Here is a 103,896-nt window from a genome sequence, read left to right on the forward strand (position 1 = left end):
GTGTGTGTGTGTGTGTGTGTGTGTGTGTGTGTGTGTGTGTGTGTGTGAGAGAGAGACAGAGACAGAGACAGAGAGGCAGGGAGAGAAACAGAGAGACAGAAACAGAGAGAGACAGAAACAGAGATGGTCAGACTAATGCTTTAGGAAGATCACTTTGGCAGCTGTATGGAGCATGGATTGTAATGGACAGGGAGATTAGTCAGGAGGCTGTTGCAATAGTCCAGGCAAGAGGTTATATGTGCCTGAATCAGGGTGGTGACAGCATGAGTGGAGAGAAGCAGACATATACAAGAAACATCGTAAAAATAGAAATGACAAGTTTTGACTACTGATTGAATAGTATAGAGTGAGTGAGAGTAAGAAGTTAAGAATGATACTAAGGTTGTGAGTCTTGGTAAATGGAAGAATAGGGATGCTTTTGACAGTAACAGGGAAGTTTGGAAGAGGGCTGGGTTTGCGGGAAAAGAGAATGAATTCTATTTTGGACATGTTGAGTTTGAGATGCTCACAGGATATCTGGATGAAGATGTCAAGCAGGTAGTTGGAAGTGACCTCAGGAGAGAGATTAGGGCTGGATATATAGATCTTGGAATCATTATAAAAATGATTAATGAATCCTTGGGAGGTGATGAGGTCACCAAATACAATAGTATAGAGAGAAAAGAGGAGCCAGGAAAAACCCCTTGGGGGATACTCACTATCAGTGTTAGCAAAGAACACTTGAGAAGGAATTGTCAGACAGGGATGAGGAGAACCTAAAGAGAGAGGAGAGAAAGGGAGAAACAGAGACAAAGACAGAGAAACTGAGAGACAGACAGACAGACACAGACACAGACACACACACACACACACAAACACAGAGATCTCAAAAACCCTAAGAGGGAAGACCATCTAGGAGGAGAAGGTAGTCAATACTGGCAAATGACACAGAGACGTCAAAAAAGATGTGGACTGAGACAAAGCTATTATTAAATTTGTCTTTTAAGAGATCACTGGTAACTTTGGAGAGGGAAGTTTCAGTTGAATGATGAGGTTGGGAGCTAGACTGCAGAAGGTTTAGAAAAGAAAGTGAACTCTTACTGTGGTCCTACCTCTGCCGCCTCCCATGCACCATCTGTAATGAGGTCTCAGCTCTGTTTGTTTTTCCTGCTTTTGTTTGTAGGGAGATACACCCAATGACCTATTCTCTGATGGCTTGCCAAGAGAAGCATGTGGAATGGCATGACTTCTCTGCAGAAGGAAGTTCCCTTCAAAGTCAACAACTCTGGAAACCTAGAGAACTCTGGGTAATATGTATACCTGGTGTCTACATACTCTCTCTCTCTCTCTCTCTTTCTCTACCCCACTATATCTCCATGGCTATGCTGCTGAAAGAGGAGATCCCAACCAAAGTAATAATTACTTTACTCTTCTCTTTCTCACCCCAGATAGTCCATCAGTTACCAACTCTCCCTCTTCAGTGACCCTTAAGTCTATCCTCTTCTCTATCTTCACTGACCATTGACATCACTTTTACCGCATTATCACCTCAACTAGATTATTGTAATAAACTCTTTTATTTTTTTTTTTTGGCTAGGCAATGGGGTTAATTGACTTGTCCAGGGTCACACAGCTAGTAAGTGTTATGTGTCTGAGGCTGGATTTGAACTCAGGTCTTTCTGAATCCAGGGCCGGTGCTCTATCCACTGAGCTACCTAGCTGCCCCATGTAACAAATTTTTAACAAGCCTTTCCGCCCCCACTCTCTTCCTACTACAAACCATCCATTTTCTTTATGCATACCAAAATTCCTCAGTAGTCTGTCTAGCAACTATGGTTCCAATTCCTAAGCTTAGCAATCAGGCCATGCTACAATGTGACACCACCTTGCTTTTCCAGTCTTGTCTCCTATTATTTTCTTCGAAGTGTTATATTCTAGCCAAATTGACTACTCCCTCATCCCCATTGTGTCCCTCATCCCCATTTTCATACCTCCATGACCTTGTTCATATTTGGTCTTATGTCTGTAATACCCTCTTTCTTCCTGATGTCTGCTATATTCCTACCCATTCTTTAAACCCGACTCAAATGTCCTCTCTTCCAGAAACCTTCATAGGTTTCCTCTGCCCTGGTTGGCAAAGATCTTTTTCCCTTCAGATCTCACATAATACTACATGTGTAATTTTGTAATACATTTATCATGTCTTTGCTTTATCTTATTTGTACATATCATGCCTTCCTATTAAATTGTAAGTTCCATTAGGGGAGAGACTGTCTTATCTAAGCCCTATGATTCCCTTAGTATCTAGCACAATGTTCTGCATACAGTAGACAATTAATAAATATTTGACTTGAATTATTGTAAGTACATCAAAGATATTGCTTAGTGGATTGAACCCAGTTCTTTAGAATCTCAAATTCAGCAGGAGGTTTACTAAATAAAGGAAAAACTCAAAAACAAAACAATTTTCATAAGGAAAATTGCCTCACCAAAAACAAAAAAGATTGGTTAAAAAATAAGTAAGCAAAAAGAAAAGTTGCAGCACAATGAAGAAATATTATGGCTTAAAAGAAACAGAAGAGAAGATACCAGAAAGATAAAATAAAATGAAATTATATTAGCAAGAGCTCTAGAAATGAAACCTACTCTATCACAAAACATTTTAGCATGAATAAGTTCACAAAGAATGCCAAAATGTCAGTGACAGAGAAGAAACATATCATATACTAAAAACCCTCACTCCAAATTGTAAAAGATTTCTCACTCAGTAAAATAAATGAAAGAAAAAAATGGAATATGATATATGGGAAAATAAAGGAAATTGTACAGATTTTTTTTAATTCATCTGATTAATTCTTGGTATTTCTATAGAAGAAACCAAAGCTGAGGAGGGCCTGGGATAGTGTGGTGTGGTGGTAAGTACACTGGATTTGAAGCTAGAGGGCCCATGTGACTAAGGCCATCACTTCTCATCACAGGGCCTCAGGTACCTCATCTGTAAAATGAGGGAGTAGGTGTAGATGTTCTCTAGCATCCCTTCAAGCCCTAAATCTATGATACAATATCTTTAATATTCATACCATCTAAGAAACTAAGAAGTTTTATCTTTAAAGTTTTGTTATCTTTATTGTTTATCTTTACCAAGATAAAGCATCTTTAAAACAATGGAGGAGTAATTTGACTATGTAATTTATTTTTTTTAGCACAGGCTGTTTCCTCGATCTCTCATTTTACAAGAGGAAGATCAAATAAACAGTTGCAAAATGATTTTCAAAGACAAAATAAACAAATTTGGACTTGTGGTCAAATTGGAGTTTGGAGTTTGGGTATCAAAGATGAAGAGTGAGTTAGGGGAGGTGAATAAAGATATAAACAGCATTTTCAAAATTCCCTATCTAGAGCAGGGGAAGGAGTGATGAAAATTCCATATCAGTAATATTGGGTACTGCATTTCATATTGGGAGGGAGGCGTGTGTGCGTATATGTGTGTGTGTATAAAGATTAAGATTGGATTGATTCTAGTGAAATCAAGTGGATTGTATTTACACAAATAAAACAATGAAATAGGTGATGGTAGAGGGAGAAAAATGAATAATTATAATCCTAAATATGAGAGGCAATGTGATGTAGCTGGTAAAGAGTTGCCAATGGAGATAGGACAATATGGGTTCAGTCCCTATCTGTGACAGATACTTGCTGTGTCACCTGTTCAGGTCATTCAACCTGTCAGTACTTCAGGCAACTCTATAGAACTATAAATTGCCAAAGTGTGGATCTGCATTGATAGAGGGCTCTTTCTTAATGGGAATTCCCTATAAGAATGAAATTATAGGTTTCGTCTAAAAAAGCAAACAACTCCTAAAGGAAAAAAGATTGAATTCTCCTACAAAAAGGAGTATACTACTGATGGAATTGTTTAGTTATTTTTTGTTTTTGTTAGTACTTTCCCTCTTTTAAAATTGTTTATATATGTGAATGTTCATAATGGTGAGTAGAAGTTAAAATTTATGAATAGTTGGTTGTTGGCCTTCGTTCTCAAAGAGGACCGAAATGACATCATTATATTAAAGTGAGTTCAACTGTGGCTGATGAGACTGATGAGAGCTCAGAATATAAGTGTCAAGTGTTTGGTCTGAGGCCAGATTTGAACTCAGGTCCTCCTGGCCAGTGCTCTATCCACCGCACCACCTAGCTGCCCCTCACATAAGCATTTGGGGTAGAGTCTCTAAATCTGCACATCTCGAGTTTTCGTTGAGCTACTTCATTTCTGCTTTGCTCACAGAACACCACACCTTCTCTGATGAGGGCATGCCATGCTGAGCAGTCCTGTGCCAGTGTCTCCCATATCACACAATCAATTCCAAAGTTTTGAGAGCACCCTTGTATCACTTTTTCTGACTACCATATGAGAGCTTGCCTTGTGTGAGTTATCCATAAAATGGTCTTCTTACCAACGTGGCCAGCCCATCAGAGTTGCACTCTCTGCAGTAGAGTTTGAGTACTTGGCAGTTTAGTTTGAGAAAGGACCTCAGTGTCTGGTACCTTATCCTGCCAGGTGATCTTCAAAGTCTTCCTAAGACAATTCAAATGGAAGCGATTCAGTTTCCTGGCATGGTGCTGGTAGACTGTCCAGATTTCACAGGCATACAACTATAAGGTCAGCACAACTCTCTTTTTAAATTGTTTATATATGTGAATGTTCATAATGGTGGGTAGAAGTTAAAATTTATTAATAAAAATTTATTTTAAAGAAAAACCTAAACTTTTTCCTCAAGTTATTGTTCTATTTTCAACTTAGTTAACGTAACTACTACATTCCTAAGGGTAAAACAGTAATATCAACACTTTATTATTGAATAATAACAGCTAGCATTTTTTAAGTACTTTAAGGTTTGAAGAGCACTTTCCATATAGTAATACTAATAAGATCCAGCATCTGTTTAGTGCTTTAAAATTTGCAGATCATTTTACATATAATCATAAAAATAATAAGAGCTAGCATTTATATAAACACTTTAAGGTTTGCAGAATACCTCCCATATAGTAGTAATAATTTTGTTGTGTCTAACTCTTTGTGACCCCATTTGGGGTTTTCTTGGCAAAGATACTAGAGCAGTTTGCCATTTCCTTCTCCAGCTCATTTTTACAGATGAGGAAACTGAGACAGACAGTAAATGTCTGAGGTTAGATTTGAACTCAGGGGGCAGCTAGGTGGCACAGTGGATAGGGCACTACCCCTGGATTCAGGAGGACCTGAGTTCAAATCCAGCCTCAGATACATAACACTTACTAGCTGTGTGACCCTGGGCAAGTCACTTTACCCCATTGCCTAATCAAATAAAAAAAAAAAGATTTGAACTTAGGTCTTCCTGATTTTAAGCCTGGCACTCCATCCACTGCAACACCTGGCTGCCCCAGTAGTAACAATGGTAGCTAGTAGTAATAATAGCTAACATTTATATAAGCACTTCAAGGTTTGCAGAGCACTTTAGATATAGTAATAATAGCATTTATTTAGTACTATTATTTATAGTATTATTTATTTAGAAGGATATAGAAGTTGTGTGTCCAGGGAAATTCAGAGAGCATTGAAGATGGACTTTCCCATCAGTTAGGTTCCCAGAAGAAGGTGTTTGGGGGGACAGAGTGAGGCTGTGGCTACTCATTAGCTTAAGTGATATTAAATGGTAGCTGAGTCTGAGATGGGGCATGTGAGGATACTTGACAGAACCCTAGTGATGTAACACTGGAATAATTCAGCAATGAATATTTGATCCTTTCCATCAAAAATTCAATTTAACAAACATTTATTATAGCACATGCTGGGTGCAGCATGCTGGTCTAGAATTGGCAGAGATTTAAAGATTAAATCAGACACAGTTTGATGGCTTTCTGAGAGGAGAGGGGAAAGGGACAGATTAGGAAACGTAGGAGATGTAAAAACAAAAGAACTCAACAACACATGTAGCTAATAAAGAAATTTGACACAGCCCTGCTTTCAGTCTATTGAGGGAGACCACTCCTGTCCCCTCAGAGCAGCCTCAGAAATGTAACAAAATAACTTCATTCATTCAACAATCGTCTCCTAGATTGAGTCTGACCTTCCAAGCTCAGCCAGGTTTTGTTCCTTCCAGGAAGCCTTTCCATATTCCACCTTCCTCCCTACTCCTGAATCAAAGGAAGTTGATCCCTCCCCAATCTGAATCCATAATGTTTGTACCTATCCCAGTATAATTGTCTCCAGTGTGTTTCTGGTTGTTAACAGTAAACAATAGCTAGCATTGTCTAAAGCTTGTTAAGGTTTGCAGAATGCTTTACGAATATTATGTCATTTTACCCTCACAAGAACCAACCCTGAGAAATAGGAGTTATCATTATCCTCTTTTTACAGAGGAGGAAATGGAGGTCTACAGATTAAGTGACTTGCCCAGGGTCACACAGCTAGTAAGAGTCTGAAGGCGAATCTGAACTCTGATCTCCCTGACTCAAGTTCATCGCTCTGGCCATTGTGCCACCTACCTGCCTCTTAAGTACGAGAGCAAAAGGCCTCTGGGAAGTTGGCAGATTCTGCTTTTTGAAAGGTTATGTTGTTATACTACATATTGTTATTAATAATCATGTCTTACCTGTGGACACAGAGAATCATGGAATTAGAGATGGAAAGGACCTCAGAAGCCCTCAATTCCAACTCTTATCCCTTATAATTTACAGATAAGGAAATGCTTGGCATAAACTTAAGTAAAGTCACACTAGAATAATAAAGCAACAAATGTTGTGTGTTAAATTTATATGGCTGGTAAGTGCTCTTGACTGCCAATCCAGTACCCTATCCACGACCCCTTGTGGGAGCCTGACCCCTAAAAGTTAAGTCAAGTCAACAAGTATTTATCAAATACCTACCAAGGCACTGTGCTGAGCACTGGGAATACAAAGAGAGGCAAAAACAGCACAACTTAGGTGTGACTCATGTTTAGGGTCCCCCGGAAAGGAATTAACAGTGTTCTTTCTAGAAAAAGTATACAATGTATGAACCAAATATCAGGCATAGGATAGCTATTTATTCCTTCTGCCACAAAAGAACTGATAAAAATACAAATTACTCATAAGTGTACATTAATAAATAAAACCTAAAACAATAACCCATCATACCTATTCTACTCTCTGAATAGGTAAGAACAATTTTGTGGAACTGCTGAATAGATATCTCATAACAGATATATCTCATGTCTATAATCTTATATCATAATAGATATCTCATATCTCACCTAGGATCTGTTCTGTCCAAACGGCTCACAAAGTCTAGATCTTCTGGCCAGAAAGGACTATGGTTTGGGCTTCCTTAGTTCTTTTAGCTGTTGAGCCCTCTTGTAGGTAATTGTCATCTTATCCAGGAAGTGGTCCTTTTGTAGATATTACAATGGGAACCAGTGTTAAGAACTCTGAACCTCTCAAAATCATGGAGTTAGTCACCAAGGCTAGAAATAGCTCTCTCTTGGGATTGCTATTTGGTGACCCCTGTGCTAAGGGCAAAATATATAAAGAAAATACTGCAAGGGACTTGAAGTACAGTCTCCGGATTATCTAGGCATACACATGTTCTCTTTGCTATATACTAATAGCCATTATGGAGCCTGGAAGGCCAGAGAGGAAGTTCCCACTTTTCCAGATGTCCAAGGGAGGAAGAGTTTGGTTGGGCCTTTCTTCTCTTCTTAGCCTATTAAATGGGCAGCTCTTTATGGCTTAGTTGCTAATTAACTTTGACAGAATTCCCCAATGGACTAATAAGTGATTGTTGTACCATTCCCAAATATAATCAATCAATCAACAAGCATTTATGAAGTACTTACTGTGTGTTAGATAAACTAAACACTGAGGATAAAAAAGAAAGGAAAACAGACACAGACACACACACACACATACACACACACACTAAAATAGCTCTAATCCTCAAGGAGCCTACATACTAATGGGGGAGACAAGAAATACATAAATAGCAATATACATAAGAAATATAATGTAAAATGAATGCAAGTCTTTCAGTGCTGAGACTGACCACATGTCCATCTTCACAGAAATAGAGTATGCATGGCCAGTTCCATGGGAGGTGCCCTAGAGCAACAGATCAGGGGGTTCCTATGATCATCCTTGATAATGCCTTGATAAAGCATCACGTTGAAAGAAATCTCTGAAAGACTGCATAGCACAGAAAACAAAAATGAAGCCAAACTGGGCTTAGTGCCTACAGCAACCTATATGACATTATCACTGGGTCAGGAGGTTCCTTAAAGAGGAAGGTCAGCTCCCAAAGGAATGGTTGTTACTGCACCAAGCCATGATAAAAAGTCTCACTCTCTCTACTGCGGAGGATTCATGTGGAATTGGATACTGTGGGGCCTAGAGCAAGAACTCTCTTCTTGGCTCCGATACTAATTCACTGGGTGACCTGGGGGCAAATCAATTCTCTGACCTGGGTACTCTGTTTTCTCTTTTATAATGCAAGAGGGTGGGCTAGGGGATGACTCGATTCCTTCCAGCTCTAACATTCTATGGGTTTTTGATATTTTTGGCCATTAATCTGAGGATAATTTGGCTCTGGTCCCATAATAGAGCAGTATTGAGTGATTTTCTGTCTTGGGCAGATATTCCCTCCCGTTCCCCCAAGGAGTAGGAGTCATTTAGTGGGGAAATATATATGGAGGTAGCATGAATAACCCTCTCTTGGTTCTCCTCCTACCTCTCTGATTGCTTTTTTTTTTTAGGCAATTGGGGTTAAGTGACTTGCCTAGGGTCACACAGCTAGTAAATGTCAAATATTTGGTCTGAGGCTGGATTTGAACTCAGGTCCTCCAGACTTCCAGGCTGGTACTCTATCCATTGCACCACCTAGCTGACCCTTGATTGCTTCTTTTCTATTTCTGCCCAAGCTACAACCATTCTTCTAGTCTCTTGGGTTCATGATCATAGCATTGTCCTCTACCATTCCCTTTCACTCATCCAACGTATCCCCAAAGTTACCATATTGTTTCTTCCTCCTCACTATCTTTCCAATCTGACCTCTTTCCCCAACAAACATAGCCACCACTTTAGGTTAACCCCATATCACCTCTTGCCTAAATTATTGCAACAGCCTCCTAATTGGTCTCCTCACCTGGCCTCAAGTCTCTCCAGTCTATCCTTACATTTTTCCTTTTAGGCTGGATCTGATCATGTCATTACTCAATAGGCATACCTCAGAGATATTGTGGGTTTGGTTCCAGACCATCACAATAAAGTGAATGTTACAATAAAGTGAGTCACATGAATTTTTTTGGTTTCCTGGTGCAGGTAAAAGTTGTGTTTACACTATACTGTAGTCTATTAAGTGTATAATAGTATTATGTTAAAAAAATGTACATACCTTACTTTAAAAATACTTTATTGTTCAAAAATGCTAACCATCACCCGAGCTTTCAGCAAGTCATAATCTTTTTAATGGTGGAGGGTCTTGATGTTGATGGCTACTGACTGATCAGAGTGTTGGTTGCTGATGATTGGGGTGACTGTGGCAATTTCTTAAAATAAGACAACAATGAAGTTTGTCCCATTGGTTGACTCTTCCTTTCACTCAAATATTTAGAGACCATTGTAGGGTTATTAATTGGCCCAATTTCAATATTGTTGTGTCTTAGGGAATAGAGAGGCTGAAAGAGAAAGAGACAAGAATGATTGGTCAGAGAAGCAGTAAGAACACAGACATTTATTGATTAAGTATACTGTCTTATGTGGGCATATCTGTGTCTCCCCAAAACGATTACAATGGTAGTATCAAAACTCACTGATTAAAGATCAGCATAACATATAATAATTATGAAAAAGTTTGAAATATTACAAGAATTACCAAAATGTGACACAGAGACATGATGTGAGCACATGCTGTTGGAAAAACAGTGCCAATCAATTTGCTTGAAGCAGAATTGCCACAAACCTTCAATTTGTAAAAAATGCATTATCTGCAATGCACAATAAAACAAGGTATGCCTGAATAAAATAAATTCCAATGGCTCCCTATTGACTAGGATAAAATATAAAACCCATTGTTTAGTTTTTAAAGCCCTTAATAATCTGGCCCTAACTCACCTCCAGTCTCATTGTACATTACTCCCCTTCCAATATTCTGAGATCCAGTCAAACTGGCCCTCTCTTTTCTTACGTGTGATACTTCATCTCCTACTCTACGTCTTTGCCTTCCTTCACTATTCCCCAAGCTTGGAATATACCCCTTCCTCTGCTCTGCCTAACAGAATTTTTATCTTTAAGACAGCTCAAGCACCACCTTCTACACAAAGGATTTCTTGATCCCCTACCCCCACTCCCACACCTGCAGAGTTGCCAGTGCCTTCCTTCTCCAACTACCTTGTAGTTATTTGTATTTCTTCTCTTTATTGTGCATATACACATATATACATATATATATATATATATGTATATGTGCTTGTTTCCCCATGAGTATATAAACTTCTTGCAAGTAGGGATTGTTTTATTCTTTGTGTTTGTGTCCCCAGTGCTTTGTATAGTGCCAGGCATGTAGGAGGTCCTGAATGAATGGTTGTTGATTGATTGATTCTCAGTCTCTTCTGCTAACTCAAACCCCTCCAGTTCACTAAATGTAGGATTCCCCAAAGGTTCTGTACTGGTTCCTTTTCTTTCTTTATACTCTCTCTCTCTTTGAGATCTCATCAATTCCCATAGGCTCAATGATCATCTCTAGTAAGATAACCATCAGATTTATATATGAAGTCTTCATCCCTCTCATGAACTCCAGTCCCCCATCTCCAACCACCTGCTTGACATATCCACTTGGATGTTCCACAGGCATCTCAAACTCACTATGTCCAAAACAGAACTTATTATCTTTTCCCTGAAATCCATTCTTCCCCCAAACTTCTCTACTTCTGTTGGAGACACCACCATCCTCTCATCATGGTTCTCAACCTCAAAGTCATCCTTGGTTCTTCCCTCCCATTCAATCAGTTAAGTCTTATTGATTCTACCTCCACAATAGCTCTTCTATCAATCCTTCTCTTTCCACTCACAAAACCTCTGACTTAGCTTAGCCCCTTATCACCTCTTACCTGGATTCTTTAACTAGCCTTCTAATTGCTTTCCCTGGTTCTCTTCTTTGCTCTCTCCAATGCATCCTCCACAAAGCATCCTATCATATTTCTTTTTTTCTTTCTTGGCTTAAATCGGGGTTAAGTGACTTGCCCAGGGTCACACAGCTAGTAAATATCAAGTGTCTGAGCTCGGATTTGAACTCAGGTCCTCCTGACTCCAAGGCTGGAGCTCTATCCACTGTGCCACCTAGCTGCCCCTATCATATTTCTGAAACACAAATCTGACCATGTCACTCACTCTCTTACTCAAAAATCTTCAATAATTCCTTGTTGTCTCCTGAATAAGATATAACTCTTCAACCTGACATTTAGTCCTCCATAATATGGTTCCTACCTATGTTCTAGCTTATTTCACATTGCTCTCCTTTCCAACCAAACTGACCTTAGAGATGTTCCTTATTCACAACTTTCCATTTACCCCATCCTCTGCCTTGTGGCTCCAGACAAAACAACTTCTGAAGAGGCCAGTGGGTGAGATCATAAGCAGGCAGATCTTCACTTTATACTAGAAGGAAGAACTTGAATTAGAATTCAATGCACAAATTAAATTAACAAACAGGACTGTTTATCAATGAATGGGCTGTATCTTAAGGTGGTGTTCAAGCATTTTGGATGACCACTGATTCACCTCTAACATTCAATAATTGGATGAGAGTGAGAGACATTGCTTAGGACAACAAATTCCAAGGTAGCTTTTAACTGAAATGTCAGTCTGGGGCAGGCAAACTGCCCAAAAATTAACTGAAAGGAAAAACTATATTACTAACTTATGAAGGAAATGCATCCTCACAATGAGCAATGACCAAGAATCTAACCATTTAAAATAGTACCAACTTAAGAGAGCATAGCTTGACCATTCAAAACTAGTGAGTGTAAGAGATGAATGATAGTTCTTGAGCTATGAAGTTCAAAAGACATATTTGGGGGGCAGCTAGGTGGTGCAATGGATAGAGCACTGGCCCTGAAGTCAGGAGGACCTGAGTTCAAATCCGGCCTCAGACCAAACACTTGACACGTACTAGCTGTGTGACCTTGGTCAAGTCACTTAACTCCGATTGCCTCACAAAGAACAAAAAACAAAAAACAAAAAACAAAAAAAAACCAAACAATAAAAAGACATATTTGGACTTCTTCGAATTTCAGATGATGAAGTTCAATTCCATGGCTATATTCTACAGGGAACCTAGTTTGAGAGGGAAAATGAAGGGCAAGGGGGTGGGATAAGGCAAGCTGGAGGGGGAGAGATCTACTGCAACCCTGCCAGTGACTTTGCTGATGAAAGCACATTACGGCTTCATAGGATAGGTCAATCCACAAAGTGATCCTTGCACAAAAGATATCCAGAATGTGCCATTCTGTGCTTGCAGAGTCCCATTCTCCTATCTACAATGGATTCCCCTCCCCTATAGCAGGTTGAGGTCTCTTCATAGCAATGTAGATCTTTCTATCCTTTGACATCATCTCAGCAGGCCTTAGGGATCTGGAACAATGTAGGGGAAGGGACAGCCTCTGAACTGTGGGATGTATTCAGCATGAGTTGTCCAAATGAGGCATGCTAAAGAGGGATAGGGGCTTGCTTAAATTTTTTAATTCATACACCTTACACATTTGTGCTACTTGTGATATAATTTGTTTAAAAATACTTATTGAGTATCCATTATGTATAAGATGCTGTGAAAGATAGAAATATGCATCAGAAACTGGCCTTGCTGTTAAGACAGTTAAAATCTAGCAGGGGAGGTAGGAGGTAAGAGGTGGTGTGGTATGGTGGAAAAATCAAATCCTACCTCTGCCATTGACTACTTGTGTAAACTTGAGAAAATCACTTACCTTTCTTGGACCTCAGTTTCTTCAGCTGTAAAATGAGGGTTAGATGGCTTCTGGTATCCCTTCTATGTCCCATTTTATGATTTTATCATTCTATTCATACACACAATTAAAGTACAAGCAATACATGGTAAAAAACATATAAGTCACAAAAAAATTTATAGGCATATAGGGATCACTTCCATGTGACATGATAAAAAACCAAAGATTTCATGGGAAGGTGAAATATGTTAAGATGCCATCCTAGTTCAGGTCCCTATAACCTCTCTCCTGGACTATTGCTCCAGTTTTCTTATTGAATTGCCAGCTCCCATTCTGTTGTCTCCCTAATCCATCCTCTATGCAACTGCCAAAATAATCTTCCTAAAGCATTAATCTAAGCATGTTATTACCCTCCTCAAGAACCATAAGTCATTCCCTATTGCCTCTAAGATAAAATACAAACCTCTCTGCTTGGCACTTAAAGCCCTTTGTAATCTGGCTCCATCCAGCCTTTTTAGTCCAATCCAGCAGTGGAGCAACCCTCTTGACCCAACCCAGCAGTAGATTGAACCATCTGACTGAGATGCTGTAAGTCCAGGTGAGCTGCCCTCCCGCTGGAGACAATGTGCCCTGTGAAGAGCCAACCCAGCCTAGCAGTGGAGCAATTTATCCATCACCAACACCAATGTTTCACCCCATGGTGAATTCTGTAAAGCCTCTCCAGAGAAAGGACACTGAGACCTAGCTGTTTCAGAGTTGTGAGTTGCCTTGGCCACATGTATTCCCTATGTATATGCCTTACTACCATCATTGAATTTTAAGCGTGGACCCACACTTTCCCCTCATAGATTCTGTATCTTTCTATGTCATTTAAATAATGCCTTTTATAAAAGCCAACAGAATCTATTGGCTGAATGTTAAGTAGAAATATAATGGTGGGGCTCCACGAGCTACCCTGTTAGAAGAAAAACCTCCTAGAACCATCCCTGGCAGGAGCCCTTCTAGGAACCTAACCTGCCAGTGCCAGTTGGAGAAAGCCTATAGAGGATGCTACATGTAAAACATGGGGGGCTGTACATATTGATCTCTAATGTCTCTTCCAAGACCAACATTTTGGGATTGTATAAAATAGAGAATCAGCTAATTTTGGGAAGAAGATAAGTTTAGTTTTAGACATCTTAAGTTTGAGGTGATGGAGAGATATCTGGGTAGAGATATACAGCAGGGAGATTAGAAATGGGGAATCAGAACTAAGCTGTATAATGGACAAGATTTAGGAATCATCTTCATAAAGGTAAGGATTGCATGTGTAGGAATGGATGAAATGTCCTAGGGAGAGGGTGGTATGATAGGAACTACTCCTCTTGCCTCTCCTTCTACTGCCTGACCCTGTCAATGAAGAGGTCCCACGGATGTCTACGAACCCTAATCATCGGCATCCTGCTGCAAGAGACAAACACTCATTGACCAGAAATGGGAGCTAACTCGGTTAACCCTGATACAGTTTCAACCCTTGGATAGTGTTTCTCCTAGACTTTGGGGTGTACGCCCTTGACTTAAAGGACTTGTTTGATTTTAGGATGTGTAGGACCACAAGCAACTCAATCTCTTCTGCTTCAGCAGTGATGCCAAGGAGAAATAGTATCATGCTGATATAATGCCACAGAAACACAATGATAAGATTGTGCCCTGGGAGTATAACTTTGCTAAATTGTTTTCTTTTCTTCTTCCTCCTTCTTTCTTCCTTTATCCAGAATGCTGTCATCCTTTTAGTTGTATTGTTCAAGCATAAAGTACTTATTTAATAGCCAAGATGTTGGCATACTATAGCATCTGTTCCTCTTCCCCTTTACTGAAACCTACAGATTTTTAAAGAGTAGAATGTGTTATTTTTATGTCAGGAAAAGGTGGGATCCTAATGTGGAAAAATGGCCAATAACACTGAATTGACACTATCAAAATCACTTTCTGATGCTAGCTGCCTGCCTACTAGATGGTGAATAATGAGAAATGGTAAGGAATAAGATACTCTGGATGGGATAAAGCCAGAAGACATATTTTTTCTCTTTTCTCTCTTCTTTTGTCTATCTCAATTTGGCTTTATTTTAGAACTTTTACACATGATGCACACACATTCAGATTTTATTACCTCTACAAGTAGAAGGAAATACAATTTGTGCGAGGCTGTATATATCTAGTATATTTAGGATAAACTGGTATTTGGTCCTGATTCTACTCACTGTGTGGAACTCTATTTCTTCATCTGTAAACTTAATTTCCCCCACTAAAGTCCTCCAGTGCCTCCTCCTGATGTAAAGGTGAACCTGGGTTCTCCAAGTTGAAGCCAGACCTTAAAACTTTGGGGGGGAAGACTTGGCATCAGTGTGTTAGTTATTCAAGGACCAGAGTAAAGTTTAGTTAGTAGGTGGCAATTATTTTTGGCCATAGCAATCCCTGAAATTCCACTAAGGCAAGTAGGAAGTTGTGATCTGGGTGAATTGAGAGATTTAGGAAGTGCTTGCTTAACTGAATTGAGGGAGTACCCACATTGATCAAATCATGAATCTGTTGAAATATTTGTAGACTAAACTGAGGAAGGAAGTTTGTGTCCTTTCCCAAATGATTAAGAGGTCTGACAAGAGCCCCAGGCTAAGAATGCATCCCTCCAGAACAATACTTGGAATCATGGGATTTCAGAACTTCTAGTGTCTTTAGAAAGCATCTAGTCTAAATCTCTCATTTTATTTATTAATTAGTTAATTAAATTTGTTTTAGTTTTCAACATTCACTGTTTTAGATTTTGAGTTCTAAATTTTCCCCTCCTTTCTCTCCCCAGGATGGCATGCAATCTGATATAGGCTATATATGTATAATCATATTGAACATATTTCCACATTAGTCATATTGTGAAAGAAGAATCAGAACAAAAGGGGAAAACCATGTAACTCTCCCATTTTAAAGGGAAGGAAATTCTAGGCCTGGAAAGTGAAGTGACTTGACTTGCCCAAGCTCAGGTAGTGAGAGATGATAGAATTTAGAACTGGAAGGGCCCTTAGAGGTTCAACTTTGTAATTTTAATATAAGAAAATCTAGGCCCAGAGATTAAGAAGTTTAGTTATAGTCATACACTGTTAGTTAGTGGCAGAGCCAGGGAAACTCATGCCTTTTGCCTCGAAGTCCAATTCAGGTTTCCTTCTATTTTGGGAAGATGGCTTGGTTTCTCCTGGTTCTTTAACAAAAATTTTTTTTAAAAAGTATACCATATGCTCAGAAGCAGCTGAGTTCAATGGCAGGCAACATGTGACAACTTCTTTTGAGATATAGCCATCACATCCTCTACCTCTAAGGTAAAGGTGCTTTATGAGATCAGTTCTCCTTGTCCTCTCTTTTGAGATATACTCATTCTTTTTTGGGGGGGGGGGCTAGGCAATGGGGTTAAGTGACTTGCCCAGGGTCACACTGCTAGTAACTGTTATGCGTCTGAGGCCGTATTTGCACTCAGGTCCTCCTGACTCCATGGCCGGTGCTCTATCCACGGGGCTGTTTTCTGCTCTTGATTCACGATTTTTTATTACTTCGTTTACTTTATTACTTGTAAATACACACTAATCGTGTTGTCCTTCCCTCACAGTCAGCGACTCTATTCGGGGCTCAGTATTGCGCCCCTTCAGGGAAGAAGGTACACTGCACAGCTCTTTTAGGAAGAGCTCTATTCCTTTAAAGCCCAATCTTGGAAAGGAGAGGCCTGGACCATACCATTCCGCAGAAACAGCGAGGAGAAGAGTTTTGGGGCGTAGGGAAGGGATAGACCGTGATCTCCCAGAGCTGGCCTCGAGGACTGGGCTGGGCTGCACTGGCGGGAGTTTGATCTCCGTGTGTCCTGAAAGTTGAGACTTGTCTGCTCTTACCTATCCTCCGGCACCTCCCTACGTCTTCATCACCCCCCATCTCAAGCATTCCGTCGTCCCGTCCCAGGGAGGAAGTAGTTGCAAAATCATTCCAACTCAATCCCATCCTCTATCCCGATGAGCCGCATCTATCACGACAGCGCCCTCCGGAACAAGGCGGTGCACAGCACTCGGCTGCCCGGCTCTTGGCACCCGGCTGCGTACCAGCGGTAGGGCTCCCGTCTGGGCTCCGTCCTGCGCTTGGGGCTCGGGCGGCTGTTCTCCGGGATCTCTGCACCCCGAGTCTTTCCCTGGCCCAGAGACGGGGACGGGGCGGGACCTCTGCTGCCCCTCTCTATCCTTTTGGCTTTCGGCCCCTTTCCTCCCAGCTGAATGAGGGTGGGGAAGAAGGGGGCTTGGGAGGAGTGGTCAAGGTCATTGCATTGGGACAGAGGGTGCCTCAGCTTTGCTGTACTGCTTTCCTTCTTTGGAAAAAAAAATGATTTTTAGTGGTTAAAGCGCCCAAGCAATGTTAAATCCATCCTGGCTAAGGACCGGACTCCCAAGCGTGCTGTAATCTACCTGGGTTAACTGAAATGTGCGCAAGATCTGGAGTCTGGGATGCCACTGCTCGGATCCCGTGCATCTCCTTTCTCCTGAGTGGTAGCCCCCTTCGAGGGCTCTGGTTCCCCCTAATATTCACATTTACACAATCCTTTAAGGTACAGAGGCTGTCCTCACCTCAGTCCGTTTCGGTGGAGTGGTGCAGGTATCCCCAAGTTACGAATGAGAAATTTGGCTCTTATTTTATTTTATTTTATTTTTGGAGGCAATCGGGATTAAGTGACTTGCCCAAGTTCACACTGCTAGTGAGATTTGACCTCAGGTCCTCCTGATTCCAGGGCCATCAAACTGCCCCAAAACTGACTCTTGGAGGGCAGTGGAAGTCTGGGGACTCATGCCAAATATCTAGAGACCAAGTCCCAAATTCTTTCCCTTTCCAGGCTCAATAATGCCCCATCGTTCACAGCACTCTCCTTTCAGGATATTTAATGGGACCATTCTTATACCAGTACAATCTTGAGGAGCAGAAAAGGCACAATAAATGGGCCAGGGTCACAGGGAACAGTGGCAAGGCTGCCATGGACAGCAACCTTATTTTGTTTCTATGTTTAGCATTCATTTTGAAAGCATTTATTAAGTACCTACTGTGCCTAAGGTCTGAGGAGCTCTGGCTTCAGCAATAGAAAACAGGCCAGTCTTAGAGTTGGGAAGCTCTGGGGTCAAATCCTACAGCTTAATAATCATATGACCATAGAATGGGCATCCCAAACTCAGCGTGTCCAAAACCAAATTCTTTATTTGCTTGCCAAAACCTACCCCTCTTCCAAACTTCTTCCCTGTTAGTTGGAGGGTTCCACTTTCTTCCCATTTTCCAGATTGGAAACCTTAGTCCAGGCCCTCATCTCCTCTCACCTGGTCTTTTGTAATAGCCTCCTGACGTGTGTCCCTGCTTCACATCACTCTGCACACATCTTTTTCCATAGAGTTGCCAACTGATTTTCCTAAAGTGTAGGTCTGACCATGTCACTGCTCTACTCAATAAACCCCAGTGGCTCCCTATTATTTCTTGTTTGGTATTTCCAAAGTTCTTTATAACCTGGCCTCCAGGCTGCACGTTATTCTTCTTCAATCTTATCATACTGGCCTACTTCCTCTTCCTCAGGAAGGAAACTCATCGGCTCTCTTGTGCCTTTGAATTGCCTACAATCCTCAGGAGACCACCTTTACTTCTGCCTTAGACTCCCTCACTCTGTCCAAGACTCAGTTCAACCCCCAGCTACTAACTTTCTAAGGCTACCTTCCATCCACACTGTATATACCTATCTGTACACCTGTCTCTCCAATTGGAGTGTAAGTACCTGGAGGACAGAGACTGCTTTTCCTTTTTCTTTGTATTCTTTGGCTCCAACTGGGTGGCCAGTTTATTTATTAAGGTTAAATGCTTGTTGATTGACTGATTGGTCTCTCAGTGCCTCAGACAATTACCTAAAACTAAATCAAATCATTACACTGGGTATAATTACACTAGTGTAATGGGTATCCCGGACAATAGGAAAAATAATTCCTGACTTCAAAGCTTACATTCTATTTAAGCTTAGCATTTTGCTAGCACCCATAGAGTAACTATATTAGGAAAATTTATTAATTCATGATAGATTTGAGTTTTCTGATCTTCCCATGTGACTGCCCCTTTAATGGTGATAATAGCTCTGGTAGCCCAGATAATGTCTCTGGTATGATTTGAACACAGTTCTTCCAACTACACTACATTAAATTGCTCTTATTTTGACATTAAGTAGATTTCTAGCTCTTGGTCACTAACAGTTCAGGTTGTTTTTTTTTTTAAAGCACTTGAAATTTAACTTGCATCACTTGTAGGCCTTTCCCCGGCGCCCGCCCCCTCCCCCTCCCCATGCAAGGTCAAATTTAGGCAAAATTTGACCTTTTGTGAATATTTTATGCAGAACAAGCCTTCTTTCCCCACTGTGCTCCCTTCCCGCTTCTAACTAGACTTTGTGAGAAGGAGGGGAGATTTATGGAAAGATTGGCACCCCAGAGGAATTATTTAAAATTTAATGGAAACAAAATACCTCTGGCATCATCTGTTTTGGGTGATTCCCCTGCCTTGATCAAAGGGCACTAGTTCATACCCACTGCAGTGGTATGAGCTCTAGTCAAACTGTGTTTGTTCTGCTTTGCATCACTCTGGCACTGAGGAGGCTGATTTAAGTATTTTAAAGAACAAAACAATCCAGCACTCCCGGGTAAGCTGGGTCTGAATTATTTTTTGCTTTGACAGATGGGGAAGCCAAATTACAGAGAAGCAAAATAACTTTCAGTACATCTCTCAGCAAGAATTTGGAGGGGAGCTCCAAAAAGGCACCTGACTGTCAGTCTAACACCCTATTAATTGCTTAATATTTCCCCAGTGCAGACCATACCTCCTCTGGCGACTTGTGCTGGCTTCCCACTGGGATAGTGAATGTCCTGTTAATCGCTGCCAAGATACAAAGTATTGTAACAGTATTAACATTGTACTCTCTTGATTTTGTACAGAGTGCTGAGTTTGTGCAATTTGGTCCTAGATGTTAACCTGGTTAAACTAGAGAACGGGTCTGTTTCTCAAGAAGTTTTAGTCTTAGAGGGGATGTAGACAATGTAGTCATTGACTAAACCAGGGCTTGACAAATTTTTCATGGGTCTAGGAGCCAGCCCTAAAACTTGGGAATGTATTGTTTTTCAGCTTTTAAGGAAAAAAAATAAAAGGAGTGGTGGTGGTTGTGGAGAAAGGCAGTGAGCTTTTGCCATAATCCACTGCTTCTCAGCTTGAGAAGGCATAACATCAGGAGATAAAGGAAAAGCAAAGACTTGTAGAGAGTGTGACCAGGAAGGGAAAAGTCAATTTAAAACAGAGGAAAGACTTGGGGGTTAAGTGACTTGCCAGGAATCACACAGCTAGTAAGTATCTGAGTCTGGATTTGAACTCAGGTCCTCCTGATTCTAGGGCTGGTGCACTATCCACTATACCACCTAGCTGCCCCTGTGGAAGCTCATTTGACTTATTTGGGGCATCTTCCTAATGGAGTGTGTTACAACCCTTCGCCTGTGTACAAGTTGACACCACAGTTAGGACAGATAGTAGATTGAATAATAGCTATTGTAGAGGCTAGGCCACCTTCTACAGACTCAGTTTGGGGGAGATTCACAGTATCTGATTAGATTATTTCCTGGGTAACTGGGAGAGTGCCCAAACCCTGGTAGCCAATAACCTCTTTGCCATATATCTCCTTTCCTCGAAGTACGGGACTTAATGGAAACCCACACTGGAGCTACTGTAGGTGAAGTCAGGGCTGAGCTCACGTTGCTCCGGGCATCCATCCAGCAGCACAGCCTTTTCATGTTACATCATTAGTATAATTTAAATATGCATGACTGAGAAGAAATGTAAGTGGGAAGAATGAAGTACAATCCTGTAGTTTGAGGAAAACATTTTCCTCAAAATGCCAGGCACTGCTCTGGTGACCAGGCAATCAAGATTGGTTGAGCCCTGGAAAAAGCTTTTCTCTATCTTAAAAGCCTAAGAATTAGGGCTTTCTGCCTTCTCCTTTGGGGCACTGAGGTGACACAGTGGGTAGAGCACTGGGAAGATTCATCTTTCTGAGTTCGAATCTGGCCTCAGACACTTATTAGCTGTGTGATCCTGGGCGTGTCACCTAACCATATTTGCCTCAGTTTCCTCCTCTAAAATGAGCTGGAAAAGGAAATGGCAAACCACTCCAGTATCTTTGCCAAGAAAACCCCAAATGGGGTCATGAAAGTTGGACCTGACTAAACAGTCAACAATAACCCTCTGCTCTGCCACCATTCTGCCCCTTATGTGTGTGTTTATGTGATCCACATGAAGATGATTCCCAGATCTTCATGAGCCCTCTTCCCTCTCCTCAGCTCTAGTCCCCATCACCAGCTGCCTGTTGGAGATTTACAAATGGACAAGTGGTTACAAGTGGTTAACTGGGCTGTGTCTACCTTTTTTTTTTGCTCCTTCCTTATGGTCTAATGGCTTAATGCATATCAAATCTTTTTCAAGCTTTAAAGCAAAATACACATCTCAGCTATTGATATCATTTGCCTCTGAAATCTTTGGAAGAGTGAACGCATTGTAAATAGAAGAGGCATTTTTCATTCTGTATAGTTTTTCTTTGGTCCTGGGTAACAAGGGTAGACATGGATGACATAGGTTACAGCTCTGTGTCAGTATGGCTTGTGACTTAGAGTTTTCATCTTATGGCTCCATCTTAAGGACTTACAGCTAGGCTGATCTCACCTTGTCTTCTCTTTACCAGGGGAAATGGTATCCTTCTGGAGGGAAACCTGGTTGATGTCTCTCGTCATAACATCTCAGATGCCAATGGCAAAAAGGTGAGCATGTAGTACTCTTGAGCAGGGGGAGTCTGTGCAACATGAACTGGAAAAGCCTTTGGGAGATTCAGGCCATGTGGAGAGGGAGGCACATATGAGCACATAATATGCCACTTGGGGGCAGCAGCTGATTGGGCCAACATTTATATTGAGATATTTAGGGAAGGGGGAATAAGCAGTTATTAAGCACCTACTATATGTCAGGCATTGTGCTAAATGCTTTACAAATATCATCTTGTTTTACTCTCACAACAACTCTGTGAGGTAGGTGCTATTACTATCCTCATTTTATAGTTGAGGAAACTGAGGTAGATAAAAGTTAAGATACTTGCCCAGGGTTACACAACTAGCAAGTGTCTGAGACTGGATCTCAAATCATTTAAAAATCCATTTGAACTCAACACTTCCTGACTCCAGGTGCTATATACATGCATTCACACGCACACATGTACACATATATGTGTATATATATGTTTATGTGTGTATATGTATGTATATGAAAATATGTCCAAGGCAGGATTTGAACCCAGGTGTTTCCACGGCCAGAACACAGCCAGATCAGATTTTTTTCATTCTTTATTATAAAGGACAGCTCTCTAGGAGGGATGCAGTTAGAAAGAGATGATGTAAAAACAGAAGATATCAATAAAAATGTGTTCCAAAAAAATACACTTTGGAGCAGCTAGGTGGCGCAGTGAATAGAGCTTCAGCCTTATAGTCAGGAGGACCTGGGTTCAAATCCGGCCTCAGACATTTGACATTAGCCGTGTGACCCTGGGCAAGTCACTTAACTCTGATTGCCTCACCAAAAAAAAAGCAAAAACAAAAAAAAAATCTACTTTAGGGCCCTAGTAATTGATAAGGAGCCAACTGTCTCTACATGTAGTAATTATATTATTACTTCTAGCAGTATGAAACCCCAGGACATTATAAAGGAGATTCCAAGCCCAAATGAAGCATAGAACACCTTAAAGCGCCCACACAGAGCATGAGACCCAGGACAGACATTCAGTTTGTCCCTTTTCATACTAACCTGTTTTTCCTACTTTTCCTAACATGGACAAATCTGTATTTTCCATGGAGACTTTTAAGTAATTGCAAGGGAGAAATAAAAGGAATACTATCATCAGCAACACACACCAAAGAAAAGTCCACAGCAAATCCCCAAAGGAACTAATAAGCGTAGTATACAAAAATTATAACTGATTCTCTCTCTGTAGAATTACATATTACAATATGATCATATATAATTATGGTTAATGATGTGTTTATATATAATATATTATATATCACATACTATAAAATTTCATATATGTGTGTGTGTGTATACACATACACACATATACACACACACACCCATACATACACACACACATATGTCAATTTATCCTGGAATATGTAAGGTTATTTAAACTAAGTAACTTAAGTAACCATAAATATCTCAGTATAAATGTTAAATTAAATACTTAATAAATAAAAACTAAATATAAATAAAGATACTAGGAAGTCGATGATCCCTGGTTTATAAGTTGTTTGGGATGCATCAATAGGCCATTTTTTTTGTGATACAGGCCAGGTGTAACAGAGATTACTTGGCTCTGATAGACTATTTGGTGAGGCAATTGATTGAGTGCTTGTAAAGAGTTCATTTGAGACTAAGTGGCCCAGTGTGGCTTTAAGGCCATCATTCCTTCTCTTTTTGGCTTTGGGATTTCTTCTCTTTTGTTGTTATTGTAGTCTGTAGTATTTTAATTGGTTTGGGATAGCTAGTGAGCCCATATACACCAAGTACTGGTCTGAGGGGCAAGTGATGATGAAACCAAAGTCAGATTAGATCAGAGCAGTAACTAGGAATTTTGACACCTGAGGCAAGTTCATTTAAGCAGTGGTAGGGTTACCTCCACCTACATCAGAGTAGTACATCTTTACTGTAGCTATATAGATCTGTTGTCTGAGGACCAACAAAGTTCAGAGAAACTTATTTGCACCTTGATAGCAGGTTTCTTAGTTTTGGGGTCACACTAATTCTTAAAGACTATAGTATGCTGCAGAAAGGTTATGATCAAAGTTGGTGGAAAAAATTAATCGCAGATCCTTTTGGCATTATAGTAAACATCCCTTCTAATAAGTCTGTCATCATTTCCTGTTATCCATTGACAGATGTAGTTTTCTGTTCCCATGTCTCAGGGCCTTAGTGATGAACACATTAGTAATAAAAAAGAAGGGATCAGAGTTTGATAAAAGGAGACTCTGACCAGCCCTAAACTTGAAAGAGAACGTGCTTTCTCCTGCCCATTTCTGTAATGAACTTGTATTCTGATGATTTGCCAACTCTCCATAAGGAGTTTCTTATTCTCTACTCTTTCACAGTGAGTGCTTAGTACTAGTCACTTCTCTGTTAAATTCCTTAGACAACAGTGGGTTAAGATTCTTTATTTCAGAGTCTTTACAAGCATTGTAAGAAATAACTATGGCTACCTAACTTGATAGTTTTTCAGTTTTCATTCATTTAAAAAAAAAAGTTTATTGTCTGATATGTGTCAGGCTTACAGTTCAATAGCACAGAGGATGCAGAAATGATCAAAAGGGAAGGCAGCCTGTGATAGGTGCCTCCCAAGGTATGATAGGTGTGATAGGTGCCTCTTCAGCTTGGGGCTAGCATCATTATGAGTGGCAGCTCCAGGGGTAGCACCTAGGTGTCCTAACTAGCCGTGTGATGTTAGGCAAATCAGGTCACCACTCTGGTCTTCAATTTCCGAATTTCTCAAATGAATGAAGGTAAATTAGATAATATCTAAGGTTCATCTATAAACTACAGGGACGTTTATTGTCATTGATGAATTTGGTAAGCCGTTTTCTGGAAACCCACACATGTCGTATATCTTTTTTCCTTGTCCTATTCCCTGTATCTGTAATGGTACTTTGGGAGCCAGCCAAGGGTATGACACATTAACCCTGCATTCTGTAATGTTTTTCAATTTGCAAAGCTCTTTCCTCCCAACCACTCTTTGAGGTAGGTAGTATAAGTATGATTACTTTCATTTTTTTCCTTTTTTTAATTTTAATTAATTTATTTTGATTTATCAACAATCACTTCCATAAGCTTTTGAGTTTTAAATTTTTCTCCCTCTCCTTCCCCACTTCCCTCCCCAACACGGTGTGCAATCTGATATAGGCTATATGTATACATTCCTATTAAATATATTTTCACTTTAGTGATGTTGTAAGTAAGAATTAGAAGCAATAGGAGGAACCACCAGAAAGAGGAAACAAAGCACAACAGAAGAAAAAAAAATAACAAATAGCATGCTTCGATCTGCATTCAAACTCCATAGTTCTTTCTTTAGATGTGGATAACATTTTCCATCATGAGACCTTTGGAGATGTCTTAGATCCTTATATTGCTGAGAAGGGCTAAGTCTATCAACACTAGTCATTGCACAATGTGGCAGTTACTGTGTATAACATTCTCCCGGTTCTGCTCACTTCACTCAGCATCAGACCATACAAGTCTTTCCAGGTTTTGCTGAAGTCTGCCTGTTCATCATTTCTTATAGCACAATAGTATTCCATTACATTCATATATCACATTCACAGTTATGATTACTATCTGTGTCTTTCTCTCTATCATTTTCCCTGCCTGTTTATGTTTTTCTTTTTCCTTTCTCCTTTTCCCTCCTCACTAGTATTTTGCTTTTGACCACTGCCTCCCTCAGTCTCGCCTCCCTTCTGTTAGCTCCCTCTCTTTTACCCTTTCTCCTTCTTCCCTCCCTTCTATCCCCTCTCCCTTTTCTTTCCTCTTTTCCCTCCTTCTGCCTATATGGCAAGTTAGATTTCTATACCTAACTGATTATGTCATTCCCTTCTTGAGCCAAATCTAATGAAAGTAAGGTTCAAACAATGCTCATCTCCCTCTCTTCTTTCCCTCTGCTGTAATAGGTTTTTATGCCTTTTCCTGTAATGTAATTTACCCTTGTCTGTCTCCTCCTTTCCTTTTTTCTCAGTACATTTTCTTAGTTACATCAGATTAATCCACCTACTTGGGTCCATTTAACCCACTTGATTAGATTTTTTTTATCATTACATCAAAGTCAATTTATACCCACCCCCTTTATGTATACCCCTTTAACATGGAGTAATAATAATACAGTTCTCAAGAGTTACAAGTGTCATCTTCCCTACAAGGGAAGATGACACTTGTAATTCTCTTATTAATAACATGTTGTTTCTTTCTATCTCATTTACCTTTTTATGTCTCTCTTGAGTCTTGTATTTGAAGATCAAATTTTCTGTTGAGCTCTGGCCTTTTTATCAGGAATGTTTGGAAGTCCACTATTTCGTTGAATATCAATCTCCTTCCCTGAAAGATCATGCTCATTTTCACTGAGTAGTTGTAATCCAAGATCCTTGGTTGTAATTCAAGCTCCTTTGCCTTTCGGAATATCATATTCCTTGCCCTACGGTCTTTTAATGTGGAAGCTGCAAGGTCCTGTGTAATCCTGACTGTGGTTCCGTGATATTTAAATTGTTTCTTTCTGGCTGCTTGCAGTATTTTCTCTTTGACCTGGTAATTTTTTTTTGTAACTGTTTCTGAAAATAGATGTCCCATTCCACACCTCCAGTCTATCACCTGGTACAGTGAGTAGAGCACAGAGCCTGGAGTCAAAAAGACCTGAGTTCAAATCTAGCCTCAGACACTAACTAACTGTATGACCCTAGGCAAGTCACTTAACCTCATTCACCTGTAAAATAGAGATAATAATAGCAGCTACCTCACAGGGTTGTTGTGAGGATTAAATGTGATAGTAATTATAAAGCACTTAGCACAGTGCCTGGCAAGTAGTAAGTGCTATATAAATGTTAGCTATTATTATTAAGAGGAGACAAGCATGCTTTATCATCAATTTTCTGGAATCATGATTGGTCGTGGCTTTAATCGGAGTTCTGAAATCTTTCAAAGTTGTTTTCCTTTACATTGTTCTAGTCATTGTCAAAATTGTTCTTCTGATTCTGTTCACTTTACTCTGTATCAGTTCATAAGAGTTTTCAGGTTTTCTGTGAATCTGTCTCTGGTGCAATAATATTCTGTTACATTTGTATATTATCATTTTCCAGCCATTCCTCAATAGATAAGCATCCGTTTTGTTTCCAATTCTTTGTTCCAGCAACAATAAAAAAGTTTTTTTTTTTTGTTTTTTTTTTTTTTGCATTACTGTCATTTTACCAAAGAGTAATAGTTTACCATGGGTCCTGGGGTGGGGGGAGCATAACATTAGCCAAGCTGTCACTCAGTGAATTAGCATCTGTTAAGCACATGCTATGTGCCAGGTACCAGTTTTTTTCTGATTCTCAATTCAACGATCCCTCTCCTCTCTGATGCTGTGCTGGTATTCAGTGGTCTAGTGACTGGGAATAGGGTGCGGCCAGGCAGCACAAAAACCTCAGGAGGCAGTCCTAGGAGAAGGTGTGTGAAAGTCATGAAATCTTGAGGTGGGGTATGGCATCCTGGGCCAGGCAAGGGAGTGACACCTGTTCATAGCAGGTATTGCACAGGTGGGAGGAAACAGTCCCTCTTCCTTTGTCACCATTTGGGGCATTGCCCTGGTCATCCCAGATTAGTTCCAGCTCTGGTTCATATACAGTCTAACCCTGCTTATCAGAATTATAGCAGCAGGAGGATCAGAGTTTATAGGGTCAGAGTTCCAGAGCCATGATGGACTGTTTCCTCCTGGCTCTGATCGTTAGAACTGGGTACTAGATGTGGCACACAACAATGGGTGGGCAGTTGTGATAGACTGATTGGACAGAGAGAAGGCGGAAAATGTTGATGGGGCAAGCCATTCCCCAGAAGCAGGTAGGACAAAGAAGGGAAACCTGTTTTAATTTTTCTCTGCTTGACTTTAGGAGCGTTACTATGTGCTGTACATCAGACCCAGTCGCATCCATCGCCGCAAATTTGACTCCAAGGGGAATGAGATAGAACCAAACTTCAGCAACACCAGGAAAGTGAACACGGGCTTCCTCATGTCCTCATATAGTAGGTATCTCATACAATTCCAGGCTGTCAGAGCATCCACATCTGTTCTATCTTATTCTCTGTAGCTCTCTTTCCTTTCACACTCCACCTCCCCTAGGCTTTCCTTATCATTGTCCCTTCTGCCAGCCTTGTCTTTCTTTTCCCTTGCTTCCAGATTTCTTCACACCTTGGAAGTTTCATCTTAGGATTAAATCAGTCTTGAAAAACTGGAGCTCAGTGGATAGAGCTTCAGGCCTCTAGTCAGGAAAATTCATCTTTGTCAGTTCAAATCTAACCTCAGACACTTACTAGCTGTGTGGCCTTGGGCAAGTCACTTAATCTTGTTTGTCTCAGTTTCCTCAACTATAAAATGAATTGGAGAAAGAAATGGCTAATTGCTCCATTATCTTTGCCAAGAAGACCCAAATCGTGTCTTGAAAAGTCAGACATGACTAAACACACCATCTGAAAGCTTTTGCAGCCTAAGCTATAACTTGGTTGGGGGTCCCTGCAGGGTTGGGGGCACATTGGTTAACCTGCCAGTCTTATCCTCCAAGTCCAAATAAATAAGAGAAGCAGATAGATGGGTGGCATAGAGGAGAAAATACTGACTACCTATCCTCTTTTTCTATTCTAGACACTATCAAGCAGGCTGACTGATTCTGTAATATTGCCCTTTATCCATGTTGGCAGGGGAAAAATGAGTTCCATTTGGAGAAAAGTCTTCAGTCAGTACTCTTCACAGGGGAAAAGAGGGGAGACACAAAATTAAGTGGGAGAAACATGTTTGGTTTTTTTTCCTTTCCATTTTCTTCTCAAAATATGAGGCATTAGGGGGCAGCTAAGTGGTGCAGTGGATAGAGCACTGGCCCTGGAGTCAGGAGGACCTGAGTTCAAATCCAGCCTCAGACATATAACACTTACTAGGTGTGTGACTCTGGGCAAGTCACTTAACCCCATTGCCTAGCCCCCCCCAAAAAAATATATGAGGTAGCCACCAATGTGTGGGGAAGTAATGTTCTTTCTTACAAACAAATCAAAAACAAGTGGGGAAAAAACAAAAAAAGAAAATTACCAGAGGTTGTTGGCCCATGGCATAGAAATTGCAAATTGAAAAAACAAAAACAAAAAATATTTAAAGGAAAAAACAAAACAAAACAAAAAACTACCTCAGGTGTTTTTGTACCTCAGCACTTTGATCTCGTGTTTGCCTTTTAGAGATTTTGTATGCCTTGTAAACTGAGAGTTGGAGCATTTTTTTTTATTTTTTTAATAAAATCAAGTTGGAAAAAAAAAATAGATGCCATCTAGGAGGTGACATCCAGGTGTGCGCCAACCATTCTCAACTGTCCTTGTCTAGCTGAGAGCCAGTGGCCTTCTTTAGGGCAGACCTTGAAAATGTTTATTGAAAAAAAATGATTAAAAGAAAAAAACCAGGGAAAGAAAGGCTTAGCAATGTCCTGAGTGTGTTAATAGAGTATGTGCCATTAGGGTTTTGTGCACTAAAGGATGAACATGTTACTGGTCTGTGTGAAATTGCCAGTGTGCCCACAGACTGCAATGCCAGTTTCCTCTACGGCAAACAGTGTTCCGTGAAAAAACAAAAACACACAAAAAAAATAATGAAAAAAAAACAAGAAAAAAAAAAGAAATATATTCGGCTAACAAGAAAAAAAAACATATGAGGCACTGTAGTCAATAAATAACAAGCCTCAGAGTCAGGTCTTCAGGACTTGGGTTCAAGACTCTCTCAAACATAGACTGGTTGTGTGTAACCCTGAGGCAATCATTTCACCTCTAAGAAGCCCAAGCGACTCTCAAAGATTCAATGCTGACTAGCAATGGGTATGGAAAGTTTTCTGGGAATCTCATGCAGTGATGAAATCACAGATATCTCCCCCAGAACGTTTGTGTGAGTGTGTGTGTGTGTGTAAGTGTATGAGTTATTTGAGGAAGGGGAAATACAATTGTAAGGGGAGGGGGTGATTATATTAATCCAATTAATATGGGTGGCTAGGTGGCGCCGTAGTGCACAGAGTGCCATGCCTGAAGTCAGGAAGACTCATCTTTCTGAGTTTAAATCTGGCCTCAGACATTTAACAGCTGTGTGACTCAGGGCTCGTCATTTAAGCCTGCTTGCCTCAGTTTCCTCATCTGTAAAATGAGCTGGAGAAGGAATGGCAAACCATTGCAGTATCTTTGCTAAGAAAACCCCAAATGGGGTGAAGAAGACTCAGACAGGACCAAACAACAACAAAAGAAATCTGAGGCAATCTAACTGAATCAATTAAAAGTGTTAACTTTTAATTGCTTAATCAGTTTGAGCAGAGTAAAGTGCTTTGATCATTGGGTTAAAAATAGATGATGCCACACAGGAAATAATTGTGACTGGCTGAGAGAATCAGAAACACCTCTAGGTCTATGAATAAAAGAGCAAGCCGATTCTGTCAGGTGGCGAACCAGTCTAGTTTGTGAAGGGGTCCCAGCCAAGCCCCTGAGAGACAATCACTTGAAAGGAGGGGGATTCATCTCCTTTCGCTGCCCCGTATCCTTTCTTTTCCCTCAGGATATCTAGAGCTTCCATCTCTGAGGCAGGGATAACCTGCCAATACAAGAGACATCTAATGCGATGTTAGGCATGATGGGTGCGGTCTGACCGTATGACAACTGGTCTACTTATTTTCCTCTCACCTTTTTTGCTATCCTTACTCCGCTACAAAGATGAAGCTGAATGGGGTAGGTCATCCAATCAATCTTTAGTTCTCCTGACCCTGATCTCCCATGGGATTTGCATAGATGAGAAAAATATAGACCCATTTAGATTAATTTTACTGCCTAACAGATATAAGAATAGGGGAATAGGGAGTGTGGCTCATTGGATTAGCCATAGGTTTGGGCAGCAAGAAACTAGGCTTCATTCCAGAGTTAGTCCCTGACTCATGGAGTATCCTAGTAATAATAGTAATAATGATGATGACCTACTATGTGCCAGGCACTATGCTAACCGCTTTGCAATTATCTCATTTGCTCCTAGGATAGATTACCACTCTGTAAAGGCTAAGATATGGTCACAATCCTATATTAGGGTTAAAATTTACTAATAAATGTAAATAACAAATGGAGAGAGATGTCAAGGTTGCTTTGAAAAAAAGATAAAAATGAAACATGTCCCTGCCCTTCCAATCCAACTTTACGATGTTTCCAAGTATTTTTAGCTTCCACTGTCAGCTTTAGTGAGGCTGGCCTCTCACAGACACACCGTGCTTATTGCTGTTTCCATGATTTCATTCATATTATCCATCCTTGCCTTGGATACCATTCTTGCTCCCATTCCCCTAGTGAAATCTTGTCCATCCTTCAGGGCCTACATCCAGTCCTGTCTCATCCAGGAAACCTTTCCTGACTACTCCAGGTCTTCCTTGATGCCACCTTTGTCTAAACTATGGCAGGCATAGTGTACAACAGACAGTTTAGCACTTACTTAGACTTTTGATGGCTCTGCAAGCTCGACAGTATGATTACTCCCACCATTGCGCACATTGTGGCCCAACCGCACCATCTTATCCTGTGGGATTCTTGCCCACGTCTTTCTGTAAATTTCCATGGAGGACCTACCCAATGCACTGGAGACCCTCCTCTGACTCTTTAGCTATTTCAGAGTTATCTGTATAGCACATACGCCCTCTCTTATCCCTCACTTTTGCTATGTGACTAAACCATCTCTTTTTTAAAAAAATTTTTTAATTTATTTTTCAATTTTTTTTTTGGCTAGGCAATGGGGTTAAGTGACTTGCCCAGTCACACAGCTAGTGAGTGTTATGTGTCTGAGGTCGGATTTGAACTCAGGTCCTCCTGAATCCAGGGCCGGTGCTCGATCCACTGTGCCACCTAGCTGCCCCTAAACCATCTCTTTTACTACTCCCCTGAGAATACGTTTATGCTACTCTTCACTTGAAAGTCATCATTGATACCATTCTTCAGCCTACTTGTGTGTCTGTCCACTGGCCTTTGGGATAGGTGAAAAAAAAAATTAGTTGATAAATTTTGTTTTAATCCGAAAGACAAATAAACCAAAAACAAAGTATAACCCCCATCAAAAATTCAGCTGAGGAGCACAAAAGAGGAATTGTTACTCTAAATGGTGTAAATTACCATTTGCTTTTGTAATGACCATTTGTTAAAAGAGAAAAATGCTTGTGCCCTTTAATTCATACAAAGTACTACAACACTGAGCATTGTTGTAGCCTGAATTCTGTTGCTGTTTGAGTTCGTCTTCATTTATGTAGTTGCAGTCCATATGAAGTGTCCTTTGCATCTACTTTCTGTATCATTTCATAGAAGTGTTCCCACATTTCTCTGAATCCTTCATATTTGTCATTCCAAGAATACTCCATTTCATTCATACGCCACAATTTATTCATTTACTCTCTAGGCACTGGGTGCACAGTTTGTCCCCAGCTTTTTGCTCTTATGAATAGTGCTTCTTTGGAAACTTGTATAAAGATAATGTCTTTCTTGTTGTCATTTGACCTCCCTGGAGTAGAAACCTCTTAATGAATAACTGGGTTGAAAGATATGAACAATTGTGTAACTTTTATTATGTGATTTCATAATGCTTTTGGAAATAGACTAATTCATGCCTCCACTGTGAATTAGCACGCCTATTTTTCCATAGCCCTATCCATCTTGCATATTTCAGCCTTTGCCAATTTGTTGGGTTTAAGGGTCACCTGCAGTTTTTGACTCTTCTGAGATCATGGTATGCCATAATTCACTGCCATATTGACATCATTGTCATCATCACTATCATTTATATAGCACCTACTGTGTACTAGACACTGTGCTAAGTAAGCACTTTACAAATATCTCATTTGATCCTCACAACAACCCTGGGAGGTCGGTGCTATTATTATCCCCATTTTTCAGGTAAGGAAAGTAAGGCAAACAGAGGTTAAGTGACTTGCCCAGGGTCTTACTGGTACATATACATAGCTAGGAAGTGTCTTGAAGTTGGATTTGAACTTGGGTCTTCTTGACTCCAGTCCTGTTACTCTATCCATTAGATTATCTATATATATATATCTCATCATCATCGTCTGCCCCATCACCAGAAGAATTATGATGTTGACTAAATGGATGGGCTTTTGTGTCAGTGAGGCATTTGGAATAATTGAAAGTACAATCTAATTTCCCAAATTCATTCCAGCCCCATGTTCTCCTCCTCCTGTTCGGTTGTGGGCCCAGCTCATTGTCTAACTGTAGTGGTTGTCCAAGATACACATACCCATGGGACTGGAGACCCAACAGTGTGCTACCAGTCCAGCTGAAAGTCGTATATCTGGGCAATCTGTATTTTTCCTCTACTTTATTTGTGGTACAAATGGCTAAGCTATGTTTGTTTTTGTTTTTTAAAGCAGCTATGGTCCTCATTTAGAAAATTTAGGTGTTGTTGCAGATCAGTGCAATATTTTATACAAAAAGGAACATCTGAAGAACTTTGCCTTAAATAGTGACTTCATCTTTTATCTTCCTTTATGACAATAATAACTGACCTTTATATAGTGCTTGAAAGGACGTGATCTTCACAAAATCCCTCCAAGTTACTATGGATCTTAATACCCCCATTTTGTAGATGAGGAAACTAAGGTTTGCCCATACTAACACAGCTAGTTAGTGTTAGAAGCAGGGTTTGAACTCGTATTTTCCTGACTTAGTATAGTGCTTTTTCCAATACACCATGAGGACTATCTAATTCCATGACCTTGGCTAATACTTTTATTGGACAAATGTCTGTTTTATGTCTCACTTCATGGTGAACCTCAGCAGATCACTGAAAGTTCTATCCATCATAGAATCTGTGTGATACTAACACATGTGGAAGACACCTCCTTTTAAGAGAGCATTTGAGGCTCTGTTTTGTTCTACTCGTTCAAATGGTTTTTTTGTAACAAAAAATGGACAGAGTAGGCATATTCCCTACACCTCTCAGTATGACTTCGAACATGTTTGTGCATTAGAAAGTCATCTGCAAAAACTTACCTATTTCCTTCTCATGTTTTCATGAAGGATGCCATCAGTATGCGTGTAGGTGCCTCTGAAAGCTTTTTTTTTCCTTTTTTGGTGAGGCAGTCAAGGTTAAGTGAGTTGCCCAGGGTCACACAGCTAGTGAGTATCAAGTGTCTGAGGTCAAATTTGAACTCAGATCCTCCTGACTCCAAAGCCAGAGCTCTATCCACTGTACTACCTAGCTGGCCCTATCTAAAAGCTTTTATAAAGCACATATGGGTCAGGAGTCATGGATTTCTTCCTAGTCACCTTTTTGTTGGGTCATGGTACTAAATGTGATCTTTTCAACTCTTTTGGAATCTTTCCCTCTTTAGAATATCTTGACAATTGACCTTTGACTGTTTTTAAAGTTGTGCCCCCTCCAGCATGGATTTCTTTTGTACATATTTGATTAGGTCTAGTTCTTATGGATTTTACTTATGGACTGAACCAGATAGCCACTGAGGTCCCTTCCAATTCTCAATGTGTGTAATTTTGAGATTTCATCTGCTTAAGGGAGCTGTTACATATGTATGTGTGTGTGTACACACATATGTATATGTGCATGTGTGCATATATGTAAATAGGTATATGTATAGTTATCTATCTATATTACTACCACCACCAACACTACTGCTGCTGCTACTACTATTACTATTGTGGTAGTTTCCTTTTGTCTATTTTATTGGGGGGGGGTGTGTAGACATATATACGTTTGTCTTTTATATTAGGTATATGTATACATACATACCTATATACATACACACACATCCCACCTCCCTATGGCATTTCATTGGTCCACATATTAGTAGTTTTATTTCACTAAATAGATTATAAGCTTCTTGAGAGCAAAGATTTTGTCATATGCTGTTTCCACAGTTCCATTGTCTTTAGCATAACAATGGGTACGTAATTGGTATTCAGTGAGCACTTGTGGGTGGGCTAGAACGTGGGATCTTCTCTACTTCACCCTCTTAAATATATACCTTACCTACATTTTCTTTCCATTTGCACTCTAGGTTTTTATCACATCAAACCTGGATTAGTGTAGCAGCGGCTTCGCTGGCCCTCCTAGACCCCAGTATCTTCCCTCTCTAATACATACTGCTTGCTGCTACTGCTGCTGCTCCTAGTACTGCCTCTACTGTTGTTGTTCAGTCATTTTTCAGTCTTGTTCTACTCTTTGTGACCCTTTTGGGTTTTTCTTAGATACTTAGATGTTTTGCCATTTCTTTCTCCAGCTCATTTTACAGATGAGGAAGCTGTGGCAAGCAGGAGTTATATAGTTATATAGTTAGTAAGTGTCTGAGGCTGTATTTGAACTCAGGAAGATGAGTCTTCCTGATTTTAGGCCCGGCACTCTATCTACTGCGGCACCTAGCTGCTGCCTCCTCCTCCTCCTCCTCACATTTATATAATGCTTTAAGGTTTGCAAAGTACTTTATAAATATTATTTCATTTGATCCTTACAACAGCCTTGGGAGGTGGGTTCTATTATTATATCCATTATACAGATGAGAAAACTAAGGTAGGCAGAAATTAAGTGCCTGGCCAGGTCACACAGCTAGGAAGTGTCTGAGGCTGGGTTCCTGACTCCAAATCATCACTCTAACCGTTATACCACACTCCTGCATACTATTGGGGTCCAGCTGCCTCATAAAAATACATTCAATATCAGAATAAGTCTTTTCTCCTTAAATATCTGAGAGTTTCTGATAAAACAGATAAAATGTAATCCCTGGGATTTGAGGGTTTTAAGATCCTAACAATAAGAAGAAGCTGTCAGATTACTCCTGGAAAGACCTCCGAACAGAAAGCAGAATCAGGCTAGATCATTAGGTGAGGAAGAAGGGCTTCTGTTTGCTCCTGGATTCCACAGGGATCTTGTTCTTGCTTTGTCTGGAAGTTCCAGGCCTCTAACAGAATCTTGTTTGTTCTGGTGGTCAGAGGTGGAAGCCAAAGGTGACACAGACAGACTCTCGCCCATGGAGTTGAGGGAGCTCGTGGAAAAGCCAGAGCTGCTTGAGATGACAGGAAGCCACACTCCAGACCAGACACTGGCATTTTGGATTCCAGAGGTTGAGATGGAGAAGATTGAGCTGGAGCTGGGTGCAGAAATTCGTCTAAAAACCCAGGGCGATAGTCCTTTCATAGGTGAGTGGTAATTTCTTTTCTCAAAGCCCCCTTGGCTTACCAGTTTTCTCACTGCTCGTCTCCCCTCACATCTTGGTTACGTGAATGGAGGGGTTCTCATGGTCCTCACCTCTAGGCCACTCCATCCTTCCTCAGTACTCACGGAAGCCCAGCAGATATTTTTCTGTGGACATTTCATGGGACATTTTTAAATTTCATGACAAATCCTTTGGGAGCCCTTAGTCCCCAGAGGGTTCTCACAAACTCTTTTGGGTGACATGTCATGGTATTATGAGATTTGTGTAATGGATCTAAGAATTACCATCTAGTACCCAAGTTGGTATTTACACACTGAACGTATCCATGGTAGGAAGTTGTGGGCTTGGGGGCTTACTCAACCCTAATTTGATTGACTTTTTGAGAATGGAACCAGCTCTCATCAATGGAAAAGAATCTTTTTTTTTTCCTCCCCATTGATAGTACTTATTCTAACCCTTTCTTTTTTTAGGCTCGCTAGCAAAACTTGAGGCTGGAACAGTGACCAAGTGTAATTTTGCTGGTGATGGACAGACAGGTGCATCCTGGACTGACAATATCATGGCACAGAAATCTTCAGAAGCAGCAGGATCAGAGATGCGAGGCCAAGGGGATGGGGCAGAGGATGACGAATGGGTAAGTTGGGAATGCTTCTTGACCCCTTGTGGTGAGTCTTCAAGTTGAGGGTGAGAGATGGGGGTGGAGACAAGGAAGAGTGTTTTCCATTTAAATCCCAGCTTGTTAGTTCTTCTGTGCCGTTTTGGAGAGAGTTAGCAGCTGACAGAATCCAAATTGAATTTAACAAACATTGATATATTAATCACATCATAATGTACAAAGCACCTCTGATTTCTTCAAGGTATAGTGAGGTTGGTGAGGAGGGACTTTCCTATTTTTTAGTTTGAACTGTGGTTATAGCATACAGTGGAATTAATCACTTTGTGGTGATCCATCTCTAGAAGAGGCAGTATTGAGGAGTGGATAGAGGGAAGTCCTTGGAGTCAGAATGACCTGGGCTTAGGCTTTGTGATCCTGGACAGATCCCTTAACTTCTTAGTACCCTGAACAATTCTTTTGGGCTATGAGTTTCAGAACAGTAGTTGATCTTTAATGGTGGAGGGACTTTCCTCATTGTTTAAACACACACACACACACACACACACACACACAGGCTTGCTACTATATGAAACTCATTGAATAATGTGATGAATGACACTGCATAAGTTTTTTATAAAGCGAACCCAAACGGTTAACCTTAAGCATCAGGTGCTACCCTAAGCCCCCTGGTTTGTCTCCTTTCCTCCCTCTCCCCTTCCTACCTCAACTCCACAGCTTACCCAAAGTCTGCAGAGTTGCAAGTGGAACCAGGGTCTGCAAAGTTTTCAGCTTTAAGTCTGTCAACAAAAATAATTCCTTATTCTTGAAAGCATTTTTGTTGCATGTTGTTTAATCAGTTAGTCAGCATGCATTTATTAGGCACCAACTCAAAGTCAGGCAGTCAGCTAGGTGCTGGGGTGTAGATGAGTATCAATAATAAAAAAATTTTTTTTGACTAAAATATTTCACAGAATCATAGATGCTCAGATTTGGAAGGGACATGAAAGATTGTTCTTTAAGTCTCAACTAAAATCCCACCTCCTACAGGAAATCTTTCCCAACCCTCCTTAATTCTAGTGCCTTCCCTCTATTAATTAACTCCTATTTATCCTGTATGTAGCTTGCTTTGATATATTTGTTTGCATGTTGTCTTCCCTGTTAGATTATAAACTCCTTGAAGGCAGGGACTGTCTTATACCTCTTTTTGTATCTCTAGTGCTTAGCACAGTGCCTGGCACATAATAGGTGCTTAAAATATGTTTATTGAATTGAATTGAATCTAGTTGATTTCAGGGAGGTAACATTGGACGTGTTACAGTTTTCTGTTGGGCTTTTTGGACAGTCTTGAATCTGGTTTTCCTTGCCTCCTGATGCAAATTCTGTCATCAGCTGTTCCAGGCGCACCATTAGGATATTAATGGAAAGACAAGAAGAAGTTCATAAAGTCCCTTGGTGGAAAGGGAGAAAGCAGATAGAGACTGAGGCTGTAAAGCTCTCCTCCTCCCCTCCAACTGATTCCTTCTGGAGGGTTTAGATGGAAGACTCTCTTCTTTATGTTCCAACTATTAGGGTTCTCAGTTAGATCCCTGGTTTTATATAAACCCCAGGGGGCATTACCAAGTTTCCTCAGCTAATCAGAAAACAGTTCTGTGCAACCTAGTTGACCAGTTTTGAAAGCACCATAACATTTCCCAAATTCAATCCAGTCTCATCTCCTATTACCACTAAATTCTTTTTTTTTCTTTTTATTTTTTTTAGGCAATTGAGGTTAAGTGACTTGCCCAGCGTCACACAGAGGCCAGATTTGAACTCAGGTCCTCCTGACTTCAGGGCTGGTGCTCTATCCACTGGGCCACCTGGCTGCCCCTTACCACTAAATTCTTTATAAATTCTAAGATCCTTGTCTTAATGAAGTATTTTGGTATAATGTGAATATGCATATTATACATTAGAGGCAGCTAGATAGTGTATTAGGTAGAGTGTTGGGTTTAGTGTTAGGAAAGCCTGAGTTTAAATCATCCCTTAGAAACTTAGTCGCTGTGTGACTCTGAACAAGTCATTTTATCTCTCAGCCTCAATTTCTTCATCTGGAAAATAAAGATAATTAAAAAAAACACAACTAGTTGCTTAAGGAATTTTTTTCTTTTTTTAGTCTAAAGCTTATGATTATTTGTTTTTGATGTGTTCTTATCTGGCTGAGGTAATAGGACATTTTATCATTTATTTTAAATGGGGTATGATAATTTTATTTATTTATTGTTTTTTTTTTTAATTTTTTATTTTTAGGCATTTGGTGTTGAGTGACTTGCCCAGAGTCACACAGTTAGTAAGTGTCAAGTGTTTGGTCTGAGGCCAGATTTGAACTCAGGTCCTCCTGACTTCAGGGCTGGTGCTTTATCCACTGCGCCACCTAGCTGCCCCTAATTTTATTTACCCTAATTTTATTTACTTATTCAGTCAACCTCCCTCCAACTCCTTCCATCTTTCTTTGAATTCCTCATATTCATTGAAAATATCAGTTTTAATTGGTCTGCAGGACATATTCACAGATTTTCCTTTTTTTATGTGTATTTTTCACTGAAGATTTGAGTTTACATTTTTTTCAAATTCTCAATTGAATATTTAATGAAAAGTAACCACAACAGTGGATTATTTTTCCAGGCAGATGAATCACAAAATTATTATTTATTTTTGTAGTGGCAGTCAGGTTATATGGTATTTGCTGTATTTTGTCCTAGTGAATTGGTTTAGAAGAGTAAACCCTGGAATCAGATCTGTTTCCAGGGCTTGCTTCTGAGGCATAATGGCTATGTGACCTTGGGCAAGTCATTTCTCACCTTTCTAAGGTGGTATGTTACAGTTGATGGAGAGAGTTTCTATACTGAGAATTTCCCAGCTGATAAAACTATTAAAAAATAAGCAAATTACAGATTTTAAAGAGGTGAGAACCACTGGGCCACTTCCTAGGGCCAGATGTTCCATGGCATGAATGGATAAACAGCGTTTATGAGGCTATTACTATGTGCAAAGCATTATTTTAATATAGAAAAGTCTCTGCTGTCATGAAGCCCCCATTCTAATAGGAGAAGACTGTATATCTAGGAGGTTTCAGCTTCAAGTCAGATGGAAAGGCACCGTGGTCCATAGGGAGCAGCAGCAGGGCAGGTGGTAATGCCATGCCCTTTGGTGGCGAGAACTTTTTCTTCTGGGTTTTTGGCAACTGTGATTGCGAGTAGGCAGGGAATGCAGTCACCTACAGAGATGGTTTCTAGTTTGCATCTCCTCCAGGGTTATTCCCTTGGATGATGACTATTGAGGGTTGGCTAGAACCAAAGCCAGTGGGGTCAGGGTGGCTCTGGTATCCTGGGGTTCTTGGGTTTCCCTGCCCACCAACACTTGGTGGCCGTAGGAGTCAGGCTGAAAGCAGGGCCAGTGACCTTGGGAAAGGGATGCTCCAGTTCCTGGAGTTCTTGGACTTCTCCCCCTGGGCCTGAGGGGAGGTGGTGGGTGAGATTGTGGCAGTAGTTTGACCCGCCTAATACTCCGCTTGTCCCAAGAGTCTTGAATAATTCTCACCAATGACTTCTGAGTCTTTTTGCTGGTCTTCTGAGATGATGGGCTGCGGTCTAATCCTTGACCAGTCTGAGCATTTCAGATAATGCTCTCTGTTAATAACTTACCTACTTTTTTTTTAATATTTCTCCAGGATGACTGAGAGTTGCAGGAAGTAGAACATCTCTTTGGTGGCCACTAGCTATCAGCATGAAACATCTTTTGAATCCCTTCACCCTAATTTCATCTTTGATGCTTCTAACGGAACAGTGGCAGTAGGAGGGGAAGATGTCATCTCGTCATCTTAGCAGGTGGTTGGAATACACTTCAGGCTGGCCCACCTCTGCTACAGTGCTGTTGAGGCTGGGCATGTGCATTCACTGGGGCTCCTGGAGGACCTGGGCTCAAGGCCCGTTCTTCTTAGAGTTTTCCCATGTTTAGTTCTTGTGCAAGGAAGGGTCACCATTTCCTCATTCAGGCAGCTTGAGAGTCTTCTTGGGGAGTGACCAGATACCTCCAAGATGAATTGGAATTATTTTTAACTACACTTGGAGGAAACAAAAGTGATTCACTCAGCTGGGAACAAGTTGGTGAATTCCCTGTTGGTCATTTTGGCTTTAACTTCCTGCATGAACCCCTGAAAAACTGAAGCTGGGTGTCAGTTTCTGTCTCCTTCCTCTGTGTGCCTCTTCCCTATGGCCTTGCACAGATTCATATACTCTCTCCCACAGCCCCATACCCCTCTTACCTCAATTGGCAATGCAGCCGTATTTCCATTTATACTGTAGCTTTCATCCCCAATTTCACCTTATCCCTCCGCTAATTGTCCCCTCACAGGGGTTGGTAATTTTCATCTCCATCTTCTGATTCCAAGATGCCTTGAATTTGGCCAGGACTAATTGGGTGATTGATAGGGAAGAGCCAAAGGGGTGCAGTTATCCACCTCCACTAGTGTGCCTAACTGTTCCATAGCTCTAGAACTAACCCTCCCAGTCTAGAATGTTTTGATTTTTTTATATAATTTATGCCTCTTTTATACCATGAGCTAATTTTGTCAGCAGTTTTTGTTAATTAGTAAATTCTAGGGGTAAAAGAACACAAAACAACTCACTGATTTCAGTGTGTGATTCTTAGTTTGAGTCAGGTCAACAAGCATTTATTAAGTGCTTGCTATGTGCCAGTAACTATACTAATCTTCCTTAGTTTCAGGATTCTGTTCGTTGAAAGTGATTTCTAAGTGTTGGTGCTGCTGACTAGCCAGTTAATATGCTACAAAAAACAGAATCTGAACTAGGTTGAAATCCACTCTTCCTGAAAAAGGAGCAGGGCCCAGGTGGGGTCTTGGGCATCTCCATAACTTAACCTTTATCCAGAACATTCTGAGAGTATCAGTCAGTCAGCACACATTTAAGTATCTACTCTGTGCCAGGTATTACACTAGGTCAGAGAGATATAAAGGCAAACTTTGGAATTGGAAGTGACCCTATTGCCCTTCCCTAGACTAGACTGAACATAAAGTTGGGTAGTAACTGGCCCTTTGCTTCACAGCTCAGTTCTGTCAGTCGGTAAGCATTTATTAAGTGCCTACTACATGCCAGGTGCTATGTTATGAGCTAGGGTTACAAAGAAAGGCAAGTCCTGAAGGAAAAGAAAGTTCTGAAAAATAATGTATTTGTCTGCAGATTTCCTGGTTAGTATCATTCATCAGATGGGCAAGTAGAAAATATCTAATTGTCCAGGATGGAACCCCATTTTTCCACATTTAAGGTCCTTGAAATAGTGCCACTGATAGATTAAACTCTTTCATATAATTTTTGGCCAAAGGGGAAGGAAATAAGCATTATAAAGCTCCTACTATATGCCGGACAGTGTGCTAAGTTTTTCACAATTATTATCTCATTTGATCCTCACAACAACCCTGCAAGGTTGGTGCTGTTAATATCCTCATTTAACAGTTGAGGGAACTGAAGCAAACAGAGATTAAGTGACTTGCCCAGTGTCACAGAGATAGTAAATGTCTGAGGCTAGATTTGAACTTGGGTCTTCTTTCTGATTCCAGGCCCACCCTGGGCCCTGTCCACTACCTAAAAGGCATGTTTCTTCACATGTATTTAAAATTTTTTATTTTGTTTTTTATTGATAGGTGATGGATACCTTTTGTTTTTATGTCACCTTACCTTCTGAATATATCCCTCCCAGGGAGCTATCCTTTCTAACAAATATTAGGAAAGAAAACAGAAACAGACAAACAAAACCAAGTTTTCTGTGTCCCACAGTATATGCGGTGTTCCATATCAAAAGCAGGAAGATGCATTTTCTCAATTCTTATGAAACTTGTGCACAATAGATGAAAAAAAATTATAAAAACCTATACGGTTAGGGTTAGGGTTAAAGGACAGTTAGAAACTGTCCTCATATTATGAAAGTTACATATTCCCACCTGTCTTTGAGGAGGGCTTGATTCTGGGGCTTATGGCTTCGAGTATAAATAAACTCTGTGTCTTACTGAGGCTCTGACCTTAATGCCAAGTCAGTCTAGTCTGGTAGAATTGAGCATGCATGAAGATCAGAGGGCCATAGACCTGTCAACCCTCTCCTTTTACACATGAGGAAACTGAGGCCCAGAGAGCTTAACTGATTTGTCCAAGGTCATACAGCTAGCTACTAGTTGAGGTGAGATTTGAACATAAGTCTTATGTACTCTTAAGTCCAGTGTTGTATATACACCACCCTGGCTTTGTTACTGATTAAATAGTCGTTTCGCTGTCTGCTACACTTACAAGATTATTTTGTGGATAAACTAATGGGAGCAAAGAATACATAATAGCATTTATGTAATATTTACTATGTGCCAGGCACTCTGTAGTTATTATCTCATGTTATCCTCACATCCTGGATGGTGCTATTATTATCCCCATTTTATGGCTAAGGAAACTGAGGTAAATAGGGTTAAGTGATTTTTCCCAGGATCACATAACTAGTGAGTATCTGAGGCTGGCTTTAAACTCAGGCCCTCTTGAATCCCACCCCTGCACTCTATCTACTCCAATGAAAACAGGATATGTTATTTATCCCCCATAATAATGATGATAATGATAGCTAACATTTAGATAGCACCTACTGTGTGCCAGATACCATGCTGAGCACAAGTGGATCCTCACAACAACCCTGTGAGGTAGGTGCTATTATTATCCCCATTTTAAAGATGAGGAACCTGAGGCAAACAGAGATGAAGTCACTTGCCCGCAGTCACACATCTAGTGAAGGTCTGAGGCTAGATTTGAACTCAGGTACCCCTGACTCCAGGCCCTGCACAAAGCCAGGGTCTATTATTTATTCAACAAATCCAACCATCTTGTTTATATGGAGCAGGGCAGGGATATGGGTCTTTGAACACTGGACTAGGAAGAAAAATGCCCCCAGACCCTGGGCATCAGCATGAGGGGCCCTATTTATTTGGTGCTGTAAAAGTCAGTGATGGGTTCCCAGCGATTATGAAAAAGCTGGTAGGAAAATTGAGACCCAGCCAAGGAAAACTCCACGCTAAGAGAGGAACGGGAGAAGGGGGCGGGCCTTAAAGCCACCTCTATATTTTCTGGGGCGGGGGACGCTATTGGCAGAGGGACGGGCCGGAAGTAAGCGTCAATCCTGGCGGAAGGAGCCGGAAGAGTGCCTGAGAATCGGTGGCGGCGTCGGCCGGGAAAGATGATTCAGGCGATTCTGGTGTTTAACAACCATGGGAAGCCACGGCTGGTTCGCTTCTACCAGCGCTTCGTGAGTGCAGCCCTCTTCGCGCTGCGTCAGGACCTCCTCCTCCTCCTTGCCACTCGACCCTCGACCCTTGACCCCTCCCTCCCCTGGCGTCTATAGCTGCCTCGCGAGTCCTCCCGTGACGGGAAGCGGCGGGTGTGGTGGAAAAAGGGTTTGGTTTCGAGTTTTATAATCCCGGAATAATGAGATTACATGGACCTCTGTCCTCATTTTATGGAGGCGGAGACTGAGGCCCTGAGAGGGCAAGCGACTTGCTCAGGGACGCACTGGTAGGCATTAGCAGGGCTGGGATTCGAACCCCGGGCCCTTGATTGCCGGCGTTCAGGTCCTCCCCCCGACACCACCAGTGCACCCTTGGACCGGCGACTTCGCCTTTCGGATCCTCAGTTTCCTTACGTGTGAAATAGGCGTGAGTGGGAGGGGATTGGACGAGATAAATTAGGATAAAATCGTTTCAGGTTTTCAGTGGTCATCCCACTGCCATGTACCATGACCAACAATGTTACGGAATTGCAAGTGCCTTTTCTCTGCCAGTCATTCCCTGTTTATCCTGTGCATAACTTGCTCTGCCTATGTTTGTTGGCACGTAGCCTTCCGCGCTACCTCCCCCATTAGATTATAGGCTTCTTGAGGGCAGGGACTGACTTTTGCCTTTTTGTATCTCCAGTTTAGCACTACCTTGCCTGGCACTTAGTAGGTGCTTGGTAAATGTTGATTGAATTGCATTGAAGTCCCCTATCCTAAAGGCACGGCAGGCTGGAGATAGTAGTTCCTTATTTTATGTCCCCTTCCAGGCCTCTAAGCCTCCCTGGCTTTGACCTTCTTAGGTCAGTGGCCCTCTGCCCTGGCTTGCTGTATGCCCATCCACATTTAAACCCTTATCCCAAGTTACCCCAATTCAGCCACTGTTGGAGAGAAATAATGAATGGATATGAAGGTGCTATTGTCATCTGTTGGTGGTCTAGACCCTTTCCCTGTCCCTGGAAATTGATTATCTTGCCCCCTGTATGTACCTTTCACAGGTGTCCTAATCTAGTGGAAAGAACACAGAATTTGGAGTCAGAGAACTTAGCTTCCAGGGCTGGCTCAGCCACTTAATCCTGACCTTGGACAAGTCCAGCCTCCCTTTTTTGAAAAAAGAGGGGATTAGGGTAAATGATCCCTTAGGTATTTGCCAGCTCTAAATCAATGAGCCTGTAATTTACTACCAAGAAAGACCCTTAGGACTGGATCCTTTTCCTTGCAAAGCATGGTGGACAAAAAAAAAAAGGAAAAAGAGCAAAGAGGCAGCTAGGTGGCGCAGTGGATAGAGCACTGGCCCTGGAGTCAGGAGCACCTGAGTTCAAATGTGGCCTCAGACACATAACATTTACTAGCAGTGTGACACTGGACAAGTCACTTAACCCCGATTGCTTCACCCCCCCCAAAAAAAAGAGAGTAAGAAAGAAAGAAAGAAAAGCATTGTGGACAATGCTGCATTGGCATACTGCCCACAATGCTGGACTTGGGAGTCAGGAGACCTGGATTCAAGTCCTGTCTAATACCATTTACTAGTTATGTTCAAGTCATTTAACTAATATGAGTCTCAGTTTCCTCATCTGTAAAGTTGGACTAGTACTTGTAGTACCTATCTGTCAGGGTTGTTGTGAGGCATGGAAGAGATAATGAATGTAAAGTGATTTGCAAACTTGTATGCCATAAAAATGTCAGTAATTGTTCTTTTCTTTTTATTGATTTGAGATGTTTTCTCACTCTTCTGCCATTACCATGTCATTACCAAATTCCTGTTCTTAGATCTCAGCCCTTTTCCTTGGTTCTTCATAATACTTTTCATTTCCTCTACTCACACTTAGGCCTGTGTCCTGGAATCCTGTCTTCCAGAGAGACAGAGAGCATCTTTTGATTTGATTTGTCCATTTAATTCCACAAATATTGAGTATTTACCAAGTGTAAGGCAATGGATGTACAAGAAGATAAGTAAGACAGCTCTCTGGCTCCAAGCAGTTGACATTTGAATGGAGGATATAAGAGATGCAGAAATAACTAATAGAAAATAGAATATTTTGTGTATGAAATGTCTACAAAAGAGTTATCAACAAAGTTGATAAGAGAACCACTTAGAGCAAGATTAGATATGGCTGCATAGAAAAGGTAGTATTTCAGGTGAGCTTGTAAAAGAGAGGTAGGATTCAACATGACTTAGATTTTTTAGTATAATTTTTAAACTCCAAACACCACCTTTTAAAATACCGTAGCCATATGGAAATGTGTTTTGCATGACTTCATATGTAAAATGGGTATCTTATGATGGAAGACTGGCCAGAGAGAGAGACATAATTTGAATTTCAAAATTTAAAAAAAAGTTAAAAAGTTAAAATAAAAATACCTTAGCTAGTGAGACTTGACAGGTTCTGCTATTTAAATTATTTGTGGCTAAATGTCAATTCGGGGCAGCCGGGTGGGGAAGTGGATAGAGTGCCAGATGTAGAGTCAGGAATACCTGAGTTCCAATATGGCCTCAGACGTGTACTAGCTGGTTGACCCTGGGCAAGTCATTGAACCCTGTTTGCCTCAGTTTCCTCATCTGTAAAATGAGCTGGAATAGGGTGTGGCAAACCACTTTAGTATCTTTGCCAAGAAAACCCCAAATGGGGTCACAAAGAGCCGGATGTGACAAAAACAACTGAAGGAATGACAAACAATGTCAATTCTGATAGTCCTGGCACATTGCCTAGGGTCACACAGCTGTTAAGTGTCTGAGGGCAGACTTGAACTTAGGAAGAGGAGTCTTCCTCTATCTACTTCATCACCTAGCTGCCTGGTATATTAAGGATATTCACCCAATGGATTGATTTCCAAAATGCTTTACAACAGTTAACATCTGAAAAATATAGCAAACTAGCATTTATTATTTTCGGTTTCTAAGCTACTAGGTTTCAGGGACCAAGTGGGAAGCCAATGTAGTCACAAAGGGCTTCTTAAACTTTTTCCACTCGGGACCCCTTCAGAGCTTCTTAAACTGTGGGTCTAGACCCCATGGGGTTTAAGAAGCTCTGTAAGACCCTTAAACAATGAAGAGGGAAGGAGGCAACATTCATTCCTTTTAAGTTCTCCAGATAGCTGAGTTGAACATTCTCCTAGTCTCATAAAGTTTAGATGATTGAGAGCATATAAACAATTGGTATTTGGTTTTTCTTGGTCAGGAATTTAGATATCTATCTCCCCACCTCTATCCTCTTATAAAACAGACTTTAATTTGGGAGAGGTTTTAGCCACTTTAAAAAAAAAAGAATTTGTTATTAACATACTATATATGTTTTGTCAAGGGGTTAGTGCTTATAGTTAATACTGGTATCAATTTTATATTAAAATTGAGTGGCAGTTGTTGAAAAAAAAAATCCTCATTCAGTGATAGTTAACCTATGCCAAGCTTTTCTTTTAAGTTCTTTTTCACAGCCTTATTAGTTAGATATGAATAAGCAGTCCACTACCTACTGTACTCTCTTCCTGTTGTATAAATCTACCCTATCCAGTTGGGATCTTTCTTTCTTCCCTCTGTCCATTCTTATCCCTTCCTCTCATCATTTTTGGTGTGAAGGGCATTATCCCTAGCTCCTTTTCTCCAAACTCTTTTGAGAACAGGTTTAAGGTACTTGATCCGGGTCAAAATTTTTCAAGTTTATAGCAAGTAGGCCAAAAGGAAGAAATTTTTTAGTGCTTTGAGTAGTTCCACAGATGAATTCAAGAATTTTAACCTGAGAGAACTTTCCTAATTCTTTTAAATCTCAGTGATAGATAGTAATTGACAATTCCTAGCACTTAGATCATAGATCAAGATCTGGAAGGGAACTCTGAGACCATTTTGTCTAATTCCTTCACTTTATAATTGAGGAAACAGAGGTCAAGAGATTGATTCCAGAATTTTAGTGTCTTTAATAATAATAATAATAATAATATCCATCACTTATATAGCACATACTATGTGGCAAACATAATGTTAAGTCCTTTATAAGCATTGTCTGGTTTGATCCTCACAACAACTCTGGGAGATAGGTGCTAGTATTATCTTCATTTTTATAATTGAGGAAACTGAGGCAAACAGGTGAAACTGAGACATGCAGCTAGTATGTGTCCAAGGCTGGATTTGACTCCAGGACCTGTCTATTCACTTTGTCATCTATCTTCCTATCAGCGTAATTTGGGTCAGTAATATTTCAGAATGCTAACTTAAAAGCTGATTAAAGCAAATTGAACATAGTATCTTAACGGTAGTTTAAATTAGTGTTGCAATGGTGTTTTGGGACTTAAAAAATGACATGGGGCCATATCTTGATTTTTCTTAGGTCCTACACTTGTCCTGCTATGGGTATTTTGTTTTTCATATGAAGTCCTTAAATCTGTGTTTCAGTGCTAGGTTTTCTGTTGACTCTCTGACCTTATGTAAGAATTTAGCAAATTTTCTCTACCTATGAAGAAACCCTCCCCCCCACCTCACCGCCCAGCTTTTTCTGTTAGCTTATCTTTGAGAGGGGTGAGTCTTAAGCTTTTCTCTGTGGGTCAGGGCTGTGCATATTAGCAGAACTGAAAGGAATCCTAGAGAACAGCCTGTTTACAGGTTGAGACTCAGAGATATGAAGTGATTTGCCCGAGGTCATCTCTCTTTTGTGACTGAGCTATAGATAGAACCTAACACTTCTCCCTACCTTTGTAATAAGACCAGGTTTTCATCCAGCATCAGAGAAGGGTGAAGTGGCTCAAGAGAAGGTTCCAAGAATGCTGAAAATGGTGGTTTGGCAAAGAGTTAAACTGATGCACTTCCCCTGGAGCTGGGAATGGGCCTCTGGGCAGGGCTGAAGAAGGAGGAGAGAAATTTCATTTCCCCCTCCCCTCTTTTACTGTAAGCCCAAGGAAGGATTGGTCCAGCACCCTCTAGAGAGGGAGGGAAAGGGAGCTTTTCTACACACCTTATACCCTCCTAAGGGGTTAGCTCTCACCGATCTTCATTGTTGTTTTTTTAAAAAACTTTTCTTAAAAATTGACAAACATAAAAAAATATTAACAAACATTTTATTTTATTTTCTTCCTATTTTCCCCTAACCTTAACTGGTAAAAGAGAACATAGTAAAGAGAAAAGGAAAATCCTTATGACAAATATGCAAAATTGAGCAAATGAAATTTTCATATTGGCCATGTCCACAATTTTTTTTTTGCATATTTAAATATTCATTCTACATATTTAGTCCATGACCTCTTTTTCAGGAGTTTGGCAGCATTCTCATCATCAGTACTATATGGACTATAGGTTAAGAATCCTTGCTCTAGGTCAGACCTGCCCAACCTGCCTGAGGATGTTTTCCTCTACATTTTTCGTGGGCCACCCAAAATCCTTTGGCGTGCCCATGGGCCATAAGCAGGCTGTAGGTTGTGTAGGCCTGTTCTAGATAGTAGTGTGAGAAATAATACATTTGGACCCCTCCTCTATTCCAGTCAGTATTAATCAGTTTGATACACTATATAAATCATATAGGGATAGATAGGTTCTTATAGTGGGCCTCAAACTTAATGTTCACTACTTGTTTACCAGGTTATGAGGCTTACTTGTGCAGCCACGAGAATGCTGACAAAGATATCTCCATGCTGTTTTTACTCAGATTCCATGTCCAAGCCCAGCATGAGTGGAATGCCTTGATGCTTTGGAAAGTCTCCCAATTTATTTTTGTATTTCCAGACCATTCTCTCTTGTCATATGTGAGCAGATGACCATCTTATGACCACTTAGTCAGTGTAGATGCCCTATGCTTCAGCCAACCTGTGATATCCCCCCCTCTCTCCCTCCTGCCCTGTTGTCATTTTTGGCCTTCAAGAGCAAGGTTTATCAACCAAAAAGATTCTGTATTTCATCATGTCTTTTTTGCATATCTGGAAACCCTATAAAAACAAGGTCCTGGAAGAAGGGGCATCTCAGATTGTGAGGAAGATCTGAGGTCTCCTTCATTAAGAGGGGATCATGGACCCTTTAATAAAGTGCCATTGGCTCAGAGCTCTGCCTCAGTCTCTTTTATTGTAGATTGGACAGTTTTAATCCCCACAGTAGCAACATCATGAAAGGAATCTTCACTGGTATAAATATTCTGTTATCTTCAGGGTTTAGATCATGGATAGTCCAAAATACTGAGAAACTGATTATAGGTTTAAGTTTATACTACTGTACTAGATAAGTAGGCATATTCCTGAGGCAGAACCCTATGGACTTAGTTCTGGATATATCCACTCATGAGAGAGGTGGAAAAAAAGAGTCTGGTTTTACTAGTAGCAATCATGAGCTATCCTGATTTTCCTCATACCTCTCCTGATCCTAGGAAGATAGAATTTAGTCCTGAGGAGTTTGGGTCATTTGATGACATTAAACATTAGAATGTCTTAATGTTGCTCTCTTGAATCTACCTTAGAAGCTTTAGAAGTAAGTTGGTTTCCAGTGGATAGAGCTCCAGCCTTGGAGTCAGGAGGACCTGAGTACAAATCTAGCCTCAAATACTTGACACTTACTAGCTGTGTGACCCTGGGCAAGTCATTTAACCCCGATTGCCTCAGTGAGTTGGTTTCATTAGACTAAACCCCACAGGATTTAGCTTAAAATGGATTGGCATCTGAAGATAAAGTGATAACATGGTAGATGAGAGATTTATAGCATTAGACTTCCTGTCCTGCTGCCAAGCCAGGGTCAGAGCCTGAATTTAGACCCCACCTTTAGAGCATTTCCCAAATCTAGCTAACTTCTGGGATGTTTTGTGTGCCAGGTGAAAAGCTATTTACGTCGATAACATCAATTCATTGGTGGTCCACAAAAAAATAAAAAGATAAAAGTGTGTGTATAGCCTTTATGGAAATACATAAATTATATCTGTTGCCTATAGGCTCAAAACCAGTGTGTGTGTCTCCACTGACCTCTGATAATCATTTTTTAATTCTTCAGAGACTACAGGGTTCCATGCCTCATGTCTTAAAATAACTCCATACAAGAACACTGGTAGAATATTGGTATTTAAAAGATGTACTTTTATTTTTGGGAGAAACTTAGAGTTGTTAGAGTGACTTTGCAGTTTCCTTAAGGTAGAGGTAAGTGGTGAAGTATATGGTGCATGTGAGCAGGTTGCAACTATAAGCAATGAATAACTTCAAAGAATAACAGTAGGAAAAGATGTTATTGAGGTTAAAGATAACAGGAAGATGGGCCAGTTATATGGTTTAGTCAAGGAATAACAGATGGACAGACTGGATGCTACCCTGGATTTTGGATGTATCAGAGTTTCAGGAAGGTCTCTGACATTTTGAATGGGACTTCTATTGCAGATTATGGGAGGCTGTTGAAAAGAATTGCACAGAATTGACAGATATAGATGGTTCACAATATGCAGCTTTGGAGAAACATCCAATCCATGAGATCACTGATCCATTTGAGTATTTGTAAGTTAGACAAGATTCAAGTTAAAATTGTATTATTTTCTTCCATAATTTATTTTTCTCATACTCCTCCTCTACTCATCATCACTAACTTAGGTCCCTTATTATCCCCATATGCTAGTATAGAATAAAAGCCATCCAGAATCAATGAAAAGGTGGTGGTAAGTAAAGGGGAGTACCCTTGTGGTAGAAGTAAAGATCCCCAGAAAACAATACCGTTGGGCTGCAAGTGTGGGTCCTTGTGCATTGAAAGTGTAGGATATTTACTTTTCTAACCAAAACCATCCAAGAGCAGCTAGGTGTACTTGGAGTCGGGAGGGCCTGGGTTCAGATCCCAAGTCTGACACTTCCTAGTTATGTGAACTTAGACAATTCTCTTAACCTCTGTGAGCCTTAGTTTCCCCAACTGCAAAATGAAGATAATAATATTTGATATACCTATGTCACACATTTAAATGCCTTTAAGGTGCTACATAAATGTGAACTGTTATATAAAAAAAAGAAATACACACCTAAGTAGAGTATATCTTCATGGTAAATTCAGAACAAATCAGAGTTCCTGGAAAAAAACAAAAAATTTATATCTTCTGACACGTAGGTCAGTTCCCATGGTGATAGCTCTGCAGATTGAGATTTAACTATCTCAGATTTAACTTAGCTCTTACTGGAAGTGAATGCCACCTGCCACCTTGAGGTTTGCTTATTAGGTCTCAAGGTTTCATTCATTGCTGCAGCTATTCAGCTAGGAAGAGGGATAGAGAACCAAAAGACTTCACTTGTACGGAAGGGATTGTTACTGGGAGTTCAAAGACATAGACTTGTCTCCACAGAAAAGTCTTAAAAGGTTAAATCAGAACTTGAATTCAATGTAGCTTATCAAGGAGTACACATTGTTCTCAAAGACAGCAAAGCTTAACCTTTCTGTATAGAGCAGAGAGACATTGTGAGTTTGGAAGGGACAGTTGCTTCCTAATGCTGAAATGGCTAATTGGATTTCTCAAAAATATCCTATAGAAATGTGTATTTTTGACAATAGATAGAAGATGGGGACAGGGTGACAAGAGCAAGTATATTTTTGCTTAGCAGACTTCTTCTAAAGAAGTATTTGGGGAATTAGGTCTCTGATTCTATACTTGCCGTAAAGTTGTTGGTTATGAGCATTGTAGAAAAATAGTCTGCAGACTAAGGAAATGTATTTTGGGGAGGTCAAAGTGTACTTAAATGTTCTCAGAATTACATTTTTGGAATATTGGTAAATGTCCATGTTTATCCTAACCAGTGATTGCAAATTTTGATTAAGGAAAGAGTGACGTGATCTAATAAATTACTTTTAACCAGAAGCGATGGCCATGTTTAAAGAGGTTTTTCCTGAATCCCTAGTAGAATGTTATGTCCTCAACTTTCTCTTTGGATTAATGGTTTTACTTTGAGATTATCCTTACTGCTGTTACGTGACCTGTAACAATATGTGGGAGGGTACTGTTCAAAGTCTCAAAAAAGATTAATCAAGAGATAGAGCTGGGACTAGTTGTGTTGCAAGACCTGTGTCTCATTGTGTTCATGGAACCATTTATTTTATAGTTCATGATAATGCTAGAAGTGGAGGCTTGACCAATAACCACTTGATGGTAGCTGACCAATAACCACTTGATGGTAGCTGACCATCAACTACTTGATGTTTTAGGGCAGTAGCTCTCAGAATGATTGTCAGACTCTTGGAGGTCCCCAAGATCCTTTAAGGTCAAAACTATTTTCATAATAACATTACCAATACATTATTTGCCTATTAAAATATTCCTCCCTCTTCCAACTACACATCTGTGTGAGGTCAGATTTTCTTCATACACATCAACCAAAACATCTCACAGATCATTTATATGAGAATCCAGCTATCTTGTTAAGCTAGACATTAAAAAGATTTGTAAAAATTTGCAAAATAATGCCACTCTTCTCACTAAATTTTTTTTGTTTAGAAAAATATAATTATTTTTCATTAAAAAATTTATGTCAACATGTAATTATTTTAAATGAAGTAATAGCTAAATATTTAAAAATTTATTAGCTATAATTTCTAAAAAAGTTAAATACCAACAGATATAACCTAAATAGACAAAAGTTCTTTGGGATCCTCAGTTTTTAAGAATGTAAATGGGCCCTGATACCAAGAAGTTTGAGAACTGCTGGTCTAGGGCAAGTCATGTGAGTCCCTGATGATATTAGAAAGGAGGGGAAAAGAACATGGTAGGGAAGGTGTTTGGTGAAGACTGGAAACTTCCCATTTCCAGTGTTATGGAATAGCAGAGTGGTGTGCTTTACAGATTTTGGTAGTGCTTCATTCTCCCCATAACTATGGCCCCTTTGGGTCTCAAACCCACTGATTTGTCTGACTCTTCTTTTTTCCTGTAGCCGGAAGAGATTCAACAGCAGATTGTCCGGGAGACTTTCCACCTTGTCCTCAAGCGAGATGACAACATCTGTAATTTCCTAGAGGGGGGCAGGTAAGCCAGCAGCTTACTTTTTCTCCATTTACTTCAAGGTCTGGTCAGCTGATGGGTCCTGTGACTTCAGGCTGGTGTTCTTTAAGTGTCAGGCTGTATTCAGGATATACCTTGGCTTTAGCCTCGACAGAGATGTTCATGAAGAGGCCCTGTTTAATTTTTCCAGGGCTTATCTGTGCTTGTAAATTCAGTTTTCTTGTCTGGTGCCCTTTTTTCTCACTGTAAGGAGGGGTACATGTCACTTGCCTGATTTGAATGCAGGTCTGGTGAATTGTGCTGTGCGTTTTTAGGCAGTGTGGTATAGTGAAAATCACATTTACTCTAGCACAGCATTTCAGCTATCTCTGGGGGTTGTCTTTTGTTCCTGCAGTTTGATTGGCGGTTCTGACTACAAGTTGATTTACCGACACTATGCCACTTTGTATTTTGTGTTTTGTGTGGATTCTTCAGAAAGTGAACTGGGGATCTTGGACCTCATTCAGGTATGTCTGATGGACTTGTTGAGAAGCAGAATAGGTACTTAACTTCATGGGCCTTAATTTTCTTATTGGTAAACCAATGACTGATGGGCTTGATGGGCTAGATGGGCTAGATGGTCTCCTGAGCTCCCTCCTAGCTCTAGAGGTCTCATTCTGGGATCCTGGGGTGAGGTGATAGTAAAATGGCTCCAAGCTTTGGACAGTGGTGATTAATCTTGTAAGCTGCCTGCCCCACACTATCACTGCTCATCTCCTTTGTCCCTTTGTGCTTCTGGGGACTCTGTGGAAAGCTCCACAGATGGTTTCCCTTGGAGTCAGTGGTCTGGTGGGTCCTTTTACTGGTCTTAGGTTGGTACCTGAGACAGAATTATCAGATGACCAGCAGGTGGTGCTAGAATTAAGTCCTTCTGAACAACCCACTGGGTAAAATTTGGGAAGCAGGCAAACAAAAGTTTAGATTAAGGAACCGGTGATCAAATAGAGAGGAAACCCCTTGTTATTTGAAAACTTTTGGGCACCCTGTGAAAGGAAAAAGTATGCTACCTGAGCCTGTAAATAACGGGGCCATATTAAAATATGAAATTTTTCCCCGGAAACTTTTTGCATTCCCATGTTTAGTTAATACTGTATTAAAGGCCTGGTACATAAGATCATTTGCTGGAATTCCTTTGAGAGGAAGGGATAGGCTTAAGTTACAGTTGCCCCATTCCCCAACAAGTTTACATTCAAGAATACATGAACTTCTTCCAATTTGATGTAAATCTGTTTCTCTTCTTTCTCTAGGTTTTTGTGGAGACACTGGACAAGTGTTTTGAAAATGTGTGTGAGTTGGACTTGATCTTCCACATGGATAAGGTACATCCTGTCCCAGAACAAGGTTCCCAGTAAGTTAGGAACTCCAGGCTATTTCCACCCCTCTCTACCCATTCTTCTTTTGTCCATCTCCTACTTTAGGAATGCTCCCAGAGATGGCTTTAATATATTTAGTTTGTGTTTTATTTTTAAACTCTGTGTAGCCTCTACTCATCTGTGCAGAGAGAATTGGACATTCAGTGAACTCAGAATAATTGGATACTAGGGTGAGATTTAGGCAGATTATAAAGTGTTATTCTTTGCTTTGGCCAGAGACAAATTGAAGGTTACTATAACCACGGGGACTTTTTCTGTAGTTTTCAAAGTATGAATTTGTCATAGAGAATGTAGTTACTAAAATGACAGTGATATAATTCAAGGTTGTGCTGTATAAGAGAATAGACTGCTAAGATCAGGTTTTGAATGGGAAGAAGGTAGGAGTGGGCCAGAGAATTTGTTCTTAGATCCGTCTTACAACTACAACTGTGGGACGTGGTTTACCTATCCCTTCCCTGTTGCAAAGGCAGGCCACCTGATGTAATGAAATGTTTAAAGGTGGAACCTACAAGACAGTATGAAACTTTGAGCCTATATTATATTACCAGATCAAACACACATACATGTTGTTATCTCAACTGTGAGCTTGCTCTTTTGGAGATCTGCTTACATAAGACTACTCTTGTTTTGTCTTTGAGATAAGTTAGAGTTCACTAAAAGACTTTTCTTGTGATGAGATTAAATATTCCCAGGCAAATCATTGATAGTATTGTTTTTGGAGAAATTTTCTTCAATTCTGAATAAGTTCCTTTGTCTCAGCATTATTGCCCTGGATTTGTCATTAAACTCAGTGAAAAACTCTGTAGTGGAATTAAGTATTCTTAAGTGGCTTTGTTCTTGGACCCTATGAAATATATGATTCCTGTAGTTCCAGAAGACAGCCTAGAACATGTGCAGAAAAATCATGGCTTCTGCTCCCTTTTTCTTTGCTTTACTTTGGACTCTTGGACTGTCATACCAGCTTTCAGAGCCTTTATCGGGAAGCTTTTGAGCAGCCACTCTCTCCTTTCCTTATGGGAAAGGATCCTAAAAGTCTCAAAGGGCTATTAGTATAATATTTGCAGTCCTTTGTATTATATGCTGAATAAGCTAGTTGTTAAATCTTCTTTTCTCCTATCATATATCTAGCAGGGAGACCTAAAGTGAAAATTTGCTTTGCTGTCACATTACTGACAAAGCCAAGAATAGATGGTTTTGAGAATGTCACAGAACATAATGGTTCCTTCCCTCTGTGATTACTGGCCTTATTACTCTAGTATAATTTTTTGAACGTTTATAAAAATTCTCATAAAGTAATAAGGCAATTCAAATACTTTGGCATATTATAAGACTTGTCTTTGAAGAGAAGTAAATAGCCACAAACTAGCTGTTGTGGCTCTTCCTTACAGTGCTTATCTTCATGTAAGGCTCCATTAGGGATATTGTTGGTGTCACAAGTTCTTTTTACAACTTACTAGATGATTTACTATATTTTACTCATGTGTCATCAGAAAGGATTGTCATCCCTGAGACTGTTGAGCAACAAATAATGCAGAAAGTAAATCAGAAACCACAGCCCTCTCTGAGTGTCAGAAAGGCACCTCGCCTGAGATGGTTTTTGTCCAACTCATCTTTGATTTCATCTCTCTTTTTCTGAGACAGACTTAATCTCTTCAAATACAGAAGATAAAGGAAAAAAATAAGACTCTAGAAATGTCACCCTTGTTCTTGATTTAAGTATTTTATTGCTTTAAACTTAGAAACGGGGTAATGGCTCCATTCTCTCCATTCCGGTTTTTACTGGAATGCTATACTTCAGTCTCTGGAATAACCCTGGTTCTAAACTAGCTAGATATTTTATAAATGACCCCAACGTATGACCAAGTTTCCTCAACCAATCCAAACGTGATTGCTGGGCAACATCGTTGTCATTTCCATTACCAAGAAATTTTCTACTTAGTCTCAAGTCTTGTGTTTGCTTGAAATGAAAGCTTATGACTGAGATTGATTAATTGAGACTTGTTTTCTCCTTGTTAAAGTATTAAGGCATTTTATCACTTTAAGTGGAGTGGGCGCAATCAGTTCTACCCTTATACTCTCTCCCCAGTTTTGGTATGTGCTGTTCCCAGAAAATCTACTAGAGTATGTTTGGCAAAGCTTTTTTAGTGCTTGGGGCTGTTCTTCATTTCCTTTTTGAATGCCTTCCCCAGTGCCTCTGGAAAAATCTGCATAGTACAGTTCATAATCAGAGCTGGTAATTAACATTCCTCCCTACTTCCAAATACATTATAATACAGTTTAAAGTTATAATAGGTTGATTCTTGTAGCAACACTGGTTCATTGACTCCAGTGGGACCAGGTCCTCACCCTTTCTCTCCTATGGAGAGGCCTCTGTACTCTGAGCTAAGTCAATTACCAATGCTAAAACAGAACCAAAACTGGGTCTAAGAGGCCTCTCCCCACAGAGATTAGGGACCTGGGTTGACTAGAATTCTTCCCTGCAGAATTAGGTGAGAAACCAAACTGTTCTAGGTAAAACTCTTCCATGATTCTCTCAGCCCATAAGGATGTCTGACTGAGGTCAAGGCAAAATTTCTAGGTGTTCCTTTCTACACAGGACACACTAGATTTCTTCAGGGACCAGGAAAATTTCCTGAGTCCCTGTACCAAAGGACACCAAGTATTGTCATTTCTATTATACTGATCCGGCCTATCCATATTAGTAGCTTTCCATTTGCTTAGGTTCATCTTTATTTCTGTAGAAAAGTGTTTTATAGTTGTATTTATATAGTTCCTATATGTATCTTGGTAGGTGAACCGCTATATATTTATAGATTCTCTAGTTATTTAGAATGGAATTTCTCTTCCTATCTTTTTCTGCCAGATTTTATTAATAATACATAGAAATGTTGCTGATTTGAGGGGGTTTATTTTATATTCTACTATGTTGCCAATGTTATGTTTCAATTAATTTTTAGTTTATCTCCCTGGGGTTCTCTATATAAACTATGATATCTTCTGCAAAAGCTAGTAATTTTGTTTTTTCTTTGCCTATGCTTATTCCCTCAATTTCATTTTCTTATTGTTATAACTAGCATTTTAGCACTATGTCAGATAATAGTAGTGATACCAAACATTCTTGTTTTACTCCTGATCTTATGGGAAAGGTTTTTTAAATATTTTGATTTTGTTTGATTATTTCTTTTTCTTTTATGGAATCACTGAGTCCTCTATGCTGCTTTCTGGTTTTTAGAGTCTGTTATTTAGGTAGAATTTTCTACCTTCTATTGAAGTTATTTTTTTTTCCCTTATGATTCTGTCTACCAGAACTCTTAATTCACCTATAATTTCTCTTTTATCTCTTGCTTCATTTCTTCTATGTACTTTCATTGTCCTTGTGACCAAGCTGTTTTTTCTCTGAGGTTTAGATTATAGTTATTGTGGAATTATTCACTTCCTCTGGGTTTAAATCTTGAGCATATTTTAACCCATAATATTTCTTTATAATGTTCAGTATCTTCTCTTTAGTCATCTTTCCTGCCTCAGTTCCTTATTTGTGATTTAGTGCCAGTTAGACTTCTTCCTCTTCCCTTTCCACACTCTTAATTAAGTCACATTTGATCCTGACCCTCAATTTCTTGATCTCCTGCCACTAACTTCCACTTCCTCTTATATGTCTACATGCATAATACCGGCAAGATCCCCTGGATCCTTCAGGGTACGAGTTCTGCGGTCTACAGGGTCCTTAGGAACAAATCCAGTCAGAGGAGTACAGATGTCTGGTCTTTTTTCTACAAAGCACTGTGAGTTTTCATCAACTCAGCAACTTCCCCTTCCAAACGTTGCAAGTCCTCTCCTCCAGCACTGAAGGCTTCAGGGCCTCCCAGGAGTTTCTCTGGTCAGAACACTGGCAGGTTTCTGGCTTGCTTATCTTTGTGGAGGCTAGCTAGGACCCTTTTTCAAAAGCTCACAGGCTTCAGACCATTTGATTGATTGATTGATTGATTTTTAATTTTTAGTCCTGAGTTGTATGAAGAAATTTACTTTTTGTTTCTTTTTGGATTTCTTGATCATTATTTGATCTGATGTCCGTTTTGGTTCTTTGCCAGAGTATATGTGGGAAAACTGGGATCTTATATGACTTATTTTAAACAAAAGTCCCTGTTTTCAGGATACAAGTTTTCTAACGGGGATACAAATGATAAAATAGTTCTATACAGTAACCTGGCATGTAAAATTCTCCTTAATTTTCTTTAAACGGTTCCTAGGAAAGTATAGGGTAGAATTGGAGCACCAACTTTAGACAGTCTTCTCAAGGAGAAGGCTGCTATGAGAGGAAGCAGAAATAAAGCACTATGGCTATCAGACAGATCAATCGAGGGTTTTTTGAGGATGGAGGAGCATGAATGTTTTTGTCAACAGGGAAGCAGCCAGCAGACCGAGAGTTTGAAGAGTAAGACAGTGGGGATAAGGGGAGTTGAGGGGAATCTGTTGGAGAACATGGGATGAAATGGAATCACTTGTGCATGTAGAGGGGTTTGCCTTCGCAAGGAGAAGGGACACCTTCTTGTGTGAGACTGGAGTAACAGAGGAGATAATAGGGGAAGGCATTTAAATAATATGACATGAGGAGGGGAGAAGGAGCTCTCAGTGAATGGCTTCAGTTTTTCCAGTGAAATATGAGAAAGGTTCTCAGCTGAGAGGGTGGGGAAAAGGTTAGCCATGGAAGGTTTGAAGAGAGATGAAAAAGTCTAGGAAAACCACAGTGGTAAGTAGGATAGTAAATCAATTAGGGACATATAAAAGGATTGTGTAGCAGCAATGAGGGGGTTGAATTTATGTAGCATGAGAGAGAGTTAGTTTGGGACCAACTTCTGGAGGGCCTTAAGTGCCAAGAATTTGGATTTTCTTTATATTGTAGCAGTTAGGTATATCCTGTGAAGGATGTGGCCTCAGACTCCAGAATACTATAGAGCCTCTTGGAAGCAATTTGTAAATTCTGACCATCCACATGGGAAACATCAAGTAGATGAAGAGTATTTTGTCCAGAATATAACATTCATTTGGATGGAAAACCTACAGAGCTTGTCCATCATTTTGTGTGTCTGGAACAGATGGTACAAGTGGACAAAGTTGGGCCCAGAATTAAACAGGAGGAGGACAGCAAGATCAATTGGCTTCAGGAATTGCAAGTCTCCTTTAATGATGCTAAGTTTCTCCCAGGAACAAAGACCCATATTTTTAATACTAACATTCTGCCAGTGCTATTGTAGGGCTGTGAGACATAGGACATAGCAGTCTCTGAAGGACTGGAAAAGAATGTCACACAGAGGGCAGTAGATAATTGCATGGTAGGTATGAGCAGCTTACAATGTAAAACCAGTCAGATATTTTGAAGAACAGAAAACAAAGATGTCATCAAGACAATGTGTGATAGGAAGAAAAGGTCGCCTAGTTATGTGGTAAGGGTGAAGGATGACAGGGAGACAGCCTGATTTCTCCACTGGTAACCTCAAGACATCAGGAGGAATGGTGGAATCCTCTAGCATGTTGAGAAGACTGTGTTAAAATTATGAAAAGACATTGACAAGAATCTCCCAGGGCAAATGTGAATGGATTGCAACTTGGGTTAGTAGAGGAAACATCCATATCTATGACATGTTAGATCCATTTGAGTATATGAGAGCACATAGAGAGTCAATGAACATAGGAAAATGATATATGTAAAACAGCATTTAAAAGTTTTTTATTGATTGTTTTTATTTTTTATGCCACTTTTATTCTCTTCCCCCACCTTGTAACAGTGAGTTACAATTAAACAAGTTTAGCAGAATTGACCAAAAAAATGATTATGACTAATAGTGCATAGACTGTTCCTTTTTCATAGTTCTCTATTTCTCTATCAAGTAAGAGGAAGTATTTCATTATCTGTCCTTTTTGACCAAAATTGCTAATTTGAAGCAGTATTTTGAGGAAATTATCTTCTGTCATTTATGTCCTGTTAATCTTTAACCATGGGTAACTTCCACCATCTGATTTCCTTTCTATGCCCTGAAGCTACTCAGGATTGCTAAAGAAAGTGCAAATATTTAATTCTGTCCATTATAAATTTATGCTGCAAACTTCAGATAGGCTGTCATTGCTGTTTCCAGGTACTTTATTCACCACAGTTCCTGAGTTCCTTATCACATTCTCCACAGCAACCATTTGAACCATTTTTATCTCTGTAAACCCCAACTCTGATTCTGACCTTATACTCAAAGAAGTATATAGATGATCACCTATGCCCACTTCATCGCCTGTCTCTCTGTACTGAAGACTTCTAAATTTATGTCCCTGAACATTAGCCATCTGTTGCCAGTTGTCTTCTGGACACCTCTGTCTAGATGTCTCACTGTCATCTCAAATTCAGTATGTTCAAAACTGAATTTCTGCTCTATCTTTCCCCCATAACTTGTTATTCCTTTGATTTCCTTTTTTCTGTTAACTAATCGCCTTAGTCACCTAAACTTGGAAACCTGGTATCATCTGACTTCTTCCTTTCCTGTATCATCCACGTTTATTCAGTTCTACCTCTGTGCTACCATATCTTCATTTTCATTCCTGCTAGCACTACTTTAGTACATTTTCTCATCATCTCCTGATTGGGCTGTTGCAGTAGCCTAACCAGCCTCCCCATTTCCAGGCTCCATCCTTCCAGCACATTATTCATATCACTTTCAGATTACTTGTCCTTAGGGACAAATCTGATCGTGTCATTCTTTTGCCTAATGTAGTGCATGTCACATATCTGGTACTTAATAAATGCTTGTTGATTGGTTGCTCAGAATCATGTCGTGGCTTCTCATTTCCTAAAGGAAAAAGAACTAATTTTTCTGGCATTCATGGTTCTCTATAATCTCATGCTAATTTATATTTATAACGTAATATCACACTGCTTCCCCAAAAAAACCCTTGTTGAAGTTCTGTTCGGTTTTCAAACCCAGCTCAAATGCCACCTCCTCCATGAAGCCTTTCTTTATTCCTTCTCTTGGAAATGTTTCCTTCCTCAGCACTTTTTAACTCAATTATGTTCTATTTTTAATTGTAATTTTTGTGTGTGTCTTATCATGCCAGACTATGCCCTTCAAGAACAAGAACCATGTCTAAAACTCATCTTGGTGTCTCCTCCATTGTCTGGCATAAGGAGTTATATATAGCTGGTGCTTACATTTATTAAATTTGTTGTTGCATTTGGATTAGAGGGAGGGGAGGCTGGCGTCAAGAAAACTTAGGGCTCTATTGAAGTAGTCCCAGTTTGAAGTGATAAAGGTCTGGTCTAATGTGTTTAACAATGGCAATAAAAAGAAATGGGAGGATAGGAGAGACATTAAAAAAAAAAGTAGAAAGAACTTGAGTGCTGAATGGGTATGGAGAAGAAGATGGAAGGAGGGAAAAGAATTACAATATTTTGAGCTTAGGTGCTTGGAAGAATAATTGTACTATTGATAAAAATGGAGATGTCCAAAGGATGAGGTGGTTCTGGGGAAAAGATGACAGGAGAACTTGAGTCTACTCTCAGCACCACCACTTACTAGCTGTGTAAATTTGGACAAGCTCCTTCATTTCAGGTGTTAGTTTTCTCATCTGTAAAGTGAATCAAAGACTAGGTGACTTCCATTGTTGTCAGTTGAAGGAACCAGAAATGTTTAGTCTGTAGATGAGAAGATTCAGTGGGAACATGATAACTGCCTTCAAGTATTTAAAGGATTGTCATGTGAAGGACAGACTAGATTTGTTGAGTGTAGCCCCAGAGGGCAGAGCCTAGAACAAATGGTGAAAGTTGGGAAGAAGCAAATTTAGGTTCAATGTCAAGAAAAATTTCCTAACAATTAGAGCGGCCCAAAGTGGCTTTACAGGGAAAGGTGGGTGTCGCAGTAGATAGAGCACCAGCCCTGGAGTCAGAAGGACCTGAGTTCAAATCTGGCCTCAGACACTTGACACTTACTAACAGTGTGACCCTGGGCAAGTCACTTAACCCCATTGCCTAGCCAAAAACAAATAAACAAACAAAGTGGCTTTACTCTTTCCAAGGAGGTCTTCAAGCAGAGATTGGATAATCGTTTATTAGGTATGTTATAGTGGGTATTTGTTGTTTGTGTATGGATCTGACTAAATAACTGCTGAGGTCGCTTCTGACGCCCAAAATGTGTGATTCTGTGAAGGCCCCTTCCAGCTGGGGTTGTAGTGCTCTTAGTTTTTGATGTGTTTGATTCTAGACATGTTGAACTTGAGATGAAGATAAGACATCCAGTTGGAAAAGTTAGAGATGCTGGTTGGGAACTCAGAAAATAGGCTTAGATAGCAGATACATGTTTGGGAATATTTTTATAAATGTGATAGTTAATTATATGAGTAAATTAGTTCTTGGAGAGCTTTGTATTGAGAGAAAAGAATTTGGGGCAAGGCTTTAACCTTGGATCATATCTACTGTGGGGTTGAAAGTCTTGCCAAGCTAGAAGGGCTTCAGATATAGACCTAGTAATGGACTTTGTCATCTGAGAAACATCTTAAGTAAGTTAGGAAAAACTTATCACCAGGTTGACTACAGTGATGAATTATTTTGCCCCAGCAATTCCCAGAGACCATCAGCTAAGACATCTGAGGATTTGAATTGATAGAGGAGAATACCTACATCAATGAAATCACAGATTGTTGAAGCATTGAAATGACTTACAGTCTTTTTCTCCACCTCAACCCCTGCCTTTATTGCAGTGGGATTTTAAGTATACATATTGATGCTCTCCCAAATAGCCTAATTTCCCAGTTCCTCATTTTACTCAATTCCTCTGAATTCCCACTCCCCTGTTCCACCTCCTCTACACATAAAAATATACACGATCTTGATCTTATTACCAACAAGTGTTCCACTTAATGAAATTCAAAACTGCTTTATTTGATTGTAATCTTTTATCATTCTGTTTTGGTTAGCATCCCACCTCAGACATTTACTGGAAGTATGGTCATGGGCAAGACAATGAACATCTCTGAGCTTTAGTTTCCTGAATTGTAAAATGGAGATGATAATATCTATAGTACCTACATCACAGAATTGTTCTGAGGATCAGATGAGATACAGTTAAGTTCTGCTGCCTGCTGCTCTGAGGCTAAAGGTCTGAACTGTGGGCTATGATGGTGAAGTAAGGGGGAAAAAAAGAATGAGAGCACAGGACAGAACAGAAGGAGGTCTAGAGGGAAACAGACTAGTGGGATAGCCTTGGAACTAACATGCTGAATGCATTATCTATACTTTAAAAAACCAAGCTGTATATAAGGGAGATTCATGATTTTTTATACAGTACTCCTTCAGTTTTTTGAATACTGAGATGCTAATATTTATTAGTTTGTTAAGTTCAGAATAACAAAAAAGAAAATATTTACTTTTTAAAAAGTAAACTGGTATATGAGTTGCTTATTTGCCGTAGTATAGGATATAGAGAACCTTGGTTAACTGATTGCGGTTTCGTGGGTTGTTTGCAATGGGGAATATATATATCAATGCTCACAGAGCCAATTTAAAAAGATTAATCATTTTATGAACCTGAGAACACATAGTTTACATAATTGGCAGAATTGGGATCAAATAATGATACTTCATTTGCATCTTAGATAGGAAAATGAGTACTCATAAAACTTGGTGGGGCCTTATCTCTGTTGAATTGATAAAGACACTTTGCATAGTAGTTGGTTGACTCTAAAAGACTCAGTGAAAATGGTAGGAAGGCTCTGATTTCCATTGGTTCCGAATACTTGGGGGTTTAAGTATTTCGGTTTTTGGGCTGATGTATCAAAAGTTCTCTTATCCCTCATTCCTGTTTTACCTGCTCCCTTTACCCGCCTTGTGACCCTTCTCTTGTTTATTTGCTTCAGGGTTTATAATGAATAGTTTCTGAAGCATCACTTCTCAACATGGATCTTCATTTGTTGTTGTTGTTGAGTCATTTCAGTTGTGTCTGATTCTCTGTGACCCCATTTACGATTTTTTTTTTTGGCAGAGATACTGGAGTGGTTTCCTGTCTCCTTCTCCAGCTCATTTTACAGATGAAGAACTGAGGCAAACAGGGTTGTGTAACTTGCCCAGGATCACACAGCTAGGAAGTCTCTAAGTCTGGATTTGAACTCAGGTCCTCCTGACTCCAGGGTCAGACTTTTATCCACTGTACAATCTAGCTGCCCTGTGGATCTTCATAGTATTTCATATTTCCACAGCATATTCTACTCATCAGTAGTTTTACAATCATTTTTATTTTAAGTAGTCCTTTAAAACTTTCAGAGGTGAAATGGGAATACTAGTCCTTTTTATAGCTAGGGAAATTGAAGAAAAGATGAAGTAACTTGTCCTGAAAAACCAGTGGTAGAATCAGTTATTTAGCATGGCTGATAAACCTTCCCCACTCCTGTCTTCCAGATATTCGCTCTTCCTCATATTTCTGTAACTTTCAGTGATGTGCTTTTTCCCAGGTAGAAACCCTGGAATGATGATCTTTGACTCTTCCTGCATCTCCTTTCTTCAGATTCACCAGATTGTACTGATATCTTTTTTCACTCATTCTTCTCCTATCACATTAACTGTAATTTAGATGCTAATAACTTTGTTTGTGGATTACTGCAGCATATTTCCAGCTCTCTTCTCTCTAAACTGCTTTGAACACTGTTGTCAGACTAGTTTCCTTTTAGTTGTATTGTTCCTCTGCTGAAGACTTGAGTGGCTCCTAATACCTCTCGTGTCAAGATTCAACTCTGAGTGTAGAATCCTCCATAGACTGGCCCCAACTTAACCATTTCACTTTATCATTTATTATTCTCAAACACAAACTCTTTGTGCTAATCGGGCCAGTTACCTCCACATTTTCCATGCATGCCATGTAAATGCTACATCGTTTCCAGCCAAACTAACTCTTCATATTTTTAACACATGCTCCATTTCCCATCTCTGTACCTTTGCACTGTCTGCTCCCTTGTATTCTCGCCGCATCACTGCCTCTGATTTTTTCCCTTCGAAAACTCTGCTCAAGCTACACTTTTTTTTTTTTTTTAAAGTATGCTTCAATCCGTATTTCAGACACCAACAGTTCTTTCTCTAGGGATGGATAGCATTTTTCATCATAAGTCCTTCAGAGTTGTCTTGGATCATTGTATTGCTGAGAATAACTAAGTCATTTATGGCTGATCGTCTTACAGTATTGCTGTTACGTTGTACACAGTACATTTCTTTTTTTAAATTTAAAAAAAATTTTTTTTTTATTTTTAGGCAATTGGGGTTAAGTGACTTGCCCAGAGTCACACAGCTAGTGAGTGTTATGTGTCTAAGGCTGGATTTGAACTCGGGTCCTCCTGACTTCAGGGCCAGTGCTCTATCCACTGTGCCACCTAGCTGCCCCTTACACAGTACATTTCAATTTACATCAGCTCATGCAAGTCTTTCCAGGTTTTTCTGAGAGCATCCTGCTCATCATTTCTTGTAGTACAATAGTATTCCATCATAATCATATACCACAACTTGTTTAGTCATTCCCCAATTGATGGGCATCCCCTCAACTGCTAATTCTTTTTTTTTTTAATTAATTAATTAATTAATTTTTAGTTTTCAAAAATCACTTCCATATACTTTTGAGTTTTAAATTTTTCTCCCCCTCCCTCTGCGTGCAATCTGATAAAGGCTCTACATATACATTCCTATTAAACGTATTTTCACATTAGTCATGGTTTGAGGAAAAATTAGTCAACTTCTAATTCTTTACCCCCAGAAAAGAGGTGTTATAAATATTTTTGTATATATATAGGACCTTTTCCTTTTTGTTTTTTATCTCTTTTGGGATACAGACCTACTAGTAGTATTGCTAGGTCAAAGATATGCGTGGTTTTGTAGCCCTTTGAGCATAGTTCCAAATTGCTCTACAGAAAGGTTGAATCAGTTCACAACTCCACTAACAGTCAAGCTATACCTATAGAAGTCTTTCTTGCCACCCTTTCCTCCTAACTACTTGTGACATCCCCCTTCCCACTCCCCAGCTCTGTTGCATTTATTTTGTTGTTGTTGATGTTGATATTCATATTGTCTTGATAATAAATTATAAACTTCTTGGGAACAGGAACTGTTACTTTTGTCTTTGTACTGCCAGTGCCTAACATAGTCCCTAACACTTAGTAGAAGTTTAATAAATGCTTGTCGATTAATTGATCTGTGCTGTTGCTACTCTAGGCTGCTCTTCCTTCCTATTTCCACTTAAACAAATGCTACCTACTTTTTTCAAAGTCCAACTCAAATAACACTTCTTTCATAAATTTCCCTACTTATTCTGACCTCTAGTCAACTCTTCCTTATCTTTCCTGCTCATTCACTTGATTGTATGTATAGTCCATAGCCCAGAATTAAAACATAACATTTACGCAAACCATTTTGAGTCTTTGGGACTTCTCACTAAAATATCTTTATGACTTGTGCCTCTATCCAGGATTTCCCTTGGGAAGATCAGAATATGCCTCTTGTCTAGGTCTCTACAGAAAAGGCAAAGATATTGCCTTCAACAACCTACAAGCCCTCTGGCTAACAACACATTGACCATAGGACAAGCTTTATTTCACTTGATTGAAAATTCAAGGCATAAAGAACTTCTTGGGCCTTTAAATAACTAAGATAACTGTACTTCTCTCCCTAGACACAACACTAGATTTTATTGTTGTTCATTTGTTTCAGTCATGGCTGACTTTTCAAGACCCTATCTGGAGTTTTTTTGGCAAAGATACTGGAATGGTTTTCAGTTTCCTTCTCCAGCTCATTGTAAAGATCAGGAACTGAGGGAAACAGGGTTAAGTAGCTTGCCCAAGGTCATGTAGCTAGTGAGTGTCTGAGGCCAGATTTGAACTCAGGAAGAGGAGCCCAGCACTCTGTGCTCTTTGCTGCCTTCCACTAGGTTTTAGGTTCCCTCAAAAAGATAAAACATTCAAGATTGCTAGAGATTTGACTCCTCTCCCTCTGGTGGGAATGATCCTTACTTTTCCAAGTAATAACAGCAGGAACAAAGAGAGAAAAGTATAAAACACTCTATAAAAGAAGTAATTCTTGGTTGGATAGATAATAGAGGAGGAAGGTAATCAAGGGGCTCTGGGAGGATCATATAATATTTCTGGATTCTTTTCTCTTTTTTCACTGCATATTAAAAATGTGTAATTAGACATCCGTTGAAATATGAGAACTAGAGATTATGTTTAACTGGCTCTGTGAGCCTTCCTCCTGATTTCTGCTTTGAGTACCCTCTAAGGCTTTTCCCAGAATAGCTAAGCTTCCCAGAGGAACTGAAATTTAACACATTCTCAAGCATAGAACATTTACTGTTCTTCTCTTAGAAGGCAATTACTTTCCTCTTAAAAGAGGAAAGAGGAAGGGAAGAGAACAAGCATTTATTAAATACCTACTTTGTGCCAGGCACTGTGCTAAGTATCTCGTTTGACCATTAAAACGTACTAAACCATGAAGGAGTCAAGAGAACAGGCCCCTTGAAAAGGCTCTTTTGTATAAATATAAAATGCTTTATATTTTAGGGTTTTTTTTTTTGTCATAAATCACTGGAGTTCTTGCTGAGTGACAGAAAGGAACCCACAGTTATCTTTTATCTCTGGCTTTTTTGGCAAGTTTATATGCTGTAATATTGTAACTGTCTTGATTTAATAAGAATAGTTAATTAGCACTTTACACTTTACTATTTAATAGGTATTACAGACAGTTTCTAACATTTATTTTATTAGATAATATCAGTATAATTCTTTGTTATACTTAAGGTCACTCTATCAGGAATTGAGCTTTCTGGCAATTTATCTAGAACAGTGGTGTCAAACTCAAATAGAAACAGATTGCTTTAGACTGCATTTTGGCTTAGAAAACCACTAATTAACATTATCTATGTTTGTATTATATTATTATTTATTTTGTTAAACATTTCTCAATTACATTTTAATCTGATGGGCCACTTGGCTCCCCACCAGCAAGTTTGACATCTCTGATCTAGAACGCTGTGATATGTGAAATATTATCTATTACTTTGCAACTCCTGGAAGAAGACTATACTTGATAAATATCCATATTTAAGAATTAGTGGCAGGGGAGGTCATAGCCCATTCTCCCTACTCCTCTTCTATATGAAAACAGCTGCCCTTTGTTCCCTAATTAAGAGCATTCTGGAATTATTGACATAGTGGTACTTTATGGTATCTTCTGTTTCTCCCTTCAACCTTATTCCCTAGCTTGGGAGTCCTTACTGCTGCGAGGCAGATGTTTGGGATGTGTTTCTGATTGTCTCAAGCTGAAACTTGAAATTTCCCATAGTTATAAAATGATTGTTAAGTATATGTGAAATAAATACCATCAATGCTATATTTAAGCTATGTTATGAGTTAAATAGATTTGTAGACTGACCTAGAGATCTAACCACTATTTTAAACATGATTTTGTAAGGGAAAATATATTCAGATTTCTAAACCATTGAGTTACATATGAACTTCCAGAACACAATCTATTCTTAAATTGGGCAGATTTGAATTTTGGGATTAGGAGGTCATTGTGACCATGGAGAGGGTAGTTTCAGTGGAGTGATGATGGCAAATGACTGTTGGTAAGAGGTTGTTGGAGAGGGTAGGTAGTGAGGAAGTAGAGGTGTCAAAGACATCTTTTAAAAATATTTCATTGGTGCTCTTTTTGGGGGATAGGTGAGGCAGTCGGGATTAAGTGACTTGACCAGGGTCATACAGCTAGTGTCTCACTGATGCTTTTTAAAAAACATTGCTGTCACTACCCAGTCTCTCTCTCACACACACACACACACACACACACACACACAGAGAATAACCCTCCGTTCTAATATAGAGATATAGTTAAATAAAACAAATGGATATACCCTTTGATCCAGCAATACCACTACTAGGTCTGTATCCCAAAGAAATAACAAAAAATGGAAAAGGACCGACATATACAAAAATATTTATAGCAGCTCTTTTTGTGGTGGCAAAGAATTAGAAATTGAGGGGATGCCCATCAATTGGGGAATGGATGAACAAATTGTGTTATATGAATGTAATGAAATACTATTGTGCTATAAGAAATGATGAGGAAAAAAAAAAGAAATGATGAGCAGGCAGATTTCAGAAAAACATGGAAAAACTTACATGAACTGATGCAGAGTGAACTGAGCAGAACCAAGAGAACATTGTACATAATAACAGTAACATTGTGCAATGATCAACTATGGTAGACTTGGCTTTCCTCAGCAATACAATGATCTAAGACAATTCCAAAAGACTCATGATGGAAAATGCTATTCACATTCAGAGAAAGAACTATAGAGTCTGAATGTAGTCCAAAGCATTCTGTTTTCACTTTTTTTTTCTTTCTCATTTTTCCCTTTTGTTGTGATTCTACTTTCACAACATGACTATGTTTAATATGATTGTACATGTATAGCCTATACCAGATTGCTGGCTGTCCTGGGGAGAGAGGAAGGGAGGGAAGGAGAGAGGAGGGGAGGGAGGGAAGGAGAAAAAAATTTCAAACTCAAAATCTTAAAAAAGTGAATGTTGAAAATTATCTTTACATGTAATTGGAAAAAATAAAATGCTTCTAAGTGTGTATGGGGGTAAATTTCCCACATCCCCTCAAAAAAAAAGAAAAAGAAAAAGAAAACAAATGTATCCACTGACAATGTCTAACCATACATGTGCCATTCCGCACCCCATTGTGTACCACCTTTATGCTGGAAGGAGCCAGTCAACAAACTTACTAAGGCTTGCTGTGTTCTAGGCATTGTTTCTACTGCTTAGAATCCCTGTCTGTCCTCCAGAAAAACCAAGGTTCTGGGGCAGCTAGGTGGCGTAGTGAGTAGAGCACTAGCCTTGGATTCAGGAGGACCTGAGTTCAAATCCGGCTTCAGACACATAACACTTACTAGCTGTGTCACCCTGGGCAAATCACTTAACCCCAATTGCCTCACCAAAAAAAAAAAAGAAAAGGAAAGAATATAGGTAGAAATAGGGCAGCTAGGTAGCACAGTGGATAGAGCACCAGCTCTGGAGTCAGGAGGACCTGAGTTCAAATCCGGCTTCAAACATGTAACACTTACTAGCTATGTGACCCTGGGCAAGTCACTTAGCCCTGATTGCCTTGCCAGAAAAAAAAAACAACAACCCTAAAAAGAATATAGGTAGAATAGGTAGAATATACTTCTTTGTGAGGAGTATGAATACCTCTTGGTATTTGTGTCCAGAGAGGGAAGGAGTTAATGGTAATGATGATAAATTTTGAGCTAGATGTGCCTCAAAAGAAGAGAGATCACTGAGGGATGGTGATACTTGGGTGGTTTAAAAGCAGCAATGGAGAGTAGTGACTGTGCTCAGCCCTCCTTCTGACCAAAGACACAGATAGGCATTATCGCTCCTAGGGCAAGTTGAGTTGGAGTGGGAGAGATGCTTATCCAAGGTATGAAGAGACCTCAGAATCCTATCTGGCTCATTGCATGCCCATTACTGCTGACCTCAGGTATCCTAAGTGAAAGGCATAGACCTCCAGGCCCTGTGTCAGCACAATATAGACATCCCCAGAGAGGAGTGATATGTCGTCCAGAGACTCTGGTGTACCGCTCCTCCATGGCACAGCAATGACTCCTAATCCTTGACCTCTCTAATCCCTAAAAGACTGAGGAAAAGGTGGTAGATTGAGGAGAGTACAGAAGTAGAGGAGGACAAGTTCCAGGAGGGGGTAGCTGACATTGACAGATTCTTGGGGAGAATGGCGTGGGGCCACGTGTTAGGGCCAAGGGAAGAGAGACAGCCACCTAGTCATTTTATATCATTGCTTCAGGGAGCAAGGCATAGGAAATGACCTGTGTAAATGCTTGGAGAGGTGAGAAGGCAGGTAGAGTTCAGTTGAATCATAAATTTTAGTGCAGATTACGACTCCTTTACACAGTGTTTTTTGTATGATTCTTGTGTGTGTATGTGTGATTCTGTAAATCTGCCATAAAGAATCTCCCCAGTATGTCTACTCGCAGTGGATATATAGTTCACCAGTTTTTCTGATTATATATGATTTGGTGTTCCATGATATATAGCCATATAAGATGACCAGGAGAATATTGGTCATAAAGATAGACATTTGCTGCAGCAAGTAACCTGCTACATATGTGTATGCCACACACGTAACAGAGCTAGGTGGTGCAGTGGATAGAGCACTATGCCTCAAGTCAGGAAAACTTGAGTTCAAATTCAGCTTCAGGACATTACTAGCTGTGTAATCCTGGTCAAGTCACTTAACTACTCTCTGCCTCATTTTCTTCATCTGTAAAATGGCAAAATGATAGCATCTGCCTCCCAAGGTTGTAATGAGGATAAAATGAAATAGTATTTGTAAAGCTCTTTGCAACCTTAAGGTGTTATATAAATGCTAGCTATTGTTATTATTATTATTTACACATATATGTATATATGAAGTTACAGATTAGAATCCTGTGATTTTAACATATGCTTAGGTGACATCTTGTTTGAGGAGAGCCTTTACTCTTAATATTTTGTTCCACTTAATCAGATTTTTTCCCCCTCAAATCAACAAACAATAGATATAGTAAGATCTTATATTTGTAGACTTTTGAGTCAGTTGTATGATACTGAAGATGACCACTGTGTAGAACAGCATCCTCCAAAGCCTGCTTTCTCCTTTATCATGTTGTCATTTAGAATATTTTTTATATGACTATAGATAGCTTTAATTTCTTCATCTGGAAACTGCCTGTTCATATCCTTTGACCATTGATAATTGGAGAATGACTTATATTCTTATAAATTTGACTCAGTTCTCTACATATTTGAGAAATGAGGCCTTTATCAGATACACTTTCTGTAAAAATTGTTTCCCAGCTTTCTGTTTTCCTTCTTACCTTGCTTGTATTAGTTTTGTTTGTGCAAAACCTTTTAAATTTAATATAATAGAAATTATCCATTTTATAACTTGTAATGCTCTCTATCTCTTGTTTGATCATAAATACTTTCCTTCTCCATTGATCTAACAGGTTAACTATTCCTTGCTCTCCTTTATCATGTTTTCCTTAAAGCACTCCTTGCTTTCATGCATAGACCATTCTCATAAAGATTTATAGAACTGAGGGTATACATGGAGCTGGAAGACAGTGTAGAGATCTTCCAGTCCAACAGCTTTGCTTTATAGATAAGAAAACTGAGTTTCTAAATCATTATTTTTTGGCTTAAATTTTGGCCATCTTTTCTGTTTTCAAGAATCCCTCTTTGGGGATGTCTTGAATTGATCCCATGACTTTTTAAAATCGTGAAGCCTCCAGCATGACTTTGTTCTCTGGAATCGATTAGGTTCCATTGCTCAATAATACTTCAATAATACTTGACACGTGAATAGCATTTTACAGCTTTTAAAGCACTTTCACATACTTTACCTCATTGAGTCCTCAGAACAGCACAGTGAGGGATGCAAGGCTAGAATTATCCCCATTTTATAGAAGAGGAAACTGCACCTGAGATTGGTTAATTGACCTGCCAAAGATCGCAGGACACAATGACCATCCTGGTCTCTTTCTACTATGCTATACTGAGTTACTGTCTAGCAATTCCTGTCTAGCAATGCCTAAGATTATCTTTTTAGAATGTGTCTGTTCTCCCAAACCAGACTGTAAGCTCTTTGGCAGCATTTGGAAACATCTTATTACCTTTTTTTGTTGTTTCCTATAGTGAATGTCATATAAAAGGTATTATGGAAATGGTGTTTTATTAATGTCACCTGTTGTTAAATGTTAAATATCACCTATCAGAGCCCAAACTGGACATTTCTGGGTCTTCTGGTGCTTGTGCCAGTTTTTCTTTTGTATGACAAAGTATATAACTTAGAATGGACAAGTGGATCTATTCTGAGTTGGTAGCTATAGGATATGAAATATCGTCCACCTTTGGTGTGAAAAACAGAGCTATATTCTACTGATGAGTCTTGAAAAGTAGATGGACTACGAAATTATATTGACTAAACTTGGCTCCCAAAAAGGTACCTCCCTCTCACCACTTCCACCCTGCTTTTTTGTAAAGGTGAGGGACTGCAGATGTGCCATATGGTATATAATGTCATACTTTTTAAGAATATTGCTTAATTTTACTGAACTAGTTTTTTCTTCTTTTTTATATAGAATGTCTCTCTGGGGGTATTTTGGTGGGAAGGCATACTTTGGATAACATAGGTGATATAAAAATAAATGCTATCAATGAATAGTTATTTTGAAGGAGAAAAAAGAAAGAAAAATAGTTTGGGAAGAATCTGGTTTCTCATCCCTGACATGAATTTTGCCAGGGTGTGTAGAGGTAAGGAAGTAACTTTATTTTGCCTGAATCACTTGGTTTTAGTAACTAGGAGATCTTTTATATAGAACTAGTATGAAGTTACTTCTCAGCCATGGTCAGCTTGACTCTTTGTCTTATTAGGTGGAAGGAGGAATATGGCTTTGTTCTGTTACCAGAATTAATGGTAAATCTATATAAGTTGGGCCTTGTATACAATTCGGTGTCTCTACTAGATGTGGCTTAAAATGACATTAGTTACTGTGATTTGCTTGAGACCTGGTGGAAACTCATTTTGTCCTCAGTTGAGAAATGTATGACCTCAAGATTAGAAGCTGGGGTTGGAGTCCTTAACCATCGATTATAGCTCTCCTTTTTTCATCTCAGTTTGCAGGAAAGCCCCTGGGAGGCTCTTCTGGGAGGTCCCCAGCTCAGACCCAGGAGCTCTGAATCTTCTTATCTTTGACTTTTCTTTAGGTTCATTATATCCTGCAAGAAGTGGTGATGGGTGGTATGGTACTGGAAACGAACATGAATGAAATTGTGGCTCAAATTGAAGCTCAAAACAAATTGGAGAAATCAGAGGTGAGTAAGCCCTTGGGATTCCATTCCAGTGGAGGTGAGTGTGGTTTTGTTAGACAAAGACAGCCAGCAGAGGGGATATATAGATTTATTACTTCACTTTGCCTTCCTACAGCTGTCTTTTTCTTCTTCCATGGGGTTGGGCGGGGTGTAGTAGGAAAAGCACCAGATGAGAAAGGAGAAGCCCTGGATTGGAGTCTTGGCTCAGTTAAGGTATCTCAGAGTTGGAAAGGAATTCAGAATCTGTCCAGTTCAACTTGTACTTGAAGAAGAATTCCTTACACATCACAGCCCTAACGGTGGATATCCAGGGTCTGCTTGAAAACATCCAGTGATGGGGCATGCTAAGCCTATCTCATGAGGCATTCCACACCATTTGGGAATGATATGAATTATTCATTTTTTTCCCCCTTTGTCAAATCTGTCTTTCTGCAGCTTCCATCCCTCACTCCTAGTTCTGTGCTCTGAGCTTAAGTACATACTCTTCTCCATAATAGCCCTTCATATGCTCGAAGATAATCGTCATGTGCCCCGGAAGTATTCTGTTCCTTACCATTGGAGTGTATGGTGTGGAGTCCTTTCTGCCTCTTAGAGATATGCAAGTTTTTCAGTGGCTTTCCTAAATGTGGCACACAGAATTAAATATAGCACTCCCAGAGTGGTCTGACAGATTCAGGTGGTACTGTTGTCTCCCTTTTCCACCGTCCCTCTCTTAAAGCAACCTAAGATTGCATTAGTTTTGTGTTGCTAATGAGCTTGCAGTTCAGCACAACCCTCAGATTTTTTTTATAGAAATTGTTTCATCACAGTTTCCACATCCTAGATTAGTGAATCTGTTTTTTGAACCAAGTTTATGACTTTATGTGTATCTACATTATTAAATTATTTTAAAATGTAAACTATTTTTCTAATCATAAAAACAATCACTCGCAACTATCCTTTGAATCTAGTCATTCAGCCACTACCAAATATACTTAATTGTCATCTAGCCTGCATCTGTCTTGTCCAGAAAGATAGAATGTGAGATTATCAAATGATTTGCTTAAATTATTTCCCTATATAATAGCCCTGTCAAAAAAGGAAGTGAGGTTAATTTTGCATGACCTGTTCTTAGTGAAGTCATGATGACTCTTAATAATCATCACTTCCCTATCTAAATGTTTGCAGATTTTTCTTTGTGTCATTATGTTGTCAATCTGATTTTATCGGTTTGGGTACTACTTTCATAGATGCAGATCGTAAGCGTCTATCAGTTAAATAGACCATCTTCAGGAGTCTCTGTGGCTGAAAAATTAGTCCCCTTGCAGCCAAATTGCTGATTAGCCTCTCTAAACCTTGCAAGGCTGATCCCTGGGAGTAACCTACATGTAGTCCATCACTGGGACTACAATTTAAGTCATTCCAGCTTGGTAGTTCCTGCTAGAGCTTATGCCTTGTTGGCATAACCTTGAAGAACCCAGCTTACATCTGCACCATAAGATGTCAAAGTAAGTCCTGAATCCCATATTATAAAATTTTGCCAGGAATTGAAGTCAAGCTCACAGCCTACAATTGTCTTTTTCTCTTCTTTGGAAAATTAACCGTTGCTCTTAGTCCTGTAGCACCTCTTCTGATCTCTGTGATTCATCAAAGATCACCGAAAACAGCTCAGCAGTCACATCCGCCATTTCTTTTAATATTGGCGTGTGAGTCATCCAGATCTGGTGAGGGGGCAAAGAGGTGCAGAGGGAAGAACTCTGGCCCTGAGTCAGAGATCTGAGGTTCACATCTTTTTTGTGATGCCTATGACCTGTATGATCTTAGGCAAGTCACTTGACCTCTTTGGTTTTCTCATGTTTAAAATGAGGGGGTTGGGCTAGATGGCCTCTGCGGCCCCTTTCGACTATAGATAGGCTTATTGATTGATGGAGCATTCATTGAGTGCTTACAGTACTGTATGCCAGGCATTGCACTAAGTGTGGGGACACAAATACAGGCTTGCATTCTGTTTGAGGAAAACCACAAAAAAATGGCCCTAGAAAGTGAAGGGGGTGGGGAGGTATAGATGAAATGGCATAGAAGGGGAGGAGGAAACCTCAGGGCTGACGTTTCTCCAGGGTAGCAAAGTGGCAGGCAAGGAGTCTGGAGAGAATATCTAGGCAAGAGTGCTAGGTTTTTGAACAGTTCTTACGGTTTTACTTACTGAAAGTAGTTAAGAACGTTCATATGCTTGCTTGCTTTCTCTCTCTCTTTTTCTTTCTTTCTTTCTTCTCTCCACACTTTTCTTGGGTGAGGAGATAACTCCCAGTTAGCCTTTTTTGCATGATTCTTTCTAATCTGAAGATCATTTTTCTTACTAGAGAAAAATAGAAGCAAAATTAGATTTAAATAGTTCTTCCTTCTCTGTGGGAGCTATTATCATCATTCTCCCTATTTCCCCAGCAGCCATCTTTCCTCCTTTAATTGTCTTCTTGTCTTTTTGTTGTTGTTCAGTCGTTTTTTTAGTTATGCCTAACTCTTTGTGACCCCGTTTGGGGTTTTTCTTGGCAAAGATACTGGAGTGGTTAGCCATTTCCTTCTCCAGGTCCTTTGACAGTTGAGGAGACAGAGGCAAACAGGGTTAAGTGGCTTACCCAGGATCACATAGTAAGTGTCTGAGGCCAGATTTGAACTCAGAAAGATGAATCTTCATGACTCCAGACCCAGCACTATTCACTGTGCCATGTAGCTGCATTCTCTTGTCTCTTAACATAGCTTTAAAAAAAAAGCTCTATTTGTAGTTATTGACATTTATCCCCATCAGATTTCAAATTATATTAAAAATCAGTAATCAAAACAATTTGATACTATCTCAGGAACGGAACAGTAGATCAGTGGAATAGATTAGGTAGGTACACAATATACAGAAATAAATTAGCATAGTTATCTGATGTTTGATAAACCAAAATATCTAAGCTTTTGGGGCAGGAACTCATCATTTGACAAAAATTGCTGGGAAAACTGGAGTGACTCTGGCAGAAATAAGGCATAGATCAACATCTTACACCATATACCAACATAAAGTGAAAATGGGTACATGATTTAGACATCCAGGGTTATATAAGCAAATTAGGGGAGCATGAAAAGTTTTACCTGTCAGATCTATGATAAAGAAAGATTTTGTGACTAAACAAGATAGAGAGGATCATGGAAAGTAAAATGGATAATTTTGATTACACAAAATTAAAAAGGTTTTGCACAAACAAAACCAATGCAGCCAAAATTGGAAGGAAAGCAGGAAACTGAAAAAAGTTTCTCTAATAAAGGCCTCATTTCTTAAACATATAGGGAACTGGGCCAAATTTATAAAAATAAGAACCGTTCCCCAGTTGATAAATGGTCAAAGGATATGAACAGGCAGTTTTCAGAAGAAGAAATCAAAGCTATCAGTAGTCATAGGGAAAAAATGCTCTAAATCACTATTGATTAGACAAATGCAAATCAAAATAACTCTGAGATACCACAACATACCTATCAGATTGGCTAACATGACAAAACAGGAAAATGATAAATATTAGAGAAGATGTGGGAAAATTGGAACACTAATGCATTGTTGGTAGAGTTGTGAACTGATCCAACCATTCTGGAGAGGAATTTGGAACTATGCCCAAAGAGCTATAAAAATGTGCATACCCTTTGACCCAGCAATACCACTTCTAGGTCTGTATCCCAAAGAGATCATAAAAAAGGGGAAAGGACCCACATATACAAAAATGTTAATACCAGCTCTTTTTGTGGTGGCAAAGAATTAGAAATTGAGGGAATGTCCATCAATTGGGGAATTACTAAACAAGTTATGGTATATGAATGTTATGGAATATTGTTCTGTAAGAAATGATAAGCAGACATATTTCAGAAAAACCTGGAAAGACTTTTATGGACTGATGCTGAGTGAAGTGAGCAGAACCAGGAGAACATTGTACGTAGTAACAGCAACATTGTATGATGATCAACTATAATAAACTTAGCTCTTCTCAACAACCCAGTGATCCAGGACAGTTCCAAGGGACTCATGATGGAAAATGCTGACCACAGCCAGAGAAAAAAACTGTGGAGTCTGAATGCAGATTGAAACATAGTATTTTCACTTTTTTTTGTTTTTTGTGTCTTTTCTTTCTTGTGGTTTTCCCTTTTGTTCTGAGTCTTCTTTCACAACATGACTGATGTGGAAATATGTTTAACATGATTATACATGTATAATCTATATCAGTGTTTGCTGTCTTTGGGAAGGGAGGGAGAAAAATTTAGAGCTCAAAATCTTACAAAGATGAATGTTGAAAACTATCTTTACATGTAATTGGAAAAAATAAAATACTATTAAATTAAAAAAATGATGAGGGAGATAGTTTCAGAAAAACATGGGAAGACTTATGTGAACTGATGCAACCTGAAGTGAGAAGAACCAGGAGAACGCTGTACACAATACTAGCAATAGTTTAATGATGAAGACAGTGATTCATGACAAAGGACTCATGATGAAAAATGCCATCTACCTTCAGAGAAAGAAATGATGAACTCTGAGTACAGATTGAAGCATATTGTTTTCACTTTTTTTTTCTTTTGCCTTTTTTTTGGCAACATATGGAACACATAGCTAATGTAGAAATATGTTTTACATGACTTCATGTGTGTAATGAGTACATTGCTTACCTTTTCAATGGGTGGGGAAAGGATTAGAGGGAGAGAATTTAGAACTCAAAAAAATATTTGGAGAGAAGATTACTCCTCAAGACAAAAAAGAAATAAAAAATTTCATCCCCACCCTCTGCTTATTTTAAAAAGCTTCAGTGCTCCTGAAGATACTCTTTTGCAATACTGCCATTTTTTTCCTTATTGAATATAAGCTTCTTGAGAGCTCAGATGATTCCATTTGTGTGTGTGTGTGTGTGTGTGTGTGTGTGTGTATTCAGGACCTGGTCCTATGCCTACTATGTAGGATGCACTTAATAAATGGTTATTAATTGGTTGCTTTTGTATTCATTTTCATTTGTTAGCCCTTGCTTCCATCCATCTATATTTTAATAATCAGTAATAGTAAATTCTCTATTCATTCACATCAATCTCTTTAGACAACTCCCTCTTTTTCTTCCTTGTCAAGATTGTATGCTTTGCCTTCAGAATTTAATTCTAAGAATATTCTCTCTCTCTTGGGCTAGCTTTCCCTATAGAATTTTTGGCCACGAGATCCTACTCTCAGAAGTCACCTTTCAATATATCTAGGGGACATGTCAGACCCATCTTCCCTCTCCTTTTATATCATAGATTTTAATACAAAATAGTAACTTCCTCTCAAGGTTCTCATTTCTACTTTAGCAACCAATTCCTTCATATTTTTCAGAATCAGGTCCAGAATAGCAGCTTCATTTGTCACTTTCCCTACTTTTTGAACAATTAAATTATCATTAAGGCAAGATAGGAATTATCAGCTGCTTTGCTTTTGGAACAGGGTTCCTGCATATCTGAAGTTCCACACTACTGCTATATCATGTCTCCTTGCCAGGTTTGTGATCTGTTTCCCAAATTCTTTGTCTGTTTTCTCTTGGCTAGGTGGTCCTATCACAATATAGCTCCATTTCTTCTATTAAAGAATCATTCTTGCTAATATTATTTCCTTTTCTAATTCCTGGATTTTCTTACATGAAATTTCTAGTGTCACTCTGCACTTATTTTATGTGTTCTGTTCCTTTTGAATAAAGTATACATCATTGGATGTCATCACTGTATTCTAACCATCAGTCTTATCCCACCAATTCTCAGTGATTCCTGTCACTGAAAGGCCCCAATTTTTTTTCACATATCTTTTTTTTATTAATTTATTTTTAGTTTTCAACAATTGCTTCCATAAGCTTTTGAGTTTTAAATTTTTCTTCCCCTCCCTCCCCTTCTCCTTCCCCAAGATGGCTTGCAATCTGATATAGGCTCTACATATACATTCCTATTAAACATATTTTCACATTAGTCATGTTGTAAGGAAGAATTAGAATCAGTAGGAGGAACCACAAGAAAGAGGAAACAAAACAAAACAGAAGAAAAAAAGGGGGCAGATAGTATACTTAGATCTGCATTCAACCTCCATAGTTCTTTCTCTGGATGTGGATAGCATTTTCTATCATGAGACTTTTGGAGATGTCTTAGATCCTTTCATCGCTGAGAAGAGCTAAGTCTATCAAAATTAATCATCACACAACATAACTGTTAATGTGTACAACATTCTCCTGGTTCTGCTCACTTCACTCAGTTGGTATAAGTCTTGCCAGGTTTTTTTGAAATCCACCTGCTCATCATTTCTTGTAGCACAATAGTATTCCATTACATTCATATACCACAACTTGTTCAACCATTCCCTAATTGATGGGAATCCCCTCAATTTCCAATTCTTTTGCCACCACATAAAGAGCTGCTATAAATATTTTTTGTACATGTGGGTCTTTTTCCCATTTTTATGAATTCTTTGGGATACAGCCCTAGAAGTGCTATTGCTGGGTCAAAGGGTATGTGAAAGGCCCAACTTTGCCCTCTTCATTAAGATGCCTAGTTAATTTTGTTTATTAGCTTACTTTGTACATGTTTATCTAGACACTAGGGCAATTTCCTAGCTTTGTGACAGAAATTTATTTCCAAAGTCACTTAGTCTCCCTGGGCCTTCATTTCCTAATTTATAAAATGTATAACTTCTCTTTCTCATAAAGTTTTTTTGAGGCTTTATGGGGTATAATTTATACAAAGCACTCTGTAATTGTAAACAATATACAAACATGGATAGTAGTTATCCCAGTTAAGCTACTTATTTGTTGTTTTTCAGTCATTCGTACATGTCCGTTTGGCTGGTTCTTCATAACCCTGTGGACCATAGCACACCAATTCTGTCCATGAGGTTTTCTTGGCAAAGATATTGGAGTGGTTTGCCATTTCCTTCTCCAGTGGATTAAGATCAACCGAGGTTAAGTGACTTGCCCAGGGTCACACAGCTAGGAAGTGTCTGAGGCCAGATTTGAACTCAGGTCTTCCCAACTCCAGACCCACTAAGTTGTCTAGCTGCCTCTTAAGCTCCTTATACCAGTGGCCAAACCTAAAAAGCAAACAGGTAGGAAGGAAATTGGAAGTGGCAGGCTTTTCATTGCTTGTAGTATGGCTGGGAAAGCCAATTAGTATGTCAAGGAGAGCAGCCAACCCCTGACTGTTGGTGTTTTAGTCCACACTTTGGTTCCTTGTGTAACTCTGCCATGCCATTGGCCTTCTGGAGGAGCCCTGGATCAACCTAGATTGTGGTGAAAAGTTCTGCTTTGTATGTCTTCTACCTCTAATGGAGCATACACTTAGAGTTAAAATAGTTCCATTTCAGGGAAAAGTATCCTCCCTCTGATGGATGGATAAACGAACAAGCTTTTATCAAGTGATAATTGTGCAAATCATTGTCCTAAGAGCTGGGGACACAAATGGAAAAGTAAGAGAATACTTGATCTCAAGGAGCCTGAGCACACATAGTAGGCATCAGCTCTGGGTCCAGTGAGACGCGAGGTATTCCTTGGGGTACAGCAGCAAGGCAGATGGTGATAACTCTTTAGTTTCAGTGCCATGTTCATTGATAAAACCATAGTTAAATCTCATGTTGAGGTATTTGACTGTGCTAAGACCTTTGGTGGGGAGAACTTTTCTGGGTCTTTAGCAGCTGTAGCTCCTAAAAAGGCAGGAGGACCATTGATATCTCCATAGGAGGGACTGGAAGCAGGGTGAATTGTCTGGAGGACACTTGGGCTCATCTGACCTTTCACGGTAGTTGGCATTGGTTCTTTTGGGATGGTGAGATTTTTCCAATGGGATTGAACCCCTGAAAAATGGTTGTGGAACTAGGTTGGAAGCAAGGCTGGAGGCTTGAAGGGAGCTGATTTTTTATTCCTGGGGCTGTATGGGATTGTGGGTTGCTTCCACTAGGAACTAAAGGAAGATGTGGTCAAGATCAGGGCAGTGATTTGATCTGCCTGGTACATGCTGCCTTCTGGATACTTTGTTGCTTCAGCTGTCTTGCTAGGTGACATTGAAAAATCAGAGTTGGTTCTTTCTCTGTTTTCCATCTTTTGTAAGAAGCTAGATTTGGGTTAATATTAATGTTTGAATCTAACATACTAAATTTCCCCTCGAATTCTCCCAGTTTCCTGAAGCAATTAAATTACTCTATTTGGCTAAGCTACAAGAAATTCTCTCTTCCATGAAGCATGGAAGTTTGTGATGTGGAAATCTTTCTAGACTACTGCCATAGTGGCAGTTGTGGTTTCTTTAAGAGTATTGGCTAGCAGGCTGCTAGAAATAGTGAATGAATCAGGATCAAGTGGTTTTATAGCTGATGGAAAAATAGACTTTCTGGGTGAGGGTAGGTTCTATGTTAACATACTGGAAATGGACAGTTAGAAAAAAGGGATCTTGAGAAACATCTCTGACAACCTCTCTCCCTGTCCTAATCTCCCCTCTCTTCCCCTCCCTCCCATGCCTATTGTAGATGATGGGGAATTTTTGGCCACCAGCTGCCTTCATCTGCTTTTCATTACAAGTCCTGCCAGTTGTACTGCACTATGGGGCCCTCCACCTTCACATGCGTGTCATTGGTTCCCACATTATATCCATGTGAAGTTTCCAAAAGCCAACTCTTTCCTGTCTCTTGCAATCCCATTGGCACATGACTGAAAATAAAGCAATAGAGTTTCATTTCCCTTCCAAAAAAGGTTTGTCTGTGACTGTTAATTTTCTATGGAACTCTAGTTGCCAAGATATCTGGCCTAAAAGAAAGTATGTGATCTTTCTCCAAATGTAATAACACATTTGCCTAGCCTTAAAGCATGGAGAAACCATATCCAATAAAGTGCAGAATTTAGTTCCTTACACTGGACTTTGAGACTATTATATGAAGAATTGCTTGTTATACTTGAAGAATGAGATGGAAAAAATCAGAACTGGGAAGTATCATGGTGCTATGGGAAGTTTTGGATCTAAAATCAAAAGACTTGGGTTTGAATCTTGACTCTGGTACTTAATACTCACATGACTTAGGCCAATTAAGCCTCTCTGCTTCTCAGTTTCATCATCAGTCCTTGGACCTTTATTTGCTTAGCATTGACCATAAGCATTCGTTTGTCTTCTGTTTTTTAGCATTAAACAGGAACTCAAGAACCTATGATGATGTAGTCCTTTTGTCTCATGTTTGTATCTCTTTTCTCCCACTAGGGCGGCCTTTCAGCAGCCCCTGCTCGGGCTGTATCTGCAGTGAAAAACATTAATCTCCCTGAGATTCCTCGGAACATCAATATTGGGGATATCAACATCAAAGTTCCCAATCTCTCCCAGTTTGTCTGAGGACTGAAGTAGCATCAGACAGATCGAGCAAAACGGAATCTCTTTGAAAACCCAAGGCCAGGATGATCATGGATTTGAGCAGAATTTAAGTCTTAGCAACGTTACAACCTAAGGCCTGGTCTCTTTTTGTTTGGGCAGACTCATGGGTGTGGGATTAGGGAATAGTCAATGTCATATCACGATCTCTGTGCACATGTCCAGCATGAAGTTCTTCATTGCCTACAGGTACAACATTCATGTAGGGGATGCATATCCCACTTAAGCAAATCAGCTAGCATTCTCAAATCCATTTTCTTCTGCATGCTGAATCTCCCCAAGGGTGGTGGTTGTTTGAGTTAGTCCCCACAGATTCTAGTGGGGCTGATATCTAGAGGATCATTATTCTCAGTGCCACAAGATTCTTGTGGTGGTTATACCTTTTTGCTAGGTGCCAAGGATTGGCTCTTTAGATTCAGATTCAGGAAAGCTGGCTTTCCTCTGAAGTCTATCAGAAAATGATAGGTGTGGGGGACTAATTTTCATAGAAGTCTGAATCACCTGCTGGCTGGATTAAGGTGATTGTAGCTAATATTCTTCTCTCTAGTCATGCCTGTGTATAGCAAATAACATTTCTTTCCCCAAGAAAATATCTTCTCATCTGTCAAGAATCCAAGATCTGTTTTCTCTGGTGTTTTATGAGAAGTCTGTAGTCAGAAATGTGACAGCAGCTGCTTATCCATAGATTGACAATGGATCTTCAACCACCCAACTTCTCAGCAGATGATAAATCTCATAAGTTCCCTACCTAAGGAATGGCCCTGGCTGAAGGAGTACTTTTGGGGCTGGGAGACTTACTTTTGTAGCAGTTAATGTGAGATGATATTTGGATTATTTTAGGCTTATAGTTGTGTTGTGGTCTTTTATGAAGACTCTTCCCTTGGCTTACCTTCAGTTGGGAGTTCTAAGTTCAGGGCTGAATGTTGCTTCTGTCTCTTCTATATCACAAACCCATTGCAGTTTCCTTATAAAAGATTAGGACAGGGATCTGGTAAGAGTAAAGGAGCCATGTGTTTGTGGGGGGTCAAGGTGAGAAATGGAGATGTTCAAGGATTGTAATGAGGAATGTAATGAGCTTAATCTTTGGTTGAAGATAACGTGTTAATGAGTTTAAAGAGTTCGAAGACAGGGTGTGTCCCTTTCCTCTGTGGTAATAAATATACTTCTCCATGACTTGCATATCTTTTTTTATGATAAATTTATAGTTAAACTGCACATGTCAATATTCAAATTCCTATCCTCCCTACCTGCCTTTCCACTGGACCTGATCAGATGCTGCAAAATATTTATTTCAACAGCACACTGTGTTACCTGTGTGGTCAAATGCTTCCTTTAATTGTAGTAATAAATCTTTCAACCTAATTGGAACCTCTGTTTTGTACAAAACTGTGTGTGCTGTCCTCTTCCGCTCCAAGGGAGGGTGTGGGGAACTGAGCTGTTATTTTGTTTTTTAAGCTTCCCGAGAAGGTAAGTTTACTCTACTTGTAGGACTGCGGTTGAAGAATATTTTTGTCTGTATTTGAATTGTGCAATTCTTTTCACCCTACCACATTTTTCTTTGAAAGAAAATCACTGTCATTTCACATTGACTTTCCCTCTTCCTAGTAATAAATAGATATAATTGTGCAAAACAAATCAACATATTGGCTGTGTCTAAAAAACGTGTGCTTCGTTTTATACCTACTGTTTGCCACGTCTCTGCCAGTATGCCTACCTGGAGTAAACTTTGACTCCAGCCCTGGAAGCAAACGAGGTTCCTGTAGAGCAGGTTCTCTTTGAGAGACTTAGTCCTCCTCAGACCAGACGACAAACTGAAGTTAACAGAGACATTTACTTTATTGGGTGCTGCTAATATGTAGATTTAAAGCTGAAAAGGACTTCAGATGCCATCTGGTTCAGTCCCTTCATTTCACAATTGAGGAAACTGAAGTCTTCAAGAATATACAGGTAGTGATGTCAGAATCAGGATTTAATTGAGCTCAGTTCACCTGAATTGGACTGGAAAATCAGTGCTCTTTCCACAGCAGACATATAGGAATAATTCAAAAAAGCCCAAGTTATTATTTTAAAATTATCTCTTTTATCTGTCAGAGAATGTAGCAAATCTGCTGGATATAAAGGCAGGTGACACCTTTTGACATACAGTATGTCTCAGGGAAATTTCTTGTTGCCTTATATGTATTTTAAATACTAAATTTTAAAATGTAAACAGAAATAATGAGTGATGTGAATTTTGATACAGATTATGCAATACTCATATTAGGAGTAATATGAAGTATGAGGAGTAAGAGGAGTAGGAGTAAGTGTTATTTGGTTGAAGACAAAGGTGGAGAAATAGGCAAGCATAGTTAGAGGTCACTAGCTGGCTTGTTCTCCCAAGCCTTGTGAAGTCTTAATTTATGTTCCACATTTGTGGCAGGGAGTACTGGGACATATTCCATATATGTTCAGTCATACAATGAAACTCAATCGTTATATAATAGTTCAATGAATCTAACTGTTCTGTCATTTGTATGCTGGGTCTCATTTGGTAAAAGTTATCTCTAATCCTTTTTAACCAAGGGTTTTGTACTTTGTAAATGCATCATGTACTTAAATTCTCAATATTCCACCAGAGTATGTCATCCATTTGAATAATCTTTGTTAGGTATGTGCAGAGTTAACTTTTAAGTGTTGGGGGAAAAATAACTTTACTCCAGTAAAGAATATGAACTCTTTTGTTTGCAATTAGTATAAGGCTTGAGAATGAACGAATGAAAGGAAGAAGGAAAAAGCATTTATTAAATGCTTACTGTATGCTAGGCATTGTGCTGAGCACTGGGGATACAAATACAAGCAAGCAAACCAGTTCCTCTCTTCAACAGCTTACATTTTAACATTGGAAGATAGCTTAAATAGGGGAGTGTTTTGGGCAGGGAAGTCAAATGGAATCATAAGGAACTGATTGATATGTTCTTTCTGGGGATACTAATGTTGATTTGATTACTGTTTTGAGAGCTGGAGTTAGAAAGGTGGTATAGTTACAGCAGCATGGCATGAAGATGCCTACAAAGTAACATGCTGAGTCTAGGTCTCAGCAAGATAATTTTAGTCTTTGAATCTCATCAATCGAAAGTGCATAGTCTCCGGGTGGGAGCTTGAGTTAGGTTGGAGGTAGAGGTTGGAATGTAGGAGCTGGCACTTTGGAGATAACTAAGATTCTTTGGACCTTCATTTGTGCTGATTCACTTTTGTGAGACTGTAGACTAAGATTTAGTCATGAATTTTCTGTAGCTCCTATAATTTGGACGTAACAAAAAGAATATTGAACAGATAACTGTTTTTGCTTAACAGACATATCAGGAGTTTCCTCTAAGTCGTAACATACTATGCAATATCTAAAACTGTCATCAGTTATACGATATGTTTTACATGGTGAAGAACTGCTTATATCAAAACCACCAGGTACTTGGAATAAATATGATGAAGAACTGGAAGCCAATTTGGTGCCTATCAAAAGGGGAGTGACTGAACAAGTTATGGCATATGAATGTGATGTAATACTATTGCATTATAAGAAATGATTAAAGCATTGGTTTCAGAAGAACCCGGGAAGATTTGTATGAATGCATGCAAAGTGAAGTGAATGGAACCAGGGAAACAATTTATACAGTAACAATATTGTAAAAACAAACAACTTAAAAAGACTTAGTAACTCTGATTAACACAATAACTAGCCACAATCCCAGATCCCAGAGGACTCAGATGAAACAGGCTGCCGCCTCCAGCGGGAGAAGTAATGGACTCAAAATGCAGATTCTTTCTCTCTCTCCCTCTCTCTCCCTCTCTCTCTTTCTCTATTTCTACCACCCTCATAATTAAATTTAAGGGAGAAAAAGAAAGGCTTTCTTTACCATTAAATTTAGTTTAATGAAAAATTTTGTCAAAGTGATGGATCAAAATAATATAGGTTTTCTTTACCTGAATAATAAACAGGCTAAAATCAAAGAGGAGGTATTATTGAGTACTTTGCAAGGCAAATGATGAAAGATGAACATTTTGAGGAAGAGTTGTATGAAGTTAAAGAAGCTTCATAAAATTGTTTTTACGAACAACAACATGTTATTAATAAAGGCAAACTTTACATCCCTGCAAGGGAAGGTGACACTTGTAACTCTTGAGAATTGTATCATTATAACATTTAAAAGGGGTATACATAGACAAAGGGCATTGGTATAAGTTGACTTTGATGTGATGTTAAAAGATCGAAGGGGTGGAAAGGGATTGTTCTGAGAGAACTCTGAGGAAAGGAGAGGCAGATGAGGGTAAACTATATCACATGAAAAGGCACAAAAACTTACAGTAGAGGGAAAGAAGGGAGGGAGATAAGAATTGTTTGAACCTTACTCTTACCAGATTTGGCTCAAAGAGGGAATAACATAATCAGGTATAGAAATCTAACTTACCTTATAGGAAGTAGGAGAGGAAAAGGGAGGGCAGACTGAGGGAGGTGGTCAAAAGCAAAACTCTAGTGAGGAGGGAAAGGGAGAAAGAGAGAAAAGCATAAAAGGGAAAATAGGATGGAGAGAAAGACACAGATAGTAATCATAACTGTGAATGTGAATGGGATGGACTCTTCCACAAAATGGAAATGGATAGCAGAGTGGATTAAGAACCTTAATCCTGGTGGGGTGGAGCCAAGATGGGGGAGGGAAAGCAGTGATTTGCTAGAGCTCTCCCCCAAACCCCTCCAAATACCTATAAAAAATGGTTCTAAACAAATTCTAAAGCAGCAGAACCCACAAAAAAACAGAGTAAAACAAATTTCCAGCCAAAGACAGCCTGGATGGTTGATCAAAAAGGTATATCACGCTGGGCTGGGAGAGGAGCGCAGTTCGGCGTGGGCGCATAGGCTACAGCGACTCTGGAGCAGGCCTCAGAGGACTGAATTGCAGGCAGCTGTGGTGGCTTCCAGACTTCTCAACCCAGGAACGCCAAAGACAACTTAGAAGGTCAGTGGGAAAAGTCTGGATTTTGGTGAGAGAAGAAGCTAGGTCTCAGCCACCCCCGGGCCTGTGGCTGTTTCCTGAGCTTCTGGCCCACAGACTGAGGGGGAATCAAGTGGCTGATCAGAGGGGGATTGCAGGGATCTCTTTGCCAGGGCTGAGGTAGTAATCTCTTGCTTTGCCTGTGCTTGGATCTGGGTCACAGTTCTGAGGGGCGAGGAGGAGCACTGGTGTGGTGGAGAGGAGACACCTTGCCCTTATCATAGCACCTTGGAAGAACTGACACTTCAGGTCCCTAGAAGTATCTCTGAAAACAGCTGTACAAACCCCTGATGCTTGGGACAGTACATTCTCCACATTGGAAACAGACTCTTACCTTAACAAAGAGTTTAAAACTCAAGTAATTGGTTGGGATCATGAGCAAGCAGCACAAAAAGAGTCAGACTATATTATCTTACTTTGGTGACAAAGAAGATCAAAACATGCAACCAGAAGAAGAAAACAAAGTCAAAGCTTCTACATCCAAAACTTCCAAGAAAAATATGAATCAGTCCCAGGCCTTGGAAGAGCTCAAAAGGGATTTTGAGAAGCAAGTAAGAGAAGTAGAGGAAAAACTGGGAAGAGAAATGAGAGTGATGCAAGAAAATCATGAAAAGCAAGTTAACAGCTTGCTGAAGGAGACCCCCCCAAAAAAAATACTGAAGAACCTTAATCCTACAATATGTTCTTTAAAAACCTAGAAAGACTTATACAAACTGATGCTGAGTAAAATGAGCAGAACCAGGAGAACATTGTGCACAGTAACAGCCACATTGTACGATGACTGACTGATAGACAGCTCTTCTCAGCAATGCAAGGATCTTAGACAACTCCAAAAGACTCATGATGGAAAATGCCATCCATATCCAGAGAAAGAACTCTGGAGTCTGGATAAAAATGGAAGCATACTGTTTTCTCCTTTTCTTTTGTCGTTTCATTTTGTTTCTTCTTTCTCATGGTTCCTTCCATTAATTCTAATTCTTCTTTATATCATGAAGATAATGTGAAATTATGTTTAATATGAATGTATAAGTAGAGCCTATATCAGATTGCACGCTGTCTTGGGGAGGGGGGAGGAGAGGAGAGAAAATTTAAAACTCAAAATCTTATGGAGGTGAATATTGGAAACCAAAAATAAATTAATTATTTTTTAAGATTATTTTTATAAGCCACAACCTAACAATTACTGAAAATTTGTCAAAGATCTTTCCAAAGCCCGTAAACTTAGGTGATGTCACATATTTCTCAAGATCTATTTTTTCGATTCACAGTTGAACTTCTTCCTGGAAAAACTAGGTATTCTTAGTGATGGTCATGAACAACACTTCCAATAAGAATAATCCCAAATGGAAAAGCAATGTCAGAAAAGTGGAAAACAAGTATGCCTGCTGGTTACTGTTGACTCTAAAGAGGGATTTTGCCATGGACCAAATTCAACAGAAAATCAGTACCTTCAGTTTAGAGCAGTTAAATAGATGTAATTTTTGGTAGTAAAAAATAATTTCCAAAAATATAAAACTGATTCTCACAGAGGTGGAAGATAATAATAATAGCTGACAGCTATATGGCATTTGCTAGATGCCAGGTGCTATGGTAAGTGCTTTAAAAAATATTTCATTTGATCCTCACAACCCAGAGAAGTAGGTGCTGTTATTATTCTCATTTTACTGATGAGGAAAGTAAGGCAAACAGAGGTTAAGTGACTTACCCAGGGTCACACAACTAGGAAGTGTTTGAAGCCAAATATGAACTCGAGTCTTCCTGATTCCAAGCCCAATACTCTATGCATTCTAAATTTATAATAGTCATATAGGTAATATACCCAAATGATAGTAATATACCCAAATGAAGTAATAAGCATCCACATACAATTTCAGTGCATTTTAGTACATTAGGAAGCCAGTGCACTTCCTGGTATATGAGATTGCTGGGTTTGTTTTTTTTTTCTCTTGGTAGTGGTGGTGTTTTTTGTTGTTGGTGTTTTTTGTTTCTTTTTAACCAGAACAATAAAATTGAAGGTTTCTACCCAGTCTCTTTATTCTGACATCTGATATTAGATGTTATCTTCTAGTCCCTGATCCCATTCCAAAGGTTCTAGAATCTGCCCCTTCCCTCCCTGTGTTTCTTAACTCCCTGTGAGTTCTTGTCTTAAATGACCTTAGACCTCACGTGGAAAGTTTTGCGGCTGTCAAAGAGAGTCATGATTATTAGTGAAATGATTATCTAACTGAAATCAGATAGCAAACAACTATTTTCAAGGCACCTTTGTATAGCTGCAAAGGTTGATAAAAATGGTACTTTCAGGGTTATGCCTTCTCCCCTGTCTCCCAGCCCCCACCTCCAAGCCAGAGTTTCCCTGGGTGGCTACACGATAAGCTACACCTTTTTCTATATTACCTATTGCTACTACCTGCTGGATTCAATAGGGGTGGAGAAGTACCCAACTTTTTCCTCCTCAGGTCAGACCTCTAAAAGTCAGTCTTGACTCCTTTTTATTTCTGCTGAATCTATATCCATACTTCCTATTGCAGCATAGCACACATAATTATTTTTAAGTACCTATTTAAAATATTTGAACTCCTGCTGTGTGAGGAAATCTCAAGATTCAAGCTCTATAGAGATTTATGTAAATCAGATACAGTTTAATGTTACTAGCTTGAGTAGATCTGAAGCTCATTTAAAGCATTAACATCACCCAGGCCAGGGGTGGGAAACCTTTGGCCTTAAGGCCATATGTGGCCTTCTAAATCCTTAAATGTGGCCTTTTGATTGAATCCAAATTTTATAGAACAAGTGCTAAAGTGCAGCTTTTTGATTGAATCCAAATTTTATAGAACTTTTTGGATTTGTTCTGTAAAATTTGAATTCAGTCAAAAGGCCACACTTAAGGATTTAGAAGGTCACATGTGGCCTTAAGGCCGCAGGTTCCCCACCCCTTCACTCCCCTTACAACAGGTTTTCAGGGCAGCTAGGTGGCGCAGTGGATAGAGCACCAGTCCTGAAGTCAGGAGGATCTGAGTTCAAATTCGGCCTCCGCCCAAACACTTGACACTTACTAGCTGTGTGACCCTGGGCAAGTCACTTAACCCCAATTGCCTAAAAAAAAAAAATACAATAGGTTCTCACTAGTTCCACATTGAGGGGCAAACAATCTACCTAACCTACACCCCCCGGCCCAGGGTGGGCAATAGTGCCCACAGGAGATGCCCTTCCCTCCCTCCCATAGTGTAGATGTAGTGGTGTGCTAGAGCTATATGTACTAGCTGAGCTGATTGTTAAAATTTCAGAGTAAACATTTATACTTTGAAAATCTGCAAAATGTTTCAAATCAAGACGAGTTACTGTTTTGTTGATTGTCTAGACTTAAGAAAGTGATGGAGAAAATGTTACTAAGGCAGATTAAACTTCAAAGTGTGTCATTATGTAACTCTTTTTGAGAGCTAGTTGTTAGCATGCATCTGTATATGGGACATTTTCGGTTTTGTCCTCAGGGAATGCTCTGGCTTACTCTCCCAGAGCCAGACCAGCCATACCTGCACCTCCATTGTAGGGTACCCTGAGAGATTTAGTGGTATCTCTTCTCTTGCCATTGGCTCAAACTCCCATCAGCTATGTTCTTCCCTATTGTTAGGTGCCAATGATGAGAACCCTGGTTCCATTTAACCAGATAACCTCAATTAGCTTTTATGAAGGGACATTTACTTCAAAGCTAGAGCAAGAACAAATGTACAAACATTTCCCCACACACACCCTGGGGGATATACTCTTAGCTCAGTTCCTACGTAACACTGGTCCCACCAAGGTTATGTCCAAATGCAGAATAACTATTAGAGTTCTCATCTTGGCTAGGGACTAGAAGGTCATTTAACACATAGAGATGATCCAATCAACAAGGGAGGTTGATTCAACACTGGCTGCACACCTGGACTCTCAGACCCAGGGTGTCTTCTGGACCTTTAAAAGCTTATAAGGTTGGAGGCTGTAATTCCTTCACCTAGAACATAAAAGAACAAACCCAAAGGCCCATTTCTCAGGGCCATATGGGCTCAGAGAGGTAAGAAGGCCCCAAGTCCTCTCTTCCTATAGCATTGTTTTTCACCGTTAGCAAAGGAGTCACACAACAAAGTAGCCAAAAGGACTGAAGCAAGAGACTTGGTGGTAGCTGACTGAGGTCTTTTGAATGCCTCTGTGGACAATCAGAGAGCCTGCCATGCACCATGTGGTGAGATGACCAGAACCAGTTTTAGAATGTCACACATGCGCCAGTCTCTCAAAGGTACTTAGAAGTTTTCAACCTCTCTGGTAACAAGCTCCTCAGCAACTCCAGGAAGCTATCTGTGCATGAACCAGATACCTCAGTACACTTGGTGGGTTGGGTATTTCAGTCACTTAAAAAAACAAACATAGTTCCAAATTGTTTTCTAAAATTGTCGGACCCATTCAAAGCTTATGGAGTCTTTTTTGGGGACAGCTAGGTGGCACAATGGATACAGTGTCAGGCCTGGAGTCGGGAAGACTTACTTCCTGAGTTCAAATCTGACCTCAGACACATTAGCTGTGTGACCCTGGGCAAGTCACGTAACCCTGTTTGCCTCAGTTTCCCCATCTGTAAAATGAGCTAGAGAAGGAATTGGCAAACTACTCCAGTATATTTGCCAAGAAAACCCCAAAAGAGTTGGACATGACTGAACAGCAGAGTCTTTTTTGATACATCTCTATTAACTCCTCTCATACCGTCTTTGTTTCTACTTATAAACATTTGTTTCCTCATCCCTTTGCGTTCTCACTGCCCATTAACCTTACAGAGAGCCTTATTACTTCTGTCAGCTGGATGGGAATTGACCACTATAGAATAGGTGTGACTTGCCCAGGGTTACACAGCTAGATAGGATGAGAGGTTGCCCAAGGGGTTAGTTCCTTGAGGGGACCTATGGGGAAGTATGTTCCAGGTATCATTGCTAGCCATTGTTTGCTTACAAACAGAAAAGACAGGGGGAACAAGAATGTAGAGGGAGAAAATGCCAACACATGCTTGAATTAGGGCCTTGGTGGTTGGGCACATAACAAAAGGGAAGAGGAAAAAAAAAACTAGGACAGTATACTCAGCCCTCATCCAGAATCTTGGGACAGCTGTCTCATCTGGATATCCACTGCTTCTGAGTCCATATTAGATGAACCTTGAGGTTCCTGGAGAGTTCTGCTGTCCACTCAAGAGCAGGGGCTTTCTTCAGATGATCTGGGAGGCCACACTCACAAGTTTGACAGCTGTGGGAGTAGTCAGAAGGATGTGGTTGGGGCCCTTAGAAAAAACTTCTTGCATCAATCTTTGAATCTGAATTTCTGGTCAGCATAACACAGGTCCTTAGTTAAGAGTCTCTAAATAACACATAGAGATGATCCAGTTTCCTAGACACAAAGGGCTAGGTTCAAACAATGCAATAAAATTTTTCTTACAATTCCCATAATTGCATAATTACATTAAATCAGTACAGATCAAACTACTTAGAGGTCTTACAATGGACTAGTTCTGAGAAGGGAGAGTTACATGTCACCAAGGTAAACAAGAAAACTTAAACATAAACATCTTGAAACAAAAGATCAAAGCAATACAATAGTTATCACTAATGTTAGCTGACATCAAGTTTCCTTGTATCCTGGTAACCTGTTCTCAATGTCCATTTAACCAACACATTTTGAGTTCCAGATGCCTCATGTAGTCATCTGGTCCCTGGATATCTTTTCTTGGACAATAAGTTTATTCTCAGGACATCTCTAAAAAGGGCTCTGATTCTCTGGTTCCAAATCTAAAGGTTCCTAAATAATTCCATTAATAATATCATTTAAATTTGGTTCTCCAATTTTGAAAATTCAGAGGATTTCAGTTCATATGCCACTTGTTGTTTCTCTCCTTACCTAAATCCTGTACCTGATACAAGAATCTTTTAAAAATTTAGGAGGGTCAAGCTGTAAAATGAGCTCTTCTGTCTTTTAAAATTATCAGTCAGATTCTTTAATAATGGGAAAATAATATCACTTTCTTTACCATTATCCATACAGTTTATGTGTAACTTCCTTAATCCAGTTTTGAGAACTTATTACTAAACATACTCAAAGCCTGAATTTCCATAACAGATAAATTTGGAAGTCAATCGTATACATCTGTATATCGTTTTTAGAGAAAACAGTCTAATCTTGTTGCTTTTCTCAAAATTTACTATTCTATTTATTTAGAAAACTTTTTGGGCAGCTAGGTGGCGCAGTGGATAGAGCACCGGCCCTGAAGTCAGGAGGACCTGAGTTCAAATTTGGCCTCAGACCAAACACATTTACTAGCTGTGTGACCTTGGGCAAGTCACTTAACCCCAACTGCCTAAGGGGGGGAAAAAAAAAAAAGGAAACTTTCATTTCTCCATTACGAGGAAATCATCCCTATATTATAATTTGACCACAAATACAGGTTAAAATTTTAAGATGTTCATACCTGTATCCTATTATAGTAACTCAGAGATGTTCCAGTATCAATCTATTAATAGATTTAGTATTTTACTTACAAAACTTCCTAATTATAAGAATTTGCTATAAAAAGGAAAAAGAAGAACACAGTTATAGCAATGTCATGTATCATAACAGAGGGGAAAATCCTTTAGCTCTGTTTGACTCCAGGCATGAGTTATATCTGACAGCCGACCATATAGTCACAGTGCATCAAAAGCAAGGCTCAGTATTAACTAGGTGGGGAAATTTCCTTTATAGAAAGGAAATTTAAAAAAAAGATTCAAAACAAAGAATCCATTGGTAACCTTAGAAAGGGCAATTTCAGTTGAATGGTAAGGGTGAAGAGGTGTCAAGGCAGATGACAAGATTTCCATCCAGGGTTTGAACCCATATCTTCTGAGTCCAAGTCTAGAGCTCTTTCAATTACACTAAGACAGAGGTAATGAGAGTCTGAGTTAGGGTGGTGGTAGTAGAAAGAAGGAGATGGATGCGAGAAACATTTCGGAGGTAAAAGCAGCATTAGTTAATGAAAGATTACATATGAAAAGTCAAAGAGAAAGGAAGAAGGCATCAATTCTACCATTAAGGAAAGGAGTTTTTTCCCTTTGGACCGAATTCCTAGTTCTGACACTAGCTTCCTCCTAACTTCCTTGTGGTACACCAAGGACCCTGTGGAACTATGAGAATATCCTAAACCAGTTGGAGCTACCCAGTTTCAAGGAAGAAGCACATCTTTAGGGGATCACTTTATTATTTTTTAAATTTTATTTATTTATTTTTAGTTTTCAACATTCACTTCTGTAAGATTTTGAGTTTAAAATTTTTCTCCTCCATCCCCTCCTCCCACACCAAGACAGCATGCAAGCTGATATAGGCTCTACATATACATTCATATTAAACACATTTTCATATTAGTCATGTTATAAAGAAGAATTAGAACCAATGGGAGGAACCATGAGAAAGAAGAAACAAACAAACAAAAAAAGAGAACAAATAGTATGCTTCCATCTGCATTCAGACTCCATAGTTCTTTTTCTGCATGTGGACGTTTTCCACCATGAGTTTTTTGGAGTTGTCTTAGATCCTTGCATTGCTAAGAAGAGGTAAGTCTATCAAAGTTAGTCATCGCACAATGTAGCTGTTACTGTGCACAATGTTCTCCTGGTTCTGCTCACTTCACTCAGCATCAGTTCATGTAAGTCTTTCCAGGTTTTTCTGAAATCTGCCTGCTCATCATTTCTTATGGAACGATAGTATTCCATTATATTCATATACCACAACTTGTTTAGCCATTCCCCAATTGATGGGGAATTTCCCCTCAATTTCCAATTCTTTGCCACCACAAAAAGAGCTGCTATAAATATTTTTGTGCATATGGATCCTTTTACCTTTTTTTATGATCTCTTTGGGATACAGACCTAGAAGTAGTATTTCTGTGTCAAAGGGTATGCACAGTTTTATAGTCCTTTTGGGCATAGTTCCAAATTTCTCTCTAGAATGGTTGGATCACTTCATAACTCCAGCAATAATGCATTAGTGTTCCAATTTTCCTATGTCTTCTCTAAAGTTTATCATTTTCCTATTTTGTCGTGTTAGCCAATCTGATGGTATGATGTAGTACCTCAGAGTTGTTTTGATTTGCATTTCCCTAATCAATAGTAATCTAGAGCATTTTTTTTATATGACTATAGATAGCTTTACTTTCTTCCTCTGAAAACTGGCTGTTTATATCCTTTGACCGTTTATCAATAGGGGAATGACTTGTATTCTTATAAATTTGACTCAATTCTCTATATATTTTGGAAATGAAGCCTTTATCAGAGACACTGGTTGTAAAAATTGTTTCTCAGCTTTCTGTTTCCCTTCTAATTTTGGTTGCATTGGTTTTGTGCAAAAACTTTTCAATTTAATGTAATCAAAATTATTCATTTTGTATTTCAAAATGTCCCCTATCTCTTGTTTGGTCATAAATTCTTCCGTTCTCCATAAGTAAAAGTAAACTCCAAAGTAAACTATTCCTTGCTCTCCTAGTTTGGTTATAGTATTAGCCTTTATATCTAATTCATGTACCCATTTTGACTTTATCTTGGTATACAGTGTAAGATGTTGGTCTATGCCTAGTTTCTGCCATACTATTTTCCAGTTTTCCCAGTTTTTGTTAGGGGATCACTTTAGCAACCACTTTGCAGCAGTACTTGACCCCAGGAACCTGAGACTTAAGGAACCGCAATGAAACCATTTTTTTTTTTTCCAGGAAACTTTTGCCCGTCCCCCAAGATATCCAGCATTGTTTTTCCAGGTCCACAGTACCAGAGTGCTGAGGGGAACTTGAGAAGACCTGCAGATCCCTAAAGTCTTCTGTTTCTGTGACTGGCTAAATCTTAGTGATTGGCTGCAGATCTTGGAGGCAGAGCCAGATTCCAGGGGGGGTAGGGGATCATCTCAATGCAGGAAACCAATGTTACAGCGTTTGCTCTGAGGCACTTGGTTGGGTAAACACTTGAGTTTGGTTTGTTTGTTTTTTAAGCTCCTTCTCTATTGCCTCTGTATCTGGAGAGACCTGGGGCAAATAGCTTGGTGACATGGTGACCACATGCTTGAGTTTTCAGACAAAATGAGAGGGGTAGATACTAACCAGGCCAGAAAATGGGAAAACTAATGTCAGACGGCTTTAGCCTCGAGGAATTGCAAAACATTTTAAATCTTTCCTAGTATATTTAGCACTACTAGTGAACAGTCTTTGCAGCATTTTGCTTAGGAAAGCCAAGTGGGCACATTTACATACCATTCAGAACCTTCTGAAAAATTCCTGTTTGGGCTAGATCAGATGCAAGTAGAATGTTGCCTATGCAAGGCCTATTTGGGGCCTTGGGGCAGAGAGAAGATAGTTCTGTCTCTTCAAAAGGATTTTGTTTTCTTTCAGGAATCACAGTTTGAAGGAAACTGGGTTAAAATTAGCAGTAGGAAAAGATTAGGTACTATGTTGCTGCACCAGGCATTGCTAGCTTAGTAGTACAGCAAACCCCACCGCACACCCATTCTTACCCAAAAGTTGGGACTGTGTGGCGTGCCAGACTACAGCCGTTGTTCTTGCCATTTGGGAGGGCACAATGGAGGAGGGAGAGACCAGAATCCATGGGGAAAAGGAGACTAGGCATGAAGTTCCACAGATATCAATAAAAAATTAATCTATATATCTAGCCCTAATCTTTCTTCTGTGATCTAGTCCACATCACCAACTGCTCATGGACATTTTGTACTGCATTTACTAGAGGTATCTCAAATTCAACATACCCAATACAGAATGATTCTCTTTTCCCAAAACCCACACCTCTTCATCACTCTTACCTAGATTTTTGCAACATCTCTCTGATTGCTATCCCTGCCACAGTTCCCTCATGCTTGTGAGAAAGTTTAAATTTTGTCTTTGTACCCTTGATGATTAGCACAGTGCCTGGCACATAGTAGGTACTTTAAAAATACTTGTTGTTTAAGATATTTACAAGACATTCTATTCAAGATATCCAATAGTCAGTTGGATACGTGAGGATGGGGATCAGGAGAGAAATTATGGATAAATAGATCTGGAAATCATCAGTGTAAAGATGATTGAATCTATGGAAATTGATGAGACCACTAAATGAAATAATATATAGAGAAAAGAGAAGAGGGTCCAGGATAGCCTTGGGGCCCACTCACTGATAAAAGACTTGATCTCCCCTTCCCTTCTATCCACTTGCAGGCTAGGGTGGGGAGCATAGAGAAGAGAAGAATGATGGCAACATTAATGACATTTTGCATTTATATAGTACCTTAAATCTCTTTCAATTCTGTCAACAACTTAAGGAGGGAGACAAATCTCATTATCCTCATTTTATAAAAGAGTAATAATAATACAAATGAGTAATAATAATAATAGCTGACACATATAGTTTTAGGTTTGCAAAGCTCTCTGCGGTAAGACAACTCATTTGGGTTTTATCAATAATCCTGTGTGTTAGGTGTTATTATTATCCTCATTTTAACAGATGAAGAAACTGAAACTCAGAGAGTTTGAATTGTCCAGCTAGTAAGTGTCAGAAGCGGGATGCAAACCTAGGGCTTCTGGATACTTCAAGTCTATCCATCCTGCTATATAAAGTGAAGCTCAGAGACATTAAGTGACTCCGAAAGCACAGTGGATAGAGTGTTGAATTTAGAGTGAGGAACACCTGTGTTTGAATTCTACTTTAGAATTCATGATAAAATATACTACTCACCTGACAGATGTGATAGACTCAGGGGCAGATTGAGATATATATTTTTTGGACATGGCCAATATAGGATTTTTTATTTGTCTGATTATGTGTTATTTGTTACAAAGATATTGCTTTTCTTTCTTTTTCAATGGAACAAGGGGCTAAGTAAGAGGGAGAGAAGATGGATTTTCACTCTGAGAGATGATGAAGCCTCCTCAAAGGGTTAATAGTTTTCGTTAATAGTTCTCACAATCGCAGCAATTAGGAGATCACTGGTCATTTGGAGAGAGATAAGGTCAGAAGCCAGATAGTAAGAAGAGTGGGAGGAGAGAAATTGGAGGCACCTGTTGGAGATGGCCTTCTAATTGCATTGTTGAAACACACTGCGTTCTGACCTTGTCAAAACCCCCTCAGACCCTGTTTTTAAGCATATAGCAGAAAGAATAGAATAGCCCTACCCCCAACCTAAAGCCCTTGCAAGACTTGGGCAAACTTGTGTACTGTGTTACTGGGGAAGATTTCCGTGAATAGATTGTGCCCCCTGAAGCCCAGCCAATGGGATGAGGGGAAGGAGGTTTTGGGAGGAGGAACTCGAGTTAGGATGTAAATAAGCCTTGATTTCTGTAACCAACTTGTACCCATATGTGCCATTAGGGTGATGAGGTACAGTATGGTCCTCCCCAGTTGGCACCATTAGGGCAACCAGGGGTGGTACCCTTTCTCATGAGAAAGCAATAAACTCCTTTCTGCTTTCAAGGTAACTAAGTCTTTGTTTTGAATTTGAGTCGTGGTCTCTGTCCCACACAACTCACTGAAAAAAAATAAGTAATTTAATTTCCCCCAATACATTTGTATTTATTTAATTAAATATTTTTAAACTACATATACAATTGTTTTAGAATTCATTTTAAAAAATTTTAAGTTCCAAACTCCCTCTCTTTCTCCCCTCTCCCTTCCTTGAGAAGGCAATCAATTTGATTGAGATTATACATATGGAGTTGTTCAAAATACAATCCACGTTTTGTTGTTCATTCGTTTCAATCATGTCAGACTTTTTGTGACTCCATTTGGGGTTTTCTTTGCAAAGATACTGGAGTGACTTGCCATTTCCTTCTGCAGCTCTTTTGACAGATGAGGAATTGAGGCAAAGGGGCTTAAGTGACTTGTCCAGGGTCATGCAAATAGTAAGTATATGAGGACAGATTAGAACTCTGGAACATGAGTCTTCCAGACTCCAGGCCTGGTATTCTATCCCTGTGCCACCTAGTTGCCCCATATCCATATCAGCCATGTTGCAAAAGAAAACACAGACCAAAAACCAAAGCTAATTTAATTTTTAAAAATTCTGCCTTAGTCACTGTGTAATCCTAGAAGAGTTGCTTGTCCTGTCCTAGCCTTCATTCCTTCACACGTAAGGGAGTGGGAATTGATGGCTTCCAAGATCCCTTCCAACTCTAAATCCATTATCCCATGCCTTTCCCATGGTCACACAACCTTTAAATGGCACAGCCAGACCTCAAACCCAAGCCTCTCATGACTCCAAATCCAAACCTCTTTCTACTACACGATCTTGCTTTTTAGTAAAAGGAAGAGGTCCTGGGCTACAGACAAACTAAATGACTTGGGTTGGATTTAGTACCTCTAAGGGTATCAGAAACCAAAGGAAAGACTAGGCTAAAGCCCAACTGTTTATAGAAGCTCTATGCTTTGTGTACGACAAAAACACAGAAGTCTTAGGGGGATTATGACAAAGAGGAATGGGTTTGTATGAGTCAAATTAGAATTATGTGACATTTTAATTTAAGACCAATGTATCATCTCCTTAGCTTCAGTCTGGCAGTGGCTTGGATGAGCTGTAGGGTCGGAATGTTACTGCTGGATCATCTGCAATCCTTAACTGAAATTCTGGGAATCCTGGGCAGCATGTATGGACTTCAGGGGAAGGGAATGTTCTTTCTTCTGGCAAAGGGAGGACTAAAACCTGTCTTAGAGCTGACTCCTGGTTGAGAGTCAACCTCTAATGTTTATGATGCGGTCTAGAGGTTAGGGGTCCTGGAATCCCAAAATCACGACACCCTGGTCCTGCCCAAAAGAATTCTACCCAAGCCTTCTTGCAGGAAAAACAAGGTTTATTGAATATTCGTCACATTAGTTAGACTCTTAAGGAATCTGAGCATCTATGGGCTATTGGCTAGATTCTAAGAATCAGAGCATCTTAATGGAGACAAGATGGACCTTATATACAGAAAGACTGTGTGAGGGATCTAGGAGTGGCCAAGTAGTTTGGGGTGATGGGAGGAAGGGCCTAAGGAGATCTGGATGGGAGTGGCTAGTAAGCTGGTGTGAACAGAACTCCAGGGACCTGGACCTATCCTGGCCAAGGGAGAATGGAGCCTAGCTAGGATTAAGGGTGGGAAATGGCTGGGGGTTATAGGGAGGGAAGACAATGGAGGGAAGATTGGGTGTAGCCACAATGAAAGGCCAGTTGATGGGATTATAGCCTCAGGGGACCGCCAGAGATTTGGCCATGTGGGAAAGTCCAGGGGTTTTCCTTTCTGGGGCCTAGATTCCAACCCCATCATTTAGAATGGCTCAGAAGTGGAATACTGCCTCAGTTTGCCTCAGTAGAGACTTTCAAACAGGGGCTGTGTGATCCCTTGGTAGGATATCATAGAAGAGACTGCTATTCAGGTAGAAGTTGGACTAAATTAGGGGTTCCCAGCCTTTTTAAGTCAAGTAAATGGGCATTTATCAAGCACTTTATTATATGCCAGGCATCTTGCTAAGTGCTTGGAATACAAATACAAGCAAAAAGAAATACAACCCCTGACCTCAAAGAGTTTAAACACATGAAAGGAAAAGGAAAGGGGAAGGGAAAGGCACCCATCAGGGCATAATGAAGAGGTCCATAGAGTCAAAAGCAGAGCTGGGAAAGAAATGAAGGATGGCTGGCCTGCGCCTTTCTCAAAATGGACATTCTGGGAGGAACTCACCAGTGGGAGAAGGGGGCCACAAAACTGGAGGGATGATCCAGGGAAGGAAGGCCATAGGACAAGAGGGAACTTCTAGGTTGAGACGGGCAGCTGAGACATAACAGCAAAGTCCAGAGAGTAAGAACAGTAAAGGAATGAACTTTTTTTTAACAATAAGGACTCCTTTTTAAAAGTCAAAACATTTTGCAGACCTCCACATATTAGTTATACTATTCATATGTGGTGATTCGTTAAATACATAAAGACAAGAAGCAACTATGAACTCAGAAATGCTTTTGAATAGTGTCCTTTGTTCATCACAGTAGCATCTGTATATCTGGGGTGGAGGGGAGTAACAAACACATGCAAAAGACATTTATCCAGTCTACAAAATAAAATGCTTGGTGGGTTTAAAGATTTGCAGGACTCAGGGAGCTATAGCCCACAGACTAAGAACCAATGGTTAAGATGATCTTTGATGCCTCTTACAACTCTGAGATTTGGTACAATTTTGGTAGACCTTGAATT

At 39.6% G+C, this 103,896-nt stretch overlaps 1 protein-coding gene across 3 annotated transcripts; it reads left to right on the top strand.

Annotated features, from left to right (window-relative positions):
• Positions 1-16,921: 16,921 nt before the first annotated feature.
• Positions 16,922-86,007, top strand: LOC114035509 (AP-3 complex subunit sigma-2). 3 transcript variants are annotated; one of them, XM_027851657.1, is made up of 10 exons: positions 16,927-17,058; positions 21,736-21,811; positions 27,716-27,848; positions 35,820-36,026; positions 36,514-36,677; positions 53,829-53,920; positions 54,291-54,402; positions 55,183-55,254; positions 75,136-75,243; positions 84,475-86,007. In XM_027851657.1, exons 1-10 carry the CDS (start codon positions 16,967-16,969, stop codon positions 84,601-84,603), a joined length of 1,185 nt encoding a protein of 394 aa, XP_027707458.1. In that variant the 5' UTR covers positions 16,927-16,966; the 3' UTR covers positions 84,604-86,007. The 3 variants fall into 3 exon arrangements, with proteins under 3 accessions (XP_027707459.1, XP_027707458.1, XP_027707460.1); XM_027851658.1 differs by lacking the exons at positions 53,829-53,920; positions 54,291-54,402; positions 55,183-55,254; positions 75,136-75,243; positions 84,475-86,007 and adding an exon at positions 40,345-41,296 and having other exon boundaries at positions 16,922-17,058; XM_027851659.1 differs by lacking the exons at positions 16,927-17,058; positions 21,736-21,811; positions 27,716-27,848; positions 35,820-36,026; positions 36,514-36,677 and adding an exon at positions 43,828-43,964.
• The last annotated feature ends 17,889 nt before the right edge of the window (positions 86,008-103,896 follow it).

The sequence above is a fragment of the Vombatus ursinus genome, unplaced genomic scaffold (assembly GCF_900497805.2).
Source record: "Vombatus ursinus unplaced genomic scaffold, bare-nosed wombat genome assembly UNPS02009205.1, whole genome shotgun sequence".
Classification (NCBI taxonomy): domain Eukaryota; kingdom Metazoa; phylum Chordata; class Mammalia; order Diprotodontia; family Vombatidae; genus Vombatus; species Vombatus ursinus.

Coding starts and splice junctions, on each gene's coding strand:
- LOC114035509 (XM_027851657.1), top strand. CDS start 16,967: ATGAGCCGCATCTATCACGACAGCGCCCTCCGGAACAAGGCGGTGCAC. Junction 17,059..21,735: donor CACCCGGCTGCGTACCAGCG/GTAGGGCTCCCG, acceptor TCTCTTTACCAG/GGGAAATGGTATCCTTCTGG. Junction 36,027..36,513: donor GGGCGATAGTCCTTTCATAG/GTGAGTGGTAAT, acceptor TTCTTTTTTTAG/GCTCGCTAGCAAAACTTGAG.